This window comes from Ictidomys tridecemlineatus, chromosome 1, assembly GCF_052094955.1.
Source record: "Ictidomys tridecemlineatus isolate mIctTri1 chromosome 1, mIctTri1.hap1, whole genome shotgun sequence".
Lineage (NCBI taxonomy): Eukaryota > Metazoa > Chordata > Mammalia > Rodentia > Sciuridae > Ictidomys > Ictidomys tridecemlineatus.
In genome coordinates, this window is record NC_135477.1 from 53,266,337 (window position 1) to 53,382,160 (window position 115,824).

Consider the following 115,824-nt stretch of genomic DNA (forward strand, 5'->3'; position numbering starts at 1 on the left):
GGAGATGGGAAGAGATTGTCATTAGCAAGAACAATTTAGGATCTGACTTTGTTTCCTATCTCTCCCCTTTACAGCCTGATTCTTTAAAAGCTCTACCAGCAATTCTATTAATTTCTATTAAAAGTTCATGGGAGTGAGAAAATAACTGCTTCAAAAAATGCAGCACCTATGTCAAGTAAAAGGCTCTCAAGCATTCCAGAACCTATTCCGTTGGATGGCCTTTTTCCCCAAACATCAGACCTAGCTAGATGCATGGAGCTGGACTTAGGTCATCGTGGAGCAGCAAACACGCTGGCAGACTTTGGGAAGGAGTGAGGAGATGGTTATAGCAGCAGATATTATAGAATGAGAGGTACAGGGGCCCTGAGGAGGAAAACACAGAATGGGGGCTAGATGCAGAAAGGAGCATGAACACTCTTTAGCTTTGACACATCACAGACACTAAAAAGAAGGAAAAAGTCTTTTTTCTCTTACTGGCCACTTTGCCTGGATCTCAGTGCTCGTAAACCAAATCTATTATTATAGATTCAGTCATGTTATTATAATTCAGTCATGAATGGACTTTTCTGGATTCACTTGGAAATCTAGCACTGGGTGATATGTATGTAGGGAAATATGAGTTTTGAACAACCAAATTACAAGTAAATTAATTATCTGAGGATTATCTAAATGGAACTGTCCTTACAAAAGTTGGCTTTTTTTTTTTTTTTTGTATTGGGGACTGAACTCAGGGGCGCTTGGCCACATCCCCAGCCCTATTTTGTATTTTATTTAGAGACAGGATCTCACTTAGTTTAAGCTAGCTCTTTGAACTTGCAATTTTCTTGTCTCAGCCTCGAGAGCCACAGAGATTACAGGAGTGTGCACCACCACACCTGGCCAAGAGTTGACTTTTGACTTCTCTGGGAATGGTATGTGTCATCCAGAGCCCTAGGTTAACCTACTACTTGTCTCTTGACTATTTTCATTTCTCCCTGGATGCCTACAAAAGTTAAGTGAAGGATAAAAAGAGAAGGATGCATTTAAACCAACTGCACTATTTGGAATTCTGATTCTTTTTCTATTTCCCTTTGATTCCCATTTCCATGACTAACCAAGGAATAAAGAGCTCTTCAGTTGCTTGCAGAGAAAGGTGCATATGGAATTGTGTGGCATTTTGAAACAAATGGCTAGGTGAAATTGCCCCAATTTTCCCTGGCCTATTTTTGAGCTTCCTCTGGGGGCTTCATGTATGCTGCATGTCTAATATCAGGGTCTAATATGATGAACTTTTTTGGAGGGGAGGTACCAGGAACTAAATCCAGGGGGCCTTAACCACTGAGCAATTTCCCCAGCCCTTTTTATATTTTATTTAGAGTCAGGGTCTTGCTGAGTTGCTAAGTTGCTGAGGCTGGCTTCAAACTCTAGATCCTCCTGCCTCAGCCTCCCAAGCTGTTAGGATTCCAGGCATGCAGTTCCATACCCAACATATGTACTTATTTCTATGTTCCAGGCACACACTGCATGTGCAACCAGGGCACAGTATATTCTGCACGAATATCAATCCTACAACTTTATGCTATCTCTATTTCTTTGGATGTTTCTGAGACTAAATCCTGGGAATAAGATGATGCTCCTCAACCTTGACTGCTCATTGGAATCAACTGGGAAGCTTTATAAACTAAGACTGTGTCACAACCCCAGAGCTTATGACTTAATAAATTGGAGTGTGGGGAATTTTTAAAAGCACAACAGGAGATTCTAATTGTGCAGCCATGGTTAAAATCACTGCATATACTCAATCACTGTATGTAGAAACATACTGACTTTCATTGAATTTTAAATTTGATTTAGGTCAATCAACATTTATTGAGTGCCTACTCCATATAAGGCACAAAGGCAAACTTCTGACACAGTCCATATCAATGAGTAACTAAAATCTAGCACAAGCAAACAAAAGTGGGCTAGGGTCAGGGGAGAGAGCAGCAGGTGTCTAGAGTCTATGCTCTGTAGAAAACACTGTAGAAAGTAATCTCTTCCTCCAGACCCATGAAATTCACTACAAATTTTCAAAGAAATTATTCTGTTTGATTGGGGCATGGGAAATCAGAAAATATTTCACAGAGGAAGTGGCATTTGAGATGAACTTTATGGAACAGGTAGGATTTCCAGAGGTGGAAACAGCCTCCAGGTAAAGGTTGGAGAGAGGCATGTGGATGGAAGGCAAAGTCTTGTGTGGTGTTGCCACTGTGCTGGGTGTTTTTTCTGGTGATGGGGTAAGCTTGAATACCCCGAGACAGAACAGCTGGTACCTACCTGAGTTGGCTCCAAGTAGCCATTGGGGATTTGAAAATTAGGGAATAATGTCAGTAGAGCAGGACTTTGGGGAGAATGAGGTGATGTTGGGGTCTGGGTTGGATTTGAGTAGGAAGAAGTCACAGTATTAGAGCCAAGAAGACCACTTAGAAGTCTTTTATGGTTGAAGTTAGAAATATTGAGGGAAATTAAGATAGTAATGAAAGTTGGAACTGGGTGACTGTAGGGGAATGGAAAGGAAAGCCTGAAAATAAGAGGAATAATAAATTAGGATGAATAGAATTTCTTGCTTGATTGGAAAAAGTAAGAAAAAAAAAACTTGATTGTTTCTTATTCTGATTGTGAGGAACGTGATGGTGCCATTACTAGAAATCATTAAGTTTGGTTGAGGAATGGTTTATGAAAGGGAAGATAATGAATCTGATTTTGGTTATGTTGAAAGCAAACACGTGCAGTGGAACTAAAATTTCTTATTCAAATGACTCTCATTGTCATTGAATTCTAATAGAATTATGAAAGCAGGGCACTGATGTGTTTAGCACAGTGGTTCTCAACAAAAGGGAAGCCGGTTGGGGTTGCTACAGCACCTAGGGTAGAAGCTAGGGATGCTGCTAAGTATCCTCCAATCCATACGTCAGTCCTCCTCCACAACGAATTATCAGACCCCCAAGGTCAATACTACCCAGGTTGAGAAACCCTAATTTAATACAATTCAATAGCTCAAATTTCAGGAATTTTTAGGTTTGTTATATTTTGAGTGAGGCAGCGCCACCTAGTGGCCAATTACAATACTTATCCTAGATCTCTGTTGAACACAATCAAAGAGGACTGATAAAAAAATAATTCAGAAAGCTAAGACATATAGAGATGAGTACCCGCCCCCACCATGGGAGAATGTCTAGGGCTTACAAATGTGTATGCAATAGGGACATCAGGTGTACAATCTAGAAACAATCTCTGAGTCAGAAAGTACTTCTTGGTTATGAGATTTCATAATAGAAGCCAATACAGAAATATTTTATGGGATATCCAAGATGCATTCTATTCCATTAAAGTTGCCTATATTTTACTACTGTTACTGCATAAATAAAAAAGGAAACAAAAACCTAATAATTCTGCTGAACATAGTTGACTGAAATCTTCATTTCTTACAAATGCAGATTATGGCATTTTTAAAGTAGAAATCAAGACTGAAAAATAGAGATTTAAAAAGTTATGAAAAAATAGAATGAAGAGAACTAGAAACTTTTGTTGGATAAAGAATAGATCTTTGCCTCAGGAAACATCCATTCTACATGCCTTAAACATTGGCCCTCCTACTAAATCGCAGGGTCTCTGAGGGCAGGACTGTGTCTTATTCATATGTTTGCATCTCCCACAGTATCTACCATGGTATCTTATATAGAGTAGACACACAAAGGATTTTTTTGAGTGAATGAATTTATTTTTATTCTGGAAATTTCTTGCCTTGGAGCAAAGAAAGTTTCAAGCCTTTCTAAGCAATTACTATCTCTAACTCAATTAAATAAGATGCCCGCAGAGGGGGCCTGACATAGAGAACACCAGAGATTTGAGCAAAGGGAATCAGTGGAAAATGTGCTGTGATGACCATTCTTTGGGCAGTTTTTGGACTGCTGTAGATTGTAGACTCCTGTGTCTAACAGATTTACTCATCCAGCAAGTATTTGTTGCATGTCTACTTGTGCTATATTCTTTTCTAGACACTAGGGATATCACTGGGATCTTGAGACTAAAAATTCCTAAATTGAGAGGCAAATTTTGAATAGGTGGATTAGAATAAAGATGCAAATTCCCCTTTCCCTCCACTTTCCTGGTTAGTGTAATATTTTCTATGTAGAAAATGCCATTTGATCAACGATCTTAAAGCAGCTCACAGCTATTAAAGATCTCTCGTTCCACAATCACGTCTTGGCTACTGTAAATGGAAAGCCAGCATTCTCCCATCACTTCTCTTCTTGTCTGCATCTCTTCCTTCCCTATTACCTTAGACACTTCCAGACTTTTGGGAGGGAGTGAGTACATACTGGGTAGTATTTTACAAGCAAATGATGAAGATGATTCTTGTACATTTTGCAACTGGCAACTAAAGCTTGTAGTTTTTAAAGTGACCCCACAGAAGACTTTTTCCCCCTTGATTGGTTTATTAACAGCTTTTTAGTTTCAGAGTCTAGAGATGCAAAGTCAGAAAGAAGAAAAATCAATCACCATTTCAAACCAAATGGTGAAGACAGGCTGGTGGGTTCCTATTTTGGCCACAGAATAAATGCACAGTGCAACACTGAGTGTTCAGGTGAATTTTTTTTTTTCATGTCTCAAGCACCTTTTGGCACCTTATTATATGGCTCATGTACACCCAGGATATGCAAATCAAAAGTGTTTCACCACATGTGAGATTTGTATGATATGATCTCCTAATGCTAAGTGATTTAATGAGTTCATCAAAACTACTGCTATGAATGTAACTAATGAAAGGTGACAGCAACTTCCCCAGTTTTTTGATTGCTGGATGAATTAGTTATATTCTAAGGTCACTACTGTATAACTCCTCTCAGCCCAGGCATATGGCCCCTAATTTCTCCTAGTAGGACCTAAACATTCCTAACATAATGGGGACAGGGAGCATGCTAGCCTTTCCCCAAAGTAGTAGATGGCTGCAGTATGACATCTTTGGTTCATCTCTATTGCTCACTTTTTTGTTGGAATCTTTAAAAGGCACAGCCCCACAGCTCCCGCGACCTCCTCATCTGAGACTACAAGAGTCCCCAGCCAACTTATTCAAAGCACTTCTTACCACAGGTCCAACAGCATGGGTACTCACTCAAATCCTGATGCTTAGAAACTGCTGTGACTGGCCCTTACTTCCCTCTCCACAGTCTGCCCCCTTACGCAGCAGGCACCCAGACATCCTTAAAGTTCATCACTTTCCACTACACTCCGAGAAGAGCGTGAATACACCATTGTGCTTTCCATGGAGGAAAAAGCAGAAAAAATGTCAAGTCCTTTACTGGTGAGAGATCCGTAGCGACTGCCACTGGGCCGGATAGACATGGGTGCTGGGATCTGCTGGTGCCACTGAGCTGGAAAATGGAGCAAATAATGTGTTATGATCAAGGGCATACAGTCTGGCAGGTACCCCACAGAAGTGCGTTCTGTCCTCACTCCAATGCTCCCTTTGAATTCTTGGTAAAGCATTTAAGGATATCTAGATCTGAATGATCTTTTTTGCAAAAGAGAGCAATAAAACATTCCCTGCCATGAACAGGGAAATTGATCTGGTGATCTCTTAAGGCTCTAATTCTACAACCTGTGATTCTCACTTAGCAAGAGGTTAGAATTCCTGAAAGAAGGAAGAGTGGATGACTATGGTGATTTCTCAAAATTATCCCCTCTCACTGACAAGCGTGGGGTCTGCTGGCGACTATGTACAGGGGATTGTAGGCTCACAGAGGAGGGCACCTCATGAGATATCGGCAAGAAACTGTGGCCATAGAAGCCAAAAAGGTGGGTTCAACCCTGTGGGAAGTACCCATCCTACACCCTAACCACCCTAAACAGCCATTACCTATCTACCCACCCAGAACCCTAATCAGGTTCAATGAGTTAAAGCAAGAAGACTAAAAAGTAGCTTATATGCAATCAAGCATGGTTCATGGACAAAAGAGAATTGATTTGAGTTTCCATATTCACCAGGTGCTATTCAAAGGAGATCTTGTTTTTAGCAGACTCGATCCTTAGGCTTGAACATGACCTGAATAAAATACCTATCCCCACTGTGCAGTCTCTGCTATTATCTCTGATTCAGAAATTACCAAGTGCTGGGTACAGTGATGCATGCCTGTATTCCCAGCAACTCAAGAGGCTGAGGCAGGAAGATTGCAAGTTCAAGACCATCCTCAGCAAATAAGTGAGACCCTGTCTTGAAATAAAAAAGGGCTGGGGATAGGCTGGGGTTGTAGCTTAGTGGTAGAGCACTTGCCTAGCATGTGTGAGGCACTGGGTTCAATTCTCAGCATCACATAAAAATAAATAAATAAAAAAAAATAAAGGTATTGTGTCCATCTACAACTAAAAAAAATATTTTTAAAAAAGAAAAAAGCTAGGGATGAGGCTCAATGGTCAAGTGCCTTGAGTTCAATCCCTAGTACCAAAAAGAAAAAAAAATTAGCAAGCAATCTCCTGATAGGTTTCTGGGTACCTTGATACGGAGAAGGGGGTATACTAGGTGGGGAACACTGGGGTTCTGGGTCTTAGGAAGCTGTGCTCCTGTTTAGCATTCTGATTTATAAATTGGTCCTTTGTTGATTTCATTATCTGTAATCAGTTTTTCATTCTTAAGTTCCTCTGAGTGGAGAGAATCAAATTTGTAAAGCCATAACACTGAAGGCAAAACTTACAGCAATTCCACTTTAAGAGCATCTCTTATCCTTACCCTGATTACTCTGGCATCTTAATTGGACAGTAATTCCTAATTTTAGGATTTATTTCTGGTGCTGGGGATTGAACTCAGGGCCTTAGACATACTAGGCATGTACTCTACCACTGAGCTACACCCCAGCAGCACTTGAGATGAGAGTGGAGCCTTACTATTCCATTTCTTAGAAGTGTGGTGGTGGTGGTAGAGGAGGAGGTGGTAGTGAAATTATTCTAGTCTAAGGCCTCCATCATCTTTCCCACCCCAGATCCCAACAGACCCAACAGCACCTCCTATTGTTAGTACCGTGAAGGACAGGAAAGAGGCTAGCTGGGAACTCAGCCACTGGAGGGCAGTGTTGATTTATGTCATCCATTTCAGGGTTTACCAGTTGGAGACCTATTGCCTTCAGACCTGGAGGAAACGCCTAGACCAAGAAACCTATCATTGGCATCTTTCTCCTTGGATGTTTTTAGCTTCCTTCACAATTGATTTTCTTTCCCCTTTCCTTTTTTTTTTTTTTTTGATGAGATGAGGGGTGAATACCGGTATTGAACTCAGGGGCACTCGACCACTGAGCCCCACCCCAGCCCTATTTTGTATTTTATTTAGAGACAGGCTCTCACTGAGTTGCTCAGTACCTTGCTTTTGCTGAGACTGGCTTTGAACTCATGATCCTCTTGCCTCAGCCTCCCAAACTGCTGGGATTTCAGGTATGCGCCACTGAGCCTGGCCACAATTGATTTTCTTTTCAAGTCAGAAAAAAATAATACAGATCTATATCTTTCCTCTAAAAATGAGACCTAGGGAAAATGGCAGGTCAAACCCCTTTCTGCATGGTACTAAATAAAGGGGATACCTTTTGTTCACCTGTAAACAGCAGGGCTCTCAGGTTCTAAATAGAATTGCTGTTGTTATTCTGATTAATCATGTTAAACAAGTTACGAATGTGAAATTTATTGGTTTAACCAATTATTTAAACAAAAAAAAAAAAAGGAAAAAGAAAAAAGAAGCACTCTTTTGGATTAAAGACCATGACTCTAAAACATACCAGTTCATGTCAAAGAGTTTAAGGAAGGGGAATAGAGCACACAAAAACATTAATAAAGATTAATTTCTTAGATCCTTTGAAAATGAGAAACATGGCTCAAAGGATTGATAACGAAGACCTGGGTTTGCTTCTTAGCTGTACTCGCTAAACTCTCTGAGTCTCCGTTTTCTCAGCATTTAAATGAGGGTAACAACAATTATAATAATTTCATGAGCCTGGGAGGACCAAGGATACCACTTTCATTAATTATGTCACTATTCAAATGTCACTTGAGTTTAATATTATTAATTTACTTCCACTTAATAGGGAACTCTGATTGGGGGATTGGAGCAATATACATTAGTTGAATGCATAAATAAATGAATGATGGCATCTAGAAAATTCTTCTGGGTGATCACGGTAGTAGGAAGTTCCTGTGGGTGACCCCCTGCAGAAGGAGACAGCATGAAGACACTGGATGGCTAAGAATGCTTGGCTGCACTTTAGAATCTCAGGTCACACCTCAGGTAGGTGCACATTGTGGGCTAGCTGAAGTCTTCCTAGGATCAGAATTCCTCTTTTGGAAGAAGGTTAAGTTCATGGCAAAACACAGAAGTGTACAAAAGCCCTGAGGTACCTAGGACAAGATGACTTTAAAAATCCATCTCTTAAGCACTAAAATCTACCCAATTCTTTTATGGACACTTACTAATCCTAAAAAAAAAAAAAAAATGATCTTAAAGCTGCCTGTCACACACAGATGTTCAACCAATGGATGACATTATACTTACCGTATATATCCAACCTAGCAGTGCACGACACTATGCCAGCTTCGTTTTTGGCTGACAGCGTGTACCATCCAGCATCTGATTTCTTGGCTGGCTGAATGAGGAGGCAGACATATCCTGTTGTGTCCTGGTGCATGCTGGAGAAGAGAAAGAACATACCCATATTTTAAGTAGGAGCAGAAGCATCTCTGTCAAATTTAGGGAAACTCACTCTCTACAGGGAAAAAAAAGGAAATTCTGTTGAAGACAAGCACAAAGCAAATCTGAAGGTTAAAAGAAACTACAAAAGACCAGCAATGAACCTTATAATGAACCTTATAATGCTTAGAAGAAGGTGACAGCCATCCAAGATGCTGTGACCAGTGTCTGTATGTTCCACTGCTCCAGCTCCACCAAAGTTTTCCTTCCTATCAGGGGGAACCCTGCTTTTCGCAACCAAAGTACAGAATGATCTCTTTTCTAAATAAGATTGGAAATTTCAGTGAGAACTTTGTTAAGAAGCTGCGGGAAAGTAAATCAAAACAAGATCCCAGGGGCAAATGTATCTACAGCCTGGAGATGGCATTTCCTAATGTGACCAGAGGGAATGCATGTAGAATTTAGCTTAATGTGATTGAGGAAATCAGTCTGCTTTTTCCTTCTGTTTTCTGTACATCAGTAGTTTTCAACCTTGGCTGCACATTAGAATCTCAGGCCACACCTCAGGGAATTACATCAGAACCTCAGGCTGGGATCCAAGCATTAGGATTTTAAAGAAATTCCCCAGGTGATTTTGATCTGCGGCCAAGGATGGAGAACCAACCACGTGGCTACATGGCCCTTTTACCCCTTATTGATCTGGCCTCTTTTATACCCTGTTCCAAGATCCCTTCAGAGACTGCCACAGCTCATTTACCGGGTAGAGATAATACCAATAACTTCTTGAGTTCGAAGAATAAACAAGTGTGTCCCTTTGGTTGAAAGCTATTTATTATTTGTAAAATAATAAGACTAAATAAAGTCATAACAAGTAAAACAAAAGTAAAAAAAATACCCATCACAATTTCACCACCTTATTATGTTGGCTACCTTCACTTTCTGATTAATGAATTCATTCTTGGAATATTTCTTTATTAAACTCTTGTTGAATACTCTGTTGGGCAGGGCCAGGTGGCTCATGCCTGTAATCCCAGTGGCTCTGAGGCTGAGGTAGGAGGATCACAAGTTCAAAGCCAGCCTGAGCAATTTTAGTGAGGTTCTAAGCAACTTAGAGAGACCCTGAATCTAAATAAAATACAAAAAGGTCTGGAATGTGGCTCAGTGGTTGAGTGCCCCTGGGTTCAATCCCCAGTACTAAGAAAAAAAAAAAAACAAGAAAGAAAGAAAGAAAGAAAGAAAGAAAGAAAGAAAGAAAGAAAGAAAAGAATATTCTGTTGGGCACAATCCTGGATGTGCTGCCTTGGGTGCTGAGGGTGTAAAGATGAAAATGACAAAAACTCTTTCTCTAGAAGAGTCCCTAAGCTTAGTAGGAAAGAAAAAATAAGAGTTAAATAAGTAAAAGTAGCAATAAATAGAATGCAACACACGATAGAGAAATGACGCAGGAAAGGTGCTTTGGGAACATAGAGGGAAGGTTATTTGGGGAAGTCCCTGGCACTAAGGAGAAGGTGTGAAGATGTTCAGAAGCACAAGCATATGTAAGATTAAGCTACAGAAAAATGAACACTGCACAAAGACCAATGATGAATAAAAAGAAATTAAAAATGTACTTTGTAAGTACTATAATATAACATACCCAATTAACTTGTGAGAAAGCTTCCCAAAAGATGTGCTAGAGCCTTTCTAAAAGGTTGAATTTGTTCCAGCAGCTCGGGAGGCTGAGGCAGGAGGATCTCAAGTTCAAAGCCAGCCTCAGCAACTTAGTGAGGCCCTAAGCAACTCAGTGAGATCCTGTCTCTAAGTAAAACACAAAAAGGGCTGGGGATGTGGTGCAGTGGTTAAGGCCCCTAGGTTCAATAGCCAGTACCAAAAAAAAAAAAAAAAAAGATTGGGGACGAGGCTGTTCCAGGTAGTGGAACAACTTGAGCAAAGACATGATGGTATAGAAGAGAGGGTGGCATGTTCATTATGGCCAGGAGTGGAGAGTACATGGGGAGGTGGGAGGACTAGGGACAAGGCAGGAGAGAGAGCCACATGTACATGGTAAAAGGTTGGGATTCTTCCTTTCAGGTGATAAGGAACTGTTGACACATCTTAAGCTGCAGGTGGTGTAATCAGTTTGCATTTGTAAAAGACCACTCTAACAGTGGTGAGGAGGAGAACTGAATAGGGCTTGTGCCTGGTGTCAGAGACATATTAGAATGCTGTTGCTTCAGTTTAGTGAGTTGAGGAAATACATGCATTTGTTCATTCATTCTGTATAAATTGCTACCAGTAAAAGGCAAGGTGCTTGGTGTTGTGAGGTGTCAGGAAATACAAAGACAAAGCTAAGGTGCTCACCTAAGCTCAGATGCTCACAGTCCAGTCGAGGTGACACAGAATGAAACCAATAACACTAACAATAATGGCCATGTGCAACAGCAGAAAACGGGCTCAGACCTGGATCACAGAATACAGACCCAGTCCTGGACTGGGGAGGGGAGGAAGCAGGGGCACTGCTCTGCCTGGAGGTCAAGATTTTGAGCTGAGCCTGAGGGATCACAGACACTGGGGAGGTAGACCGTAGTTGGAGGAAGACACGGAAGAGAGTACTCAAGGAAGAAAAGCTACAAGCAGAGACACATCGGTGAGAAGGTGGGGATTTAGAAGCCATAAATACTTCATAAATTTATTGTATAATTTTAAACTTAAAGTTTTTAATCTCTGAGACAACCATACAACATACAACAAAAACATTGACAAAAAAAGGAATAAATTCTTGATATACACAATAATGTGAATGAAACTCAAGAGCATATTGCTAGGAAGCAAGACCCAAAAGGCTACAATCTTATTAGGTGGCCCAACATGTGCTCCAAGCGCACAGGTCCCTGTGGTGGCTGCCATACCTGATCCTCTCTCTGGTGGAAGGGATGGTCTCATTGTCTTTCTTCCAGTAGAACACGGGTGGGGGCATGCCTATCACACGGCACTCCAGTCTCACTGGGTGGCCTTCGGGAACACCGCTATTTTGCAGTTTCTCCAGGATCACAGGTGCTTTCTTCACTTCTTTTGCTGAGTGAGAGAAGAGATTTCTTGTTTGAATAGTAAGTGCTTTGAAGTTCATGCCTCAAATACACTACATTCTGGAATTCAGAACACTTCTTGTACCCTTAGTGAGGATCATTGCCTTGATCAAGCTCCATAAATGTTTACAAAAAAAAATTGGGCCATGTGAGATAACACTTGAAGATTTGGGATGCAAATGCTAGGAATGGTTAAATTAGAGGATTTTCTTTAACTGTGCAATAATAACTTTTGAGAAACAATATTCTTTATATACTAAAATTGATCCTTTTTTTTTTCTTTTTTGGAGGAATGTATTTCATAGGAGATGTATCAGTTTTCCCCAACTTTTTGTTTTGGAAAAAAAAAACCCTCATACCTACAGAATCATATGGTTTTAAAAAATACACAAAATTACACTTTCTAAGAAGGTCTTTCTTTTGTCCAGAACCTCTTATGTCAGGGTTTCAAAGTCAAGGTTAAAGCAAAATGGTGGGGAAAAAGGTAAAGATCTGCAATCAATGTATCCTTGCAAAATAAATCTTTCCTATTCTGTTGGCAAGAGGAAATTCATTGTAAGGAATGGAAAAAAGATAAATAAGCATTTATTTGCAGGCAGGAATGATGTGCTGAAGATACTGTGAGCTCATCAGACTGCAAGACAGCAGGAGAAAACCCAAGTCCAGAATTCCTAAATTCTGAAACTTAATTCTGGCTAGACTTCTGCCCTATAGAGGTGGCTCCTTGTAGGTGATGTTTTGCTTTCCTCTTCTATAGGCATGACAGCATTTTGTTCACATTAGCTTATAAGATAAGAGTTTGTTCTCTTATCAGCTCAAATTTGCCAAGCACCCTCCATGTTCTAGGCACTAAGGCTGATACTAGAGATACACACAACAAGTCAGAGTCTCTGACTTCAGAAGCTCACGCAAAGAAATGAACAATTACACAGAAGGCCATGAGCTCTCTAAAAGTTCCTGCTTTTCATTTCTTTTCTTTTTTTTTTTTTGAGATAGAGGGTCTCATTAAGTTGCCCAGGCTGGGCTTGAATTTGTGGTCCTTTCGCCTCATCCCTCCAGGAGCTGAGATTACTGGCATAGAAATACAGAGGAGGACTGGGAAGGAGTAGTTGTGCTTGGTGGATCTACTGTGCCAGGGGGGTGACACTTGAGTTAGTCTTTAGAGAATGAATAAGAAGCTGCTGGGCTAAGAAGGGTATTCTAGATAGAGGGGCCACAGATGTAAAGGCCTGTAACTTAGGGAGATTTAAAAAAAGCCTGGTATGTTTCAGGAATAATACATTGACTGCAGGACAAATGACTGGAATGTAGTGACAGTCAATTTGTTGATTGCTCAATGAATAATTAATTACAATGCTCCCTTTATTGCATGTGTAATATGTACAAGGTTCTGTGTTCTGTTTTAACATTAACACTGTTTTTGAAAGCAACCTAGAAATATGGTCCTTACTACAGTGAAGCGGAAACTGAGATTGGCGGAGTAAAGGACTACGGAATTCTGCCAGAGATTCTGCATATTTGCACAATAATTTTGAAGGGAGTTATGTCTGGGGGTCCCAGCAGCAAACCTTACCTACTACAGTGAGCTCCAGACTAAAAGAATTCTGCCCAGTTTTGTTGGTAGCCACACACGTATAGGTCCCCGCATCCCGCTGGGTGAGTGGGTCAATGAGCAGAGAGTGGATTCCTGTCTCCCTGATCAGCATCTTGTGGGAGGCATCTGGTAGCACAGGTTGGCCATTGAGCAGCCACGTCAGCTCTGGGGGCGGTAAGCCACTCACCTAATAAACAACAGGACAGCTGAGGCAAATGACAGACTGATGACAGGCAGATTTATTTGGTGGTTGAATTCTTCATCCTTGTTTGGCAAGTATACAGTGAGAGAAAACATGGAGTGATGAGAACCCTTCTGGAGCAGTACAGGGAGAAGAGGGAGGGTTCTGAATGAATTGCTGCATGAATTTAAATGATATGGTATTTTGACCCCAGTTTAGGTCACGATTAATCTATTTGATTATATTCATCAGAATAAATAAGAATTAAGCTATAGATAAAACAGACCTGAAGCATCAACATCAGAGATGATATATTGCTTGTAAACTTAATAAGCATGAGTTAGATATGAGAAAGGTCAGATAATAAACCAGGGTTCTCAAATTTTGCTGCAAATTATAAGAGGATGGAGAGGGTTTAAAAATTCCAGTGCCCAGGATTGTGGCTCAGCGGTTGAGAGCTCACCTAGCATGTGTGAGGCACTGGGTTCGATCCTCAGCACCACATAAAAGTAAATAAAATAAATGTATTGTGTACAAATAAAAAATACATATTAAAAAAAATCCAGTGTCCACTTAGAATATTAAACCAGAATCTCTAAGGAGAGGACTCAGACCTTGTAGTTTTTAGAGTTTTGTGAGGGGGAAATAACAGTCAATCTGAATATTATTTAGGCAGCAATGGGAGACTAAGAATCACTGATAGAGGTGCATTCTGAACGAATGCTTAACCTCAAGCCTTCCCAAATTTGCATCTACATTTTCCACAGCATTCCGCATTTTGTCTGGGGCAGAAGTGGTGACTTAAGTTTCTCATCATATTAAGAGGTATCTGCCCTGCTCATCTCACACCTAGTTTTTAATTTAAAAATTAGAATACAGATTCAGTAAATGTGATGGATGTTTATTAGTATGAGAAACCATGTTCTGCTCTCCTAAACTGCCTCACAATCATTGTTTCATGACTATAATTTTTTAAAGGCTACACCTCATAATAATCATTTCAGGGATACAAAGAAAAAAAAAAATCACACTGAAATAAAAACTTTCCAGACACCACGTGGAAGGAAATGTTCAAATTATATCACCTCCTTGGTTGTATTTTAAAAATGCAATTAACTTAATACAATGCCAAAAAATATAATGACTTAAAAATTTCATGAAATAACTTAATTTTGTCTGGTATTAAATTTTCCAAAAAAAGCCTATGTGGAAAATGATCTATCCCTTTGCTAAGAATTCCTTCTTTGGAAACCACAGCTCCAACAAAACAAATACAAACAAAAATATAAATGCAAGCAAACAATCAAATGCAAAATCTGAGTAGATCTGGAACTAAGGACAAGTGCTAAGAATCTACCTTACAGTCCAGCCGACAGAGGCGCCCCTCGTGAGCTACCATATCCCCAGGAGCCTGCAGAAAATGTGGTCGGAAAAAGCGTTCCTGTAGAGGCTCTTTGTCTCTTTCTTGCACTCGGGACCTTCCCCTAGAACAAGTATGTTCAGGTTTCAGACATAGAAGCCATTTTACAAACTCATAGCAACAGGTATTTTGTCATGGCTATAGGACTATAAAGACAGCAGCAGCGGTTTTTTTTTTTTCTTTCTTTCTTTTTTTGGGGTGGGGAGGGGAAAGAGCCTTCTAGGGCAGAAAATTAATAATAATAATAATAATAATAATAATAATAATAATAATAATAATGATAGTGTGGAGTTAATTAAAAAGAAAAAGAAAGCAAAGTGCTAAGCATGTCATAAACTGTAGGATTATCTTGGGAGATCTGTAATCAAATAAACAGGCTTTAGCTTCTTTCTCTCTGAAGTCATTCTGGGTTAAGTGGCTCAGCTTTCTTGCTGTGGGTTTGACCAGTTGTTCAAAAGACATCAAAATAAACAAATAAATCAGTATTCAATCTGAACCTCAAAAGAGAGACCAAAAGAGAAGTCCTGTTTATTATCCAGAACAAGGCAGCTTCAATCTCTTTGGCTTTGAGTAATAAAATTTAACCTGGTTATAAATTATGGCAGACCATTAAAGATGTCCACGAACTTAAACTGGGTAAGAATGACCAACAGTAACAGCTGTTCTTAAAAAAAGAAGAAGGTATAGTTGCAAGGCTGGTGAAATACTGTAGCTGAAACATGGGTTGCTATTTTTATTCCTTTGGTAAGTCACATTTAATTCATATGTGTCAGCAACTATGGAATGCTTTGCTAAGACTTTGTGGCACCATAAGACTCAAGCCACGCTCTTTCTTCTTAGTGATTAGTAAAATCAGAGAGGATAAAAAGCTAATTGCTGTAGTGGAGACAGCAAAAATAATTGCTCTATATACATATAATCATTAAAGGCTCCTGTTTTATTAAAGAGAAGACAGTGACTCAATTCAAAGGATCTAATTTATATCTTATGTACACAGGTGCTACTAATGGTTACAAATTTTTAACCATTAAAATGTACCAAAGATCAGTATTTCTCAAATGTTAATGTGCTTGTGAATCACATGGCCTGTTGTTAAAATGCAGATTCTGATTCGGTAATCTGGGGTTGGCTTGAACTTCTATATTTCCGACAAACTCGAAAGTGGTGCTGGTGCTGCTGGCCGAAGGCTACCTTTAAGTAACAATATGTAGACCCAACAACTTTGGTGCTGTTTGTGGAGGGTAGGCATATGGGAGGAGCCCCCAGAAAGTGGATTCTTCTTATCTTTACCTGTGAGACTGACCCGCAGGGGTTAGCCGACTGCGAATGGGCAAACTCTGTACCATCAAGTGGCCAGAACAGCTGATTCTCCCCTGAGAAATAGGAAAAGAACAAGATTAAATTAAGAACTTCAGAAGGACATGGTAGTGTGTACCTGCAATCCCAGCCACTGTGGTGGTTGAGGGAGGATCACAAGTCAGGTCATCCTGGGCTACTCAGTGCGACCCTGTCTCAAAAGTTAAAAGGAATGGGGGCTGGGGGGGGGGTAGCTCTGTGGTAAGGGCTCATGTGAAATGACTTGGGTTCAGTCCCCAGTACTGAATTTAAAAAAAAAAAAAAAAAGAAAAGAAAAGAAAAAAGAAAGAAATCTACGTTTTTTTTTTTCAATTTATATGTTTTTTTTTCTGCATTAGAACATTATGAAACTTTTTGCTATTATGATTTTTTCTTTGTAGGAGTGGAATGAAAACAATATAATGTGTCTTCTTGTCTTTATATTCCAGGGGTAGAGATTTTTTTAAGACTATCGTGATGATTTTTATTTTAACCTGAGAAATGAACAGAGCACAAATATAAAAAGTTTTTCTTTAACTTTTTGTGAACTTAATACAACTTGTAGCCACAATGCAGAGAGCATGGCCAAATAGTTTTATACTTTTCTCAATAGAGATTCATCCTGTTCTTTCACTAGGAAGAGTGGATGAGAGTAGAAATTATAATTCTGTACTTTGTATTTGAATAGTGATTAAGGACTGGGGTTGTACCTCAGTGGTAGAGCGCTTGCCTCAGCACCACATAAAAATAAATAAATGAATAAATAAATAGTGAATAAATAAGTACCTACATAAACAAACAAGTAAATAAAAAGTATTGAGTCCATCTCCAAGTAAAAAAAAACTATTTTAAAAATTAGTAATTAAAGACATTTTTTTCTGGCCTATCTTTTAGGGAAATTTTAAGACTTGGCCTCATTCAAAAAAGAAGGTGAGAGATTAGATTATGACTTTTCAATTTTTATCAAGAAAAAGAAGGATATGAATTTGAAGGACACTTAAAACCTTTTTGAAGTAATTTACCTGTTCTCTAAAGAACAAAAATGACATATTGTACTTTGATAGAATAATTGGTAGAATAACTCATTAACTCCTCAAGAGACTCAAGGAGTTGACAAACATAAAATTCAGCCCAACAGGTATGGGAGGGAAATGTAGTGAAGAAATAGTACCAATGTCCTTTGACAAAGCCTGAAATGTTGAGTGACCCGTCAGTGGCTAACTAGTCTTTTAGGTTGTGATACTACGCTCTAGTTACACACAATCACAATGCTTCTCATTCATTTTCCTCAGCAATCCTGAGTAACTCGCACTTCTCAAGGTCTCATTCACAATGACATCAACCGCTCCTTCCTCAGAGTGCAGCACAGTGCGTAACCCTGCGTCTCCACCTGGGGGTTGGCTGCCATGATGGTGTAGTTGCCGTCGTCATCGCTGGTGGTGGATTCAATGTGCAGAGAACACGTCCCATCTCCTTCTCGCCTCATTTTGCAGTGCTCATTTCTCTTAGAAATCTGCTTCCCATCTTTGAACCAGTAAACCTGAAGTGAAAGATAATCAAGAAGATTATATGTATATGCATGTGTGCATGTATATATATGTGCATATATAATGTTCCATATATCTTTAGAAGATAAAGAACTAGGGAGTAGGGTGAGGCAAGTGTCAACTATCATTTCTACAACATGTTCCTCTTTTCAAAGCACTTGGAAAAAAGGCTATAAAACTTATTTAAAATGATAGTATGATATACCCCTCCATTATATAATACTTAAGTCAAAAATTCAATATAATTTAGGACTAAGATAAAGCTTTTGAGTATTTTATTGTACTTCATTATTAGTTTAGAAGATACCCTAAGAACCAGATGTGTCTTCAGAGGCAAAACAACGAAAACCAGGAAACTGGCTCTTTTCTTATTACTTATATACATATTTAAGTCTCCTGCAGTTGCAGATCTCAGTACCTATGATAGCTCACCATGCTTGAAAGAGAGTATGGTTTAATATACCAAGTTGAATAAGGCTAGAATTAACTAGCTAAATTTCTCATCTAGCCAAAATAAAAAATTTTTCTTCCTGACAAGTTCTGCATATGTCAAGGATATCTCTCAAAGACAGGGGGGATAAAGTACTGGTTGCAACTGCCCTTTCTACTTTTCCTGGTTACCTAACCATAGATAATAACATCAGGCAAATGTTTGTGAAAGTAGAGTGAAGAGATCTCCTGCCACAGCCACACCAGGTGTAAATCCTTCTCTTAGCTGACTTGCCAAAAAATCTGGTGACTCATAAGATTTTTCAGCAGTCAGTGATAATGATATGACATTTTCGGCATTTACCAACCTAATAGTAATAATACAAATATAGCTCGCTTTGTACAACAGGCACCCTATGTGTATTCAATAGATTTTAAATATAATGAAAAATGTTAGACTGATGAGTTTGATGGTTAAGAGAATCAATAGCCCATAGTACAGTGTTGTGACTAAAAAATTTATTCAGAAATTTTATTAAAATTCTAACAAGTCTGATTTCTTTTTGCTTTATTTAATGATCCTATTCCTGATATTCTCATTTTAGTCAAATAACTGGGTTTTGCTCATTTCTCGAATTGATTTTCATTCCCTCTGTAGATACCCAAGAGTATGCTAAGACTGTTTTGAACACACTGTCTATTATTCTGTGCTGTTGGATGGTCAACTGGCTGGTCATCTTCTCCTACCTTTGGAACAGGTATGCCAACAATTTTGCAGGTGAATGTGACCGGAGAGCCTTCTGTAACCCGGAAGTGCTTGAGTCTTTTGTCAAAGATGGGAGCAATACACTTGCCCGTGGGGATCTCGTCGTGTTGGATTTCATCGTCTGATTCATCTACAGGTGTACGTTCCAAGCGAAACTCTATTTCATTCATCAGCCTCTGTTCAAAGCTTGAAATTTTGTACTCCTGTCAAAATGACAAATATGTTTAAAGTTCTATCCCTATGGTGAGGAAGAACATGTCCACCACTACAATTGAGGATGTAACTTACAGATTCAGATATCAGATTTATACTACAAAACTCAATGAAGCAGGCATGTCCCACTGCCAGCCACTTGCCATGGAGCATTAAGGGAAATTTCAGTATTTCTACTAAAATCCCAAACTGCCTTAGTGAATTCTGATTTCTTACCTTGAAACTGGAACTTCAGTAGAATTCTGTAGGGACTAGAGTGAAAATGGAATATAATTTCTATAACTACAGTTAACATTCATTTAAATATGCAGAACTGCCTATAGAGTTTTTGGAAAAGATGTTCTTCCCTGCATTCTGATACATGCCTGCATCACCATGTTCCTGTCTCTTCTAGACATTTTTGTCCTGAATAAACCTCTCCTAGCTCTACGATGGCCTTCACTACATTTCTCAGTTCCCTTAACAACAGAACTATTTGAAGTAACTGTAGGGCTGGGGGTACAGCTCATGAGAGAATATTTGCTCAGCATGCATGAAGCCCTGGGTTTGATCCCCAGCGCCACAAAAAAAAAAAAAAAAAAAAAAAAAAAAAAGCAACTGCAATGAAATACCCCCACCTCTATTGTTACCAGATGGCTTTCTTGTTGCCTACTTTGGTAGGCTACTCCAATTAAGCTTGTGTTCTCACTGTTCCACTGAAAATGCTGCTGTTAGGGTCTGTAAATTAGCCAAACGGAATCATCACTCTTCTGTTCTTACCTTACTTGACCTCTCAGCAGCATAAGTCAGAGTTGACTACTTTTCCTTTTTGAAACATTTTCTTCTATTGGGTTTCATGACACACCATACTGTTTTTCCTTCTTTTTCTCTAGCAGCATCTGATCATTCTCCTCTGCTGGCACCTAATCCTCTGCTCTTGGTGATCTCATTCAATCTCACAGCTGCAGACAGCTTCTGTATGCTGAGGACTCCCAAAGCCCTATTTCCAAGCCTGATTCCTCTCTAGAACTTCAGAATCATATACCCAATGATTAATTCTACATTGTGGTGCTCAATGGGCATCTCAAAATTAGTATGGCTCAAACAACACTCCTGATTTCTGACTCCCAGAGGTGCTCCTAACCTGCTCTTCATCTCAGGAAATGGTGCCACTGAGATTCATTTACTTGGTTAAATGGTTCAACCAGTGCTTCTCATACTGTCTATGGTAAAAACCAGGTTTTGAAAATTTTCTAATTTGTACTTTTGTAAAATAAAAACAAAATAAATTACTAACAAAATGAAATTAACAAGGAAAACAAAATTATTATATTTATGCACATAATATTTCCCTGTTAAATTGCTATAAAAATTCCTTAATGGTTAATTTCCATTTCTGTAGTTATCTCAAGTTGACAGTTTGAAGTTTGGCGCAGGTCTTTGGGACACTCTTTGAATACACTCAGCTAAACCCTAATTTTAAGACTCATCCTGGATTCCTCTTGCTCTCTCTCTCTGTTAAATCCTATCTGTCAAGTTGAAATGAACTCTTCCCAGTCATTTCATCTAAGCTAACTCTCCATTCTAATTCCCCATATAGCGATACTATACTAGCTGGTATTTTTCTTATTTATTGATTGAATGACTATCTAGGTGTCAGAATGTTTGCTTCACAAGAGCAGGAATCTTGGATGACTTTCTTCCCACTCTATTAACATCACCTAGAATAAAGCTGCCCCCTGGCAGGTGTTCAATACATATACGAAGAATGACTGAATACATAAATGACATAAAGGTCATCACTTGCTTCAACCTTACCACATCTTTGAGGAATCTGAACAATGTACTTGGGTTAAGGGTAAAATTTTATTAAAGTGGTGGCTCTATCTATACTACACTTGAATTCAAGTTGTCATTTTTAGTTATGAACACTGGGAGTCAAATTTCATCAGGAAACTTGCAAAAAATAAGAATATGTTTAAGTTAAATTTAAAGAAACTTTCTGCATACGTCCAGCATAAAAGTTGCACTACTGATCCACTGTCAGTTGGATGTGCTTTAAATTCCCAGTACTGAGTTTATGCTGTGGTCTTCATTTTTCCTTGCCTCATTCCGTTTTTGAGTAACTACAGGAGTTTCTGTGTCAGCTGCTTGTAGGTGCCCAAAGGAGAGAATTTTTTTTTTTTTCTGTATGAATCTAGCCAGTATGGAAATTAAATCAGTGATAAATGACCCATCCTTTCCAGGCTCATGAACTGCCACCAAGCTATACCCCTAGCCTAAATAAAATCTTTAATTGCTTTATAAAAGCAATGGAAAAGCTAACTTAAATTTATTTCAGAAGAATATGACATTTGAAAACACAGCCTCATTTCTTTTCTTTAAATATAATTCTCTTAAGGATGATAATTTGACTACTTGAAACATTAGACTTCAGAAGTTTTTTCAAATTGGCAGAGTTGTGGAAAGGCACTTTTCTTCTGTTGAGAACAATACATCCCAATCAGATACAGACATTGTTAAGATAGGGGCTGGCATCTAGAACTCACTGCCCGAGCTCACTACAGCCTTCCTCTACTCTGAGTTCTGAGTCTGAACTGCAGGGGCAAATAATGAAACAGGTTCAAACCTTGAGAGAGGTTCCCCATGTATTTTGGGTATGATGTGTACTAAAAGAAAAAAATTCAGCTGGGCGCGATGGCACTGCCTGTAATCTCAGCAGTATGGAAGGCTGAGGCAGGAGGATCATGAGTTCAAAGCCAGCCTTAGCAAAAGTGAGATGCTAAGCAACTTGGTGAGAACCCTGTCTCTAATTCAAATACAAAATAGGACTGGGGATGTGGCTCAGTGGTTGAGTGCCCCTGACTTCAACCCCGGGTAGGCTCCCCCCATCCCCACAAAAAGAAAAATTTCTTTTTAATGGTGCTAAAGATAGAACACAGGGCCTCACACATGCTGGGTAAGTGCTCTACTACCAAGCCATACCCCTAGCCTAAATAAAATAATATGTGCTGGAGAAAGTATTCTCCCTTCCATTCCACACATAGGCAGATTTGGAACAACAAAGGTTCCTAGATAAACTTGGAGGTTAACATACATAGAGAATGATTTCTTTACTATTTATCTAATAATCACTCATTCCCTTCCTTGAAATAATCAGTGTTTGTAGCCAACTCCCTGACCCTGCTCACAAATTCTTAGCAAGCACCTGCTATATGATAAATACTATGATGAATATGGAAAATGTGACATTTTATAAACACAGACTCTGCCTTCAAGGAGGTTGTATAAAAATACTTTTAATCCAAATTGTATATTTAAGAATAAATCCCTGAAAGATGCACAAACTTATTTTATATTTAAATGTTCAAGTTAACACCAGAGTTTTGCTTAATTTTTGCATGTTTCTAAGTTTTCATCTTTTTAATCAGCTGATTAAAATGGATTGTTAATGCTCGTTTTGGTAGCACATATACTAAAATTGGAATGATACAGAGATTAACACAGGCCCTGTGCAAGGATAACAAGCAAATTTGTGAAGTGTTCCATATTTAAAAAACAAATAAAAGGGGGCTGGGGTTGTGGCTCAGCGGTAAAGTGGTTGTCTAGCACGTGCAAGGATCTGGGTTCGATCCCCAGCACCACATAAAAATAAATAAAATAAAGGCATTGTGTCCAACGATAACTAAAAAAAAAAAAAAAATTAAAAAAAATAAATAAATAAAATAAGAGGCTGAGATTGTGGCTCAGTGGCAGAGTACTTGCCTAGCATGTGTGACACACTAGGTTTGATTCTCAGCACCGCATATAAATAAATAAAATAAAGGCTCATTGACAACTAAAAAAAATATTATAAATCAATAAAATGCATTGCTACCATAGCAGGTACTATCTACAATCAGAATCTATGTAGTCAAGTGAAGATTTTTCCATTGTTATGCAATAAACCCAAACTTTTCTATTTGGTTAAAGGTTTTATATCTTACCTGAAACTAATGAGAATCTCATAGTTGTGGGTTAATTCAGCAAATACCCACTGAATACTTATTCTGTGCCAGGCTTAACAGGGATGTAACAATGGACAAGACAATCCCTAATCACAGCACCCAGGGAGCTCATAACTGGTGCCTCCTGGGTGAGCTCATGGCAGAGGACATGTGGACACTGTCCCAGCAGCCAGACTTCTACAATGCCAATGGCCTTACAGTATGTTCCAGAAGGCCACTATATAATAATTAGAAACGGAATGGATGTCATGACTATTTGCTCACAAAAGAGGATTGCCATAAAGAATTCACCATAAGAGATGAAAGAGGTAAGATTTAAATAGAGGAAATGACAGAGCAGCTTAGAGAAGAAAGAGATCAGAGGAGCAAAAAGCCAGAATAAGCATCAAGGTACTTACCCTCCCCTCCCCCATCCTCCAGGGCAGTATCTGGGAATTACAGACAGTTTCTAAAGAAGCATTAATGAAACAGGCAGGGGTGCGGGGAACAGAATAAAGAGATGAGATGGTTTCCAGAGAAATGAGGCCAGAGAAGAAAGCTGAAAGTTGAAATATAACATTAGATGAGGGGGGTGGGCAAAAATTTAGAAATGAACAATCAATGGTATTTGCTGGTTGCAGAACATCATGCTGAGTCAAGAGTGAATTAAAATCACTGCTCATGAAGGCTCCATTCCATTTTGTAATCCTGGGTTTCTTTGACCTCTAAGATTCCCCACATTAACTTAAACTACTTAGATTTAACTGGTGGCTGGCCAATCAAGATCCACTAGTGATGAATGCTACCCAAAAGGAAGAAATGATCCAGCCTAAAAAGAAATCAGGGCACCCCTCTCTTGGCTTACCCATCGCACAAAGACACTTGGTTGACAGTTTAGAAAGCTAAAAATTTTAGTAAATATGAACACCTAAAAGGATGACACCATTATATTTCACAAAGTTCTAAGAATCAATGGCAAATGTTAATTGTTAATTGGAAAAATGATGTAAAATGAGAGCAGGCAGACTCTGAAATGTTACAAAAGAGAAATACTTTTGTGGATATATCAAAGAAAAGTAGTGGATATATCAAAGAAAGGGGAGGAGATTGTTTATAGTGAGTGACATTCATCATGCAAGGACTTCTGATTTATTTTCATGCTCAGCACAATGTGGTAATGCTAGACCACAAGTATGTTCTAGAATAATTATTATTATTCACTTGTTATGTTAAAAGCACAAGAGAAGCCAGCTGTCTCAACCTAAAAGTTTTCAAAGTAAAATAAAGCAAAAACAAATGCATATTCTTCTAAAGCAATCATTTGTTCACCACCACCCAAATAATAGGAAAGTGAGAAAACAGATTGACTCCTTTGTCCCCAGACTGCAAGTGTAAATAGCTATTAATTCACATATTTCTTTATGATTGTTCTCCAATCATCCATGTTCTTACACTTTTCTAAGTTAACTTTCTTAACCTTAACAATTCTCCATGACATTTTCATCATCATTTCCTAAGGCAGCAATGCACAAAACAATACCATAATATGGTCATCATTTAATTTCTTCAAACTTTCTCAGGATTGATGTCTGTCAACCTAATGCAAACATTCTATCTCACACAGCTTCTTAGTTTCATAAATTTCATTTTTATAGCTTGGCTTTCATTGTCCACAGTATAGAATGAAGTCTAAAACCAATTCTGTAATGAAGTGATCATAATTCTCAGGATAATGATTCTCAGAAGAAGACTGATGTGTATATCAGAGACAATTAGATAGAGAGGACTGAGAGGCTTTCAGGGACTTCCCAGTTCTTGCTATGGACCCTGAAGTTAGTTCACAGTGAGGTTTAAGAGAGAGTTCTTCTGGGTCTTTGGTACTCAACTCGTGGAAGATCATGTTTACATGTTCTCACATCTCAGGTAATTAAGAGAAACATCCTACTTTCCTGGGAGTTGGGCAATGGATTCGCCTGGATTTACCTACAGAGAAACTAAAAAAGTAAAATCAAACAGCTGATGTGTGAGCTGGTGTCATTTTTACAGGATTCTAATTGATCTCTCTCTGCCTTGTAAAAGATATAGGCTGAACACAGCTCTTATTTCAATGACACCTAGAAGGATTAACAACCACAAATGTGATGACAGCATCATAGGAAAACAAATCTGTGTTTGACAGAGCAACATTTGTGGGACTTGAAAGTAATTGTCATCAAACTGAAAAAGGCTGTTGCATTTCAAGGAAAACGAAAAGTTTCCAGGAAAACAGGGATCTAGTTCTAGTTCCACCACTAACTAACCACTTGATGACTGTTTCAGTTTCTTACTTAGGGGATGGAAGGGAAAAATAGCTGATTTGGCATTTGCAGAGATAATATATGAGAAATTTATTTAGAGAAATTTAAATATTCTGCTTCAGTTCAGTAATTTAAAAATCAAAATTTAAGCTGGGTGGGGTGGCACGTGTCTGTAATCCCTGTGTCTCAGGAGACTGAGGCAGAAGGATACCAAGTTCTAGGCCAGCCTCGGCAACTTAGCTAGGCCCTAAGCAATTTAGCGAGACTCTGACTCAAAAAATGAAAGACCTAGGGACTCAGGTTGTGGCTCAATGGTGAGGCACTGGGTTTGAGTCTTAGCACCACATAGAAATAAATAAAATAAAGGTCCCTTGACAACTAAAAAATATTTTTAAATAAATAAATAAAGTGGCTGGGGATGTAGCTCAGTGATTAAGTGCCCCTGGATTCAATCTCTGGTACCAAAAAAAAAAAAAAAAATTCAAAATTTAAAAGGTTTTAAGTAGCATATTTTCAAAAGATTCTGCTCAGTTGAAGTTGCCTAATGTATAACACAATAGCAAAATATTGCATATCTATGACTCCGTTGGAAGTAAGAGAAACACCAAAGAAAACAGCATGTGGTCAGGAAAATCTGGAGCTTTGTTTCTAATTTGCCCCTTATGGAACAAATTCTGCAATATTTGGCATATTGTTTTGACTGAAATTTTGTTATATTTCAAAATAGATTTTATCAGTTTTCATCTTGGGGAATAAACCAAGAGTTGAAATGCAAGCCTGCATTAAATATTAACCATTTGATTATCAAAACCACACCACATAATCTATCTTTCTTCTGTTTGCATGATGCTCACAGGCTTTCCTTTCCTCTTTGGTGAAACAGGATGTTGCCTGATGGCTGTTTCAGTGATTCAACCCAATACAAAAACTGAGAGGAACTTGTGATCACACCTCAGGGTACCTAAAGTTGAAGGATGTCAAGTGAAAGACAGCTTAAAACTCAAAGTTCCTAAAAGTCTCAACATCTCAAGACACAGATATCAAAATATCTCAGATGTTATGGTGTTTGTCTAAGCTGAGCTGAGGATTGATGGAATAGACAACAGACACTCTCCCTGCTTCTTGAATATTATAGTTTCCTCTTATGCATGACTTTGCTTTTCACAGTTTCAGTTTCCTGCAGTCAGCTGGGTTCCAAAAATATTAAATCGAAAATTCCCCAGAATTAAATTTAAAAGTTTTAAATACATTTTATAACAGTATGTTATTATAATCAGTTTTTTACTGCAGTACTGGAGATGGAATCCAGGGGCACTTTACTACTGCGATTCATCCTTAGTCCCTTTCATTTCATTTTCAGACAGGGTCTCACTAAATTTCCCAGACTGTCCTCAAACTTGAATCCTCTGTCCTCAGCCTCCTGATCCCTAGGATTACGGGTGTGTACTACCATATCCAGTTCATTTTATTTTATTATTAGTTATTGTTGTTGATCTCTTACTGAGTCTAATTTTAAAATTAAATATTGTTGCCCAGTGCGATAGATAGTGCATGCCTATGATCCCAGTGGCTCAGGAGGCTGAGGCAGGAGGATTGTGAGTTCAAAGCCAGCCTCAGCAAAAGTGAGGTGCTAAGCAACTCAGTGAACCCCGTCTCTAAATAAAATTCAAAATAGGGCTGGAGATGTGGCCCAGTGGTCAAGTTCCCCTGAATTCAATCTCTAGTACCGCCCCCCCCAAAAAATTTAAATATTATTATAGCTATGCACATATAGGAAAAAACAGTATATGTGGGGATGGATACTGTCTGCAGTTTCAGCATCCACAGAGCATTTTGGACAGTATCTCCTGCAGATTAGTAGAGAATACTGTATATTCTATCCTAGGCAAACACATAAACATGTAAAATGAATTAACAATGGGGTAATCAAGAACTGCAGATTCCTGCACGTGAGCTTCCTGTGTGAGTCTTAGCTTGTGCTCTACCACCTAAGCTGTAGCATCAACTTCACTGAGGTCAGATGACCTAAGTATGCAAGGACTGAATTAAATAAAATTACATTCCTTACAATAAAATTCCATTCAAGCTACCAGAATCCAACAATCTTACCTGCTGGTTTGATCTGACATCGCTGAAACTCATTTTTTTCCCCAAGTCTAGAATCACTGCATTCTTAGCTTCACGAATGTAATCATCACTCATTGGTTGAGGAGACTTTGTATTTTTTTTCATTAATCCCTGGGAGGGTCTATAAAATAAATTCACACAGAACACATCATGAAGAGCATGAAGCATTGTACAAAGGCCTAGAAATCAGATACCAGTAGTTATTAGGCACTTGTGGGATTAAGCACTATACAGAGAATCTGTTTCTAGAGATATATTTTTAAATTTTTAGTTATTAAAAATCATTCAAAGCTCAAGTTGAAGTTTTTCTTTTTTGTAAACCTTATTAATTCCTTATAATCACAAGGATTATAATTTGCTTTACTTTTAGAACACAACCAATTTGTAGGATTCTATTTCCCACTGAGTTTGCTAGTTTCATTGTTAACTAATTTTCCTAAGTCATTTTGTTTCTTTGTTATTATTACATTATTTTTTTCTTGTGGATGGAAGAAATATGTGTTTTCTGACCTATGTTAGTCAAATTTTCTGATTTCCAAATATGGAAGTCATTTAATTCTTTTTAAATAAATTTCTTGTGGAGCCCTCTGAATTTCTATTTTACTTTGGAGTCAGTGTCAGAAACTGCTAGTGCCTGCCAGCATTCACATCCTCTTCTTTGGCACAAAACAAATACATCTCCAGGCTCCTTGTAATTAGACAGACATGCTGACAGAGGTATAGCTAATAGGCCTGATAGAAGGGATGTAAACTTCTCGGCTATGTGTTCCAACTTCTCCTGTGTGCTATCTTCCCTCTTTCTCTTTCCACCAACCAAATGAAGAAGACTCTTAAAGACCTGGGAAATGGAGGGGTCCTGGGTGCCTGAATGACAGAATGGAAAAGACATCCCATAAACACGGTATAATCACACATTTCCAGCTTCAACTTGAGGTGTGAAACATATCCTTCAAGTGAGTCATGTTTAGAGACACAGGGAAATACTTAATAAGAACTAAATCTTTCGACTCAGTGAATAATGTTTACAAAATAATAACGTGCCAATATAATTTACTGCTTTTGAAAATGTTTAGACTTGATCTCTAGAAAAAATAGATTTAATTGTGATTATAGAATAAAAAAAATCATTCAAAGCAATCATGCCCTGTGTTCAAGGTCCTTGAAACCCATTTTTTTTGTCTAACAGAGAGGATTTATCTAGGAATCCACTAAACAAGACTCTTGCCCCAGACCAGGCTATTCTAGGCATAGGTTCCCACTTAACTGGCAACTCTTCCATCAAAAAACTTTAATGACACTTACGTGGATGGTGCACTTTTAGGTAGTCCCATGGCATTGGTGGGTGGGATGACAGGGAGAGATGGCAGAACAGAGCTGAGGAAAGCCACTGGGTTCTGAATCCGGTTGGTGGGAGAGACAGGAGTTGGTGACACACAGTGAGGCTGAAACTGGTTTCCACTAGGGATGGAAAACACAAGTGGTGGTGGTGCTGGCTCTGCTGGACCTGGAGGGGGTGGCTCATTTGAGGTGGAAATGGAGCCTGGAGATTTGGTTTGCACAGAGGGGTGAGAAAGTAAGAGGCTTTCTTTGCTCACTGTCCTCTGAATGGGTTGGGAAGTGCTGCTCAAGGTGAACACTGGAGAGCTGGATGGGGACACAGTGGCTGCGGTGGTACTCGAAGAGGGGAAGAAATGCTTCGGCCGGGCCAAGCTGAATGTCTGTGATGGAGGGGCCTTCACCTGCTTGCTGGAGGTGGTTACTGCTGGGGGAGCCACGGAGTTCAAAACACTCATGTTGAAAGGAAACTCTTTAGGCGATGAAGGAGATGGGTTTTGCAAATGTTGTTGTTCTAGTAGGACTTGGTTATGAAGTTGTTGTAACTGAGTGGAGTCACTGCACACAAAACAAGAGTGGAGAGAGAGGAGAGAGGCATTACCATCAGCCTCACCCTTCAGAAAATGTATATGGACTGTTTATAACCTGATGCTGATTATGAACCCACAACCAGAGCAGCAAGAAATCAGCTTATCAATTACTGGTGAGTTTGTCTTTCCTTCTTCCTCTAAGGGTTTTATGGCACATTGTATTCTTTGTGCTGTGACCCTGGAGTTGTGCAACATAGAATGTCTATAAATTAGAAAAAGAGAGAGAGAGAGAGAGACAATGTTCCTTACTATCCCAACCTTGGATAGGTGCTGAGCTATGCACAGGTGTGAGTTCCTGCCAGGGCTGATTTCTCTGAGACAATATGCTGTATTAATCACTTTTCTTTCAAGGCCTGTGCATGCCAAGCACACACTTCGCCATTGAGCTACAACCCTCACCTCTTGATTTTTTTTTAAATGTTTTGGAGTTTAACACCTTTTTTCCTTCTTTTCATTAACATTTCCAATATATCATAGGTGGAAAGGGTGACTTCACAAAATAAAGACTGAGTTTTATTTTCATTACTGCTGTGGAGTGCTACAAATTGAGTAATCCTTTGCTCATCTATAAAAAAAAAAAAACAACTCTTTGTCCTAAATAAAACTAAGAATTCAAGAGCATTGGTTCCTTGGCACAGTAACTTTCTCTCCTTCCTCCCCCTCTCCCTCATATTAGAAGTGAGTTCTTAAGCCAAGAGAATAAGTAGTATAATTAAAATTTAATTAAGCCTTTTCATTGCTTCATAATTGAAAAATTAATCGATCAAAAGAAGCAGAAATACCTCTGTTGTATTTTTCTCCGAAAAATATAAACAGTAAACATCATTTCTGCTGGTATTTACTTTTCTGATGATATGAAAGTAAAAAAAAAAAAACCTTTTAATTTTTAATGGATCTCATATTTGGCAGGTCATATTGTGATTGATGTAGAATAAAGTGTTATGTGGTTTTCAGAACATGTTTGTAGTCTAAGTAAATTTTAATCTGATGACATTGCAGAAATATTGAACTATGGTTATAAGAATTGCAAAGGTAATGCATGAATAATTATCTTAGGGGAGGAAAGGATGATAAGGAAAGGCCAGGAAGTCATTTGGTATTGAATTGCTCTTATTTTTCTTTATTTTCCATTGGATAAAAGCTAAGATCCAGTTTTCTCCTACAAGTAAGAAGTTAAATGGCCTGTTAGCCTCTACCGTTCAGTGGACCTTATTGGGTTAGAGAGGTTCACAAACCTTAAATAAAATGATACATAGGATTTAGGGTCAAATTATTTTGATTGAGATTCTGAAAGAATTCAGTTGAGACTATGTCTTTGAAAAGTTTTTTTTTTTTTTCATTGAAAGAACCTCATCTTATTTCAGAGAGGTCTTTCAACAGCTGTTTGAATTAGCTTATTCATTATATCAGGACAAGGAATTGATTCCAATCTTTTTTTTTTTTTTTTTTTTTTGGTACCAGGGTTTGAACCTTAACCACTGAGCCACATCCACAGCCATTTTATTTTTTTATTTTTCAGAGAAAGGGTCTCACTAAGTTGCTTAGGGCCTAGCTAAGTTGCTGAGGCTGGCTTTGAACTTGCAATCCTCCTGCCTCAGCCTTGTGAGCCAGTGGGATTACAGGTGTGTACCACAGCACCCAGCTCAAAAACTTTCATTGAGTCTTCTGAGTGTCTACCTTGCTAGGTTGAAGATATAAATATGCCTGAGAGCTTTTGAGTACTGACAAATCTAGTGGGACATACATACATCCAATGCTGACATATAATAACCAGTGATTATTTACAAATAACATCTGGAATCTGTTATTTCCTAATGAAGGCACAAAATGCAATGAAAGAGTGAAAGAAGAGAAGATGAATCACCATACATACTAGTTCAAAAATCCTGAGTGATTCCTCTTGTGCCAAGTAATACCCTGCCAATAAATTGCTATAAACTCAGCTGCTCATTTCTAGTTGCTATGCAGATTTCTGATATCAGGTTTATACTAAGGCTTTCTTAGTTTATACTAAGGCTTTCATATATTTATCAACTCTCTTCTCTTACTTAGTTTAAATGGATGGATAGAAAGACATATTGAGTCCTAATTCTGACTCAATCCCTATTATGTGTGTGACTTTGGGTAGTCTCAGGACTTTTCTGATCCAGAGTCCCTTATAAGTAAAATAGTAATAATATCTCAGTATTGTTGTGAGAAGTGATGGCTCTGTGTGTGTGTATGTGTGTGTGACTATAAAAGTCAATTTTCAAAATTTGTAAGAATGAACATTTGTGTTTCAGAATGATAAGGATATGAAAGAATTTATTAGGGATTTTGAAAAAAAATTGTTTTTGGCACTGGAGATTTAACCCAGAGGTGGTTTATCGCTGAGCCCTTATTATTTTTTTTTTAATGATGTTTCTTGATAGGTTGCTTAGGGCCTCACTAAGTTGCTGAGGCTGGTCTCAAACTTGAAATCCTCCTCGCTCATTCTGCCGAGTTACTGGGATTACAGTTGTACACCACCATGCACAGTAGGAATTTTGAAATTTTGAGATAAAATGTCACATAATCATAACACAAGAAACTTGAGTATTAAGTACTTTTGAAAGCCTTTTTGGCATCAATGCTGGGCAGTGTGTTCTAGAGTTAGCTCTTTCTGGCTCAGAAAGACAACTAGAGTGCATCTCCTCCAAACTACTGATTCAGTGTCCTCCTTTTGTAATTTGAAATCTGCAATGGTGGGAGGAAATTGGCAAATGCTAAACATTATGGATGTCTCATCCTGTCAGTTTTTAAACATTTCCAAGGACATCACTGAGTAATATAAGTAGATGGGCTATGGTTTTTGAGGTGCTCACTGACTGGTAGCACATTATAGTCACCTGGAAACTGTAAAATATAAACAAACCTCACTGATTTAGGTACCAATACCCAGAGAGTTAATTGGCCTAGGAAGGGATCCAGGTCCAGTTATTGTTATCTTTTGTGAATGTAAGTCAGTTGTTCTTAAAGTTCAGCCAGATTTAGTATATCCTGTAGGGCTGGTTAAAACACAAACTCTGGGCCTACAGTTTCCAATTCAGAGTGATACTCTTACCATAAGGTCGTAGGTGATCTTACATGCATGCAGGATTCAGAACCAATGTTTTAGAGAAACACTTGTCCCCAAAGCTTAGGCTTTCCCAGTATATCCTGACTTTTGTCTGACATTTTACATTTACATTTTAAATGTTAACTATTGATTTTGTTTCCTGGGTATTGAAGGTAGAAATTCAGGTCATTTCTCTAATTCTAACAAATGGTTACCAAATTGGTTGCACATTAAAATAATCCATGGAGAGATTCTGGTTCAATTGAGATGGAAAGCATAATTCTTTAAAAAAAAAAAACTTCCATATTTTATTCTAGAGTATAAGTAGGATGAAAAATCACTGCTTTGAACAGCTTGATATTCAAGTAGGAAATTTCAAAGTCAGACTTATCTAGGCTTTGATGATATGGTGTTTAAGAATGACAGCCTCCATTCCTGGGGCAGTTTTAAAATTGACATTATCTCTATTTTCCATATGAATGACAAACTGAAGAAATAAGCAAAACACTATATCCCTGAGAAGAATGAGTCTATATTTTTAATGCAAAACTTGTGAGGTTAAAACCAGTGGGATTAAAATTAGTAAGAGAAATTCCAACACAATGAAATGACAAATGTTTGAGGTGATGGATATGCTAATTACTTGATTCAATCAGTACACATTATATTCGTGTATTGAAATATCACACTTTACCCCATAAATACGTGCAATTATTCTGAGGCAATTTTTAAAAAACTGGCAAGAAAAGGTTATAGGCATGTGGATTTATAAAAGGTGTGTATGTGTATGCGTGAAGATACATACATATACATTCACACTTACACTAGTGTAAAATATGTACACACAATTAAGAGAAGACTTAAGGAAGGCAAGAAATACCAAGGAAGTATATAGAGCTTAAGACTATATTTTTAGAGGGTACCACTACATAAATTAGCAGAAAGAATTTTTTTTAACTAATTAGAAATCTCATATGTCTACTTAATTCTCCTCTTCATAAAGAACCTGATTTTATTCATGGTGGCAGTATGTGCAGCTAACTTTGCAATTATTATACCATATGCCTAAATTTTGGCCAATGAGATATAAGCAGAAGATTTTTGATGACACCTCTAAAAAGATTCCTTAAAAGGGCTTCTGACATTAAGAATGTGACTCCTGGGCTGGGGTTGTAGCTCAATGGTAAAGTTCTTGCTTAGCACATGTGAGGCACTGGGTTCAATCCTCAGCACCACAAAAAATTAATTAATTAATTAATTAATTAAAGGTATTGTGTCCACCTACAACTAAAAAAAGAAAAAAGAAAAAAAAAAAGAATGTGACTTTTGCCCATTCACTCTTCCTGCTACCTGAAATGCAAACATGATGACTAGATGATCATCAGCTATCTTGGACTACAGAAGGTCCCTAGCATTGGAGATAGCAGATGGGAAAGAGAGGAGACTTTTCCCCCCTGTACTATGTTCTGGGAATTGAACCTAGGAGTGTTCCAACACTGTGCTACACCCCCGGCTCTTTTATTTTTTATTTTTAGAAAGGTTCTCACTAAATTGCCCTTGAACTTGCGATTCTCTTGGCTCAGACTTAGAGTCATTGGGATTATAAGTGGTACCCCATGACTGGCGGACACTGGGCTCTTCATGACTATGTAACTACCAAAACAGCCCCAGAATGCCCTGCTTACTTCCCTTTTTGTAGAGAAAATAAACCCTCATTTGTTTATTTTGGCTTTCTGTAATATGAAGCTCCATTTAACCCTAACCAACATACCTAATAGCCCCTAACACAGTCCCTGAGTAAAAGAAATCCCTACAAAGAAGGCAATCCCCAAGGACGTTGTTTGGAGTTACCTATTCCCCACAACTCCCTCCTTTGAGTACTTCCATACATGATTCCTGATCTTTTCTTCCTTCCAAACAAATCCTCTGCACAGCTAGGTTGGGGTGGTCACCTGACCAGTCTGGACCAATTAGAATTTGGAATCAAGCTGCTGAGAACAAGTAAATCAGGTGTGGTATTTGGCACAGATCATGTTAGAGAGGGGGAACTTAGTCATGATGGGTCACAAAAGAATTGATAAGTCTGCCAAATGGTGAAGAATAGAGCAGATATGTAAAGAAAAACAAAGAGACACTCAGACAGAAGGTGAGTCAGTTGGATGAGCTTCAGTGAGTCACAGGCCAGGAGGCCTAGCTCCCAGCTCTCCAGTTCTTTTGCAGGGAGAGTTTTGTTTTCTGTTCCTGTCTATATCCCTTCAATAATCTCCTTCCTTCTTTTTACTTTAAGTGGATTTTTGCTTCCTGAGACTGGCAGAACTTTGAGGGCACTGAGACATTTATGGAAGTGACTTGCTTAGACACATTTTATAAAATTGAATTTTATGCCCAGAATTTTGCCTTATGTGTTAAGAATATAGAACTGAAACAGAGGGATGATCTAAATAAACCTTCTCTCTTAGTTCCTGAATAAACCCTCTAGCCTTCACCTGCTCTTAGTTACTTGTTTCTCATGATGGTAACAGTTGATGACATTTGTCTCTCTCCTTTTTATTTTTATTTTTTGCATTGCTGGGTATAACACAGAGCTCTGCATATGCTAGGCAAGCACTTTACCACTGAGCCAAACCCACAGCCCCTACAGTTGATGAATTTTGATCTGATCACCCTTCCCCACGTCTTAGCCAATAAACATCCCCAAACTTTATTTTTAGGGAGGCAGATTAAGACTTGATCTCCCATCTGCACACCTCATGAATGAACTCTCTTTTGCAAAACTCTTGGTTTCAGTGATTGGCATGCTGTGTGGTGGGCAACATGGGCCTGCCTGGTTCAGTAACAAAACTAAACAGCATGACTTGTGTCCCATGAACATTTCATGGTTAGTAGTGAGCAATTCATAGTGGGAACACTATTGCTGTAGATGTTCTTGTTGATACTTAAAAAGTTTTGTGGAATTATAAACATAATTTCTATCATTTTGTTGTGTAGATGAAACTGAACATACTAGTATCATGCTTTGTATTTTTTATTTTTTAATGGTACTTGAGATTAAACTCAGGGGCACTGGACCACTGAGCCACATCCCAGCCCTGTTTTATTTTTATTTTTTTAGAGATGGAGTCTCACTGAGTTGGCGTAGTGTCTTGTCCTTGCTGAGGCTGGCTTTGAACTCTCAATCCTCCTGCCTCAGCCTCCCAAGCCTCTGGGATTACAGGAGTGCACCACTGCACCCAGCTATTCTTTGTATTTGCTTTGGTTTGTATGATCATCAAACATTGCCACACAGCTCTGACAGAGGTTCTCTAGAGAGTTATGGTACAACCACAGTTTCTGGGTTGAATCACAAAACCATCACTTCTTTCATCCAGTGATATTTATATAAAACCTACTATGATTAATATAGTGTATCCAGCAATAGCAGAGAACTATCTAAAAAAAAAAACTAAATAGCTTTCCATAATCACTACAAAAGCTTAAATTGAAGCAGAAATGGGAAACACAAGGTTGAAATCACAGACTATCAATGTTACTAGACAGAAGAAAGGGCTTTAGAAAAAGAGCACAAATAGGGTGTGGTGGTGCACGCCTCTAATCTTAGCAACTTAAGAGGATCACAAGTTGGAAGCCAGCCTCAGCAACTGAGTGAGACTCTGTCTCAAAACAAAACAAAAAGGGATATAGCTCAATGATAGAACACCTGTGGGTTCAACCTCCAGTACTGAAAAATAAATAAATAAATAAGAGTATAGACATTTACCCAGAGAACTCTGACCTTAGACAAGTGTCTTTCTGAACAGTGTTTTGAGGTAGAACATTAATAACATGGATGATTGTGAAAGTAAATCCACAGTGATGTAAGGATATACTTTTTTTGGGTACTGGGGACTGAATTCATGGATACTCGGTCACTGAGCCACATCCCCAGCCCTATTTTATATTTAATTAGAGACAGGGTCTCACTGAGTTGCTTAGTGCCTCGACGTTGCTGAGGCTGGCTTTGAACTTGAGATTCTCTTGTCTCAGCTTCCTGAGCCACTGGGATTATAAGTGCACCACCGCAAGGATGTACTTTTACAATGTACTTGATGCATATTTTCTTGTTTGATAATTCCCTTTTCCAAATCCATCATTTAAAAAAATTTATATATATATATTAGTTGTTCATGACCTTTATTCTACTTATTTATTTACATGTGGTGCTGAGAATAGAAACCCAGTGCCTCATATGTCAGGCAAGCACTCTACCACTGAGCCCCAACTCCAGCCCCAAATCCATCATTTTTAAGAAGATTAGACTCAACATACTCTTGGTTATTCATTCTAATTTTTTTACTTACAGTTTGGGTTTGGCCAGAACTGGAGGGGGCTCTTTGACGGGTGAGGAAGGCTCTGGGATTTTTGTGGCCTGTCCGTTGAATCTCTCCGGGAAGGAATTGGGCCTGGTCTGGTTGGTGGTTGCAACTCCACCCTCAGAGGATGCTTCGCTTCCTTTGTCATCTTCAGGCAGGTTGAAGTGTACACGGAGCCCAATCCTGGAGCTGGACCGGGGTTCATTATGATTCACCAGAACCCCTTCTAGTTTGGGTTTGGGGGCCTGTTCCACAGAAGGAGGCTCTGGGTTGGGTGGGGATGGCTGTTGATCAAGAACAGCCAGGTTGGTGGTGGAGTTGGCGGGGTGAAGAGACCCATTATTGCTGAGGTCTTCATTTCCTGAAAGGACAATCACATGACCTGAATTGTTAGCCTTACCCAACAAGGTTGAATGGGATTGTAACCTCAGGTTGGGGCACATGTACGAAAGGGACAGTAATCAAACCAGGTAAGTGTACAATGGAAAAATGTTTGGCAAAAACACATCAGAATCTGGGGTGTTAAAGAAAGGTGAGGATGCAGGAAAATAATAAATTCAAAATCTATGTACTTAGCTGTGGATATTGCTCAGTAGTAGAGCACATACTTAGTAGTCTACAGGCTCTGGGTTTGATCCCCAGCACCACCAAAAACAAAAACAAAAAGCCAACAAAACAAAATGAAAAATAAGCAATTTTTTTGGAAAGAAGTTTGGGTGTTTAAGACAGGCATGGTGGTGCACATGCACCTGTAATTCCAGTGGCTCAGGAGGCTGAAGCAGGAGGATCAAAAGTTCAGAGACAGCCTCAGCAACTCAGTGAGGCCCTAAGCAATTTTGCGAGACCCTGTCTCAAAATTAAAAAAGTGTTGGGGATATATAGCTCAGTGGTTAAACGCCCATAGGTTTAATCCCTGATGAAAAAAAAAAAAAAGATTTAGGGCTGGGGTTGTAGCTCACTAGTAGAATGCTTGCCTCACACACGTGAGGCTGTGGGTTTGAACCTGAGCACCACATAAAAATAAATAAATAAATAAAAATTTAGGTGTCTAGTCATCCATATAACACCAAGGAAGGCTGAGGATGTAGTTCAGTGATGGAGAGTTTGCATACCATACACAAATCCCTATGTTTGATCCCCAGCACAGCAAAACAAAACAAAAACAAACAAAAAACCCTAAGGAGAGGTTTTCTTATGAAGTATGAAAGCAATAGCTGAAAAACTGAGGTGGTACAGGTGGTGGCTTTAAATACAATAAGAAATTGAATATTGGACATGATTCAAGAACATTTTTCTTAATTAAATTCTTTTTTGATTCATATGTGAAACACTAAGGAAGGATGACAAACTCTGCACACTCACACTCCAACTCAGTCTAAACTATTCTGGCACTTAAGAAGCCTTACCTCTCACGTCCAGCTGTGCAATGCTTGACACTGTGCCATATTTATTGCTTGCAGTACATGTGAAGCAGCCAGAGTCTTCTGCAAACACTTCAGCAATGACCAAAGTGCAAATTTCCTCTACATGTCAATAAAACAGAATTATTACTGATTTAATCATGAAAGTGAAATTACAGAATTTACTAATATCAATTAGATGATTCTACAAAAGACAATACGAGTAAAAAGGGGCTGGGGACTTGGCTCAGTGGTAGAGCATTTGCCTAGCATGCATGAAGCCCTAGGTTTAATCCCACAGCTAAGTACATAGATTTTAAATTTATTATTTTCCTGCATCCTCACCTTTTTTTAACACCCCAGATTCTGATGTGTTTTTGCCAAACATTTTTCCAGCTTTAAGGTAAGCTGGCTCCTCTTAACCTCAGGTGATGAATCATGATTGGTAAACCAGTCATGCTAACTATTCTTGTTAAGTGGTAGTATGTAACACTATCTGGTCAATGAGATGTCATGGAAAATCTGCTAGAGAGTTTCTGGGAAAGTTTTCCTTGCCCTTTAAAGGGAACAGAAGCTAGTGCAATTTCCTGTTTTTGCCTCTGGATGTTGTCATGTGGTTGTGATACCTGGAACTGTGGCAGCCATCTTAGGTCCAAGAGTAGAAGCAGCCTAAGAGAATATTCTGCTGATGGCAGAATGCAAAATGGAAAAAAGGCTTGGCCTCTGATGATCTCTAAGCTGCTAAAGTAACCAATACCAGGACTGCCATTTCTTAGGGAGTCTTATTATGTGAGAAAATACCTTTTTTATTATTGTTTAAGCTGTTTTTATTTAAGTCTTCTTTACTTGCTATCTAAAGAACCATAAATCATGTAGAAGCAAAGTTTGATTTTGGTGACTCTCAGACCTTATTCTAAACCCTTGGCCTATGCTGCCTTTTCTGTTCCCTTTTCCAAACATTCACACTCTTTATCTTTCAGCAATCCATTCTCAGAAAATGATCTTATAAAGTTATTCACAGGACACTATACCTGCCTGATATTCTGCCTGTGTTCTGTCTCCAAATGTATTTGCATTATACAAGATGGGAGAAAGAACTTTCTAGCTGCGGAGTTTTCAGTCATGGAACTGAAAAGGGCAGGACCTGTTTGGGTTTATTTTGGGGGTGATTCCGAAGCTATTTTGTGTATTTGACTGCCTAATGAAAACTCCCACTCTGATCGGATGTATCAAGGGGTTTGATAGTAGCTAGCAATGAGCAGTGAAATGCAGGCAAGGTCACAAGTGTTCTTTAAATTACTTTAGGGTTCTTCTTTAAACTACTTCCAAAGTAGACAAGAAAGCAAAGGGTGGTAGTTAATTTGTAAAAAATAAAATAAATAGAAGCAAAAGGAGCTAATTGGGAAATATGTCAAGAGAAAAGGATTAATGGTACTAACTCTTGACAGGGTCTATTGACGTTGACATAAAGCTAGGAATTATGGCTATCAGTGTCTCCAATTATCTGGGAAGGAAGATTCCTTTCGCTCTAAGGTAACTTCTGACCAGCTAATGACCATGCCCACATTAACATGAGATTGACTTGTAAATGAAGCCACCTAAATAGGAAGGCCACCATGACAGTTCTGGAGAGGACCAACTAAAGTCAAAAACTCCCCCCTCCCCACCACTGAAGAAGGAGATGAACACCTGATTGTCAAAGAGTACGGAAGGTGGTCCCCACTTCTGGTAAACATCAAACAGTAGAAATAAAATTGGGGACAATATTGTCTCCTTTGTTCTCTACTTGGAGACGGCCCATTCTCTCTCTTGAGAGTGTTTTTGCTTAAGCCTCACTTTTCTTTTACTTTATTTTCCCCTCATTTTCACTTCCCATAAAGTTCTCTTGTATGATGTTTGCTATCTGACTTTACATTTTCTCTTCATCAGAACAAAAGAATCGAGGTTTGAGTTTTAGCTGCCTGCTTTCCTGTTTCAAAAGGCCCGAACATTTTTGAAGGGCAAAGTACCACTCCACTCTAAGCAAAAAAAAAAGTAAATCCACTTCTTGTCTTTGCCAAATATCTCTAAGACCTTAGTGTAGGGTCAAGTAACATGGATTTCAAGGTCTTCTTGAGTGAAATTCATTTCCATTCAGTTGTCAGAAAAAAAGAATTATGATAATGGAATTCCAAATCATCTTTCTCACTCAGGGATACAAACAATCTGATTCTTCAAGGTGGTTATGGAGAGGGTGCTCAGATGTTCACATCCTGATTTGTGAATGACTTATATTTTCTAGTGGTAAGAGTTTCACCTACTGTCACTTCCATCTATCTCATCTAGTATTCCCCCAACTAAATATAACAGCATCAAACTAAACATTTTATTGCGTCTCTGCAAATTTCAAAATTTGATGTATCAAATTTGAGGCACATAGGTTGTGGAATTGGAATTGATCTGGTATCAGAAAAATTGCTCTGCCCAGTTTAAGTATGATTGGAGGCCAAGGATGGTGGGGAAATAATTCCTGGGAAATAATCCTCAAAACTCAAGAACTAGGGCTGGGGTTGTGGCTCAGTGGTAGAGCCTTGCCTGGAATGGTTCAATCCTCAGCACCACATATAAATAAACAAACAAACAACAAACAAACAAATAAATAAATAAAATAAAGGACCATTTACAACCAAAAAAAAATATTTAAAAAAATCAAGAACTCACTGCATCAATACCAGGTATTGCATATATATTCAAAATTTGCAAATTATATTTTCTTATAATAGCTAGGATTCATTTGGATCTTTTTTTACTAAAACTTTAATTTTCTCTTTCTCTTGACACCAGTGTAATTTCAATATGTTCTTATCTATATCAAATCACTCATTACATATTAAAAAATTAAAGTTGTAATAATCTTTGTTTGTTTTGTTTTTTGGTGCTGGGGATCAAACCCAGGGCCTTGTGCATACAAGGCAAGCACTCTACCAACTGAGCTGTATCCCCAGCCCCCGTTGTAATGATCTTTACCTGGTTCTGCCATGGATCGAGGTTCTAAAAGAAAAAGAAAGAAAAAATTCTGAGCATTTGTTTAATTTAAATCAGAAGTTTCCTGTAGAATTTAGTAGTCTCTTGCATACTTAGGAGTAATTAGATAAAGTTAATCTATCGATGTTAATGACCTAAGCACCCACAACCTCAATAGGGACAGAAAAGGGCAGCAAGAGAGCATCTAAATGATGTTGCTGCATCTTGGAACACACCTGGGTCCACAGGGGTACATAAACCTTTGGCAAGGAAAAGTTCCTGAGTTGGCTGGGACTCTGAAATTACTTGCTTTGATTGGTGCTTGTTCGGCCTTACCTGAAAAAAAGCTCGTGAAGACTGAGAGATCATGTAAAATGTAGAATATACCTTTTGCTCTGTGGTTGCTAGGATCAAGAGCCTCAGAATAGATAATAGATTGCTTGAGAACAGGTTCTATATCTTAAATTTCCTTGGCATACCTGAAAATGCCCACTGTAGAACCAGATACTGGAGTTCAGTGAATGTTTATAGAATTGCAGGCACTCCATAAATTGTTGTTGAACTTAGAATATTCTACATGGATAGAACTATTGGAGTTTTTTTTTTTCCTCTCAGTTTAAATGGTATTAGAATATATTACTGTTTCTGATACTACTGCTAAAACCTGGAGTAGTTCTTATTCATATTTCACACTGATCAAAGTAATACCATTTTGAGATTGGAAGAAACAGATTAAGAAAAAAAGCAAATAATTCAGCCATGAAAGAAGGAGGGGGTGATGTGAGGTAATGCATGTTAACTCAGTATAGTCATTCCACAATGTATGCATATATCAAATATCATGTTGTATAAAATAAATTATATAATTTTATTTTTTGGTACCAGGGATCGAACCCAGGGGTGCTTAACCACTGAGCCAATCCCCAGCCTTTTTTATATTTTATTTTGAAATAGAATCTCTCTGAGTTGCTCAGAGCCTGCTACATTGCTGAGGCTTAACTTTGAACTTGTGATGCTCCTCCTCAGCCTCCAGAGCCACTGGGATTACAGATGTGCACCACCATGACTAGTTTATATAATTTTTGTTCATCAAAAAGATAAAGAGAAGTCTAATACTCCCATGTCTTTAGGCATGTAATAAGTTTTGCATGTTCTTTTCTCCGTTAGAAAAACAAAACCCCTAAAAACTAAAAACAAAAGTAATACATGTTCATCACAGAAAAACTGAAAAACACAAAAATGCAAGTGGAAGCAAAATAATTGATCCTAGGCTTGCTGCTCAGAGAAAGACTACCAATATTTTAGCGAATTTCCTTCTCAAGTTTTTTCTATAGTAAATTGTTCTGTATAGTTAACCAAAGGAGCAAGTAAGTTGCAACTTATTTTGGGACTGCAAAGAATCAAAGAGAAAGCATTGGAAGACAAGCTGAAAAGTATGTGATTAAAAAAAAAAAGAATCAACCACTTGACTATATAAAGCTTTCTTACCATAAAAAGAATCAAAACCCAACATGAAATAAAAGAAATAAAAAAACCTAAATAAATACAAAAAAGTACTCTCCCATATTTGATTAATGATATGCAGATTAAAATAACTGTTCCTATACTTGGCCTGTAAAATTAGTGAAGATTTAAAAAAATGGCTAGCAACCATTGTTGGTGAACATGTGAGGCAAAAGGCATTTCCCTGCATTGCTGGTTGTGCTAGAATATAGGAAGGGCAACATGTGTCTGGGACAGACCTAGTTTATACTTGGGGTCCCTGCACATCTCAAAGGGTCTCAATTTGGCTGATCAATTGTATAATCAGTCTAAATTTAGCTCCACTTTTCGAGATGGCATTTTGGCAATACATACAATAAAAGCCTAAAAACTACGTACTGACAGTAGTAATTCAGTGCTAGAAAGTTATTGTAAAGTAACAACTATGGATAATCACAAAGATTTGTGCTGCTGGCATCATTGAAGCCTAGATTATAGTAGTAAAAAACTGTAACAATTTAAATTTTCAACAGGAGATTAAATATGAAATAGATATTTTTTGAGACTAATAAAGTTCTATATTAACATAGAAATATGCCCATGAAATATTGAGTAAAAAAATACATTTCCAAAAAAAGAGCATGTCAGTTTTATTTTAAAGGATATGCATGGGAAAAAAATTCTTGGGGAATATACACGCAAATAATAATAGAGTTTAGTCTTGTGGAATATGATTATAGGTGATTTTTTTACTTAGTTTTTTTAGTATATTTTTAATTAGTTGCTATAACTTTAAAAATAAACATATAATCAATTTATAAAAATAAATTATCAGAAAAATAGTTTTACAGCAACAACTTACTTTTCTGTAAAATCCTAAAATCTGGAGAATCTTCTATCAAGGTCCCTTCTCTGTACCACTCAACTTTAGGGGATGGAGCTCCTTTTACTCTGCATTCAAAGACAACCAGTTGACCCTCAGAGGCTGACAAATTTTGTAGCATCTAGAATGAGAAGAATATTGTTAGAACCAAAAAGAATATATCTTTGGAATGTAGTCTCAGTGTTGAATTTTAGAAAAAGACAACTGTCTCACTGGACGTGGTGGCACATGCCTGTAATCCCAATGGCTTGGAAAGCCGAGGCAGGAGGATCATGAGTTCAAAGCCAGCTTCAGCAAAAGTGAGGTGCTAAACAATTCAGTGATGCCCTGTCTCTAAATAAAATACAAAATAGGTCTGGAGATATGACTCAGTGGTCAAGTGCCCCTGAGTTCAAACCCTGGTATCAAAAAAAAAAAAAAAAAAAAAAAAGACACTCTCTCTTTTATATTTGAATTTTTTTCCAAATTTTCTACAATTTTGAGTCCATGGATGTACATTTGAGTCTATTTTTTAATGTGGAACCACTGACCTCTATAAAGCTCTTTCCCTACTATTTTTCCTTTTGCAGCTGTTGCTGTGCTAAGTTAATTTATTAAATATCCTGCAAAACATTTTGAGTAAAGAAGCTAATTTTTAGTAAAATACTTCTGTTTGTAAACACCCACATAGAATTTGGTTTTCAGAAGAAATAACAATAATGATAATAATTTAAAAATCTGTGGTTAATATATACTAGGTGATTCAACACAGAAGTAAAGTATTATTCCACAAAGAAATGTGGTTGTTCAGGATGTGGGACAGCTCTGTGGCCAAGTAACTGATTTGTCTTGAAGGCTTTGTTTAGTTTACATTATGTTGTTCTAGAAATTGCTTTTTATCTTGCTGTTTTGTTTTCCTTATGTGGTCTTAACAAGTACAGTCTCACTGATCTATTGAGGCATATAGACAATGACAACCTTTATATAATCATAGTCACACATGGAGTCATTGTAAAATATGTTGTAATTCTGTGAAATGCTTTTCGACACCTCCATGATAAAAGGCTTACAAAATTCACTTTGTATTGTGAAGTTGATACTGTAATTGTAAAGTCGATTCTAGACTCTATGGGAGTATGGAATGCACATTTTTCTTTCAGAACTACATCCTCATTCATTATGATTTGTGAGCTTAAAAATCACACCTTCTTTGGTGTGGTTGGTATTCCGTTTGATTATGAAATGTTTCTTTGGCATGTGTGAGAGCATATTTTTATTTTCCATTTTGGCCTAAAGACTATAAACATGGAAATATTCTGATTAAACTTTCTCTAAGTTCTGTAAGTACCAAAGGCTGCAAGGATTTTTTTTATTACAATTTTTGAACCTGCATTTAGGAAATACTGGCTCTTACGTAAGAGAAAGGGAAAGTCAGTAGTTCCTTCTTCCTTTTGTCATTCACTATTAAAAATAATTTGTGGTGTTTTTTTACAGCTTTTGTTCGAACAACTTAGAATATTTTGTGCAAGGCCTTTCACATTTATAGCATTTGTCTAAGGACTACAAGGGTGGGGAGTAAGAAGTAAGAAACCACAAGCCTTTAACCGCACTTTTACCTCAGGGGTGTGTGTACGTTGATATTGTGACAGCCAGGGGGCACTGTAGTTCAACGTTAGTGTTTTTTTCTCCCCCATCCCCAAATTTGCTTGTTGAAGTGATTCATGATGGGTGATGGTTTCTGAATTAATAAAGAACTATTTTATAGAAAATTTGTTTTTTCTTTGTCTACCTCATCCAGTGACAAGAATGAAATGCTGGAAGCATCAATGGGTCTTGGCTGCTCCTGGCAAACAGGTGAATATGTCCTTCACCTTGACCTCTGAGCAAATTCTGTGCTAAAATGGGAGCCTTGGGGCCTATGGAAAACTTTAGCAGTATCAGACATTTCTCTGGATTTCATACATAGTGGAGTTTTCATTGCATCTTAAAGCAAACACATTAGAAAACCATCCCTTCCCAACCATTCCCCCAGTACAAAAGGTGGTGGCAGAAGGGATTAAATGAAATATGACACACTTACAAAATGGATGTGAGCAAAATGAGGTTAATCTATATGTTCAACATGGCTTGCAGTTTGGATATGTAAGCCAACTCTCAATCTACAGAGGATATACTAAAGCCTTGCTTGAAAAAGGACTTCCTTGTGAAATTGTGTTACTTATGATTTAGACCAACACTGGCTGGTTGTTATTATTCATTTGACACTGAAAACTAAGACCTTTGTTCTATTTGAGAGGCCAGCCAAGATACCTTTGAGCTACAGTGTATGGAACAAACCCACTAATGTCCATGATGGGAGGTAAAATTTCATTCCAATGTGAATCAATACTCAGTAAAAAAAAAGATGCCAAAGGTCTTCTTACAAGCCACTTAGAGAAAGCTGATGAAAGCCTTAATTATAAGGACAGTAATAGTTGTTACCACTGAAAATTGTTCTTTCTGAAAAGTCTCTTAAGAAGGAGCTAGGATGGGCACTGTGGTGCCTGCTTGTAATCCCAGAGGCTTAGGAGGCTGAGGCAGGAGGATTGTGAGTTCAAAGCCAGCCTCAGCAACTTAGCAATGCCCTAAGCAACTCAGTGAGACCCTGTCTCTAAATAAAATATAAAACAGGGCTGGGAATCTGGCTCAGGGGTTAAGTAACCCTGTGTTCAATCCCTGGTACCAAAAAAAAAAAAAAAAAAGGAGGGCTGGCCATATTGCATATATCAGGGTCCAAGTCAGTTGTTTGTCATAGTGGGTCTTAGGCTATTTCCTAATGGAAAGATGATGTGCTTTGGATATGGTTCAAGTGCTCCCATAAAGGTATATTTGTTAAAAGCTTGGTCCCCAGTGTGATGATGTTAAGAGATGGTGGGATGTTTAAGAGGTGGGGCCTGATGGGAAATTGTTACCGGCCCCTCCCCTCACTCTGACTTCCCTCTTGCCATGTGTTCTCTCCTTCTCAAACCCATCATTGTGATACTATCCATCATGAGGTTTTTACTAGAGTCAAGCTGATGCCAGTGTCATGCCCTTGAACCTATAGAACTGTGAATTAAATACACTCTTCCTCTTATAAGTACCCAGCCTCAGGTATTTTATTATAGTAACAGGAAACAGACTAAAACATAGGATATGTACATGCTTAGTCACAGTCATATTAACCTCACTACAGATGAATAAGACAAATGAAATGGCCTAGGAAAGATTAAGTTAATCTTTACTAGGAATTATGGATCCCCAAACCAAAGGTCTACAGAGGTAAACAATGTCCAAAGTGCAACTCTGTCTTGTGTGTCATCATCATACTGATCATTTGGGAGAACATTCTTCCAAATAACTTGACAACACAAAACCCTGAGAAGCATGGTCATTTGACATTGAATTTTTTCCCTTCTGCTCTAAAGCCGCAAAATGTTGAAAAAAAGAAGAATCCTTTCTTAACTGAAATGGAAGTTCTTTGCCACAGAATAAATATTACAATGTGCCTGCTTTGTGCCAAGCACAGTACCAGATGCTATAAGTGTGAGTTGAAAAGATACAATTTCTGCTTGGTAGATCTCTTCCCACAAATAGCATTTAGGGACATTCTTGAGAAGGAGCATCTCCTTTATTGGTTAAAAGATGTCAGCTAGGGGCTGGGGATGTGGCTCAAGTGGTAATGTGCTCACCTAGCACGCATGAGGCACTGGGTTCGATTCTCAGCACCGCATGAAAATAAAATAAAGATATTGTGTCCACCTAAAACTAAAAAATAAATATAATTTTTAAAAATGTCAGCTACAAGGTTCACTTTATTATTTTATTTGTTTTTAAACCCAGTCAATATTTTTGCACCTTGGGACATGATGCAAGTGTATGTGTACAGCACTTTAGGCTGGAGTTGGATCAGAGCAGTTTTTACAGATTAAAAAACTTATTGAAAGTCCTTTCCCCCTGGATTGTCACAGGTGCTCTGTGAAAAATTCTCTGGAATTGATGGGCTAGGGAGAAGAGCCCATGAAATCTTCAGAAGTCTGGATTCAACTACTGGGCCCCATGATTTCAGGGTTTCCCTCCTCTGCTATTATATAATGAAGTGCTCTTCAAATTCTCACTTCCCCTGCCCCCTTGCACTCTTCAAATTACTGCTGAAGTAGTTGGAGCCAGAGCCGATGCAGCCTTGAAAGCCTGCCAGAGCAGCTGCTGTTGAGTGGGAGCAGTGATAGGAGCAAGATTCTAATTTGATCACCTCCCTCTCTCCTGCTCAAGAAGTGTGAGTCCTGTTCCCCCCATGGCAAAGTGAAAATATTTTCAATGCTGCATAGAGAATGAAGGATAGTCTAGCTCTACCCACAATTAAAAGCATTTAAAAACCTAAGACGGCTGGGGAGCTAGGAGCTCAGAGCTCAGAGGTAGAACACTTGCAGAATATGTATGAGGCCCTTGGTTAGCTCCTGGCATCACAAACAAAAACACAGAAATTCTCTTAAGTAGATCAGTGAACAAGTGTATATATATTCCATCACCTTCTCTTAAACTCTACCACTGCTTTTCTGGGCCATTCTCCTTTTCATTTTAACCTTGTTTAGAAAGTAATTTTCCATGGCCAAAGGAGTTAAATAAAACTCTGCTCTCTAATCATTGCTTTAAAACAAAAAACGAGCCTTCTTGCCATAACTGGTGAAGAAATGCTTTGTTGGGCAGTATAGAAAGTGAGTCACAGGGGCTGGAGCTCCGGAAGTTCCCGAAGAAGTAAATAGAGCGGGGATAACCCAACAAACATATGCAAATGATCTGTTATCATTGCTCCTGGCCACGTGAAACCATCCTTGGTAGCTCTGACTCAGAAATTCGCTAATGACACTGGCAGTGACTATGACCTCAATCTTGCCCTGGCTGACGGAAACTAACGCAAGCACACTGTGGTTGATAAGTCTCTCTGGAATTTGAGCCACAGCCTATCCTAGTGCCCTATGTCTGTACAATCCTCATCCCATTTATGGAGGCAAAATCACAAGTCCAGAGGGCGGAGAAAGCCTGCCTAGAGTTTAGGTACCAGGGACTATTTTCCCACTGTGAAGCTAATGCATACAGAGATTTTTACCTAACAAATGCCTTATCTAATGATTAATTCATTTTCCCATTTTATTTATTAAAGGCATATGTATCTGCCAATCTAATTAGGAGGTGATCAGTCACCACACAAAAGCAACTAAACCTGATGTGTTCATCAACCTGTGAAAATGAAGTGTGAAGAATTAATGTTAAAGGTTCCTATCAGACTTGTTAAAATAATAAAAATAGCTTTGGACCTATTATTACCTTATGAACTCCTATCTATTCATTACAGGGAGCTTTCAAGGTGATTGGGAAAGAGAGAGTAAACAACTTTATCTTTGATAAATGTACCAGACACATGTGCTCTGGGTGATCTGAATGCCTGGAACTAGGGCACCTAAGATTTGAAATTGAGTGGAGATAAGGACACCTCTCTGGTGTCAACTATCTGGTAAGGCAGATGGTGTTGCAGAACAGAAGAGAGGAGACTTTATTGAGACCAGGTATAAACTCCTTGGTGGTTTAGTGCCTTGAAGAGTCAGCAGTCTCTAAGGTATGACAAATGGGCATGGCAAATTAAAATAAATAGAACATTTCTGTGGCACTTACGCTGTATCGTAAGACTAGGTGATTTAGCAGCGGCAATAAGAGATGACAAGAAAAAGCTCTGTTAGCTATATTTTACACATGCACACATACATACACTCCCCCCTCACAAAGGTCCTTCTTTAATTCCTCCTCAAAGTCTTGTATCCACTAGTCACAACACATTGCTTTTCTATTTCAAGTCTTTGAAAATAGTAAAACTGAAACCTCAGGGGCAGGTTATAGTAAACCAACCTGAAAAATTGAGAGGCATCTTGTTTTACCTATGAAAATGTGTCTAACTGATATAGATATAGGTAGTCACAGCTAGACTTCATGATGGATTTTGGAAAACCATTTTGCATGAGTCTGTATGATTTGTCAGGATTTCCTTGAAATGAATGCTTTTGTGGAAGTTGTGAACGTAGCTCTTTTAAGTGTTAGTACTCATTGCAAGAGACCATTTTGACCATTTTGCTTGAAATTGGGATTTCTCAACTTCACTCCTACTGACACTTGGGGCTGGATAATGCTTTATTTTGGGGGCTGCCATCCTATTCAGTATAGAATGTTAGCAGCCCCCCTCCAATTGTGACAACCCAAAATGTTTCCAAACATTACCAATGGACCCTTGGAGAAGAGAGTTAACCACAATTGATAACCACTTCTGTAATACCCATGCTTATATCTTAGAAGATAAAATCTTTTGAGACCTAGGTGGGTGTTCATACAAACAATGAACATAAATCCAGGCATAGGTTGCACCTATTTGGTCTTCAGAATACTGAAAAATGCAATGTGACTCAACTTTTTCACCTTTGAACTTACTGTCTGGGGCAACATATGAACAGTTTGTTATATAAAAGAAAGAACAAAGGCTGAGAAGTGGGAGAACCTGTTTCTCATCCTCATTCTGCTACTAACTAGTCCTGTGACATTGGCCAAATCGCTTAATCTCTCTGGCTTCCCCCCCCCCCAGGTTTTTTTCATTTGTAAATGAAAGTGCCCAACTGAATTTTCCAGTTCTAAATACAAAGACTATGTGACTCAGAATTTGATGACTCCACAATAGCTGACACCATGGAGCAGAAAGAGAAAGCTCTTTGTCCTTGAGTGAGGCTTTCCATTCAACCTCCCAAGAGCATTTAACTTCATCTCCTTGAGCACAAAACCAGGTACCTGCAACTAGATTCTTCTGAAAGTCCAGAGAAACCTCTAGAGTAGTAAGTGATTAGAATCTTATCACCTGATCCTTAGGTGTGACCATCAGGATCAGTGTAAAAACTGACATTAGAAATCAAGGACTGGGAATGATATTTGGACAACTACCTCAAACCAACCAACCAACAAACAAAACAAAACAAAAACAAAAACAAAAAACCCTAAAGCTTATTTGTACTTATAAAGAGACCAAAGTCCTGAGATAAAATCAGTAAATCTTGTTTTATAAACTTCATTTGGATGCCGCAGTGTCTCTAAAGCCAGGACAGAAGGAAGCCATATTTTGATTACCTTTGTAAACACAGGAGCTGCAATGATAGGTTTTCCATCCAATCCTTGCAAATAGTTGGTAGGGCTCTGACACTGTTAGAAGGGAACAAGCAATAGAGTCATGGTCACTAAAATCATTACATGAATAGATAATACAACAAATCTACAGAATTTGATGTGTAAAATGAATCCCAAATCAAAAGACAAACTTTCTAAGTTTATAAATCATAAACTGCAGATTTCAGTCTGAATTGATTGCATTTCTTTCTAGGTCACGGTGGCTGTAAAATATGTAGTGTCCATTCTACTCCAGCCCCTTCACATGGATGCATGTAATTGGACTTAACCTCCTGAAGAGGTCCCATAAAATCCCTAGGGCTGCCTCAATCACAGTTTGAAAAACCAGTGGATTAGGACTAAAACTTGATCTCTGTGCATTACTAAATGGGCTAGAGAAGAAATTCTGAACTTTTTTCAAAAAGGTTGTAGATAACACATTTAAATATATTATCATTGGTCAACAAACATATCTATAACATCTTACGAACATATTTAGATAGTATGATTTTATATGTTTTAAAGTATACACATACATATTTATTTTTATATTTGCCTAGAAAATGCCTGGAACTATCTGCTAGAAACTATTAATAAGAGGTACTTCTGAGAAGAGGGGGCATAGAGGTAGAAATTTGGCCAAAGTTTTTATTCAGTATATGTCTGTACTTTTTAAATGTTTTTACAATAAGCATTTTGTTATTGTTGTTGTTGTTATTATTATTACTACAGTTCTAGGGATTGAACCCAGGGCAAATTACCACTGAGGTACATCCCCAGCCCTTTTTATTTCTTTTGAGACAAGGTCTCACTAGTTGCTGAGGCTGGTCTTGAACTGGCAATCCTAGTGGTTCAGCCTCCCAAGTTACTGGAATTACAGGCATGTGCCACCATGTGTGGCTATAAGCATATATTATTATTATTTTTTATTGACTCAAAAGAGCCTTTTTGCTGTTTTCTAAAAAATAATTTTGTACCTGCTTACTCAGGAAGTATTATTCTTTGCATCTCCATGAAACTAAGTTTTACAGTATAGAATGTTTGTCCTGGGTCAATCTGAGAGCTGGTAGCTCACTAGATATGTAATCATCCCTCTTTAAAAAGCTGGAATGTCAGAGACAAGCTCATAAAGAGCTTCTTTTCCTTTGATATTTGCCCATGTAACTAGGTAAGAAGTTCACAAAGCAATAGCAACCACTTTCCCCATACATGGGAAGTACAAATTAATTATCATGTAACTTTATTTTGTATGTTTTTTTAAGTTGAATTTATTTTTAAATTAAATTTAATTTTTTGCAGTGCTGGAGGTTGAACTCAGGGCTTTGATTGTGCATGGATAGATAATGTAACAAATCTACAGTGACAAGTTATTTACCACTAACCTACACCCCCTAGTCCCCAAAGTGATTATTATGATGACTAGTTGCAACAAAGAAGAGTATGATCATGCTATACAAGAAGCTCATGGTCACAGTGCATGTCCATCACGGTCAATGGCACTTGTGTTTCACCTAGATTCTTATACCTGCTGGATGGTTGACACTCTGGGCTGGGTCACCAAATGCTGAGCTTGGGGCACTGCTGGAGGAATGGCGGCAGAGGTAGTAGGAGGTAATGACACCTCATTTGGCTTCTGGATTCTGAGAAATTTTTAAAATATAGATTATAAATCAGAACTATAAATGTGTGTGAAAAGTCTGTCAGCAAAACTAATAATGTCATCACTCCTTATAGTTGGATGCAATACAAATCTTTGTTTGACAATATTCTACAAATGTTTACCGAGAGTTTCCTTTCCATATAGTTTGTTAGGAAATGCAAATATGAAGATGGATATGCCACCATTGTCCTTGGGTCACTTGCTTTCAGTGTAGCCAGGGAGTCAAAACACCTGAGATCTAAGATGTGACAGAACCCTGTGCAGAGGATATCTTGTTTAGATTTGTTTCGTTGTTGTCTGTATTTTCCCTCTTGTTGTTCCAAGTAAGAGGCCAAGCTTTGTATATTGTTACCTCTGGGATTGTGACATGGCAGAAAGCAATAATCATCCAAAATCTTCAAGTTTCCATAAATTGAAGGGATTTTTTTTAAGGTCAAAAGAACCGGGAAGTATTCTTGACAAGGTTGTGGAGGAAAGATTATTTGGTTTGTGGGGAAGGCAGAAAGATCTGTGGATCTGGCCAGACAGCCTGGCAAGGGGAAGAACCTAAATTCAGAGGAAAGGTGGAAGGTTCCAGTCTTGCTAAAACATCAGTCCTGAAGCATGTCGGGAAGAAACAACACTGGACTTAAAGACTGAGATCTAGCACATGGGCCTCTCACCTGTAACCCAGGAGAAGAGATGACCATTGACAGAAGGCTTCCCTGTCTTTGGTCTGAATGTTACCTCTCTTGTGTCTCAGCTTCCTCAACTCTAAAATGGGGGAATAGTCATTCTTATTCCACAGGGGTTTTGTGAGAGTTAGATAATTCATGCCAGGTGCTTAGAGTGATGCTTGCTCCCATACTGCTCCATATTTATCAAAGGAATCTTTGCATAACTGTGGAGGGGGAAGAGACACCCAATAATGACAGATCCTAACCAGGCAGGATGGAGTCTAAGAAGCAGAATTACATGGTGATGCAAAGCCTATCATTGTCTCTAAAGCATGGGTTTTCTTCTGCAATAACAAAACCCCTGATTTCTTTACATGACTGCTCCAAAAGACTACATGCCCCAATCTTCCTTGCAACTAGGTGTGGCCAAATGGCTCTTTTTAGTCAGGGGATATGAGGGATAGTGAAATATGCTATTTAGAGAGCTGACCTTACAAAGGAGATGGACATACCCTTTATTCCTTGGTATCTTAAACTAAGAAAATGAGGGTGTACCTTAACATGAGATGAAGCAGAAACCTGGTAGGAGACTGAAACCTACTAGAATGCGAAGCCATTTACCTGATTTTTATGTAAATAAGAACTATCTATCTCATTTAAATCACAGTTAATTTGGGTTTCTATTATATAAAATTGAAGTTACATTTTAACTAATACAATTAGATTTACAGCAAATAAATAAATGAACTGTTTCTTGCATAATTAATGTATCAAAATTCATACCATTAAGTTTTTAACATATTTATGGGAAACCTTGAGGAAGGAGTGATGAGTGTGTAATAGAAGAGGAATTGATTACAGAAACCCAAGAGGAAGAATACTTAGTCCAGGTTGTGAAGGATAAGTAGGAGTTGGCCATGAAAAATAAAAGATGAACCATGCATTGTTTTGATTGAGATGTGAGCAGTGTAGACAGCCCAAGATGGAGGCCAGGTAAGACTAGTGGATCCTCCACTGAATAAGGCTTTAAGTTTTTTTTAATGTTTCTTATTTTGTTTTCCCATAGATAATCTTTTTTTTTTTAAAGAAGGAAAATGATAGGAGCAGAATGATCTCATAGAGAATAATCAGTAATACTTTGGAGACTGTAGAAGAGAGAAGAGGGCTGGAGCATCCATCCCTCTAAGGAAGAGGCTGGCATGGAAGGCCAGCAGGAAGAAGAAACTGAAGCAAGGCCTTGAGAATGATGAGGAAGTGGGTTAAAGGGAGCGTCCTTGACTCTGGTCCTGAATGTTCCTGCACAGGAGCTGAAAGCAAATTCTCATTGCCAGGTAGATAAACACAAAAGATTCTGAAGAGTAAAACGATTTCTGCCCTCACGGAGCTTACTCTCTATAGGGGTAACACAGTTTACGTCTCTTCAACCAGGCTCCCAGATATTTCTGTTTGTTTCAGGTAGCCTCAGGAATGGTTACTATGTCTGTTTCTATTCCCAGGACTTCTGCTGGAATGCTCCTCTCTCCCTTTTGGGGGGTATCCTCCTTCTGTTCTTCAAAGGTTCAGTTTAGGATCACCCACTCTATAAAACCTTTCTTGATCTCTCCCTGCACCCCCAACCAATAACTCTTCTTTTGTACCAAGTCCTGTACACCATGCACATGGTCATCATAGACTATTATATAACTCTTATCATCTATATGTTTGGTATTCATTTCTTGCTACCTCTATATTGCCTTCTACTAGGTGTGAACCTCCTGAAAGAAGGAAGCATCTGATATTTCTTTATTTTGTACCGGAAATTGAACCCAGGGGCACTTAATCACTGAGTCATATCCCCAGCTCTTTTTTATATTTTATGTTGAGACAGGGTCTCATTGAGTTGCTTAGGGGATCACTAAGTTGCTGAGGCTGGCTTTGAAGTCAAGATCCTCTTGTCTCAGCCTCCTGAGCCACTGGGATCATAGGCATGCACCACCATGCCAGCCTTGACTTTTCTTAATATCCATTGCATCTAGTGTAGTGCCTGGGGTAATGTAGGTGCTCAGTCAATGGTTGCAGAAACTAACAAATGAATGGATGCAAGTTTGTTCAGTATATAGTACAGCTATTTAGCAAAAAGGATATAACTTTTCCAGATCAAATATATGTATATGAACATATACACACATCTATACATATATACACACAGTAAATAAGAGATGTAAATATTTTTAAATGATATGTATATAAAATACATAAAATTATAAATAATATATAAAAGTTAAAATATATTTAATATATAATTTAGGATAACCAAATTTTGTGTTCTTATAGTCCTATCTAAACATGAGCTTTTTAAACTATTGGGTTATTGGTTTTTATACTCTGTAGATATAAATACAATATTTTACAAGTGTCACCTCATATTTTAAATACTGAGAATATTCCAATTAATCTTAAGCAAGACTTAAGCAAAATAAGTAGAGTCTTCTCCAAATCTGCCTCTCTCCTCAAGTTCTAGTAACCAGTTAGGACTTTTTTTAGTATCTGAGGATACTGAGTCTATAAGATAGAAAATTAGAATTACCGATTCATCTCTTCCTTGTTAGGATCCCCTTCTGAATCAGAAGAAGAAACTCCTGGAGAATTAAAAACAAAATATGAGCTTTTAAAGACAATACTTTCAATATTTTTAAGCTAGTTCTAGATATTTGAAGAATCTTAGACTTAGAAATGAACTCAGTGATTCCCTACACTAACATTCAATTTGACAAATGAGGAGAAAGACACCTAAAAGTTGAAGGAATTGTTCAAGGTCACATAGCTAGTTAGTGATGGAGTTTAAGCTAGTTGGTCCAACTTCAAAGTGCTCTACTATGTAAAACACCTCCTGATATTGTTGGACTGTCCAGGTTTGCAGCCATTCTCTGGTGTTAGAAATTCTCATGCTCTGGCCTACACAGATTGACTAGAAGAAGGGATTACATTGGATTCTAGACATTGTAGGTGTAGGTGGATGTTCTTCCGTCCTGCCCTAATATTAGCAGGTCAAACTTCATTTTGGAAGTGGGGGTGTTTGAAGTCCAGTTGCCACAAAGAAAAAAAATCCAACAATCCAATCTCAGCACTGTTAACACAGCCTTGATCCCGGATTTACTTCTCAAGATAGTGAATTCCAGGAAGATATAACAGAGCTAAATCTGGAGGTATTTATCATACTCTGAGAATTTGAGGATAAAAACATAACACATTCCTACTAGTGTATTTCTTTAATAAATGTTTATCAAATATTCACTATGCACTTGGTGTTATGTAAGGTATTGGAGATAAAAGTAAAGAAGATGAGACAGTCCTGGCCTTGCAATCTAGTTGGTAAACAGACATTTATGCCATAGTAGTATAATATGTAAGTGCTAAAACCAAGGTGTACCTAAGGTATAATAGGTAGAAAAAGTACTGACGAATGGTCCCCAGAAAAAAACTCAGAGGATGATTTAAAATAGGAACAAAACTTAGTAGATACAGGAGTAACATAGATTGATTTCTTTCCTAAAATTAATCATCTAAGTTTTCTACTGAGATAAATGCTTTTCCAAGGTTCCCAACTGGTATCCATGCTTCTACTTTTGACTCTCTGCAATATATTCTCAACAAGAAGCAAGAGTGACTCTGTTAAAAACTAAATCAGGTCATGCCATCTCTCTACCTCCAGAATTTCCCATCTGACTCAGAGTAAAACCAAAGTCCTTGCAACAACGTACAAAGATTTGTATGATCTGCTCATTTACCTCCCTCTACTTTAACCCCATCTTGTACTTTTGACCTCATCTTCTATTGCTTTTTTTTTTTTTTTTTTTTTGTGTGTGTGTGTGTTGTTTTGGGTGGTACTGGGGATTGAAATCATGGCCTCACACGTGCTAAAGTGCTCTACCACTGAGCTACACCACAGCCCCAAATTTGCCTTTCATTTCTCTTCTTTTTGTGCTGTTAAGGATTAAACTCAGGACCTCACAGATGCTAGGTAAGCACTCTACCATCAAACTACATTCTACACGTGTGTGTGTGTGTGTGTGTGTGTGTGTGTGTGTGTAGACAATATATATATATATATATATTTTTTTTTGAGCCATAATCTCCTTAATTTGCCCAGACTCGTCTCCACCTTGTGACCTTCCTGCATTAGCCTCCCTAGTAGTTCTCATATTACTTTTTCCCTTGGCATGAGGAGCCTGGCCATGCTGGCTCCTCTCTACCTTAAGACTCTCACCTCAGGGCCACTGCACTTGCTGCTTCCTTTGCCTTGTGTGGTTTTCTCTTGACTATCTTTGGGGCTCACTTTCTCACTTCCCTAGGTCTCCATTCAAATGTCACCTGGTTAGGGAAATCTTCACTGCCACTTTATCTAAAATCACACACACACACACACACACACACCCCTACACACTCACACGCATACACATATAACTCCTAGCCATCTTTCTTGCTATTTTTCTAGTTACATATACCTATCATATTATATATTTTATATATTTATTTCACTTGTTTTCTGTATCTCATCATAATATACATTCATCAATATGTAAGTTTACTGGTTTTTTTTTTTTTTTTTGGTAGAATAGCCCTCAATAAATGTTTATTTAGGGCTGCAGTTGTAGCTCATTGGTAGGGTGCTTGCCTAGCATGTGTAAGGCACTGAGTTCAATTCTCAGCATCACATACAAATAAATAAATAAAATAAAGGTTCATTGACAACTGAAAAAAAATTTAAAAATGTATTTATTATAAATATATGCATTAAGCTTCAGGAGTATTTTACATTACCTTCTATATAAATTTCAGCAGAAGTTGAATCTGTCCCATAGATGTTGGAAGCAAAGCAGGAATAGCGTCCTGTGTCCTCTTCGAAGGCTTCAGCAATGGTTAACGAATGCAGATTTCCTTCCTGGACAATGTGAATGTCTGGGGAATTTTCAAGCTCCTTGCCTTCACAGTACCACCTGCAAGTAAGGGAATATGGCCTTTGGACACAACTAAAGAAACAAGACTTAATAATATAGATGGCTCTAGATAGTTTTTCACAGTTTTCTTTTTACACTGTGAAAAACTAAGAGTCAGAACATTAAACAATCTGTTATTTGATCATGACAATGAGAGACTTGGCAGTATTCAAATCACATTGACACTTTACTCATGAGATTGGAAAGTTGCTCTTATTAAGAATGATACAAGGGTTGGGGATATAGCTCAGTTGGTAGAGTGCTTGCCTTACGTGCACAAGGCCCCAAGTTCAATCCCCAGCACCACCAAAAAGAGATACAAGGTAGGTACAGTGGCCCAAATTCAATCCCCAGCACCAGCAAAAAAAGATACAAGCTAGGTACAGTGGCCCATGCCTGCAATCCCGGCCTCTTGGCAATCTGAAACACAAGGATAGCAAATTCTAGGGCAGCTTGGGCAATTTAGGAGACTAAATTATCTCAAAATAAAAAATAAAAAGGGTTGGGTATGTACAAGGCCTTGGGTGTGATTCTTAGCACCGGGAATTAAAAAAAAAAAAAAGGGTGGGGTACAATTGCAAGAAGACAGAAAGCAAGTACAGCCAACTAGGAAGAGTAGGAGAGTAGGGTAGAAAGACGAAGGTGTTTGATATGGAACTTGACTTCTCCAAAAGTGCCTTTCAGCTTTCTATAGTGGGCATTAAATAAACACTTCTTTAGCTTATTTAGAGAACATTGAATAGATAATAAAGCTTTGTGAAGTGGTATACACTCATCCCTGCTGTTAAATTGTATCTGACCTAACTGAAAATTAATTTGTTCTGTTACTTGAGTCACTAAAGTAAGAAGGATGAGTCATATTTTCCTAGGAGAGAGCCCATTCTGGAAAATAACCTAAGTTAAGTATTTAATTATAATTCTATATAACTGATGTTATACTATAATACAAGTTTCTACCTGGCCAAGTTTTCTGGCTAAAAGTTTATACAAAATAATAATATAAAATGATGTTGAAGATGTGGAGGTGCATAATAAGAAAAATAAACATTAAAGTTCAATGGAAATGTCACTTCTCATATCACAGATTGGCAAGTCTAAAGGTTTGATCATTCTCATACGTCATTAGTGGGAATGTAACATGGCATAACACCTATGAAAGGAATGTGGAAATACTGCCATAATCAGACATATATTTATTCTTGGACCTAACAAACCCACTTGTTGGAATCTATCATACAGATGGACTTCCACATACACACAAAATGATATATGTACAAGCTACTCATTGAAATAGTCAAAGATTGAAAACAAGCCAAGTGTCCATTTTTAGGTAACAGATCAATAAACTACAATAGAGCCACACAGTGGAACATGCTGTGATCTAAAAAGAGAATAAGATCACTGATGTGGAAGAATCCTAAGATACACAGTTATATTTTAATTGTAAGCTGCAAAATAGTAGATATAGGGTGTTAGCTCTGTTTAAGAAATGAAGAGTTATAGATTGAATTATATACCCCCCCAAATATGTTGAAGTCCTAACCCTCTGTACTTGAGAATATGATCTTATTTGAAAAAAATGTCTTTAAAAAGTCTTTGCAGATGTAATCAAGTTAAGGTGGGCCTTAATCCAATATGGCTGAGGTTCTTATAAGAGAATGAAAATCCTGCATAAAAATAAAGACACATGGGGGACCCCATGTGATGACAGAGGTAGAGATGAGAGTGATGCAGTTGTAGGCCAAGGAGCACCAAGGACTGATATCCACTACCAGAAACCAGGGAGAGGCAAGGAAGGATTTTACTCAGAGTCTCAAATGGAACACAGCCCAGGTGACCCACCCACCTTTTTTTGGGGGGGTATTAGGGATTTAATCCAGGGATGCTTTATCACTGAGCTATATCCCCAGCCCATTTTCTTTTTTATTTTGAGACAGGGTCTCATTAAATTGTGTAGGGGCTCATTAAATTGCCGAGGCTCGCTTTGAACTTTCAATCCTCCTGCCTCAGCCTCCCTGAGTTGCTGGGATTACAGGTTTAGGCCACCTCACCCAATCTTGATGACACTTTGATTTCAGACTTCTATTCTTCCGAACTGTATGAGAATAAATTTCTGTTGTTTTAAGTCATCCGATTTGTGAAAATTTGTCATGGCAGCCATAGGAAACAGATTTAGGGAGGCAAGAAATAAGATATTAACTCATTTGCATTTGCATAAAGAAAACTGGATAGAATAAAATGAAAGTTAAGAGTAGCTGCCTGTGGGGGTAACACAAGGTGGATGATGATTTATAGGAGTAAGATGTGTCCTTTTATCCTTTTATACTGTTTTTACTTTTTGAAATAATTATTAATCAACATAACAAAAAGCAATTAAGGGGAGGAATATTATAACTAATCAGTATAAAAAATTAAAGAATCTTGGTATTTACTAGTCTTCACTGTCATTTCAGATCTAACTACTCAGTACTTTAATTCTTCCCTCCCACCATTTATATAAAGTAAAATTCTAAAGCACATTAAAGGAAACCCACCTACTCAACTACTTTCTAACAGTCAAACTGTTCTCTACTGTTCCATAAATATGTCGTGGTCACCCCCATATTCAAGTCACTGCTCATGTTTTTCTGAGATTCTTTTCCTCTGCCTTTCAGCAACTGCAAATAGAACTTATGCACCAAAACTTGGCTCAGATGTCACCTCCTACTCAAAGTTACATGTTACCACCTATTTTCAATGATTGTTAGGTCTTCTAAATTTTTTTTCACCTTTTTGTGAGTGTGTTATTTGCTTCATCAAATTATCTTCCAGTCTTTGAGTTCTGATGTGGCAGTGGTACACAATAAAGGCAGCTGAGGAGATGGGTTTGTAAATCTCCCAGAGCACAAATCTCACTAGCTCTAAGGAGCTTATAATGAACAAAGCCTCAGAACACGTAGTTCCAAATACAAAATCTGGGTGTCAAATCAAACATGACAAATTGAGAAAATGTGTTATCTTTACTCCCTTCCTAAAATGCCTCTAAAATGAGAATAAGATAATTTTTTGTAAAGGTTCAATACCACAAAGACAAAAAGAATGGAAGGGGAGACAACAGCAGACCTGAAATTTCAGAAACTTTTGGAAGATGGAAAGCATGTTGAGCAGTCAGAAGAGTTGAGAAATGTGAAAAGCAAAAGCCTTCTTGGAGATGGCAGTAAAGGACATGGCCAATCTATGCAGCAGAATTCCAGAGAGTTTTGGGATTTGGAAACACAAGATTGCTAACAAAAGGGAAGGAGATATGGAGGAACCCCGGAACCAAGCATGGTGGTGTACACTGGTAATCCCAGCTACTCAGGAGACTGAGGCGGGAGGATGGCAAATTCTAAGCCAGCTTCAGTAATTTAGCAAGACCTTATCTCAAAATTTAAAGAATGAAAAGGGCACTGGGCACGATGGGACACAACTCTAATCCCAGCAACTCGGGAGGCTGAGACAGGAGGATCTCGAGTTCAAAGCCAGCCTCAGCAATTTATCGAGACCCTAAGCAACTCAGTGAGACCCTGTCTCTATAAAAAAATACAAAATAGGGCTGGGGATGTGCCTTAGCGGTTGAGTGTCCCTAAATTCAATCCCTGGTTACCCCCACCCCCCAAAAAAGAAAAGGGCTACAGATATAGCTCAGTGTAGAGTGCCCCTGGGTTCAATTCCCAGGACTGAAAAAACAAAACAGACAAGAAAAAGGGGAACAAAACAAAATTGATAATGACAACAACCAAGGATGTTAGTTACAAATTTGGAAAAATGAGCTCTAACCCACCATTTCAGGTTCCTTCCTTACATCTGAGCAGTTAGGGAATATCCCTGGAAGAAGGCTGAGTTGCAGGCTGAACAAGCAGCTGTTCCATATTGGAGTAGGAGAAGAAGGCCTGCAGAAGAGATTTCTCTAGGGGGGAAAAATGGGCCTGGTGGAGCATCCTAGGCTTAACTGCACGGAACAGAATTTTTTGAATTTTCACAGATTGATTGGAAAACCAAGACAAATTTGTGAAAGGACCACAGAACTGAGTCATATGAAAATAGACACCAAGAACCAAGACAATAATCGACTTTAGGTCAAAATAAAAAGGAATACATTTGGCCCTATATATCTGTGGGTTCCTCATCTTCAGATTCAACCTTTGCTGTGGATCAAAACTATTTGGAAAAAAAAAATTGTGTCAGTACCGAGTATGATTTTTTCCCTGTAATTTCCCTAATTCCCTACAGTATAATAACTATTAACAAATCATTTACATTATACTAAGTATTGTAAGTTATCTAGAGATGGGAAAGTCTGGAGGTTTAATTCAGTGGTAGAGCACTTGCATAGCATGTTTGAGGTCCTGGGTTCAATCCTTACCCCCCTACCCCCCCAAAAAAGGTATGTTAGATGATGTGCATAGATTATGTGATATGCAAATATTAAACTAATGGCTTTATATAAGGGACTTGAGTATCTGAAGATTCTGGTATTCACTGGGGAGTCCTGGAATCAGTCGCCTGAGAACATAGAGATGACCATATAAGCAAAGAAATATTCATTTTATCTTATGAGGCTTGGTAGTGAACAATATTTATATGTTAACAATAAAATAAAAATTAAATATTTCTTAAAAACAACAATATGTTATGATCATATTGAAAAATGTAAAAATAAAATAAGGGTGCTGGTTTAATATAGGGGCACTAAACCTCTACTTTACAGAACAGGAAATCAATAGAAAGTAGCTTACATTAGCATGGCAAGCAACAGCAGTGTAAGCATTTTACGGTGGTTCACTTTCTGTGAAAACAAGAATTTACTAGGTTATTTGCCCTTTCACTGTGTTGATATTTACACTGGCGGTGCAAAAGACACAGTGGGTAAAGCTGCTGATTCTTTATTAGCAACACAAATTAAAGCACTGTCACAAAACTGAGGATGGTTTTTGGATCCACTACCATGCTCATAGTAAGAGAAAAAAAAATACAGTTTCAAGAAAAAATTTCCTTGACAAAGCAATAAAAATCATGACTTTTATTAAATTTCAATATTGAGCTGGGCATGGTAGAGCATGCCTATAATCCCAGTGGTTTGAGAGGCTGAAGCAGGAGGATGGCAAGTTCAAATCCAGCCTCAGAAACTTAGTGAGGCCCTAAGCAATTTAGTGAGACCCTGTCTCTAAATTAAGAATATAAAAAAGGGCTGGTGATGTGGCTCATTGATTGATTGAGCACACCTCTGGGTTCAATTCCCTGTATAGAAAAAAATAAAATAAAAATCAACTTTGAATTCATGTCTTTAAAAAAAATTGTTTTTATTTGTTGATGGACCTTTATTTTATTCATTTATTTCTATGTGGTGCTGAGAATTGAACCCAGTGTGCCGCAGTCTGGCTGGGCACAATTCAGGAGTCACTTGTCAAAAGAAACGAACTTTATTTTTAGAACCACACACCACACCACAAAGCTCCTCAGGAAAAACCTTCAGAGTCAAACTGCCACCACCGGCTTCCCACAAGCCTCTCCACCTCCCCCACTCCTCCTGCTCTTGAGGCTGATTGGCTGGGTCGCAGTGGGCAGAGCCAAAAAAAGTCCCCCAATGAATAGCTCCGTGGTCTGAAAGGGCGGGGAAATAGCCCAATGAGCATTACCGCAGAGGAGCCAATCAGTTGGCAGCTAGAAGTTTGCTGGGGCTGCTGTGAGCCAATCATCAGCTGGCAGCTGGAAGTTTGCTGGCAGGTGGAAGTTTGCTGGGGCCCCTTCGGCTGTAGCTCTCAACACCAGTGCCTCACATATGTGAGGCAAGTGCTCTAACACTGAGCCATAACCCCAGCCTGCCATGTCTTTTTAATATTCTTTATTTTCTCAAAAATAATGGAAGTAAGCCTGTCATTTCAAGTAAAAACAACTGATAGTATTCATTGCCAATGGAAAAAAAAAAAAAAGAGCTTTCAGGAAAAAAACTAGAAAATTTGTATCCCCCCAGAGTGAGTTTAGGGTTTCAATACTTAAAGACTTTTTATTTCATCCAAAAGTATTTAGATGAAATAAAAAATATTTTTGATATTATATAATAAATTGCTTTACCCTTTGGAAGATCTGCATTATTTATTTCCCAAATGACCAAATGTTATCTATTCAAAGGTCAAAATAGACCAATAGGTTTTAGAATAGCAAAGGACAAAAGTTCATCGGTATGGTTTCAGATTTCACATTGCAACTAACCTTCAGGAAACTACTGCTAGTTGAATTTTGTTGTAGTATTAAATAGCAATAGCCACAAAGATCTGAAAGGTTATTAAAATGCTCCTCCTATTTCCAAAACATATCTGTATAAGACTGTATTTATTGCACTGACTTCAACCTAAACAGCACATTACAATAAACTGAATGTAGAAGCATAAGTGAGAATCCAGCTATCTTTTGGTAAGCTAGACACTAAAGAGTTTTGTAAAATCTATAAAATAATACTACTCTTCTCACTAAAACTTTTTGCTTTGGAAAAGCTATTCCTTGTAAAATTATTCATTTTAACATGTTTATTATTGTTATTTAAAAATGAATGAATTGCTAGTGTGGTAGTGTATGCCTACAATTCCAGATTGGGAGAAGAAAGAAGGAAGATTCCCAAGTTCAAGGTCAGCCTCAGTAATTTAGGGAGGCCCCAAGCAACTTAGCAAGACCCTGTCTCAAAACAAAACATAAAAAGGGCTGGGAAGTAGCTCACCCTGGATTTAATCCCCAGTACAAAATGGGGCAGGGGGTGGGGAGGGGTCAGGGAATGCATGCATAAATATTTAAAACATTTCTCAGTTTAATTTCAATATAGTAAATAATTATAAACAAAACCTATTTTGAGTCTCAATCATTTTTTAAGATTATTAAGGGGGGTCTGAGAATCAAAATTTTGAGAATCACTGGTATATTATTCAGAAATCAAAAGGGAAATAAACAGGAAACTGCAGAGAGTTGAAAGTAGTCTGTTCTTTAGTATTTGATTTTTAAGTAATGTAGGTCTATTTATTTGATGAAACAAATATAAACAGCTATTTCAAAAAAAGAAATCCTTTATTTCTATAAATATTACAGGATTATCTCAATTCTTTAGATTTCTTATCTTTACCAAGATGAGAATGAAATCATCCATTAATAATTGGTTAGCCCGAAGAAGTTAAGAGGAATGATTCAAACTGTGGAACTCTCAATCAAAACTGATCTAATCCCTACTCAAATGGCCATGATGGCTTCAAACAATCCCAAAGAACAAGTAGTAACCATGTCTCTGTCTATAATACCATGAGTGGCTCAGAAATAACATGCTGAGGTGAAAGAGTCTTAAATCTACCCTGCTATCCTGAAGAATTCTGAGGTAGGAGAATAACATACTCTCCTCAAAGTCTATCCATGTTAGGGCATGCTTTCACAGAAATGTCCTTACCAGAGCACATTTTTAGAAAGCCAAGTCCTAATGACCCTTACAGAATGGCAGCAGGTGCCAGATGTGATTCATGGCTTAGCAGAAATGAGTCAAAGTTCTGGGAAACAGGGTAGGTCCAAATGACAGAGAAGGATCCACCTTTGATGCACTGGTATAGCTGGTCAGATCTGCTAATTTGGCTACCTACCAAGCTGGGAAAGGAGGATACCGAAGAAACACATTTTCAGATTTAACTGGATTTTTTGGCTGCAAATCATCATTCTGCTGTTAAGTTACTATTTCATCTAAAATATGACTTGGATAAATATTATGACTCATTGTTTTAGCACATTAACAACTTCTAAATGTAATTTGAATGTGATATTCTGGCTCACCAGGAATAATGCTCATTAAAAGAATAATGACTCAGAGTCCAACTTCAACCTTGCCCTAGCCCTTCCAAAGTCCTTTTTCTACCTATGCTTCTTTCTTCTCATACCCTTTTCTTTTCTTTTGTAGAAAATATGTCATTTTTAATCATATATTTATTTGTAGGTTTATTTCCTTAATGTCTCTTTCTTAATGTCCCTTTCTGGGCAATAAATACCACAAAGACTAACAGGACTCAAAGTTATGTTGGATTTTGTGACTCAATTTGGCCTTTTGAATGTCCTGTTTAATTGCTATTAAGTTAAAAAAAAACAACTTAAGTTTTCATGTCCAGTGGCTGTGTTTTACTGGATAAAACATAAGGATGAATGCAGGAAGATAGTTTTTTTTTAAAGTTTTATTAAAATGTATTGAGTTATTCATAGTGGAATCTTCTTCCACCTGATGGTAACTTAAGAAAGGCATATATAAGCAATTATCTATATGAAGATGTCAAGACCATACCTTGCTACATCACCAATTTTAGATATAACAAGAGAGAATGAATAAATGTGTTTTTTTTTTTCCAGGCGGTAAGTACCAAAGATTGAACTCAGGAGCACTCCATTACTGAGTCATGTCCCCAGGCCTATTTTGTATTTATTTAGAGACAGGGTCTCATTGAGTTGCTTAGCACCTGCTTTTGCTGAGGCTGGCTTTGAACTCATGACCCTCCTGCCTCAGCCTCCCCAGCCTCTGGGATTATAGGCATGCACCACCACCACCGTGCCTGACTGTGAAAATACTTTTTTAAAAATGAACAGACATTCTTCAGAAGAAGAAATACAAATGGTCAACAAACATATAAAAAAATGTTCAACATCTCTAGCAATTAGAGAAATGAAAATTAAAACTACACTGAGATTTCATCTTACTCCAGTCAGAATGGCAATTATCAAGAATAATTGGGGTTGTGGCTTAGTGGTAGAGTGCTTGCCTAGTTTGTGAGAGGCACTGGGTTCAATCCTCAGCAGTGCATAAAAATAAATAAATAAAATAAAATATTGTGTCCATCTACAACTAAAAAAATATTAAAAATAAAAAGGATACAAGTAACAATAAATGTTGGCAAGGATAGGGGGCAAAGGATACACTTATACATTGTTGATGGGATAGAAAGCAGTATGAAGACTCCTCAAAAAACCAGGAATGGAACCACCATTTGACCCAACTATCCCATTCCCTGGTTTGTATCCAAAAGATTTAAATCCACATACCACAGTGACACAGTCATATTGATGTTTATAGCAGCTCAATACACAATAGCTAAGCTATTGTAAATTTGCAAGTAAATGGATGGGCCTGGAGACTATCATGCTAAGTGAAATAAGCCAGTCTTCAAAAACCAAAGGTCTAATGTTTTCTCTAATATGTGGAAGCTAACCCACAATAAAGAGGGAGAAGGAAAGAATAGATGTTTAGTAGAATAGACAAAGGGGAATGAAAGGAGGGGAGGGGGAATAGGAAAAGGAAAGACAGTGGAATGAATTCAAAATAATTTTTCTATGTACTTAAATGAATATACCATAGTGAATCCTACCATCATGTACATCCATAAAAATGGGGTCCTAACTAGAATAAGATATATTCCATGCTTGTATAATTATATCAAAATAAATTCTATCATGATGTATAACTTAAAAGAACCAATTAAAAAAAAGAATTGTTTTTAAAGTAAAAGAATTTCTTCCATCAATAGATTTAAAAAAAATGAAAAAGATGAAATTACTTTGGATAGGGTTAGAAATTCTTCATTTCCTTCATCTCATTGTAGTTATTGCTAAATCACTACATAATTCATTTATTTATTTAATTTATTATTTATGGCTGGGCACATGCATGCCTATAATCCCAGCAGCTCAGGAGGCTGAGGCAGGAGGATTGCAAGTTCAAAGTTAGGCTTAGCAATTTAGTGAGGCACTAAGCAATTTAACCAGACCCTGTCTCTAGATAAAATATAAAAAATGGGCTGGGGATACAGCTCACTGGTTAAGTACCCCTTGGTTGAATCCCCTGTACCAAATAAATAAATAAATAAATATAAAAATAAAATCTAAAAAGTTATTGTTTATTATTTATTCTCTTTAACCTCAAGTAGAATGCAATATGGCGCTGAACTTTGCTTTGTTTGTAAGAACTCCTGAGTATGTGATGCATAGAGTGTGTTGGATGAATTGTTATTGAATGAATGAACATGAATTTTCCAGTTTTGTTGTCTTTGACTCAATGTATTTGAATCTTTACATATTACTTTTTTTTTTTTGTACCAGGGATTGAACCCAGGGGCTCTTAACCACTAAACCACATACCCAGCCCTTTTTATTTTATTTTGTTATGACACAGGGTCTTGCTAAATCACTTCAGGCGTCACTAACTTGCTGAGGCTGATTTTGAACATGCAATCTTCCTGCCTCAGCATTTGGAGCCTTTGGGATTATAGATGTGTGCCACCATGCCTGACTTTCCATATTACATAGTTTAAAGTATAACTTCTTCCTTCTGCTTGCTACTCTAAATTTTTCTTTCAAGAATAAATTCTTCTATTTGCTCAATTGGGAGCCTTTCACTGTGTTGATTTCCCCTACCTGTTGGAAAACCTTGCATGTTAGGGGATGTAGGCTCTGATTATAGGAGTGGTTGCTGGTGATTGTTGGGGAGAGGCAGACCATGATTTTAGGTAGGTGAACATTGTGTACCAGTAGCTCCTCTGACTTCCTGGCTATTGTTAGCTATCTGGGACACTGCCCTGTCTTTTCAGAACACATTTGCTGCTCTGGCTTCCGTGTTTAGGGCTGTGCTTGTTGTTCAGCCTAAACAAGGGAAGAGGGAGGCACTGACTTGCACAGCTGCTCTGACTGTAATTCCCAGATTAATCACCCTGACTGCCCAGGGCCCTCTCCTGCTTATTCTGTCTCATGCCTCTGAGCCTAGAGTATACCCAGAAGAGTTGTCAGCTCCACAGTACTTTTTTTCTGGGATATGATTTGGATTTTGGTTTTCCTTGTCAAACAGATTCCTTGTGCTTAGAGGTAAATTTAGTATAAAACCAAAAAAAAAAAAAACAAAAAAAAAAACTAGGTTTCTCATTGACATGGCTCCCTTCTTAGGCCCTATGCTTAATTTTGCATTCATGATTTGGCTTTATTTATCTTACAGGGGACCTCCCAATTTTTATAAGCTTCAAGGCTCACAAAATTTGGATCTGACCCTCCATATAAAATTTCTTTTCTTTTTAATATTTTTTTTAGTTGTTGATGGACCTTCATTTGTATTTATTTATATGAGGGGCTAAGAATCGAACCTAGTGCCTCACACATACTGGGCAAGCACTCTACACTGAGCTACAACCCAGCCTTCCATATGGAATTTCTACCTGTGGGAAATTTCTAAAAATTTTGCACTTACAGATGGTATTCTATGTTGTGTTCCAGTTACATTTTGGGGTGCTGGAATGTAAGATAGACCCATGAGCTCAGTCTACCATTTTGATATAGTGCCCTTTTCACAGTTAAATCACTTCTAATTTGCCTTCTGTACCTGTCACTCTCTCAAAACTGCTCTTACTGAGGCCATTGGTGGCCTCCATATTATTAAATCAAATGATACCTTCCAGTTTTTATCTCACTTGACTTCTAATTAGTATTCAGTGTAGTTGACTACTTATGCCATTCTGAAGCAACTTTTTTTTTTTTTAATGAGCCCCATTTTTCTCCTTCCATTTAGGATGTACCTTTCCAACCTCCTTTCAGAGGGATTTATTCCTCTACACAAACTTTAAATGTCAGAATTCCTATGCAACATTGCAGAGACAGAAGTGATACTCAAAAAGATTAACAGCTGCTTCAGAATGGATACCCTAACCAATCATAATGAAGAAAACCACAGGCACACTCAAGGGCTGTACCAATTATACTGATTAAATATCACTTTTGGAGTGATATTTGCTGCTTTTGTAGCAATTCTTTTCTGACAAAAGTATGAATAAGAAAATTGAAGTCAATTTCATACAAAAACGTAAAAGTTAAAGTATTAGCAAACAAGATCTAGAAATATAAAAAAAGATAATAAATTATGACCAATTTGTGTTTCTCTTGAGAATTCAAGTTTCATTTAACATTGTAAAACTAACATTCTGTACCAAATTAACAAAGAAAAATAACAATCTTAATAAATGCAGTGTTTAATAAAATTCCATTTCCATTCATTATTTAAAAAAAAATTCTTCCTAGACAAAAGGATTTATAACAAAATCCTATGTAATATTGAAAAATGGAAAGTATTCTTGTTAAGATTAAAAATAAGCCTGGAGCACCTAGCATCAGCATTTCTGTTTAACATTGTACTTGAAGGCTTAGCCAACTGAAAAAGGGAAAAGAATGAAGTTCAAGAGAGGATTGATTGGACAGGAAGAATATTCAAAAAAATCTATGATCAATTTTCATGAATTTAGCAGTTGTTGAATAAAAATTTCCTAAAGAATTATTTCATGAAATTTATAAAGTCAACTACATTTCTATATGTAATAAAAATAGAATATAATTTTTTAAAAAGGTACCATTATATTAGATACCTATGCATAAAGCTAACTCAAGATTTGTAAGACTCTAAGAAACAATTATAAATCTTTATTAAAAGATATTCAAGCAATGGAAAAATATACCTTGCTCTTGAATATTAAAGCTCAATATTTTAGCTGGGTTCAATGACACACACATAATCCCAGAGGCTCCAAAGGCTGAGGCAGGAAGATCACAAGTTCAAGGCCAGCCTCAGCAATTTAACAAGGTCCAAAGCAACTTATTGAGAACCTATCTCAAAATAAAAAATAATTGGATATGTGGCTCAGTGGCCGAACCCTCCTGGGTTCAATCCCTGGTACCCCACCCCAAAACTCAATATTTTGAATATATCAAATCCCCTATAAACTGATCTATAGATTCAATTCCATAAATCTTATTATATTTTAAAAATGTTAGTGAAATTTGTCATGATGATTCTAAAACTTGTAGAAAAAAGATCAAAATGAACCAAAAATTCTTAAAATAAAAAAATTGGAAATCAAGAACTATGAAAAACCTATTGTAATATGCGGTTTGCAGGAAAAGAACAGAAAGCCCGGAACTATATCCACAAGTACATGGAATTTTGCTGAATGATAGAACCAGCACTAGAGAAAAGTGGGGAGAAGATGTACTTTTCCATAAGCATCTGTTGGAAAAATTGGTTATCCAATCAGAAACAAACAAAAACCACAATGGTTTACCTGCTTTACAAAATATACAAAAATCAACTTTAAGTGGGTTAAAAAAAGACATGGAAAGCAAATTATAAAACCTTTAGGAGAAAATCTTCAAGGAGTATATCCTTTTTACTTTGAGATTAGAATTTCTTAAAATTGACACAAGCTACAAAACCCAAAAACATAAAAAGGAAAACTAATTAATTCGATACCAAAGTTAAGAACGACTAATATCAAAAGACACCATAGAGAAAACAAAACAAAAAAAAATCAAACTAGGAGAGGATATTTTTATAACACATGTGTCACATGATTGGTATCAAGAATATTTGAACAAGTAGAAAATGGGTCAAAGATTAAGCAAGCCCTTTATAGAAACCGAATCTAGAATGGCCCATAAATCTATGAAAAAATTCACAATCTTATGACTAACTCTGGAAATAAACATTTAAACCACAGGTGTTTCACCAATAACACTTCATACCCACTACCTTGGCAAAACTTGAAATGTGATGTCAATATTGGCAATGATGTAGAACAACCAAAATGCTTATACAATGTTGTTGGGAATTTAAATTGAAACAATGCCTTTGGAAAACAATTTGATGTTATTATGAAGTTGAAGTTATGCATACTCTGCTAGCAATTCCATGCCTAGACACACTCATGCACCAGGGAAAATTCAGAATTTTAATATATTAGAAAATGTATATCATTATTCAATGAGGAAAAATATTAGAAGCAACCCAAATTTACATCAATAATATAATAATCTGGCCATATAGTAAAATACTATAGAGCAATGAAAATGAGTATAGTAAATAGATTTACATGTACTTCTTAAGGAAAAGAGTAGCAAAAGAATATAGACATTCTGATTCCATTTACATAAAGTTTTGCAACCACATAAACATACTATTTTTTTTTTACATTATATTATGGAAACTTTAAACATACACAAGGTAGAGAGACTAGTACAGTGAACCCCTGTGCCTATATCAACAAATTATCAGCAGTTTGTTAAAACAAAGGCAGCTGGCCTCATCCCTAGAGATTCTGACTCAGTTAGACCCAAGTGTGTCTACAATGCTTTTCCATAAAGGTCCCAGGTGATGCTGACTCTCCTGGGTCAGGGACCCTCTTCGCCTCTTTTAGGAGGCTCTCAGAATCTGGCCTCTACGTCTCTGGACTTAACCTCAAATAATTTCCTCCTCACTTTATGTTCTAGCTGCATTTCAATTCCTTAAACTTAATATTTGCTTTGACGCCTCAAGGACTTCAAATTTTCCATTCCCTCAGCCTACAACACTTTTTCTTGCACCTTACTTTGCTGAGCTAACTCTCATCTTTTATGTTTCAGCTTTTAATATCATGGTTCAGGAAAACCTTCCCAACCTATACACCAGGTTTGGTCCCTCTGCTAACTGCTGCCTTCTTTATAACATTTATCACAATTGTAATTGTATAATCACTTGCAAAATTTTTATTACCTAGTTGGGCACAGTGGCATACGCCTGTACTCATAGGCTGAGGCAGGAGCATCAAAAGTTCAGAGCCAGCCTCAGCAACTTAGCGAGGCCTGAAAAACTTAGCAAGACTCTGTCTCAAAATAAAATATTAAAAGGGCTGGGAGGTTGGGGTCATGGCTCAGTGGTAGAGTGCTCGTCTAGCATGTGTAAGGCCCTGGGTTTAATCCTCAGCACCACATAAAATAAATAAATAAAATAAAGGTATTGTGTCCAACTACAACTAAAAAATAAATATTAAAAAAAAAGCAAAGTCCCCCTTTAAAATAAAAAAAGGTTGGGGGGTCTGGGGATGTGACTCAGTGGTTAAGTGCCCCTGTGTTCAGTCCCTGGTACAAAAGAAAAAAAAAATATTGTCTGTGTCCCTTACTTGACAAAACTCCATAATTGCAGTGATTTTTTCTGTTTTATGGCTGCTTTTTAAAAATTTCCTTTTTTGCTGCACGGAGGTTCCTCATGCATGGTAAACAAGTGCTCTGCCATTGAGCTACACTCACAGTCCCTTTGAAATTTTGTATTTTGAGATGGAGTCTGTCTAAGGTGCCCAGGCTGACCTTGAACTTATACTACTCCTGCCTCAGTCTCCCAGGGATTACAGGTGTGTGCTGCCCATGTCTGGCATGCTTGCTGTTTAAATTTAGCACACTCAATAGTACCAGGCACATAAATAGCCACTAGATATTTGTTGGATGAATTAATCTAGATTTTCCCCTAAAGGTAGAAGAATATCCTCTAAATAATATAATATGAAATCCCTCTATGTCATTTAAGATATTCTTTTTCTTCATAACAATTTTGTTTCCTTTTTCTTTCCTTGGCACATAACTTGTAGGAACACAACTGAAGTAGCAAAAACAAAACACAGTGGCCATCATTATCTATAAAAAGGTAAATTGGTGCTGTCTCAGAAGGTTGTATACAAGCAAACACAGAGTGACCCAGCTGTACATTCCTGGGAAAAGAATTTGGCATCAGGGTACAAAAAGGGATCAGGGCCATTTGCTGTGAATTCTTGCAGACTCTTTCATCTGGGTTAACGCATGAATGTATTTCATTTTCTAAGACAAGGCCTCTGATGAAACTAAATTCAAAATTAACATGCTTTGAAAAACACTAGCTTCCATCATTCAGGATCCTGCTTCTACTTATAAATCAATCTCTACTCAATTAACTTGAGTAGAGATTGATCTATAACTTGGAAATCAACAACAATATAAGCAAAAATGATTTTTCAACTTGCTAAACTAGTGTCACAAGAATATAGGTAAAACACTGATAACACATGAGTTAGCATATGGATAGTTGCCAAGTATACGTATATTTTCTTGATAAAATAGTAAAACATTACTTTCCTTATTGACTGTGGTATTTTTTTGTTTGTTTGGTATTGGGAATTGAACCCAAGTGTGCTTAACCTCTGAGCCACATCCCCAGCCTCTTTTTATATTTTATTTAGAGACAGAGTGTCACTGAGTTACTTAAGGCCTTGCTAAGTTGAACTTCTGATCCTCGGGCTGGGGATGTGGCTCAAGCGGTAGCGCGCTCGCCTAGCATGCGTGTGGCCCGGGTTCGATCCTCAGCAGCACCACATACCAACAAAGATGTTGTGTCCGCCGAGAACTAAGAAAAAATAAATAAATGTTAAAATTCTCTCTCTCTCTCTCTCTCTCTGTCTCCCTCTCTCTCACTCACTCTTAAAAAAAAAAAAAAAAAAAAAGAATCTATGTTCACTTTCTTTAAAAAACCATAATATTAAAAAAAAAAAAAAAAAAAAAAAAAAAAAACTTCTGATCCTCCTGCCTCAGTCTTCCAAGTAGCTACGATTACAGGCATGTCTCACTGTGCCTGGCTTGACTATGGTATTCTTATTCAACAAATTGAAATGACTCTTCTTACTAATTTAATGGGTTTTTGTTTTGTTTAGTTTTGTTGTGTGTGTGTGTGTGTGTGTGTGTGTGTATGTGTGTGTGTGTGTGTGAGAGAGAGAGATATTGAGGTAACATGCAAAGGTTTTGGGGGGCAAACTATTGTTAAAAGAAGGCTGGAAAACACTTTTCCACTCTAGCACTGGACTGAACCAACTAGAAGTTGGTTTTAAACATTATGTGTCCCTCTGTAAATATCAGGAAACCACAAGTACTTAGCTATATCAAGAACACAGGGTGATGATGGAACAGATGAATCCCTTTGATAAGATCAATTCAACATCTTTGTATGTGGGCACAGAGATATTGTGGAAGACTTTTCCCAGTGTCCACCTTATTCCTTGGGTTGCTCTAGTTCTCTAATCCTCTCATCTGACCTTCAGTCAAATTTCTGACTGCCTATTAGATATGTTCCCTCCACCCCTCCGACTCAAATCTCCATCAACTTCCTCCACAAATTGGACACCTCTTCCATTTTCTCAGTACTGGCCAGTGATCCCCATCTCTGTTTCAGGTACCCAGTTTCAAACTTATGGGGTAAATTTTTTACTCAACCTTCCCATTTAGTTAATAACCAAGTTCAACTTGACAATTGCCTCTTCTCTTCTAAATATTAAACATTAACATCTTTTCTCTGTCCCTCTGTACCCATTCCAGTCCCAACGGACATAAGATGATTACAATGTCAGTGTCAGTATCTGTGACTTTATATAATCATGTTGAGGTGACCTGACCCGAAAGGACGCATCTCTAGTCTTTCCTTACCTGTTACCCTGGTTTCAATACACTCAAGTCCTTGGGGTTCCCTGAGAACACTTGCTTTGGGTTTTTGCACTTGCTTTCTCCTACAGTTAGCCTCCTTCGCCTCTTTAATGTTCCTTTATCTTGCACTCCAGGCAAGGTAACTCACATCTTCCTCTGGGCCACCATTGTGTCCAGTACACACTTCTGTTATAGCCCTTATTGTACAATATTGCAAATCAAATAATGCTTTGATTACATGTCTGTCTGGTTTTGGTACTAGATTATGAATTAGCCTGTCAAAATAGTTGGGACTTGATTTTAAAACAAGGTCCCTCACCTCCCAAACTCATAATTATTTTGTATTCCCAGTGAATGGTTTTAGTAACTCTATATTTGTTGAATTAAATGAGTTAATTTCTACCTAAATCCTTTTCACTTTTCAAAATTCAACTAAAAGTCCCCTATGTCTCTGAAACTTTCTTTGATTTTTCTAGTTCCCCTAGCCTAATACTACTTAAGATTTATGCATGATAAAAACTAGGGTGATTTTTTAAATAATTGGATTGCAAGCTCTTTGAAGGCAGGGACACGTATTTGTATCATCTGCATCATTATATTGACAACACTGCTGAGCATAAATTAAAAGCTAAACAAATAGTTGCTTTCTGATTAAAGTTGTATACATTCTGTGCTTAAGAAAACAGTGACAGCTATTAGCCTATCTGGAAAATTATAAATTTTTTATTAATTGAACTGTAGTCATGAAATAAAATACAAAATCATTCAGAAATGAATGTAGTGAGTTCCTACTAGTTTCCTAGAATCAAACCAGTGGTTGGGGTATAGATATAAATTTAATTAGTAATGAAATTCTTCTCAGGTAAAATTAACATTGCCACATGAAAGCTGAGTATTTTTCTTTCACTTTCAAATTTGCAGATTTGTAAATTTTTACTTGGTTGATTAAGTACTTTTTGACTTGCTATAAGATGACTTTGTTTTCAAGGAATGGGTACTTTATAGTTTTTTCTGGCTGATTTTTTTATTTTTCTCATGGGTGCACCAAATTAATTCTTTCTTTCTTTCTTTTGATACTGGATTTGAACCCAGGGATCCTCTATCACTTAGCTACACCTCTAACTCTTCTTATATTTTATTTTGAGGCAGAGTCTCACTAAGTTACTTAGGCTGTCCTTGAACTTGTGATCCTCCTCCCTCAGCCTCCTCTGGGATTACAGGCATGTACCACCACACCTGACTGAATTCATTCTTGTGTCTAAAATTGTCATGGTTGAGAAATGGCAAGGATGAGTCCCTGAATGATCTGGTCTGACCAGAGTCCCAGGGAGCATCCTTCATCAGGCTTCTTTACAGTAGAAGGGCAATCACATCCTAAGCCAACTATCTCATTCCTGATTTGAGTTTCTTGTTTTGCTCCTTGGCCTCCTCCTCCTCCTCCTTCTTTTTTGGTAACAGGTGTTGACCATTAGGCTACATCCCTACCCCTATTTGGTATTTTATTTAGAGGCAAGTTCTCACTAAATTGCTTGGGGCCTCGCTGTTCCTGAGGCTGGCTTTGAACTTGCGATCCTCCTGCTTCAGCCTCCCAACTTCTTCTTTTTTAAAAAAGCACTCAGTTGGTGTCCTTCCCCTTTACTCTTCCAAGGAGAACAATAATAACAAACAGCAAATGGAGGTTGCAATGAAGCAACATCAAGAGCCAGCTTCACACTTAAGAGAGGATGCTATAGGTCCTCCTGGTTTCTGATGCTCTACCTGTCCAGAGAAACTTCTCTAGTACTCAACTACAGAAATGATCCCTGAAAATATAGTCTTTTTTTCCTGTTTCTTTCTTTATTCATCAATTTTGCTGAGTGATTACTGTGGGCCAGACTCTGCTTGGTACTCAAGATTCAAAGACAGAAACACCAGAACTCTGCCCTCAAGGAGGAGATAATAAAACCTGATAATAAAATGCAGTGCTGCTGTAGAAATAATATTTGATATATCTTATGAAATTTATAATATTTGAAAACAAATTTCAATATATGAGTATGTCTTTGGGGCAGATTCTCTTGAAATAGTATGCATATGTAAAATATTAATTATATTATAATGATAAATATAAATGTATTAATACTATATTTTATAATGTGAGTATTATATCAGAAGTCATATTCTAGGAGTAATTAGGTGGTTAAAAAAGCAAGCAACTCTTATAAAACTCTAAGTACTAGTAATTGTCTACTAAAGTAAGATACTTCAACCACATTATTCACGTGTTATAAGAGGCAGCAAATGTTACCCTGAGGACTAAGACTGGTTCCAGGTTTGTAGGACCATAAATGTGAAAGAGAGAGATCCTTAAAAATACAAAATAAAATCAGAACACAAAGTTAAGTATAGCTTATGCAGAGCAGGAGGCCTAAGTTTATATTTTGTCTGCCTCGAGGAAAGCTAACTTTAGTGGGCACATGGGAGATGAATATTCCCTCTACTAATCAGTCATATTAGGGAAAGACTTGGGAACTAGACAGACTAGTGTTCATTAATTTGATAATCAAAACTTTACAATAAATATATTACATGTAAAATGAGTCTTTAAAATGATGTTAGCCACAGCCTTATTTTGTATTTATCCTACCACTTGGCTTTCTTGAATATTCTAAAACAAAACAACAGGTCTCTTAAATGTAAAATAAGTTTTTCCTAGAAAAATTTAGCATCCAAATTGAGATGGACTATAAGTATAGAATTCACACAGTGGTTTGAATACTTGGCATAAAGAATACAATGTAAAATATTTGATTGGATAATTACATTTTGAAATCTTTTTACTATACTGGCTAAATAAGGTCTATTATTAGTCTTAGTCTCACCTAGTTCTTTTTATTTTTAAAAAATAATGAAAAGTAGAAAATGAGTTGATTGATTACAGTGCTGGGGATTGCACCCAGCGCCCCATGCATGAGGCCTCTTGTAAGACCTCTACCACTGAGCTACATCCTCAGCCCTAGAAAAAAAAAATATCTATCTATCTATCTATCTATCTATCTATCTATCTATCTATCTATCTATCATCTATTTATTGTACCAGGGATTGAACCCAGAGTGGTTCCACCACTGAGCCACTTCCCTAATCCATTTTTTATTCTTTATTTTGAGACAAGGTCTTGCTAAGTTGTTGAGGTTGGGTTTGAACTTGTGATTCTCTTGCCTCAGCCTCCTGAGCCATTGGGATTACAGGCATGAGCCATGTCAGCCCTAGAAAATTTTAAACTACATACATTGCTAATATTATTTTTCTTTTCTTTTGAACAGAGCTTCTTTAGACACTCTCTACTTTTCTCAAAGGAAGTGTATATAATTTCTGAAACCACATACTTAACAGGTCATACTTAGGAGAATCATGGTAGATGGAAAGCACCATGCCACACATTACTAATGGGACATTTTTACCTTACTTGAGGAGGTGGAATTCCTACCACTATGCAATCCAACTGTACTCGGGATCCTTCGGGAACTTCTCTGCTTCGTAACTTTTGAGTGAACCGGGGAGGTTGACCCAGAGGTTCTTCATAGTACAAAGATGAAGGCGAAGACCCTGGGGTGGTGTCTCCACCAGATGCCTCACTGGCAGCCTGCTCAGCTTCACGCCTCTTGGCTTCCTGTTGTTCAAGGGCATGATTCACTTCGTTATCCCTGGTATCTGTAGGGATAGGGATGGGAACTGAAGATCTTTCTCGTCTTTCTGACAGATCTGAGAAACTGGGACTGTTTTCCTGCGTAACTTTGTTCTGAGATTCCAATTTACTCTTGTGGTTTTTGCAGGCACGAGGTCTAATCCTCTTGGAGCTATGGGCCTTGAAAAGGGAGGAAAGCTCTTCAATGAAATCGGCTGCCTTATTTAGGAATACTTTTTTGGACTGGGTTTCAGAACTATATTGTGGCCTTTTTGCCTCCTGGGGGTCCTCTTTAGAGCTGGTAGGACTTCGAGGGTTATCCTGACAGAAGTTAGGCTCAAAACTTGATTTAGGTGAGTGTTTCATCTGATCAGAAGCTAAACGTTTTCTAGCTTGAGCTTCATCTGTTTTCTCCAAAGGATCATGATTGATTGCCAATCTTGCCAAATTGACACTTTCATCTAATTCTTCTTGGCTCAGAAAGGCTGAAAGATCTGGAAGGTCATCTTGGCCTCCTGCTCCTTCAGCAGCCCCAGAAGGACTGCCGAAATGGAAAGGGTTAGAGGAAGGTTCTGCTCGACTCCTCTCGTTGTTTCCCCGATGTCTGGTTTCAGCTAAATAGCTTTCTCTGAGAAGCTGAGATATGGAAGTAGAAGCTTCTATGCTGTCGTCTTGCATGCTACAACAAAACAATAATAACAAAAATAGGGTCACTTCTAGGAAGTAATGTCTATATTTATTACAGCATGATGTATATTCTTGAGCACTTAGAACTCAAAATAAAAATCACCTCATTTTGACACTTTTACAAAATTTAAGGACTTAAAGATTACTTGCCAATTATGAAATAAGTAAAAATTGAAGGAAGACTCCCTGAAATTGGAAATAAAAGCCTGAGAAGTTACTATTTTATTAAATTCTTTAAATGCAATTTCAATTATGAAAACTATGGTATAGTTATAGTGATATTAAATATAACGTCGGGGCTGGGGAATATAGCTCAGTGGTAGGGAACTTGCCTAGCATGTGTGAGACTCTGGTTTTTTAATCCTCAGCACTAAAAAGAAAGAAAAGAGAGAGAATAGTAGAACGAATTGGACATAACTTTCCTATGTTCATATATGAATACATGACTAGGGTAATTTCATATCATGTTCAACCACAAGAATGGGATCATAATTAGAATAAGTTATACTCCATGTATGTATAATATGTCAAAATACATTCTACTTTCATTCATATCTAAAAAGAACAAATAAAAAAAATAAAATGAAAAAAAGATAGGGAGAGAGAAAAATACAATGTCTTTTGGATATAAAAATGCTTTCCTATGCAAACACAGATTTGCTCTCCACCCTCTCCTCTTAACATTGTTTACAATAGATATATAGAAAATTTAAAAAATATTACTGGGTGCCATGGAGCATGCCTGTAATCCCAGAAACTCTGGAGACTGAGCAAGAGGATTACAAATTCAAGTCCAGCCTCAGCAACTTAGTGAGGCCCTGAACAACTTGGTGACACCCTGGCTTAAAATAAAAAAGGCTGGGAATGTGTCTCAGTAGTTAAGTGATCCTGAGTTCAATTCCCAGTACCAAAAAAAAAAAAAAAAAAAAAAAGTGAGTTAGAGCCTAGGCTTTAAAATTTTTTTCTTTAATATTAGTTAAAAGGGAATATGGGAGGTAGCAGAATGCAAGCTTGGCTGGAGACTTTTCACTAAGTTAACTTATGAGTTTTAAATATATGAATATATTACCTTTTCAAAAAATAGACATTTTTTAAGTCTAAAAAACATAGTACAATAGCCAGGCACAGTGACACATGCCTGTAATCCCAGTGGCTAGGGAGGCTGAGGCAGGAGGATTTCAAGTTCAAAACCAGCTTTGGCAACTTAGTGAGGCAAGCAATTCAGAGAGACCCTGTCTCAACATAAATATTTTAAAAAGGCTGAGGATGTGGCTCAGTGATTAAATGCCCCTGGGTTTACTCCCCATTACAAAAAAAAAAAAAAAAAAAAGAAAGAAAGAAAAGAAAAAAAATTAGTACAATAATGAAAACTGATTTTATACTGTTAATCTCAGACCTATTTATTCATTTAAACATTTACTAGAGGAATGGCAAACTTACAAACTAAATTAATTCTCTTATGACAAATAGATGAAGCTCACTGTTATAAGTATTCTTCCCATTGACCTTCACTTGCCTTACGCACCATGCTTTTGGCCACCACCAATCAATCGGAGACAGTAACAAGAGAAAGATACTCTGTCATTCTTTGTACTATGCTTTGGGCCTTGTGCTGGGAGGATGGAGAAGAAAGTAATCTTCTAAATTTCTCCTGGCTTTAAGATTCTATGTTGAAACCTATCTAAATTCATTCATCTCCTTTTCTTTGTACAATATAGCCCCTCCACACACCTTAGGTCACCCTCAAGGCTTCCTAAGGACTGGCCTACTTTCCAAACTTCCACAGTGCTATCCCAAACTAACCTCCCAGTTGGCAAAGTAGGCAGTCACCTTGAGAGGGCAATTAGAGATGGCTAAAAGGATCACTTACAGCAAAATATTTTTTTCCACATGCTTGCCAGAGCCTGAGATTGTCCCTACTGGAGCCATTTATTTGGGTGAAGTCTATTGTGCTTTTATTTATTTTTTATTTTTTGGCGGTACTGGGTACTCAGGGTGTTGTTATGTATGCGAGACAAGCACTGTACCAACTGAACTATATCCCCCAGCCCACACTACTGTGCCTTTAAAAGAAGTTAATCTAAGATACAAACATGTGATACGAGGGCAAAGACTCATCTACAAGCATATTCGTCATAGTATGAGTTATAATATTAAAAGGTTAGAATTATGTCTAATAATGAAAAAAAACAGTTGAATTATGATACATTTATGAACTAGAACTATATGACTATTTAAAATTTTGAACAACAGTGAATAATAATACAAAATAGTATTTAAAAATGTAATTGATGTCCCCACTGAAAAATTTTCTCATTTGTGTGCCAGCTCTGTGGAAGAATAGATATATGAAATAAGGTTCAAAATGCTATTTGAAAGTATAATTAATATACTTATTGATTACAATCAGTAATTCATAAATCAACTGTTGTGTTTTTTTTTTTTTTGTAAATCATCTATTTCTTTAGCCTAGGTTTGAGTTTCTAGTATGTTTAGATTCAAGGGTGAAAATTAAGTGCCTTATAAACCAGGATGATTTTTTTTCTCTGTTAGCTGGACACTACTCTATTTTGTGTTGTAATGTGACTTTGTTTTTGACTCTTTATTTTATGATACTTAGATCTTGAAGCAACATGGAATGAGCACTGGCCTTGGATCTAGATACATTCAGTTCCAAATTCTGTCTTCATCTTTTAGCAGTTTTGTGACTTTGAGAAATTTACCTTCTCTGAGCTTTGGTTTTCTCATCTGTAAAAAAAATGGATAATCTCTACTTCTCAGGGGAGGGAGAATTAATAACATCACAAGGGCAAAGTGCTTCAAACAGGGCTCATGAAAATGGGTACTTAACTTATGTTGTTGTTTTTTTTAATTCTTGGCTGGGCTCAGTGGCACGGTTCAGTGGCACACCTAAGTGGTACAGTTCAGTGGCACAGCTCGGTGGCACAGGCCCATAATCCCAGCGGCTGGGGGGTTGGGAGGTGGGGCTGAGGCAAAGGGATCATGAGTTCAAAGCCATCCTCAGCAACTTAGTGAGGCCCTAAACAACTCAATGAGATTCTGTCTCTAAATAAAATACAAAAGCAGGCTAGGGATGTGACTCAGTGGTTAAGTGTTCCTGGATTCAATTCACAGTCTCATAAAAATTTTTTTTAAAAAGCCAACAACAACAAAAGCTTAGGGTAAGGGATATTGCTCAATAGTAATGTGCTTGCCTAGAATGTAGGAGATCCTGGGTTTGATCCCTAGTACTGCAAAAAACAAAACCACAATAAAAATACCTCTACTGCCAGGTATTCCCAGCTATTCTCGGGAGGCTGAGACAGGAGGGTTGCAAGTTCAAACTTGGACTCGGCAACTTAGCAAGGCCCTGAACAACTACTAAATAAAACAACTCTAAATAAAATACAAAAAGAGGGCTGGAGATGTGGCTTAGTGGTTAGGGACCCCTGGATTCAATCCCTCTCTGGTACAAAAACAAACAAACAAACAAACAAACAAAAACTCTACTTAGGTGAAGGTGATGTTAATGTTGAAGAACTTTCAAAAAGTTTATATTTATGGTAGAAATAAAAAAAGAATATTCATATAAGTAAACACTGCTTTCTTTCTTTTTTGCTTTAAATATTGTTTTATTTACAGTTAATGTACTCAACATGCAATACAAAGCTAATAATCACTGGTCATCTGCTTTGGATAGACATTTTATTCCCAAACAGCCATTACCATAAATTTATGTAAAATATATAGGACTCCACTAGACCCAGCATGACAAGACCTTATGCCTCTGATCACATGGGAAAAAGGATAGACTGCTATGCTGACACCAATAGGTCCAGTTTGGATTCTAGCTCAGTTAAACACTGCTTTCTGCAGGCAATATTTTAATGTTTTATGACCCAACACTTCGGTACCAGATAGACTGGTTCAAATCCTAATCCTGACAGTCCTAGTTGTATACACTTGAGAAAGTCTCACCCTTGTAAGCCTCAGTTTCCTCATTTATAAAACAGGAATAATAACAGTAGCCACCTCATGGATTGAAGTGATAATTAAATATACTTCGTATTTAGTAAATATTTGGTAAATGGTGGTTACTATTACTCTTATCATTATATAACAAGTATGCCCACAGATGGTCTCCATTTTGTAGATAAGAAATACAACCAGTGAAATGACTTGATCCAAGGAAAAATTGTGAAAAGAAACTGAACTCTAGATTTGTAGTTAATTCAGCATATCTATATTCTATTGAAATACAGGCTCATGAATGCACTGTGCTGACTTTAGATCTTTGTACGTGGTCTGGTCTCTTTATTTGGGCTGCTCCCTGTCCCCCTCTCCCTTTACTCTTTGAAGGGACCAAATTCATATGATCTGAAGTTCCTAGCTGAGACTTCAGTGTCTTAGGATTTCTTTTCTTCCCTGGGTTGGGTCCTCTCCACTGTGCTCCCCAAACTCACTGTCCTTATCTCAAAACACGCACTTAACCCATTATACTTAATTTGCCTATTTATTTTTCTCTCTTCCTCACTTTATTATTGCACACTCATCTCTACATACACAGCATCTAGAAAGTAGTCAACAAATGTCTATTGGATTGTTTTATTCATGAGAACTTCCTGTTAACTCTGTTGTTGCTTACTTTTTAATTGCAGGGTAAAGATAAAGTAGGGCAAAAGAAACTTATGGACAAAAAGGATAAAAACTATGAACTGGTAAAGGAGTCATAACTTTAAGGTGACTGTCAAATGTATCTTTATTTATAGTAGGGGAAAAAAAGCTGGAATTATGCTTTGTTTTCATTCCAGTAGTATCAAAGAGCATCTAATTATAATCAGAACATCTGGGTTTAAATCTTAGCTCCAACACTAAATAATTTTGTTATCCTGAGAAAGTTGGTTAATGCATCTGAATCTCAATTATCTTCATCAAGTAGGATAACAATTCTATTTAAGATGGTTCTGAGATGAAAATGCATATATAAATTGTAAAATTGATGAGTATTAACTAAAAATAGAAAATAGGATGCATTCCTTTCGAGTATTAATTTAAAAACTGTCTCCTTTAACTATTAATTTTAAAAACACTTGTTATAAAATTTTTGCTTTAAAAAAGTTCAAGTGCTACTATGGATTACCTAGCTTTCATTTATTTATCCAATCATTTTTCCCCCCAGAGCTGGGAATAATACAACACAGGATCTTGCAATGTTAGGTAAGTGCTCTAGCACTGATTTATACCCCATCCCTCATCTAGTAAATATTTATTAAGCACCTACTATGTGGTAGGCACCATTCTAGGAATTATGGATTCTGTAGCGAGCAAAGTTAAAACTGCATTTCTATGGAGTTGACATTCTAGTGGGAAGGTATCAATGTTAAGATACCTGGTGGCTTAGACAGGAAGATCGGAAGTTTAAGGCCAGCATAATTTAGCAAGGCCCTAAGCAACTTAGTGAGATCCTGTCTCAAAATAGAAAATAAAAAGGAATGGGGATGTGACCCAATGGTAAAGTGTTCCTGGGTTAAATCCTTCATACCTAAAAGAAAATGAAGTAGAACAAGGGAAATGGTGAGGGAGGAAGAAAGTTATGTTGTCTTAGCTAGGAAGGTGGAGCAAAGATTCTAATGTGGAAAAGTTAGTCATGAGACCAACTAGAGTGGGGGACAAAAAATGTTCCTGATTGATGAAGAAATGTCAAGGCCTAAAGAGAAGAGTGTTTGGTGTGTTTGAGTCAAGACCAATGTGCCAAGTGAGTGAAAAACAAGAATGGAAGGAAATAAAGCCTGAAATGTATAAAACCAGATCATATTAGGCATTGCAGACCATGGAAAGGAAACAGATGACGTGGTTTTTTAAAAGCTCCATTGTGGTCGCTATGCAAAGAATCAAGTTGAACAAGGCAAGAGTAGAAGTGAGCAGGTCAGTTGGAAAACAATTGTACTCTGCAAGGATAACAGAGGTACTTAAAGTGGGAGGTGGTGAGACATGGGCAGAGTTTGAGATATCTTTTGAAAGTAGAGCTGAATGATTTGCTGATATGAGAAAAGAGCAAAATCAAAAGAGACTATATTAAAGTCTCTTTTAATTATGGCCTGAACAACTAGCAGAATCATTGTTGGGATGAGGCAGGGGTGGGTTTCAGGAAGGGAAACCATAAGTTAGTTCTCTGAGACATTTCATCTGGGGTGTTCAGGGTGACATTTGGCTTGTATTATTTTTTATTTGAATGCATTCCTACCCTTTACAAATTGAAATGTTGATTTTATGCCACTTTTTTTTTTTGGTACTGGGTATTAAATTCAGGGACACTCAACCACTGAGCTACATCCTCAGCCCTTTTTATATTTTATTTAGAGACAGGGTCTCACTAAATTGCTTAGAGCCTTGCTAAGTTACTGAGGCTGACTTTACAACTCAAAATTCTCTTGCCTCAGCCTCCAGAGCGGCTGTTATTACAGGAATGCACCACCATACCTGGTGATTTTATGCTACTTTCAAAATAAGAATGAGTCATTGCCCTTGTCAGCAGATCATGGTATTGGTGGAATGGTACCAAGTTGAAAACGAAACAATTAATGTGGCATCAGTCATCAAGACAGACTTTAGTAAATCATGTAAACCAATTAAGTCACACAGAAAACTTACTTTGCTGAGTCTATTTTTTTCCTAGGACTTTTCCTGAAGAAAGGATCTATCTTAAAAACTTGTTTTGTTTTATAAAACAAAACTTGATGCTAATACCTTGGAGTATAATTTTCAAGTCATACTAATTCAGCATTATATTATTATTATATGGGGAGGGATGCTGGGGATTGAACTCAGGGGCACTCAACTACTGAGCCACACCCCCAGCCCTCTTTTATATTTTATTTAGAGACAGGGTCTCACTGAGTTGCTTAGGGCCTCACTAAATTGCTGAGGCTGGCTTTGAACTTGCAATCCTCCTGCCTCTGCCTCTGGAGCAACTAGGATTATAGGTGTGCACTACTACTCCTGGCTTATTATTATTTTCTTTTTAAAATTTTTTTCCTCCATGGTACTGGGGATTGAACCCAGGCCCCTCAGTCTGCTAGGTAAACACTCTACCACTGAGCCATATCCCCAGCACTTTTATTTTTAAAATTTTTATTTTGAGACAATTTCTTGATAAGTTTCCCAAGTTGGCCTTTAACTTGCAATCTTCCTGCCTCAGCCTCCCAAGTAGCTGGGATTATAGGTGAGGGCCACTACTATATCTATCTAATGCTACCCTTCTTTAGGATTTTCTTAAGAGTTGTTCTTCGACTCTGTTGTTGGAAATATCATGTGGTATAAATGAATCACTTATTTAATATGACTATTTAAATTGGGGCATTGACAAGAAAATTGACAAAAACCTTATATGAAGTAATTTGAATCCAAATAAAATTATTGATGTTTTCTTACTATGAAATGTCATTAATTATTCATTCATTGTCTTATTTTTATTAGTAGTGTTATTTCATTTATTTTTGGTGCTGGGGATTGAATGCAGGACCTCAAGCAGGCTAAGCACATGAAATATCATTAGATTTAATGAGGGTGAGGAGATACTGATCAAAGTGTACAGAAATAAATAGAAATAAATAGTTCAATTAGAAATAAATAGTTCTGGAGATTTATTGTATAGCATGGTGACTATAGCTAATAACAATGCAATGTGTACTTGAAAATTGCTTGAAGAATAGATCTTAAAGGTTCTCATCACACACACAAAAATAATATGTGAGATGATGGATATGTTAACTAGCTTGATTCATCATCCCACAATATGTATATATACCATATATATATATATACATACATATACATATATCAAAACATTATGCTGTATATCATAGATACATATACTTTTTATTTGTTAATTAGATCTTAATAAAATTTTTTAAAAATGAAACTTTTTATACATGTTGTAAACATTGCTCTGCATTCATTATAGTGTGGAACATATCCATTAACAAACAAACAAAAACCCCCATAAAACTCAAACCCAGTCTCTAGGTCAACACAAAAATAGCCTAACATTTAATAATTATTTATAAAGAAAGCCCAGAATAGGAAAAGATAAGCATGTTTAAGTTATTCACCTTCAAATGGGGATGAACAACTAACTTGCTGATTCCCTAGGTTTATTTGCGAAAGTACTTTTAAAATGTACAGCACTATTCAAATTGAAGAAGATCCTTTTATGTCAGAGCACAGTGGCACACACTGGTAATCCCAGTGACTTAGGAGGCTAAGGCAGAAGTATTGAACATGTTCAAGGCCAACCTCAACAACTTAGTGAGAAATAAAAATAAAAAGATAAAAGGAACTGGAAATGTAGCTTAGTGGTAGAGCACCTTGAATTCAATTTCTAGTACCTTGGGGGTGGGGTGGGGTTGGGGAAGATAATCCTTTTTTGCTGATAAGTAATTATGCTTAGAACTTTCTTTAGGAAAATAATAATAATAAATTATTAAACTTTGCTTCTTCTCCTTAATGCTGGTATTGACCTATTTGTTTTGCTTTCTGTATCTCATAATGTCACACAAGAGAAGTTTCTAAATTTCTTTTGGAGAAACTCTTGCTTAGCCAAGAACCAAATCCCAGTACATAGGAACTGGTTCTGTAGAGATGTGTCCACGTCACCTTTTAAAAATTTGACTGCCGATGGGTTACCCTATTATAATGTCCATCCCCTCACTATTTCAACTATCACCTCCAAGTCAGTTTTATTTCCAATCTATTTTGGGTGTGAAAGGCATTGGTAATTTAATAAATTAGTATATACAGTGTTACGAGTCAGTGCTTGAGGTATGCGGTTATGCTATGCCAATAATAATATAGAAATGATACAAGACTCATTCTCTCAAAGACTTTTCAGTTGAAAGGAAGAAAAACAGCAAAGATAGATACAGACAAATGTATTTCTTAGAAAAGCATGTTGAAATAAAGAGGCAGAGCCTAGATAACACATAGGAATAGAAGTGGGGATTTGTTAACTAGAGACTTTCCACTAAAGGGCAAAGGCTAAAGGAACGAGAAGTGCATGGGCCATTCTCTCATTGTTTCAATCAAAGGGTAGGAAAGAAAATAAAGATTTCATTTAAGAGGGATAAAAAGAGTTTGGCTATTAAGAAACAGTATTCATGTTAGAGTATTTAGAAGAGGCTAAATCTATTAAGGTTACTGAAGATTAATTGAATTTGAAAGACAAAATAAATGGTATAAAAGTATAAATCTTAGGGCTCACAGAAAGCCTAATGGAAGGCAAACAAAAAGACTTCTGGAATCTAGGATTAAAAAGGGGTTTGGGGCTGGGGGTTAGCTCATTGGTTGAATGCTTGCCTAGCCTATGCAAGGCCTGAGTTCCCCTCACCCACAAACGGGGGAGGTTTGGTGGTAGTCATACAAGTGATTGGCATGGGAGGTTTCTCTCTCTCTCCTTCTCTCATGAGTTCACTATTCATAGAGGACTAAGCTGCTATATAGGAAATTCCAAAGGAGAAATCTTTGTCAATCCTCATTAACTCCAATATTTCTTATTTTGTATTTTAAATTTTAAAAAACCCAAGAAAAAAAAAATTAACATTTTCATTCTGTTTTAGCCTTCAACTATTTGTATGAATTTTTCCTCAACATTTTTTATTTGTACATTATAATTGTATAGACCAATGGGATTTGTTGTTACATATTTGTATATGTAAACAATATATTGATATTAATTTTTAATTTTAGGTAGTTAAGGTTTGGAAGAAAGATTAACTTCTCTAATTAAGTTGACATAATAGGTTTGCTAGATTGAGAGAGGAATAGGTGCCCCAAATAAACTTGAGATCTCAAGACCTAGTTCTAGTTCAAGTGTTTGGTGGGAAGGCTCTGCTGGGCCCCTCCCTGAGTGTGCATTGTGACTCCAGGGGGAGGGCTAAGTACCAGGCAGCTTGTACAGGGCTGTCAAGGTGACTCTAGTTATATATGAGATCTGAGAACCCTTTGACTGCAGGTAAATAATAATACCGACTTTTGTTTCCACCAAAAATATATCTGTTCAAACTTTGTTCTTACATTTATAAACAGACTATTCTGTCTATACCTGGGTTGTTCCTTTAAATACATGTGCAATGCTCCAGTCGTTTTAAAAGCACTTTGTTAACTGTTTTCAAAATTTATGAAAATATCTCTCTGGTGCTTGATTATCTTTCATCTCCCAGGAAAGGGAAAAGGCTGTTAAGAAAACCCCTTTCATTTTTCTGTCTTGTTATTGGCAGTAACACCACAAGGCCAGCAACGTCTTTGTCAAATCTCAATGTGAATGAAGGAAATGAATTATTCTGAGGTTAGTATTAATCGCCTTCTATTTTCAGGTTAGTGAGCTGAGACTAGTATTCCTGTCACATATAGGAATTAATTGTTGAAAAACTGAGCTGTCACCTATTCACATACAAGTATTAGTTTGTTAAAACAGAATCTGATTTACCTACTGTCCAATTTCTTCAAAAGTAAATATGCAAAAAGTGTGACTTCTAAAACCAGCTTAGATAAAAATTCAAGTTCCTACCATCCATGAATTGCAGTTCTGAGTCTGTTCCACTAAATATGGGCTTTGGAAGCTCGTTGTAACAGAAATATATAATATTCAATATTATAATTGATAGATGTATGGAAGGCTGGGGGGTTTTTACATTATTGTCAGTTCCAATAGTGTTAGCCATATGCTATAAGTGGGGATAGAGACAACCTTCCAGAACTTGGATAGTGTCCAACTGTTTGTTTCATAGTCCATTATTAAAAGATTCTGTAATGCCTGAAAGTTCGTCTCTCAATATGCATGGAAATATAGTGTGTATATATTTCAGATATCCTCAAATGGCCTTGAATTCAAATATTTTGCTTGTTTTCAAACAATGCATCTGATAGTATATCTTACTGTTTGTTTTTAAAATGTTTATTATAGCTATAAGATCCTTAATTTTAATCAATGGAAGATTTATTCTCGTGTAATCACTGACATATTTGAGGAAATTCAATCATGAAAGGTCAATATGAAGTATAGACAGTCTTGATTTCCTAGGAAAGGACTATGGATTTGATGTGAATGTCAGAGTTATTATAAATTAAGGAAAAACTATAAAGTTAGGGAAAAAATTCTAGTTTAGACCTTGTAGAATTCATTTCATTATTACTAAAGTGAAAGTGATTGAGTCATCAAAATGTTTTGAAAACTAGATATGTTTTATTTCTTCAAAACTGAATGATGCTAAAAACAACTTCAATAAGTATGTAAAAATCTGTTGATAAAAATTTCTTAACACCATTACCATACTCTTCATTTTTGGGGACTGGAAATACAGAGTAATTCATCTTTTCTCTTTTATTGTTTATACAGTTTTAAAAATATATTTAAAAAATGTGCATCTAATTACTGCTAATAGTGCAATGTTCCAGGCCAAACATTTGCCACTGACTGTCAAGTGTCTTTCTGATGCAGCTGGGGAAAGAGAGAGAGAGAGAGAGAGAGAGAGAGAGAGAGAGAGAGAGAGAGAGAAAAGGAGAAAGAAAGAGCAATGTCCCTTGAGCAAGACTTTCTGCAGCTGTTGTGTACATTAATCCAGGGAGCAGATCTCCCAAAACTAAATATAGCAAAGCATATCCTTTTACATGATAAAAAAAAATTTAAATGAAAGTCTTCAACTATGGAGTCACATTATTTTAGATTTGATTTCCTTTAAAAAGGAAATGGCATCTCACACATATTCCCTGCATAAAGAACATTATTTTAATAAATGAAGTGTGGAAAATGTCTGTGATAGTCACAACATATCACAACTTCCTCTAAAAAAAAATATTTTTCTTTAGTACTGAAATAGGCTATGATCTCTATGAGTCTCATCAATCTCCTCCAAAAGATTTACATGTAGAAAGTTTTACTTTTTACTTAAGTATGTGTCCCATCATACATAATTAGAAAGTTAGCCTAAGTTTCACTCTAAGTAGTAGTGATTAGTTCTCTGAAATATTCCTTTTCCCATTGTCAGTGCCCTGTTATCAAAACACACTTGTGAGCTTCAATGTGGACATTACCTTTCTTTTTTTAGTTGACCCAGATGGGGATGTCCAACCCAGGCACTCCAACCGCGATGATTATTTTCCAAGGAGAACTTTCAGATGAAGGCACAGGAGAATAGGAAAATTCTTCACGCCCTTCGAAGTAGAGAGTAGCCGTCCATAGAGAGTGAGGAGTTAACCTTAGTTTCAGTGAAGATGGCTGTAAGAAGCTGGACAACCTGTCACCACCGGAGCCAGAGCATTTGTCAGCTCACAGGTCCCAAGTTATTTTGAGCTGTATAAACCATGTGCCTGTGAAACATTCCACCTGATTGGACAGGAGAAAACTGAGCAAAGGGATTCCATAGCAGGACAGCACCTATGGGGGGTGGGGGTCAATTGGATTTTCTACCTAAAGGATTTTACTTACATCTGGGAGTCCAAAAATATGTGTCAAATGATGTTTGAAATTCATACTAAATGCTGTATATAGTTGTATATACTGATGAAAATGGCATTAATTTTAAAACAGATCAAAATACTTCATTTATAAGATCCTTAATTTTAATCAATGGAAGATTTATTCTCACGTAATCACTGACATATTTGAGGAAATTCAGTCATGAAAAGCAGAGGCCTAAGGTTTTAAAGCAGAACTTTTTTGAACTATTGGTCCAAAATCTAAGCAAAAGCATAGAACATAACTAATACTCAAAGTTGCTAATTAGAATTCACAGGGGAAAAGAAGAGGAAAAACCCGTTAGCCTGAGAATCAACTTTGGAACAAATTAGTTTGAACAAATCTCTTCAGGAAAACAAATCAGATACTGCTTAAAAGTCAAAATGTCTAAATAACATAGTATATTACAATTCAAAAGTACTTGGGAATAACTTCTTGTATATTATTTAGAAAAGTACAACACTAGCTGGGCGCAATGGTGCTTGCCTAGTATCCGAGCTACTTGGGAGGTGGAGGCAGGAGGACTGCAAGTTCAAGGCTAGTCTGGACAATTTAGCAAGACTCTGTCTCAAGATAAACACTTTTTTAAAAGGGCTGGGGTTGTAGCTCAATGGTACAGAGTACTTGACTAGCAAGTGCGAGATTTTGGGTTCCATCCCCAGCACTGAAAACAAAAAAAAGGTAATGATAGATATATATCTTCTTTCACAAGCACTACCAATCAGTAAGGGAAAAAAATCCTTAGCTAGACCAACAACTACAAAATACTTACTTTCATAAAGGTATAGCTCTTTGATATTAATTTCAGACATTTTTAGAAAATGAATTTGAATAAAAAGCCCTATTGGTTAATACAGATTAAGTGATGCTGTAATGTTATTAATCTTGTTAGAAGCCTGGGTTTTGAAAATTCAGGCCAAAGCCACTGATTATCATTTAAAACATTTGTTCTGAGATTCCAATAGCATGATATAGATAAGTTTAAATCTAATTTTATAATTTAATTACTGAATTGCTTTAGGGTTTCTTCCCATTCATTCATTCAACAAATTTGTACTTAATTGTTACTATAAACCATGTACTAGTTATAAAGCAGAGCCCAAAATACACTATATTTCCTGACATCATGGAGTTTACTAAGAGATCTTCTTCAGTCATTTTGAGACTATCTACAGTACATTAAATAAAGATAAAATTTCTTTGGTTATTGTGCTCACATCAGAGATTTTATTACTTTTTTTTTTTTTTAAGTACTAGGGACTCAACCCAGGGGTGCAATACTTAGCTACATCCCAGGCCTTTTTGTTGTTGTTGTTTTTGAGACAGGGTCTCACTAAGTTTCTGAGGCTGGCCTTGATTTTGTAATCCTCCTTCCTCAGCCTCTTGAGTAGCTGGGATTACAGGCGTGAGCCACTGTGTCTGGCTCACTACACCTTTTATTATAGGGCTTTATGTTCACACAGGCAAAACAAAACAAAACAACAACAACAAAAGAATTTAAAAACTTTTTAAATAATTCAAGTGAAAAAAGGAAAAACTATTTTCAAGGAAAGAAAAATGATTCAGAAAGGGCTGAATTATCTGGGTAGGTTATTATTACCAAAGAAATTCAGATCCTCAATGAACAGGTTCATTTACTCTCTTACCTAATTCTGTGCTGAAACAAACATCAAGAATACTTACTTTAGTTGGGCCTGGTGGCACATGCCGTAATCCCAACTGAGGCAGAAGGATTGCAAGTTCAAAGCCAGCCTCAGCAATTTAGTGAGGCCCTAAGCAACTTAGCAAGACCTTGTCTCAAAATAAAAAATAAAAAAGGTTGGGAATGTTGCTCAGTGTTAAAGCACCCCGGGTTCAATCCCTGGTGCCCCCCAGCCCAAAATGAATACTTAATTTTATTTCTGCATTTTCTGTTTATGTATATACTCCAACAAATTCTTTTTACTTAAAAGAAAGAAGGGCTGAGGAATGTAACTCTGTAGTAGAGTGCTTGCCTAGCAAGTGTGAGGCACTGGGTTCAATTCCCCAGCAAAACCAAGGGGAAGGTAAAAGAAGAATTACAGAAGAAATAAGCCATGGAAATTCTGATTTCTCTTTCATTCTTTTTTTTTTTTTTGGTACTATTTTCAAATATAGTCAGCATACAAAATTTTTTGTTTTCTAAAAAATGCTAGATACAAATATTCGAGTATTATTTAGTAACTGTGAGCACCTTGCTTACAATTCATTAAACTCATATTCTAGATTTTTGTTTTTTTAAAACTAGCTTCTGTTTCTACATAACCTAGTCCCTACCTTGCTTATGATCAGTAATAATTATATAAACATGATATCACAAGCCTACTAGTTCAGAGTTTACCAGAATTTACTGGTACAAAGAATAATCTTTAAAACTTTTTAATATCCAACATAGTTAAAAACAAACTCCATTAGTGATAAGCAAACACAAGGTTACATGTCTTAAGCTTTCCCCATAAAGCTGAGTGGTCCATCCAACACATGTGTTTATTGTGGTTTAAACATGATCCTGTGCTTGCCCTCAGCTGTTTTCTTAATTCAGTCACTCAGCTACAGAAACAATTTACTCACATTGGGATGATCCACAGGAATGCTGAGGAATCTGGAAAATCTATGGCAGAGGAAGTCTTCACTTGGAGAAGAAGCATGAGAGAATTTCCTTGCTGGTAGATTCGTACAAAATTTGTATTTGCTATTTTTTCATTTTGCCATAGGCTTTAATTATTTAAGAGAAATTGCTCACATATAACCAAAGCTTCAATAAGTTTTGCTCACCATTCACAGATTTATGTTGAGGTATAGCCCTCCAGTGTCAGATAAAAAAACAAAACCAAATTTCTGTGTCCTATTTTCGAAGACCAAAGACATGTATATATTTTCTAACCTTTTGTAATGAGAAACATTTTCACACCAGAAGCAAGTACTTGACCATCCAAAATAATAGTTAAGTGGTAGATTATAGAGCCTTATACAAACCCTGTGATATCATGGAGACATACAATAAAATCCTTAAGAAATTTCTTTTTCATCTAAACGGTTTTGAAAATGTTTGCCTGGGAAAACTAAAAACATTAAAAATAATTTTTTAAGTTCAAAACATATTTCATTTTAAAACTAAAAACATTAAAAAAAAACTTAACAGAACACCTGTTTAAAAGTATGATACTGATATTGAAAAGCAAATTTATAGTTACCTGTCTCGGGAGAGGCACCATTCCTACATCAATCAACCAGGATCATCTAAAGTCCAAATCTCACTGCCTAACTTGTGTCAGCCACAAAAGTAGCATGAAGGAAATGTGATACTGCCGCGCCAGAGCAATGAAGAGTATTTACAGGGTTCCGTTGCAGATCCAGGGACAGTAGTTTAGAACAGATTGCTCTTTCAGATCAACTTTAATAACTCAGTCTGTATGATGTTCTTTGCCTGGAGGGATAGTGGGGGTGGATAATAACTAAGATAATGAAGATGACTAAGGAAACAGGCTTTCTTGAGCTCTTTGACCAGTTGAAGATGATAGTCAAGACATTATAAAGAATGAAGTGCAAGAAAAAAAGAAGAAAGCAAGTGTAAAGAATGCACAAGATATCCACATAGGTCATGTAATTGTCTTTATTGGTACAAAACTGAGGTTATGGTTAATGCATTTCGTAAAATAAATATGGGAAAACAGCAATCTTTATAATAAATACTTCATATTTGGCCATCCTTTAGAGTAATGGAAGTATTGATGTGGATTTAGAACACAATAAGGCTTCCTTTAATTGTGTACATATCAAAATTTGTACTTTTTAAGAAGTATTATTTCCAAGAATAAAATCAGTTCCTATAACTTTTTTAAAGAGCATTCCGGGGCCAGGTACGGTGGCACATGCCTTTGAGATCAACCTCAGCAACTTAGTGAGGCTCTAAGTAACTTAGTAAGACTCTGTCTCAAAATAAAAATAAAAAGTGCTGGGATGTGGCTCAGTGGTTAAGTGCCTCTGGGTTACATCCCCAGTACACCCCCCCCACACTCACACACAAAGAAAAAAGAAAAAAAAAAAAGAAAGAAAAGAGCAAAGAGCATATTGGTTGGGGGTGGAGCTCAGGGTAGAATGTTTGCTTAGCATGCACAAGATATGGAGTTCAATCCCAGCATCAAAAAAAAAAAAAAAAAGTAAATAAAAAACAAAAGAACATCCTCTGACACAAAGTTACTAAAAAAAAAAAACCCAAACAATTAGTATTGTGTATACAGTCTTTTTTTTTTTTTTTAATAAAAGTATACCAAAGTTTATTAGGAAAGAAAGTACACTGAAGAGGGAGAGAGTTTAGGACAAGAAAGTCATCTCCTTATGTATAGTTTGTCTGTCTGTCTGTCTCTCTCTCTTTTTTTTTTTTTTTTTTGGTACTGGAAATTGAGCCTGGGAGTGGGAAGGGGTGAGGGTGGGGTTTTCCCATTGAGCCACATCCTCAGCTCTTTTAATTTTTTGTTTTGTGATGGCTAAGTTGCCAAAGATGGCTTCGAATTTGTAATCCTCCTGCATAGTTGGAATGACTATATATGTAGTGTTATAATCTTGAAGGTATACAGTTGATTCTTACTTTCTACTTCCCACACATGAATATAATGATTATATTAATATAATATCTTGGTAGAAATAAGTTAACATTCCTAGCTGTGGGCTAGGTACTGTGCTAAGCTCTTTATGTACATTGTGCTTTATTTAATGTATTCCCTCACCAGTCTGTGCAATGGGAAAAAAAAAAAAAAAGATCAACAATCTATGAAGTGGGTACTGTTAAAATTCTCATTCTACATGTAAGAACTCAGGGCTGGAAAGAGGTTAAAAACTTTCCCAAAGTGGGTTGGGGTTATAGTTCAGTTGGTAGAATCCTTGCCTCACATACGCAAGGCCCTGGGTTCAATCTCCCCAGTACTACAAAAAAAAAAAAAAAAACCAAAAAAAACCTTTCCCAAAGTCACACAGCAAGTAGGTGCCCGAGTCAGAATTTAGCCCTGAGTCTAATGTTGTGCTGCAAATATTTAAATGCATTTATAAAAAAAATTAAGGATAAAAGTGGATATAAAACATACTCCCTCTTGAGTAAGTATTTCCAAAGGAACACTTTAGGACTTTTCAGTTTTTAATTTCTCTGATCAAAATCAATCCTGGAATTCTTTGGTATGACAAAATAACAAAAATAAGAGAAAATTTAGGAGAGACAAAAAAGGCAAATATACGTTTTCTGTGATATTTTACCTGGGAGTGTGACTTGCTATACAGACAAGCATCAGGCATTAATACTCAAAGATAGGACACCGGAAGGCAGTAAGAATGCTTTTGAAGACTTTTTTGTTTGTTTGTTTCTGTTTATTACAGTCATTGTGCTGAAACAATTTAAGAGCTTCATTAATTTGAAACTAGATTTAAATGCCTTAAATGTTATTTCTGAGCAAATCAACACAGGGCAGTAATGTTTTTGAAAGTTAGGGTTAGGAAAATGAGTTTGAATTCTCCTTTCATAATGTTAGTTAGCATGGAATATGCCAGTGTGCCAGGCTCTAGGTGATTTCACTCCGATTCTATTTTTGGGCTGCACAGACATCTCAGAAAGCTGAAAACAAAATTCAGGCGTTCTTACTCATGATCAAATAATCACACCAACGCTAATAATGTGAGGGAAAGGAAAAGGGAGCTAACTTTTCTTGCAGGTATACTCTAGGGTGGGGAGTAGCCTGAATTATTCTTATTTAATTCCCGAAATCCTGCAAAGTACTGTTATCTGTATGATATTGGGAAGAAATTAGGTTTAACGAAGTGTAGCTTTCCCAAAGGCACCAACCAGTGGGCTGCAAAGCTGGGTGGATTCAAACTTAGGTCTTCTAGTTTAGAAGACTTAGATCTTGTAATTTACTTTCTTTTCATTGATCCCCACTACCTTCTCATAAAAACTAATTAATCATTCAGTTCAGTAAAAAAATCAGAAATAACACCAGGCATGGTGGCACACGCCTGTAATCCTAGCGGCTTGGGAGGCTAAGGCAGGAGGATCACGAGTTCAAAGCCAGTTTCAGCAAAAGCGAGGCACTAAGCAACTCAAAGAGATTCTGTCGCTAACTAAAACCAAAATAGGGCTGACATTATTACTTTGGTTTTATGGAGTTGGTGTCTATTTGACAAAAACAAGAAGAGACCAGAAGAATAGCATATGACCAAGCCTAGAGTCATTTTCACAAGGAAGACTCAATAAAATTAGTTGACTGAAACAACAAGAGCTAACACACATTTTTGAGAAGTCATCATCTTATTACATACAATGTGTCACAAAATTTGCAAATACCAAACGGAATGAACTTGTTGCCAAGGAGGGTAGTGTACTGAGTAAAATCTTGGAGAAGGTAAGTTGTGGAAAATTCAAAAGGAATTTGTAGTTTAGATCCCTATCCATGCTCACATTTCTTTCTTTTCTTTCTTTTTTTTTTTTTTTTTTACTTATTGGTATTTTCTTGATTTAGCAAACTTCCTATTGAACAAAGACAGCATACCTTAATGTAGGAGATGTGCAAAATCTTTTTGTTTTGCTTTTTTTCATCCATTCTATTCATCTTCAAATTGTTCTTCATTCCAATTTGGGAATGAGTGATTTAAAGTCTAGTCTAAACAAAGTCTCCTAGTCCAAGGTAATTACTATGTGTGTTAATGTCTTAGAGCTCTTTTTCTTTCATCTTCTAGCCTAGGCAGTAAGCTTTAATTCAAAGTGTGAGTGATAGTGTCACTAAAAGGGATAAATAAGCAGACAACATTACAGAAAATATTTATTTATTTATTTGGTATTCGGAACTGAACCCAGGGACGCTTAACCACTAAGTCACATTCCCAGCTCTTTTTATTTTTAATTTTGAGCCAAGCCCCCGCTAAGTTGCTGAGGATCTCATTAAATTGCCAAGGCTGGCTTCAAACTTCTGATCCTCTTGTCTCAGTCTCCCAAATCACTGGGATTAAAGGTGTGTGCCACCATGCCCAGCTGTTACAGAAAATTTAAACACAGAAATTTATCAAGTGTAAAGTGAGATCAAAATAAATCTATTTGTAAATAGTCTACTGGGCTGAAAATATTGTACAAATTTTAATCAAGATTAACAACTCAGCAAAAGTGAGGCGCTAGGCAACTCAGCGAGACTCTGTCTCTAAATAAAATAGAAAAAAGGGCTGGGGATATGATTCAGTGGTTGAGTTTAATCCCCAGTACCCTCCCCTCCAAAAAAAAAAAAGAATAACAAAAGACACATTGAAATATCACACTATATCCAGCAAATATATGTAATTATTATGTGTCAATTGATTTTTAAAATTTTTTTTAATTTTAAAAAAGAATAAGAAAAACCTTGGTATAATCCACAATGCAATCATCCTAAACCTATAAAATAGAAACAATCTTTCTGGTCTTACTGGCTGCTCTTCTACTCAAATCCTCATCTCCAATCCAAAAGTTCCACCACCTATTTCCTTGTCTTCTCTTTTCCCTATGCCTTTGTTCATTATTTCTTTCACTTATTGTGTCAACAACAAGTAGTTGTAATATTTCTTATATTATTGAATTAAACTAACTTTTCATTTGTATATTTATGGGGTGTTTTTTTGTTAGTTTTTTTTTTTTTTTTTGGTACCAGAGATTGAACCCAGAGGTGCTTCATTACTGAGGCCCATCCCAGTCCATTTTATGCTTTATTTTGAGATGGGATCTCGCTGAGTTGCTTAATGCCTCGATAAATTGCTGAGGCTGGCTTTGAACTTGAGATCCTCCTGCCTCAGCCTCCTGAGTTGCTGGGATTACAGGCATGCACCACTTTACCCAGCTGTATATTTGTTTTTCTACCAAACTAGATAAACTCTTTGAGAATCAGAGCTGTAAAAAAAATTTTAGACAGACAATTCTAATCTCAAGGCATATCATAAAGTAGGCATGTTATAAATACTTGTCTGTGGCATACCATAAAAATTATGTATAAATTGTTGAGTAGTCCTAAATTATTCTCTCAATTCAATGCATATTTACTTAACTTTTAATTGTGTGCCAGAAGAGAGCAAACCAAAATTAACATTGATTGAATTATCATTAAGGTTATGATACTATCAAGAATTACCATCAGAAATACTATCAAGAATTAAATCAAGGGGCTGGAGATGTAGCTCAGTGGTAGAGTGCTTGCCTAGCATGTGCAAAGCCCTGGTTTGATCCCCAGCAAAACACACACACACACACACATACAAATAATAATAATCATCATCATCATAATCATCAAGCTGGTTGAGATGACACAAGCCTGAGTAATCCTACTACTCAGGAGGCTGAGACACGATGATTGCAAACTTGAGGCTAGTTTGGGCAATTTAGTGAGAGGTTATCTCAAAATAAAGTAAGAAGGGTTCAGGATGTAGCTCCATGATAATGAGTTTGCTCAGCATATACAAGCCCTGCATTCAATCCCAGGTACTGGGGGCGAGGTGTGTGTGTGGAAACTATTGCTAGGCATGGTGGCACATGCCTATAATCCCAGTGGCTTTAGAGGCTGAGGTAGGAGGATCTCCAGTTCAAAGCCAGTTTCAGCAATTTAGTCAGACCCTGTCTCTGAATAAAAAATAAAAAGGGCCAGGGATGTGGTTCAGTGGTTAAGAGCCTTTGGGTTCCATTCCTGGTATTTAAAAAAAAAAAAAAAGTATTAAGTCAAATGAGGACAGAGCCTAAAAAGATTGGATATTCACTGCACACCAGTGAAGAACTAACTGTGTAAACTTTTGGCTCAATGGATATTTACAATTCCTGAGATAATTGGAAAGGTGGATCCTTGTTTCAGAAAAGGCTTGGTGCTTTTTACCTTTTTTCCCCCTGTGGTACTGGGCCTAGGCATGCTAGGCAAGCATCCTACTACCACTGAGTTCCATTCCCAGTTGGTGCTGGTTATCATTGCTGAAGAGTTCTTCTAAAGGGGTCCTATAAGAGTACTTTCACATCTTTGCATCCTCATGAACTAGCTTTCTACTATTTTTCCTGACCACCTTTCTACAACCTTTGTTTTATCTCATGCACTTTCTCTCCACCCCCAAAAAATCATACTCATATTTTGCTTCTATTGCTGTTTCTCTTGAACTTTATACTTCTTGACCCTAATTCTACAGGTGATGGATAGGGCTCTGTTCATTTGCATGTACTGGATTATGGGATCCCAGATCAAGCCAGCACTGAGCTTTCTGTTTGCCTAGAAATAAAGAATATACTTATCACACACATAATATTCTATATTTCAATTAAGATTTCAACCATTTGTAACCAGGCACTGTGGTGCATGCCTGTAATCCCAGTGACTTGGGAGGCTGAAGTAGGAGGATCACAAGTTTGAGACCAGCCTCAGCAACTTATTGAGGTCCTAAGCAACTTAGTGAGAACCTGTCTCAAAATAAAAAATACAACAAGGGGTGAGGATGTTACTCAGGGTTTAAGCACCCCTGGGTTCAACCTCTAGTACTAAAACAAAACAAAAAATTATTTCAACCATTTGACTGATTTCAAATTGTACTTACTTCCTATAAAGCAGATAAACACAATGAATTACTTAGCTGTAGCTGACCCCAGCCCAGTTTCCACATCAAAACCAAGCCTTGTTGTTTGTATTTAATATGTAATTTAACTTAATTCAACAACCCAAGAAGTATAGATCATTATCTTCATTATCTCCATTTTATGGAGTATAAAACTGAAAAGATTATATGCTACTGTGGTTTTTGTGAACTTGGTGATCTGAAAAAGTCTCAAGAAGTCCACCTTGAGATTGTCCAAGGTAGACTGTGTCATTATCCTCTTTTTATGGAGGAGGAAACTAAAGATCAGAGAAGAAATTTGCACAAAGCCACTCAGAGCTGTGATTCACAGCCAAGGCCCATGTGAGACTGAAGTCCAAGCTGTTCTCTCCTACACCACACGCCACCTTTCAGATGCATCCATGCTCATTAGTATTCAATTTAGAATCAATTTTTTTGTGTGTGGGGGGTAGGCCCCTCAGAAGAGGTAGAGTAACAGGAAAGAGAGACATCTTGTTATATTGGGATTATGTTGATTTGGTAACTCTCTTCAAAATGCTTCCAAGTCCTTGGAAATTCAGATGATTTACTACCCCTGACTGGTCAAAGAAATAAAAGAACCAAAGTAGCAATAAATAACAGGTAATCCTTGCCATGTATCTCTATCTGCAAATTATTACGCATAATAAACTCAGGCATGAGAGACCATATGGTTAGTATATTTTCAGTAGACATCTGGTTAGCATGTCATTTTAAAAGTTATTTATGGGGCTGGAGTTGCAGCTCAGTGGTAGAGCGCTTGCCTAGCATGTGTGAAGCACTAGTTCAATTCTCAGCACCATGTATAAATAAATAAATAAATAAAAATGAATAAAGGACCATTGACTACTAAAAAAAATTTTAAAAAGTTATTTACAATCATGTGTTGATTATTATAGTCCAATAAAAGCAACAACAAGCTGAGCATAGTAGCTAATGTCTATGGTTCCAGCAAAGTTCAGGAGCTCGAGGCCGGCCTAGGTAGGCAACATAGAAAGGCTGCATCTTAATAAAACACAACAACAATAACAAAGCAACATTAGGTCTTTGAGTTTGATCTTTTCAATGATTATTTTATATATAGGAAAAGTTAAGCACTAGAAGAGTGCTGGCCTTGAACTTGAGATCCTTTTGCCTGAGCCTCTTGAGTGACTGGGATTATAGGTGTGTGCCACCATACCCAGCATTACTTGCTTCTTAATTTTCCATGAATGGTAGGTAGAAAGAATCTTATTACTATACTAACAGATATGACTGGACTGCCTATTTGCTGATTGTTCACTATGTTTGTGTTGGGATAGAGGGTTGAATGGTTTTATTTTATTTTATTCTCTCTTCTCTATTAATTTAGAAAGCAAAGAGCAGAGGATGTTTCCAAACCCTGGTAATGTCTAACTCAAAATAACAAAAAGAAGCAGATGAGCTAAAAGTCATAGTAAATCAAGACCTTGAAGGTCCTAACATTCAGAATAATGCTCATAAATCAAATTTAAGTAATTTACATCATCTATTTTAGAAACAGATAACAACAACGAGCTATATAGGAAGATGTTAAAATAAGAAATTTAAAAATGCTATAATTAGGCAGATAATAACTGTACTTGGAATTGGATTCCAACTCTAACATTTTTTTTTTTTTAACCAGGGATTAAACTCTGGGTGTTTAACCACTGAGCCACATTTCCAACCCTTCTTTCTTTATTTTTTAATTTTGAGACAGGGTTGCTCTGAGTTGCTTAGGGCCTTGCTAAGTTGCTGAGACTGGCTTTGAATTTGCATTCCTCCTTCCTCTGCCTCCCAAGTTGCTGGGATTACAGGTGTGTGCCATTGTGCCCCACTCCAACTCTGCCACTTATTATCTGAGAAACTTTAAGCAAGTTATTGAAACTCTATGTGTTGCTCATCTCTAAAAAAGAGGAGCCAGAATTATGAGCCTGCAGTCCCAGCACTGGGGAAGCTGAGACAGGGGAGTCACTTGAGCTCAGAAGTTCTCTACTAGCCAGAGCAATGTAGCGAGACCCCCAACACCCCATCAAAAAATAAATAAGACTAGTAGCTATCTCTTAGGAATGCTGTAAGAATTAAGTGAGTTAATGTGCTCAGAACAATGTCCGGCTTCTGGCAAGTAGTCAATAAATGCTAACCACCATTATTTCCATCATTATTCTTCTAAAAATGTTTTTTTTTTTTTTAAATAAACACCATTTGTACACAGTTTCGCTGAGCTGTAAACTTAAGGAAAGGCCAAAGGCTGAATGGGCCTCCTAGACTGATGACTCAGTCCCAATAGCAGTTCAGGTTTCCCGACTGATTCAGAGCTTGGCTTCTTTCCTGAGACTGACAACAAGAATGTCAATTAGTGCCAAGAGTGATGAGTTTTCGTAACATGGGGTGCTGTCCATTAGAGATGTGAAATAGATCACTTACATCTTGTATAGAACACTGAGAGTGATCTACCAAGTTCAGATTCAACCCAATGACATATAGGTAAAATGCTTCTTGATATCCATGCTCCTGAACCATCTGCTTCTGAATTCTAAATTCTCAACTCACTCACTGCCAATGGGCTAAACATAGCTAAAGGATTTAAATTATAATTTGATCTGACAACCCAGGTATCAAACAAGACTTCTTCAGCCAAATAAGTAGAGTGGTGACAAATATCAGAACAGTATATCTACTCTACAGTATGTGCTTTATGACAAGAAAATAATAATTGAGGGTATTGGTGAATATCTGTCTTATTTCTCATCTAATCTAAAAAAAATGATGTCAACATAAGTATGGTATTTAACACAGACCAACAAAGGTATTGTTAAGGTTAAGTGATTTAGAGGAGAGAAATCTAGGAAAATGGGAAATGTCTTAGTCTTTCTGTGATCCTGAATTGTCTAATAGATTAATGTTGAATACTAACATCCCATGTGGAATAAGACAAGGCAAATTTAGATCGAAAAAGTAAACACTCCTAATGATAATGATGGTGAACTGGGGCAGATGTTAAATACAAAGAACAATGATGACACATTATTTACATGATGAAGTGTTAACATTGTGTTTGAAAAAATGTTTTATTGGTTTGTTTTTATTAGCTATTTCTCATCAGAATCCTGTCAACAGATGTGCTTTAATACTCATGTTTTACCTATGAGGAAACTGACATATAAAAATAACAATTAGAGTTACGTGGACATTCAATACCAGAAAAAATTTTAGGAGTTTTTATTTGCATAAATGTGCTTAGTGGCTCACACCTGTAATCCTAGGGTCTCAGGAGCCTGAGGTGAGAGGATTTTGAATTAAGGCCAGCTTCAGCAATTTAGCAAGATACTCAGCAACTTAGTGAGACCATGTTTCAAAATAAAAAGTACTGGAGATGGAGTTCAGGAGGAGAGTGTTCCTGAATTCCATCCCCAGAAACACCAGAAATACGATAACAAAAACAAAAACACCAGAGGTATTATTGCATAGACCATAGTTTATCTTTTAAGTTGTGGTAAATGTGATTTGTGCCCACATACCTAGAATGATATGATTTGGGAATTATTAGAAGTATTAGTTGATTTTTGTTGTTGTTATTGTTGCTAGAGATTGGACCTAGGGACACTTTACCACTGAACTGCAGTCCCAGCTCTTTTTATTTTTTGAGTGAGGGTCTTGCCAGGTTACTCAGGCTGGTCTTGAACTTGTGATCCTCCTGCCTCAGCCTCCTGAGTCACTGGGATTATAGGTGTGTGCCACCAGGCCCAGCTCAATTGATTTGTATACATTATCACTTATCCATCCAATTTATACCAAAAGATGAGATGTCTTAGCATCATAACTCCATTTTGATTCAATTTTGCAAGCAAAGATACTGATCAAAAATCTATTTTAGGATATCGGGATGCATAGTGGTAGTAAGCTTGTGTAGCATGTGTGAGGCCCTATGATCCCAAGTAACACACACACACACACACACACACACACACACACACACAATCTCTTTTAAATTTTATTTTCTGATAACACATTTTTTCCATTTTGACTTGTGGTAAGATAAAATTTACCATTTTAACCATTCTTCAGTGTATGGGTTGGCATTAAGTATGTTCATACTGTTATGCTACCAATCATCTCCAGAACTGTTTTCATCTTGCAAAACTGAAACTATACCCATAGGACAGAAATTCCCCAAACCTCTCATCCCCCTAACCCTGGCTTTCATCATTCCTCTTTCTGTCCCAATGAATTTGACTACTCTTAACTCCATATAACCTATTCTCAATAAACATTAAATAATATTTTATTTAATTTCTTCAATTATTCACTTCTGTCTCTAAAGTGTTGGTAAGGCACTGTCTTCAGAGTCCACAAAAGACTAGTCTTGGGTGCTCTGAGTTTGTTAAGTTGTGAAATGGCAGGTACTTCAAATGGGTGTAAGGGGAACTTTGGGTGTGTGGTTTAGGATTGGCTCTCTCATCTTGCCAGTGCTGGGATGCTTCTGCCAACTATGATGAGAAAGAATTATTCATATGCACTGACTTTCACGTCTTCCATCTTTCAGTTACAAATACCCAGTTTCTGTTTTCTTTGAATGTGTTTAAATGTAAGACCTAGTAAGATTATTTCAGAGAAGCATAATTTACATATCACGAGGAAAATTTTGTGATAAAACACTGTTAGCCAGGGGCTGGGAATATAGCTCAGTGATAGAACATTGTGCCAGGCCCTCAATTTGATCCCCAGGGGGGGGAAATTACTTCTAGCTACATTTTTAGAACATGGTTTTGTCAATTTCTAATTTCTCTAATACTTGAGAAAAATACAATGAACCTCAGCAAGGCCAAAAGCACTGGTTCTTAATCTTTTCAAGGATGAGGACTCCTTTTCCAACATTAAAAAAATATGTGGCTCTCTCAAGTGATGATAATTGTTATTTTTTAAAAATCCACCAATTTGGAAAATACCTAATGACAAAAAGAAACCATGAATTTAATACTTATTACTTCAAACATATTTGTATTTCATTGATTGTAACACTATCAAACAATATTATTTATTCTGTTTTCAGATAATCCTTAACGTACACATGGATTTTTGGATCCATTATAATTACTTCATGGTTCTCCAGGGTTCTTCCTCACAAGTTAGAAATCACCCATCAAAGGGAAAAAGCAGGTTTCAGCCCCAACTGTCTTCTCACTAGCTGTGCAGTCTTGGGCAAATCATTCTATATACTTTAGTTACCTCATCTTTTCAGGGACTGCAAAATGAGGGAAATCTTTGTTTTGCTAACATTAGGAAACAACAATGAGTACAAAATTGAGATAATATATAACATTTAAAATCTAAATGTGATATACAAAATACAATGAGATATATAATTGAATTGGATATTGTAGAAAACACAGAGAAGCATCATAGAGCCCTCCTACACTCTGGAAATTAAAGTAGAAAATCAAAATATAATGAATAATACATGTAAATTTAGGTACTTTAAGAAAACAGCACATGTGTGCAAACCTATAATCCCAGTGGCTAGGAGGCTGAGGTAGTATGATCACAAGTTCAAAACCAGCCTCAGCAATTTAGCTCAGCAAATTAGTTACGTTTTACGTGAAAGCCATTTAAAATTAGAATTCTGGCTGAAGCAATATTCTCTTGGGAATTTGGTTAATGTAAGTGCTTAAAATAACTGGATCACTTTTTAAGAATGTTTGGAGGAAAAAAAACACATTTCTAAGTTTGGAAAGCTGAAAACCAGCAAGTGGAACTGGGTAATTTCATCAAGTTAATTACAAGCTATAAATTCTTATGACAGGTAACCAAATGGACTTCTCTAAGAAGTAATCTTATAATTCAATGTATAACATTTAGCATGAAATAAACACAAGGCAGGTGTTTCTTGGAGAACTTGCCATAAAATATTGCCACAGTATAAACAATGGGTATGACATTTGACCTATGATCTGGTGTTATTCTATTCCTCTCCTCTCCTCTCTCTCTTTTTCTCTCTTGGTACTGGGGATTAAATCCAGGGTGTTTTTTACTTACCCTTTTTACTTTTTACTTTGAGATGATAGGGTCTCACTGAGTTGCTTAGAACCTTGCTAAATTGCAGGCTGGGGATGTGGCTCAAGCGGTAGCGCGCTTGCCTGGCATGCGTTCAGCCCGGGTTCGATCCTCAGCACCACATACAAAACAAAGATGTTGTGTCCGCTGATAACTAAAAAATAAATATTAAAATTCTTTCTCACTCTCTTTAAAAAAAAAATCTTGATAAATTGCTGAGGCTGGTTTTGAATTTGCAATCCTCCTGCCTCAATTCAGTCTCCTGAGTCATTGGGATATATAGGCATATGCCACCATGCCTGTCTCAGTGTTACTATTTCTAATCTGGAGATGTAGATAAATTGAGAACTAGAGAAAATAAATAAGTTATTTAGGACCGTAATTGTTATCAATTCAAACTTGAAATTATAATTATGTGCCACCTGGTCTAGCAAATGAAACTATTTTCTATGGCCTTTATGAAATAATATCTTGGTTATATAATGTGCATGACTGTATCTCCCCTTCCTGTTTTTATAAGCACTTACTTATTGAGCAATCAAAGGATTCTACTAGGTTAAGATTTTCTTTAAATCTGCTCTATAAGTTTTATAATATGAATAATGCTTAGGAAGGACAGAAATATGGCCATTTACTAAGAGTCTAATACCTGTCTACTGTCTAGATACACTATATCTTACTTCATTTATTATTTACTAAAATGTCAGAATGTATACCATATACATTCTTTATAAATGCATATATTTCATTCCATCAAGTTGTATCAAAGATTATCATCAAATAAAAGTCATCATTATTGCAAATAACTTATTAATCATTTAATCACATATAACATTGACTTGCCACTAAAACTAAATAATGTTAGAGTAATGGTTGTTAAGTGTTCACAAAAGTGAAGAAATGGAGGCAATGATGGTTCCCCTTTAGGATGAATCAACAGGTGATACGACAATAGAAGAGGTTTCTCTTTTCTCTTGCCAACACTTGTTATTTTATTTTTTTAATTTTTAAAATATTTATTTTTAGTTGTAGTTGGACACAATACCTTTATTTATTTATTTATTTATTTTTATGTGGTGCTGAGAATCGAACCCAGGGCCTCACACATGCTAGGTGAGTGTTCTACTGCTGAGCCACAACCTCAGCCCCACTTGTTACTTTAAAAAGAAAAAGAACCACAAAAGACTACTGTATAATTCCATTTGTATGAAATGCCTAGGATAGGCAAATCTACAGAAACAGAAAGTAAATTAGTGGTCGCCCAGGCTGTGGGAGGAAAAGAGTGACAGCTATTGGACAGAAATTTGGAGAGAGTAGTGGGTGATGAAATGTTCTAAAATTGATTGTGGCAATTTTTTTGCACAACTCTGATATTATTCTAAAATCCACCAGGGTGTATATTCTAAATAGGTGAGTTGTATGGAAGGTGAATAAAGTTATTATTTTTAATTCTAAATTTCTGCCATTCAATTTCATAATCTCTCACCTGCATCCCACGAAGGCGATGGAATTGGGGTTCCTCTATGTGAGATAGGCTAGCTGAGGAATAAAAGCTAATGAAGGGAAAATCACAGTACATGGGAAGTAATTTGTTAAAGCAGGGGTAGGACGGCTGGTCAATCTTAGGGATGGAGCTTCCCACCCTGGAAAGAAAGCGAGCTGGGTCCTGCACTTGCTTTATTTATATGGTGGGAACATCAAAGCTTTTCGATGGAATGTTCTTTGCCAAATAAGGTAGAGGGTGGGCTGTCCAGTTCCCAGTGGGTTACTCTGGAGCTCCTAGAGCTGTCTCATTAGTAGAGTGGGTCAGAGATCTTATGCCCTGGGCAGTCTGATACACATGGGAAAGCTGGGATCATTCCCAAGGGGAGACCTAAGTCCCCCATGGCTCAGTACCCTGAAGTAGCTTTACAGGAGGCTTCCCCCAATAATCCCTTCAGATTAACCCAGTGAGTATCAAGAAACCCATTTTTGGGGAGGGGGGTACAAGGAATTGAACTCAAGGGCACTTAACCACTGAGTCACATCCCTAGCCCTTTTTATTATTTTGAGACAGGGTCTCACTAAATTGCTGAGCCTGGCTAAATTGCTGAGGCTGACTTTCAACTTGAGTTCCTACTGTCTCAGCCTCCAGAGCTGCTGGGATTATAGGTAGGCACCACCATGCCTGGCCATTTTTTTTTTTCTTTTTAAATTGGTACATCTCAAATATAAAGAATGGTGGGTTTCATTGTGGCAATGGTCACATTTACATAAAAACAATTTGATCAACTTTACTCCCCGATACCCTCTTTCCTCCTGAGAAACCCTCTTGATATCCAAAAGGGTTTTAACATTAACAAGTTTTAACTTCAAAAACCAAAAGGTAAACTGGGCATGGTAATGCACCCATGTAGTCCCCAGTGATTTGGAAAGTTGAGGCAGGAGAATAGCAAGTTTGAAGCCAGTAACTCTAAAATTAAGCAAAACTAAATAAAAAGATCTGGGGATGTTGTTCAGTGGTAAAGCACCCCTGGGTTCAATCCCCAGTAACAAACAAACAAACAAACAAAAAAAGGCAATAAAAATGAATTCCAGCTCAGGAGACAGAAACTTATAGAATTAATGGAGAGGGACTGTGGCTATAGCTCAGAGGTAGATCACTTGCCTAGCATGAATAAGCATGTCCTGGGTTCAATCCCCAGCAGCAGAAAAAAAAAAAAAAAACAATAGAGAATGATGGAAGAATACCCTGATGGGATGGCTCATATAAAATCAACCATTATAACTTCATCAAATAATATCAGAAAATTCTAATGCTTCACAGGAGTTTATCTCTGTTCCCAATTAATTCAACTGCTTTGTACTTCATCCATGAAAAAAACTCACTGTTGCCCATTGAGTCCTATTTGTTTTATCTCTAATCTTCCTTTCTGGCTCTGCAATATCTCATCCTTTTCCTCTAATCATTTGCTGGTGCCCCTTATTCCTCTTTCCCATGTGATTTTACATATTTTCTGACATCACCCCTATCTATTCCAACACTTGAAGCAGTACTTATACACCCCAAAGAACTCCAATTTAATGAGCTGTTTGAATGAATACCATGGGTAAGGATGCATATAATTCTTTTTTTGCTCTCTTAACTGTCAGATTCCTGGAGGCATCTCTTTACTGGGCAATATTCAATCTTTGAATTCTCTGGACATTCCTTTAAGAAATCTCTTGCTTTGCCTCTGAAGTTGAGCTCTGAGAGTGGGCCTTACCTGGCACAAACAGCAGTGGAGCTCCAAAGGCTAAGGAAGTTTCCACAGGGACTCCCGGCCCCTCACCTCATTTGTTGAGGGCAATGGGAAGGCTGCCGTGGCTGTCCCTTCCTGGGCTTGCCCATCCTTCTAATTTTAGGCTGCTTCCTCATGCTGCTGCCATGGGTATCAAAGCATGTGGCTCCCCTTGGAGGAGCTATTTTCTCCTATGAGCCTCACTTGTTTGTTTCCAACTTCTCTCTCTTCTCCTTTTCTCCCCACCTCTGTGGGGCTGAGCTATCTCTTTATTTCTCCCCTACTCCTTCCCATTAAAACCAGGAACTTGCACATGCTAGGCAAGTGCTCTTGCACTGAGCTACATCCCCAGCAACTTTTTACATTTTATTTTTATTTTATTTATTTTTTGGTACTGGGGATCGAACACAGGGGCACTCAACTACTAAGCCACATCTCCAGACCTATTTTGTATTTTATTTAGAGACAGGGCCTCACTGAGTTGCTTAGCATCTCGCCATTGCTGAGGCTGGCTTTGAACTCCTGATCCCCCGTCTCAGCCTCCCGAGCCTCTGGGATTACAGGTGTGCCACATTTTATTTTGAGAGTTTCGATAAATTGTTGAGGCTGGCCTGAAACTTGCAATCATCCTGCCTCAGCCTTCCAAGTAGCTGGGATTACAGGCCTATGCCACTCATGTCTGACTGTGTAGAATTATTTCATACTTAAAAATTAAAAAAGAAAATCTTTCAGGGCCTGGGAATGTGACTCAGTGGTAGAGTGCCTGCTTAGCCTGTGCAAGAGCCTGGGTCCCATCCCCAGCTCCAAACAAAAACAAAACAACAACAGACAAAATAAAACAAAAACAAACAAAAAACCCTTTCAGAATTATACTCAGTCTGATCTGAATTTACCTTCAAATCCAAGAGATCAAGGGAAAATTTTTACATTCGATTTTTTTTTTTTTTTTTTTGGTACCAGGGATTGAACTCAGGGGCGTTTAACCACTGAGCTACCTCCTCAGCCCTTTTTTTATTTTGAGACAGGTTCTCACTAAGTTGCTTAGGGCCTTGCTAAATTGCTGAGCCTGACTTTGTACTTGTGATCCTCCTGCCTCAGCCTCCCAAACACTGGGATTATAGGCATGCACCACCGTGTCCTGCTTCACATTACATTTTATTTGTACCTGCTGAAAGCTAGAGTTCCAGATCATGTTTATCTAACAAATTTACTGGATTCCTATTACGGTTAATATGTTGTCCTAGGTCACTGAGATGCAATGATGAGCAAGGTAGACATGTATTTCACTGATGAAATCTTTTTTTAAAAATGTTTTAGTTATAGATGGACACAATACCTTTATTTTGAATTATTGATTTTTTTTACTGTGGTGCCAAAGATCGAACCCGGTGCCCCACACATGCTAGGCAAGTGCTCTACTGTTGAGCTACAACCCTAGCCTCTCACTGATGAAATCTTGATAACAGATTTAACAATTTCTACTATGTTCTGTGTCCTCTATTAAAATCTCGAAATAGGGGCTCAGGTTGTAGCTCAATGGTAAAGTACTTGCATAGCATATGTGAGACACTGGGTTTTATCCTCAGTACCACATAAAATAAATAAATAAACTGGGAGCAATGGTACACACCTGTAATCCCAGCAGCTAGGGAGGCTGAGATAGGAGGATCTCAAGTTCATAGCTAGGCTCAGCAAAAGCAAGGTGCTAAGAAAGTCAGTGAGATCCTAAATAAAATACAAAATAGGGCTGGGGATGTGGCTCAGTGGTTGAGTGCCCTGAGTTCAATCCCTGGTACCAAAATAAACAAACAAATAAAATAAAGATACTGTGTCCATCTACAACTAAAAATAAAATTAAAAAGATTTGGCATATAGTTAGACTTGGTAGTGCATGCCTGTAATCCCAGCTTGGGAGACTGAGTCAGAAGGACTGAAAGTTTGAAGCCAGCCTCAGCAATTTAGCAAAAACCTATCTTACAATAAAAAATAAATAGGTTGGGGATATAGTCAGGTGGTAAAGCACCCCTGGGTTCAATACCTAGTACTAGAAGAAGAAATAAAAGAAAAAGAAGAAAGAAAACGATCTTGAAATATCAAAATCTTGAGTAGAGCCTCTTTCCTCAGAGAGGTCACAGGTATTTCAATACATAGAGTGTGATTCAGAGAAACAGGTCTTATAAATTCCTGTTGAAATTTAGCGCTGTGAAAATGAACAGATTCACTTATTCAGTTAATCAGTCAAAATAGACTTGAGGTGTTCTTTGAAAATGTTATCCTGCTAGACACTGGAGATAATAAACAAAAATACATATGCTATAGATCGCTCCCTTAGAAAGACTACAATATAAACAAAACAATTGTTCAATTCACAAAAAATTAATGGATGTTTAGTAAATATGTGTCAATTGTTTGTGTGTGCGTGCAACACTAAGAATTGAAACCAGAGGAGCTCTATCATTGAGCTTAATTCCAGCCCTTTTTATTTTGGGACAAGGTCTTGCTAGCTTGCTGAGGATCTTGTTAAACTGCCTAGGTTGGTCTTGAATTTGCAATCCTCCTGCCTCAGCCTCCCAATTTGCTGGGATTACAGATGTGTGCCACTGTGTCCAGCATGTTCACAGTCTTCCCTAAGGTCTTCTTAATTATCTTTTTCCCTAGAAATATGTGTGTATATAAAATTTATTTTTTTGGTACCAGGAATTAAACTCAGGGGTACTCCACCACTGAGCTACATCCCAGCCCTATTTGTATTTTATTTAGAGACAGAGTCTCACTGAGTTGCTTAGTGCCTTGCCTTTGCTGAGGCTGGCTTTGAACTCATGATCCTCCTATCTCAGCCTCTGGAGCCACCAGGATTACAAGCAAGCACCACTGCGCCTGGCTCTAGAAATATTTTTGAAAGATTTTTACAAACTAAATAAAGTTTGCTAATAATTGATTTCTCATATTTTAGTAATTAAAAATAAAAAATGGGGTGCTGGAGTTGTGGCTCAGTGGTAGAGTGCTCACCTAGCACGTGTGAGGCCCTGGCTTTGATCCTCAGCACAACATAAAAATAAATAAATAAAACAAAGGTATTAAAAAATAAAAAAAATTTTCCAGCTAGAGCTTCTGACAAATATGAAACAACTTGTATTCATTTATTCTTAGGGATACATATCTAAAAAGATCTAAGTTCCTTATCTTCAGCTAGCAATCCAGTGATGGAGAATATAGGCAATTGATTATGCTGCAATGTGGCAAGCTCTATAGCAGAGGATGGCACCAAAGAGGAGGGTGTTTCATAATTGGCACAGATAGGGCAAGTCTTCATAAAGGAAGGACTGCTTAAGTGAGTATTGAAAAATGAGAATCATTTTGAATGATTGAAGAGGCAATATGAACATGTAAGGCAATGGGGTGAGTATTGGGGTTGTATACCTACAATCCCAGCAACTTGGGAGGCTGAGGCAGGAAGATTTTAAATTCAAGGCCAGCCTTAGCAACTTAAAGGGATGTGGTTGCTGGGGCTGTAGCTCATTAGTAGAGCACTTGTGGGTTCAATCCCCAGGAACTTCTCCCAAAGATATTTTTTAAAAATGTAGGGAGATGAGAAAGAGTGTACTTGATAATCCATGAAACACGGATAATTTGTGATTTGGGGAATGTGGTCAGGGATAAGGTTGTAGAGGAGGATAAAGACTTGATTATGAAGGACTTTGAATGCTGATGATAAAGATTTTAAAGAACTATGATCAAATCAGCATTTAAGAAAGATCACCTCAGTGACTGGGAGGTGAACCCAAGAGTCAAGACTATAGGTAGTTCATGGGCTGGGGCAGAAATTCAGGGTTGAATTAATGACAACCTGAACTGAGACCACGGCAGGAGAGATGAGGGTTGAAATAATTAAAATCCAAAAGCAAAAGCATACATTGTCTTCATATATTATTGATATAAATAAAAAGTTGTTTATTAATTTAAAGGATCTAAATATGCAAGTGCAGTAGACAATATGGAAGCTCTATGCAATATTTTGAGATTTTCTTTTATATCCCCCTGAACATTTTGTTATTCTATGGAGACAGAGGAATTGAAAAACCTAGAGAAAGCATTCTAGGATTTCAAAGTACAGATGATGACTATCAAGATAACAAGACATTTGGAAAGAGTAGTTGGGAAGAGATCCTGAGTAAAAATGAGTTACAAAACCCCAAGATTCACTGAGTAAAATTATTTTGACCTCTATATGTGTTCAACACACTTTGGAGTAAACTTGGTATATACTATACAATATACTTGAAAAAATACCAGAATGATGTTCAATGTTATGTTAGCAGTATGCATCTCTTGGGTGGTATTTTTATTGTTATTTTCTTCTTTATACTTTATTAAGTTGTTAACAATAAGCATTAATATCTTTAAATAAAAGCTATTTTAATGTTTGAAAATGGGAATTCCCTGAACTAAGCAAATTTAAATTTAAAACAGAAGAATTTTATACCAAATAAGAGAAACCA

The 115,824-nt window shown here is 37.2% G+C and overlaps 1 protein-coding gene and 2 non-coding genes across 3 annotated transcripts; 1 reads left to right on the forward strand and 2 right to left on the reverse strand.

Annotated features, from left to right (window-relative positions):
* Positions 1 to 3,723: 3,723 nt before the first annotated feature.
* Mypn (myopalladin) lies at positions 3,724 to 79,870 on the reverse strand. The gene is made up of 19 exons (XM_005325976.4): positions 78,969 to 79,870; positions 58,048 to 58,223; positions 55,814 to 55,865; positions 52,457 to 52,571; positions 50,896 to 50,967; positions 43,720 to 43,861; positions 41,379 to 41,402; positions 38,379 to 38,495; positions 36,961 to 37,333; positions 28,925 to 29,515; positions 27,605 to 27,743; positions 19,002 to 19,223; positions 17,669 to 17,818; positions 16,234 to 16,316; positions 14,881 to 15,007; positions 13,322 to 13,529; positions 11,572 to 11,737; positions 8,549 to 8,682; positions 3,724 to 5,393 (listed from the first exon to the last, which is right to left on the reverse strand). Exons 1-19 carry the CDS (start codon positions 79,868 to 79,870, stop codon positions 5,224 to 5,226), a joined length of 3,963 nt encoding a protein of 1,320 aa, XP_005326033.1. The 3' UTR covers positions 3,724 to 5,223.
* Positions 22,664 to 22,767, forward strand: LOC120885941 (U6 spliceosomal RNA). Its single transcript, XR_005728737.1, has one exon. It is a non-coding gene; the product is annotated as a U6 spliceosomal RNA (small nuclear RNA).
* On the reverse strand, positions 77,138 to 77,345 carry LOC120886000 (small nucleolar RNA U3). The gene has a single exon (XR_005728784.1). It is a non-coding gene; the product is annotated as a small nucleolar RNA U3 (small nucleolar RNA).
* Positions 79,871 to 115,824: the final 35,954 nt, after the last annotated feature.

Excerpts from the sequence above, each read along its gene's own strand:
- Mypn (XM_005325976.4), bottom strand. The coding sequence starts at position 79,870 with ATGCAAGACGACAGCATAGAAGCTTCTACTTCCATATCTCAGCTTCTC. Across the intron at positions 19,224-27,604 it reads ATGTCAGATCAAACCAGCAG|GAGTACAAAATTTCAAGCTT; the intron begins GTAAGATTGTTG and ends TCATTTTGACAG. Across the intron at positions 15,008-16,233 it reads CCTGCGGGTCAGTCTCACAG|GGGAAGGTCCCGAGTGCAAG; the intron begins GTAAAGATAAGA and ends TACTTGTTCTAG.